The sequence below is a fragment of the Saccostrea cucullata genome, unplaced genomic scaffold, assembly GCF_032062105.1.
Source record: "Saccostrea cucullata isolate Sc308-1 unplaced genomic scaffold, CSIRO_AGI_Scuc_v1 ctg6, whole genome shotgun sequence".
In the NCBI taxonomy this organism is placed as follows: domain Eukaryota; kingdom Metazoa; phylum Mollusca; class Bivalvia; order Ostreida; family Ostreidae; genus Saccostrea; species Saccostrea cuccullata.
In genome coordinates this window covers 532,373-654,013 of record NW_026938995.1, presented here as the reverse complement: position 1 = coordinate 654,013, position 121,641 = coordinate 532,373, and the positions used below count along the sequence as shown (strand labels likewise).

Sequence of the window (121,641 nt, the reverse complement as noted above, 5' to 3'; positions counted from 1 at the left end):
TGTTTCATTAAGATGTTGATTTATACATTGATTAATATACCTTTGTTAAAATTGTGTCATCACATTAGTAAGTTAATTTAAATATTTATATAAGTTATTTGAGAAGCTGAGATTAAAGCCTATAACATTAGTTAGTTCTTATGTTTTATTTTAAGTTGTTTGGAGGGGTTTTATTGTAGAATCCTTGTCTACTTATCTGTGCAGATGCAAGGTTGAAGTTGGCAAAAAAAATTCTGTGTCCAGACCAGGCTCACAAAAATGTTTCTTTCATGCTATATTGTTATGCAGTAATGCCAAACAAATAAACATAAGGGGCTTTAATATTATAATTAGATTGCCTATATAGTCGATCAACAAATAACACTATGTTTACAAGGTAGCCATTTGGTATTTTTTCAACAAGACAACATTTTCATGAATTCTGGATATTGTATGAAATTGTTTATGAAAAAAAAAAACCCAAAACTTTCACATCCTGATGATCTTGCATGAAAAATAAATTTCTCACATATGAAAAAGTGATTTACAGTTCATGAAGGACACCTTGTAGATTTGTTTCAGTGGACGCACACACTTTGTTTGGGGGTGAAGTGTATAATGAGCCATATAAATATATATATATATATATATATATAATAGGGATGGCAATCAAATACAGAATTGCTAATCGATTAACCAAAGACGTTCAGAATGATTAACTGATCAATCGTATATAAATACCAGGTTTAAGAAAATTATGTTCAATGATATACTTCATTTTTTCTGACTAACCATGCAATTACAGATTTCCCTAACCGATTACCATTGGTCCCACTGAATAATCGGTTAACAGGTTACAAATTGCCACGCCTTATGTACATGTATATATTTCAAATCTCTTACTATAAATCATTTTCAATTATTAAAGGTTCTTAGACACAGATTTGAAGTAATATTTTCTCAAATTTTCTGTATAATTTCATGAATATGTTGCTATAGCATTTCATATGAAAACATAATAAAAATCTTATTTTATCTGGAAATTATTGAAACTTCAAATTTCTGGACGCATTTGACAGACACATCCTTGCACTTTCACAAATTTCAACTTTATCCTTATTTTGAAAAGTAGCAATTTTGTCGTGTATTAATGAAAAATAATAAAACTATAATCCCAAAATTTCAGAGTAGAAATGTATAAATCAAAATCCTCTCATCAGTATTGACAGTCCGTGCTCAGTGGTGTGTGCAGAGTTCAACAATTGAACACACCTGGTGAAATCGTAAACATTAACAATAACAGAGCTTGTACCCTGTTTACAAATACAGTTTACCGGTATGTTTCATGGGTGTATTCAATTTGTTAAACTCTGTACATAACTAAACAATACTCAGCATGGGCTGACTATAGTTAAGTGGGTTTTTCTTTCGAACGTTTCTACTAGTAATTTTCTGGATTACAGCGAGCGCACCGAGCATCGCGAAGTGATGCTCGTAACTGCGAGCTCTAACGACAACGCCTGGGCGAAGAGAAAATTCGGACTACTGCACATTCATTCCATAGAAATTTTTTCCGCAGTAATTTTGACCCACAATGCATCGCTTCGTACACAAACGCTAAAGCCATGTTCTCGCGAGAATAACGACAAAATGCCTTGATTTAACAGAAAAATAGTCAATAAAACGGTTCTTCATTTACAAATTCAGCGCTGTTCAGGCTTCGGTTTGATAATCCAACATGCATACGACGTCATATGACGTCAGAGTCTTAGACGCGCCGAATGTCACGTGCGGTTTGACGAGCCCGATCTAAATGAAAACTGCGCTCGCCCTAACAGTCGCGCCGTCAACAAATTACATTAATATTTTTCATTATTACACAACAAAATTGCTACTTTTCTTAATTATTAAGGAAATTAAGGTTTAAAATTGTGAAAGTGCAAGGATATGTTAAACAGATGCCTCCCGAAATTCGAAGTTTGAACAATTTCTAGATTAAATAAGTTTTGTATTTTAATTTCGTGTAAGATGCTATAGCAACATATAAGTCGTGATGTTCTACAGAAAATTTGAGAAAATATTAACTTCAAATCTGTGTCTAAGCACCTTTTAGACCTTTATAAAGATTTGATGGATTCAATCATCTAACTCTTCAACCTTGAAAGAAAATTTTGGATCATTTAAATATACATGGATACATTTAGTTTCATGTTCTTGGAAATGTTGAATACTGAGCACATTTAAACTGATATAAGATTTCCAAGAATCAATTCTCAATAATTGATTCCATTTTACTTAGATATGTGGTACTGCATTGTACTTTTGGAACTTATGTATCATTACATAACAACAGAGTAGGAACTTCTTAACATTTAATTATGAAGAACATAGATGGAATATAAGTAACAACTCAACTAGTTAAAAATAGATTAAAATATGCATGAGAATTATGCATTGTTGTGTGTACTGTTCTAGTCATGTGTACTCCCTAGTCTGTGATATGGCACGATGAAAATGGACGACACTCTACATCAAAGGAAAATATCTGTAAAGGAAATGAAAAACAGATATAAAGAATTTTTTTTAAATAGTTAAATTTATTAAGGTATTATTTTTGTACTTTGCAACCATTTCTTCATTGATCAGTAAATGGTTATTTGATTTCTATTATATGTCATTTAAAGAGTCATTCATTGATGATTACATCAAAAATTTGTAAAATTCAGAATTCAATATTTAAATCCAAAAAAAAAATTGGTTTGTACAGTAAATTACAAACACATCAGATGACTGGCAATAAAATATTAACATCCCTATGATATTTCTGTAACAAACATGCTATACACTGCATGAACTACTTCTTGCATACCTACCATTAACATTTTTGTCTATAACTACATACCTACCATTAACACAGTGTTGTGTCTATCTGTTTAATATGAGGTAGGGCTAGCTTGATTTATGTCTATAACTATACATACCTACCATTAACACAGTGTTGCATCTATCTGTTTAATATGAGGTAGGGCTAGCTTGATTTATGTCTATAACTACATACCTACCATTAACACAGAGTTGCGTCTATCTGTTTGATTTGAGGTAGGGCTAGCTTGATTGATGTCTATAACTATATACCTACCATTAACACAGTGTTGCGTGAATCTGTTCCATATGAGGTAGAGCTAGCTTGATTTATGTCTATAACTACATACCTACCATTAACACAGTGTTGCGTCTATCTGTTTGATTTGAGGTAGGGCTAGCTTGATTGATGTCTATAACTACATACCTACCATTAACACAGTGTTGCGTCTATCTGTTTGATTTGAGGTAGGGCTAGCTTGATTGATGTCTATAACTATATACCTACCATTAACACAGTGTTGTGTCTATCTGTTTGATTTGAGGTAGGGCTAGCTTGATTTATGTCTATAACTACATACCTACCATTAACACAGTGTTGCGTCTATCTGTTTGATTTGAGGTAGGGCTAGCTTGATTTTCCGTCTATAATTGGGATCGGGTCTCTTCTCCCCGTCATAGTAAAGGGGGTTCCTCTCTAGGTAAACTGTGGCCAATTTTTTCATCGATTCCAGTTCTTTTAAGTCATTCCAATCAGACACTTTATTATCATTGAACTGAAAAAATTAAATTTCACACCCTTAACATGCTTAACTTTAAAATGAAGCAAAATTGTCCCATTTAAGTACACTTTACTAAGATATAAGCATGCATGATTTACTGTATATACTACAAAAGATAAACTGCCCACTGGACAATTATGACAATTTAATGGAATTCAGCATGAAGATGACAAATTTTACATGCATAATTGCACATGCTTGTCTTAGAAGATGAAGTTGGTTTCTACAGGTATAAAATGATTGAAAATTACATCTGAACTGGAAAAGAATGCTAGAAGTTTCTTTACCCAAAACTCTTCCATTTCAGTCAAGTGGCTCACATTCTCAATCCTTGGTATGAAATTAGATGCCAGATCCAATGTTGTGAGTTTCACCTGAAAATATTCAATAAAATTGTATTTTTATTTCTAAAAACATCAGAGTGAAACTTTATAAAAATTTTCAAGGAATATTGAATTCATATAATTACAGGTTATTTCTAAAAAATGATATCAGAGTTGAGACTCGACGTCCTTAATTTTACTGCATAGTAAAAGTGAACAGATGTGTAACTACTGGTACCTTCAAAGACTGTAGCTCGTTTGTTTCAGCTATCCCTCCACATTTATTAGAAAGAAGTTATTCACAAATGTTATTTATGAAATGCTTTCTTTTTTATTGAAATCTCATTTCATAAAAACCGTTTTCCATCCAGCATTCAATCCGCGTGCCATTATATCTGTCAAAACAGGATACGAAATGCGCTTTATAAACTCCAAACCGGAACGGTAACAAGTCGACCTCCGAGATACGGAAAAAAAATTAATGCGTATATTTTTTAAATTATTTCATTTCACTTCTTTTTTATTTCATAATCATTCATCATTAATTTTCATTTCATTTTCAATCCAAAATTTAATTGGTATTGCGCATTTAACATAATGATGTTACATACATGTATGCATCCATATTACGGCTGATGCAATGGTCGTGCATGTCGTTAATTTGAAATGCATTTTTACCACAATTTTAAGTTCAATTGAATTCATTGTGTATATTGTTCATTGTTATTAAGTTTTTTTTTTTTACAAAATGTTTAAGTTTTGTTAGATTTCAATACAAATAAACGGTCGTACATTTACGCAAAATTGAGAAGATTAACCAATGATAATTACCCAATCTGAAATTAAACAATTAATGCATTAGAGATGCCGAGCGGGGCCTTTCCTCTACAAACACATTTTTACTGAGCAGTGTGTAATCAAAACATGGGTGTGAAATGTGTGAATTTCTGACGACGTCGAGTTACATGGAGTCGTCTGTGCGTGACGAGCGACCAGCTGACAAACAATTAGGTTAAGTAGAGCAGAAAATTGCACTGATGTCGACATATACCAGGTAAATTTTGCTCTTGGGACTGTGAAATACGTCGAGATAAGCAGGGTAGTCGACATTACCGAGGTCGACATATCAAATTTATATAGTAAATAATGCCGGGACCACAGACGGACGTCGACATATCCCAGGTTGTCGACATATCCGATGTCGAGATACCGAAGTTTACCTGTATGTCAAATGAAGCAAAAAGTTACATGTATATTTCATTTTAAACCAATGAAATTGTCAACTTTATAGTTAGTTTTCCAACTACCATTTTGCAAATATCTTCAAAAAATATCACCAGATCATGAACTCACATTGGCCTCTAAACCTTCAACCTTTTCGATTCCATTGTGACTTGCATAGAATTCTTCCAAGTTCACAAGCTTGTCTAGGCCTTCTATTCTTCGTATCCTGTTACTCTATCAAAAGAAAGCAAATAAAGATCATAATTTAGTATTTATAACTTAAAAATATTCACTGACTATAATAGCCTGACATAAAATAGAACATACCTGAATGCTTAGACAGCGTAGATTGACTAATGTGTCGAGTCCCTGAATTCTTGTGATTTTGTTCTTTCCTACGTAGAGGTGGGTTAGATTTGTCAGAGTGGATATACCCTCTAATGTCTAAAATATAGAAGTACATATATTTTCATGAAATAGTTTATTTTATAAATGTTTCATTTCCTAGAGATTTTCAAGCAAACATCATATTATGGAAAATTTAAGTCTATCATTTAAATGGCAATAAAAAAAATAATGTGAAAAACCACACAGAGTCTATTTAATGCTACACACCCTGATTTTGTTGGACCCAAGCTCTAACATTTCCAGCTGCACCAGGTGACCTACATTCTCTATTTTGTGGATTTTGTTGTGTATGAGGAAGAGCTTTTTAAGTTTTGTCAGTGTGGCCAAACCTTCAATTTTTGGAATTCTGTTAAATGACAAGTCCAGTGATCTGAAAAATAATGATACCTCCCAGTTAGAGCCATCTGTACATATAGTATTATACAATTTTTTTGTGATACTCTGTTAGTGAGCAAAAACTACAACCTTAATTCCAACATGACAAATCAATTTATGCAAGCTTTGCATTAACTAACAATAATTGACATAACAGATTTAGCAGTTAGAGTAAAACAACTTACTCTAAATTGACTAATGCCTCCAGGTGTTCAATCTTTGTGATCTGGTTGTCGTAGAGGTCAAGGTCAGTCAAGGCAACAACCTCATTTAATCCTTCTATTTTCTTGATCAGGTTTTGACGTAAACAGAGACTCTGTAAATCAAGATCATGATGGACCATGGTTTAATATTTCTTCTGTAGCCAAAGTTAAGACACTGTTTATAAATTTGTGCTTTTAATATGGTTCTAGAAGTGCCTTACCTCACATTGTGACAGTCCATGTAAATTGCTTATCTTAGCAATTCTGCTTTGGTTTAAATCAATAACCTGCAAATAAAATAATAAAATAACTTCAATAGGTAGAAAATCTTCAAAAAATGTAATTACAAGTATAATTCAGAACCTATTTAAATAATAAAAAGTCTATACAATCTAACATTCACCATCTCGCTGTTTTAGATTTTTAACCAATGCAATACCCCGAGTTGACCTTTTAGATTTATCTAATGATTTTTACATCAAACATGGTGATTGTTCTTTTCAAATTCCTCATTAGCATTGGAACACACAAAGCTGATCTTAATTCATGCACACAGGATACAATTTGGTTCAGAATAAAAATCAGTTATAGTTTCAGTAAAGGGGATGTTTCTGTAAAGGGGATGCTACCTATATGATTAAAGAAATATATGAAATACTTGTTGTAATAGTCTGCTTTTTTATTTACAAAACTATGACATCTGATTATCAGTAAAATCACATTAGAAGCAGTAACCGATTCCAACCAATGATTGATTATGAAAATTTACCAATATCCCACCACCACTACATACCACAGCAGCTCTGTCTTCTATGACCAGTTCCTTGGTCTCCCCCTTGTCAGGCTCTGGTTCGTCCTCCTCCCCACTAGACAGGAAGTGAGGTGGGGTCCGATGAACTGACTCGCTTAGCTTGGCCACTTTTGGATCCTCTGGAGATTTGGCTCTTTCTTCTGACATGTCTTAAGATGGAAGAAACTGTGTGAAATTTTTCTTACACCACTATACATCAGGTTGGGCACACACCCCCAAATGGTCATTTAACCCCCATTTGGTGGTCAATCGCCCATATCGGCGTCTTTATTACCTACCAAATGGGAGAGAAAAATCGTTTTGTTCAGTTCTCTGGAATGATGTGAAATGGCGCATAATTTCAACTCACGGGGAATAAAATATTGATATTTTTCTAGACTTTGAACGAAAAAAATCAGAATTTCAAAGCGGACTTTTTTGTGCAGTGTCGTTCAAATATTTAACAAAATCGTAACCTATGTAAACAAGTGTAACGTTTCTGTGTTTTAACTTAAAAAGAAAAATTCCCTCCATCTCGCGAGTAGTTGTATCTATCAATCGTGTTTATCACTTCATATTTCTGTCATCCGGGCAACCGATCAATTATCTTAACCAATTAAAAATGACGATCTTTTCCAAACTTGGGTCAAATGACTTATTTAACTACAGAGGCCCATTTATATATTTAGTGTTAATTTTCAAAAAGTAAAATAAGAGGAAGGGTAAGAATTCACTTTTATTTCGTTTATTTCGTATGCGATGGCTTTATTTTTTTACAAAAATACGATATGCAGTGAATTCATGATAAAATAATCGCTCGAAAACTATAATCTTGGAATAAAAACAAGAATAATTGCAAATGTCACTTTGTAAATCTTTTATTCAAAAATATTTAATAAATATAGTAGATACATCATAGATATGCATACTAAACCACAAAGGGTCACACAGAAATCGTAACTTCATCCTAAAAGAGAATAAAGAATAAATGTTACATTCAAATGTAGAAAAAATGAATATTATAGCAATAAGTGCCCACCATACGAATAAGATACGAGGAGCTCGTGTCTAACGGGATTTTATAGAGATTTAAATAGACTGACGCAGATTATAAGATCATTTGAAAAGTTACTTCTCTAGACTAAGACCTCTTGTTTAAATATATTTTTTACCGAACAATACACAACAAAATAATTTTTCTTATTGTTTGAGCAAATAGTTCGGCGGTCACGAACAACTGTGGCTTTCATTTTTACGAAGTTCCAAAGAAATTCCACATGGAAAATTGACTAAACTGTATTAAATGTGCGAAGAATATGTTAATTAAAATTCCCCAATACCTAAGTAAATGCGCTTTTGCTTTATTTAAATAAAAATTGGATTTGAATAAAAAAGACCACCATTTGGTAGGTAAAAAGACGACGATATGGGCGATTGACCACCAAACGGGGGTTAAATGACCATTTGGGGTGTGTGCCCAACCTGATACATGGCTCCACTTCTAAGTGATATTTTCATACCAATAATTTAATACAATGCTCTCTATCAATATAAATGTTTTTCTTATAAAAGTATGATCACCAATATTATTAAATTGAAAAGTGTTTATGTTAAACTATATGTCATTCGGCTCTGTATGGTTTCAATGAAATAAGCACTTACCGGTTGTAACTTTGTTTCTCCTTTCTCAAATATTTTCTGATAATATTTTTTAGGATGTCGATCCCGAGCAAAATAATTAAAACTACGACATACCGAAAGGTTATACATTTCCAGACTAAAGAGTCAATAGATTTTATCCAAAAGGAAATTGTAACATGTAACATTAAATATCACTCATCAATGTCCCAAATTTCACCTAAATGTATATGGTGTTCATGACAGTCAAGAAGTCTAAATATTTCTTTTCACTGATTAAAAAAAAAATCAACTTGATAAGATCATTTTGCATGGAATTTTCTTTATCAACAAAGGTATGAGAAATATTAATAATGTCAAGAATTTGTGATGTGAAATACAAGTATGAACCTCCCCATAGTCTTCTCAACGTACTAGGCACATAGCATCGGGGGGAGGGGGGGTCGCCCACCGCCCCCAACTTTTTTTCTTTAAACATTACTTTTTACCATAGAAAATGTTAATTGAAAGACTTGTTGGCCTGCAAATTTTTGTTGCAGTGCAGAAAATCAAGGTAAAGCCAGGGAAATGTATAATAATACAAGAGGCCCACGGGCCTTATAGGTCACCTGAGTATCATGCAACAACTTTCCAGTGATTGTATTTGGTTCGTGTTTTAATCCAAAAGCCATGAAATTCACAAATTTGGAAAGAGGCACCATTGCTTAACAAAGGGCAGATTTCAAAGCATTAATTTATTTTTAGTTAAAGTACCCCCCTGGTACCTCTGACCCAGCGTCCCTGAAATTATCTATTTTGAAAGAGGCCCCTTTCTTCATTACAAGGCCAGCATTTTTTTTTTATGTTTAGGTTTAGTTATGAACATGAGAATAAAAATGTTCTGAATGAGAAGAAAATAATTTTTTTTTTTGTTAAATCAATTATTATTATTTGTACATTCTTTTTTTTATACCATTCTGATAGGCTTTTTACCACTGGACACATAATGCTTACAAATATGAAAGTAGAACATTGCTTATTTCATCATCTGCCAGTTTGGGCCAGTTATATAAATTTTGTGATGTTGGTCAATATGTATGTAAAAAAATCAATTCTTTAAATGTCTTTCAATATATCTTCATTTTTTGATATGTGTTAGGTGAATGTGTAGGCATTGTTCTAAAATTTACTTGATGCCTAAAATTATATAATTCCTATCATAAAACAGACAGTGAGTATTAGGGAGTAGGGTGAACATTTTTTCAATTAAGTGTAAAATAATTTAACTGGCTGATGCAAATGATACTTCATGCCTGTATATATTTGTATATTTTTGCCTTTTAATAGTTGAATTTTTTCTTTATTTCTTCAGGTTATTGTTTATTTCTTCCTCAAATGGACTCAAATTCTCCCATAGTTTTATTCATTACATATGATGCATAAGCAATTAACCCTTTTCTGAAGAATGATGCTTAGACTGTAAGCTATAACAGAGATCTAAACAATGTCTCTGACAATATGCAATAGCTACCACTGGCAGTTTAAAACCTGGGGGAGGAAAATAATTTACAGAGAAATACTTTTGAAACTAACACATAATTATCTCACCGGCATGTCATTGTGCAACAAAGTCTCAGCATTTTATTTGTCCTTTGAACGGGTGAAACGTTTTGAATGGCACTGGAATCGATGAATTTTACACTTAACCAAGCTATCTTCTTAGATAGATCTAGCATTATTTACCCGCCGTTTCATCTTAAAACCGGAAGTGCGACTTTGTAGATTTGAAATCTCGATCCCGACTCAAATTTGAGTCATCGGATAGAAAAAATTGTTTTATTTTTTCTGAAAATTCTAAACCTTGAGCGGAGGGTTTATAAAACTGAAAATAAAATAAATCCTGGCCTTAAGTATGTAATTAGATCATTAGCATATTAACCAGGAGCAAAGGATAAGATGTTCAAAGAATTCATGCATTTCACTATATAATCATTAGAGCCCCACCCTAAAACAAGAACCCTTGACCCTGGGGCCATAAAATTCACAATTTTTGTAGAGGCAATCTTGCTCATCATAACTATGTACTTAGTTAGTTTATTTAATACCCAGGAGCAGAGAAGAAGATTTTCAAAGAAATAATGTATTTTCACTATATAATCAATAGAGCCTCGCCCTAACACCAGAACCCTTGACCCTGGGGCCATAAAATTCACAATTTTGGTAGAGGCACTCTTGCTCATCATAACTATGTACTTAGTTGGTTTATTTAATACCCAGGAGCAGAGAAGAAGATTTTCAAAGAAATAATGCATTTTCACTACCTACTTATTTAGCCCCGCCCTAACACTAGAACCCCTGACCCCAGGGCCATGAATTTCACAATTTTGGTAGAGGACTCATTGCTGATTACAATCATGCAAACAGATTGACTGCTTGATGTCCAGGAGTAAAGAAGAAGATTTTTAAAGATTGCATTAATTTTAGTGGTTTTGGCCCCACCCCTCAGGCCCCAGGGGGGCAGGGATCATGAAATTCACAATTTTTGTTCCCCTTCACCCATACATGCTTTGTGCCAAATATGGTTAAAATTGGTTCAGTGGTTTCAGAGAAGAAGCTGAAAATGTTCAAATGTTAACACACGACGCACGACGCACGACGGACGACGGACGACGCACGACGACGGACGAAAACAGATAGCAATAGGTCACCTGAGTTTACTCAGGTGACCTAAAAAAGGCTTCCAAAAAAGGTTGGAACCTAAAAACAAATACTTAAAATATGCAACCAGAAATTTAGCTATTATTTTTATTGTTTTAGTTGTTGCAAGTCATGCTTAAATAAAAATGTTTAAAACGGAGAAGTGCATTTAACATGTCATATGAATGCCCCTGTTTACATTTTATTGATTTTGTTTTTCAGAGTTTATTACATGTTTTTAAAATATTCACCACTATGGATGACTTTTAAAACAAATGAAAAAGGTATTCTAAACGGGCAAAAAAGTTTGATTTTTTCTGTACTCACAAAAATGTCCCATGTTAATTTAAGACAGTGTTTCTTATCTTTATATAACAGTTAAACAAATACCACAGATTTTGATATTTGATAAAGGAACATTGATTTATCAGTTTTTTAACTGTACACGAACTTCGGATTTCCCTTATCTCAAAAACTCTGCATAAACACAACAAAGTCGCCGGGACAAAAATCGAACATTAGCAAAATGCCAAAAGGGACAGTACTTCCTTGATATATTTTTTCCGTGAAAATGGTGACTTAATCGAAATCATAAAAGTCAGTAAAAATGGACTGTCTAATATTGGTACTAAGTCTGTTTACAGTCTTTAATAGTGTCCACTCTGTGTTTGGATTTCTTCCTTCGTTTGAGAGTACGAGAGGAAGGCCTGATTTTACTCATGCCAGAATAACAGAGGACGGGATCTACAAAGCTGTCGCTGATGTCATCATAGAAAAAGTTAAACCCGGAACCTACCATACCAACAGTCACACGGACAAAGTGAAAGAATATTTCAAGTCGGGTAACACTTATTCGAACTACAAGTAGCCTTATTTATGGAATATATATATATAATATAAATATTTTTTTTCATTTTTTGTTTAAATTAACATATATACGTATATTTCTAAAAATCATTCTTGCAGATAATTTGGGATTTTTACACTTTGAGAAAGTTGTTGAATATATTGTGGACAGAGTAAATTTGGCACAAAGGCAGTATGGTACAGATGCTTCTAGAACTATGAACTGTGAACAGATTTTATCAGGTAAAATGAAAACAAATTAGGATACTTTATTCTGAACATTATAAACATTGTAAAATGGAAATAACAATATCTGATAGATATTTTCTCTCTCTCTCTCTTAAATAAAAATACGAATGGCGCAAAACACTAATAATACTCGTCAAAACACCTTTTTAACGTGGTACCGCCATTCCAGTGCACTTCAACTATTGCAATTTTTAAAAATATTAATGTGTGATTCGGTATAATACAGTGTATATATTCAAATAAAGATTTAGGACACAACGTATTTACATATAACAATTTAAACACATCTATAGCAGATTTGGGGAGTAAAATGTTTTTCTTCCATATTTAATTAAATCCTTAAATATTAACCAAAAGTTTTTAATCCTTTTCATTCGATTGCCTGAAAGTAAAAAGATACCAAAATACAGTGTACCCTCGATTTATTGCCCAAGGCAGAACGCTATATCAGTGCACTATCAAATCCGTAGAACTTATGAAGTGTTAGTCAGCAAAGGAAATCCTCTGGAATATGACAAAAATAAGTGCCATAAAAGTATAACATGAAGCATTCCAAAGCCCAAAGTTATTAATATAAAATAGATTATACACAAATACAATTTTTATAAAACAGCAATGAATACCACCTACGTAATACATATTAGTATATCATTTATTATCTATACACCCAACAGCACGTGGGCAATTATATTTCAATTCACCATTTAAGGAAATCTCTTGCTCCAATCCCTGAAGTTCAGGATCATTCAGACCTCACAAGCCCCGTCCACTGACTGGGGCCCAGTACGGGGTCTGCTGGGGGAGTATTTGTTCACCATTCAGGAGTTCTACAGTAACACTAACTGGGTGGAAATGTTCGGCAACGTCAGCTGTAGAGAGCTAGGTAGGAGACGGTGTTACTCGAATAGTACAGTAAAACTCATTTAGTACGAACACGAATATAGCCAAGTTTTAGTGGATCCCCAAATATATAAATTTTATTAATCATTTAAACAGGTATAACGAATAAAAGATATAACAAAGTAATATCACAAGCCCCATTGACTTCATTATGACCGAGTTTTACTGTATATATATTTGCCATCGATGATGCGAAGAGTTTCAATTTAGTAGGTGCGTAATATAAATAGAATGAATATTGAATGATTATGTTTTTGTTTAGGCACAAAAGATCAATTACCTTTAAAAATCTCCACAGAAAAAGAAGCTACTTGTTTCAGCTGCAATTATTCCAAAGATGCGTATGTTTGTTAAGCTTTTCATTGTCCTTTTGGTTTTCTTCACCTTTTTAAAAAAAAAATATTTTCTTTTTGAATTTCAGCGGTACACTTGTAGTCAATAATTCCTCAAAAGACTATATGTCATAAAAAGATATACTGTACATGTAAATACATAAATTTATTTAACTTCTTTTACAGTCTCCTTGCCAGTTCTTGTGCTAGAAACCTTGTGCAAAACAGACAGCTTACAAGTGGCTATACATCAGACCAAAACATCGTCAAACCATTCCGTATGTAAAATTTGATAAAAACACACACACACACGTTATATTTCATCATTCAGGGTTTATCATTCCTTTAATTCATTTCTATAAAAACCGGTTGCATAAGTGATAATAAGGAATTTTCAATAGAAATCTAACTTTTAATTCAAATGCAAATGCCTTAGCATACCTTGCAGTGAAAAATTAAAAAACTTTATCCATCCCAAGGAGAGAAAGGAAGAAAAATCCGTTAAATCTCTCTTTTTTAAAGGATAGGGTCTTATTTAATCTAGGTAGGGCAAACTATATATTTTCGAAAGCCTAATTTTCTGTTTCCATGTCAGCTAAAAAATATCCAAGCTCTCTCTCTCTCTCTCTCTCTCTCTCTAAATAATGAAATTTTATGAATTCTTTCCAATTAATTACTCTTAAAAGATTTATAAAAATAGGGATCGTAATCAAATATGGTACTAACTAAAAGTTAGAGTTCTGTCTTGACATCGCAAAGAAGAAAGCTATCAATATTATGAAAATGGGGGAAAAAATTTACTACAATTAATTCACAACTTCATTTTAAATTTACGCAGATCTTTAAAATATATAATATCAAATTTTCGGTTTCAATTAATAATTGTATATATTCAGTCTGAATTATCCATGCTTCCTGGACAAGTTGAGTGTTAAGTTTCTCTCAGACACTGGATATGGTGATTCAAATCCCCGAAGTCTAACTGTATATACTCACTGAAAAAAAAAATTAACCACAAAGTATCATGTTCACAAGCAAAATTATAGATATTTTTATAGTTATAAGTAAAACAATAAATAAACATTTTCTTTTATCACATTAGAACTTTGGGCTATTCATTCATTATACAGACAGTATTTCAGAATTCAGAAGAAATCCAGGCTACAGAAATCAAATTTGTACATTATATCAGGAATCGTTAGCATACTAGTATATAGGTCCCTGTTTATATGTAGTAGGAAACGACCACAGTTTTCATAGATTTTTTTTCCCAATAAGTCTAATATTATTTAATCTCACATTTTCTATTTTCTCTTGTGGTTTTACGATACAAAAGTGTGCATGAATTTAAAGGTACTTAGAAACTGTTCAAAAGTTGCGTCGGGTTGACGACTAAAGCCGCAGGATTACAGAACACAATATTCAGATAGGAAATTTTCGCTTTCTAATAGTGTATGTTGCATAAAAATATTTCGATTACAGGATCTCTTTCCTTTGACATACATGATGTTTTGTTAATCTTCAAAATGTAAGCTTTCCTGTGATAGGTCAATGTCGTTAATTCCTTAAAATTACATTGCCATGCATAAAAGGGGAAACCCCGAATCCAGTTTTAGCACAACTTCGACCCGGTTAATTTTTAATACAAACTTTTCAGAATGACATAACACACACATCATACGAAAGTTCAAACAATGAAGAAAAATTCATTATATTTAATTTCTAGATAAATATGAATAATGATGCAAAAAATACGTTTATAAACACCAATAAATTCCGTGTAAATGGCACAATTACATAGCTAAGTCGGGTTACCTGAACCCCCTAATACCTTGCAGTGAAAAATTCATCCATCCCAAGGAGAGTTATCTCTCTTATCATAGGGTCAACGAACCTTAAAGCTCTCTCTCTCTCTCTCTCTCTCTCTCTTCGTAAGAGTGATTATAATTTACAATTTGCTTTTAACAGAGAACTTTCCTGCCGACACTGGTAAGTGTAGTCCACCCTTACGTAAAGATATCCCAGCGACAATCAAGTCTGATCCCGGATTATCTCCCCATTATCATCTGCATCAAACCGCGGGGCAGGCGGCAGTTCAGGCGACATATGATGTTATGGTCGGAAAAGGTGTAAAAATGCTCAAAAGAATCGAATGTACACTTAAAAATATTGCGGGTCATAATTAACCGTCTTTTACATTGTAAACACTGTGAACAGAAACAAATCTTGCGTGATACATATGAGATTTGTTTAAAGAAGCAACAGCATATTTCAAGGACACATATTGTTAATAAGTTGTCTTTTTCTTGGCATCGAAATAACAAAAAGATATGAAAATCAAGTCTTTCCTATGTTACTGTTCAAAGCAAAGGGCCGTTATAATTGAAAAAAAAATCCGAGAAGTCTCCACAAAAGCATCCAATCCACGACACTGGGAAAGCAAAATGCATATGAAATCAATGCGTTGGTGTTGTTTTTTTTATTAAATATCATATTTTGAAATCTTGGTGTATTTTAGATACAGGTTTGCTGTCCATAATCGGTTTAGATAAAACCCTGAGTCTGCTAGGGATGGATTATAAAAATCCATGTTACAGCTGTTTGTCTCCCTCGCTTTCTGTCGTGTTCGTGATAGACGACACGGGATCCATGAGTCAGGAAATACTGGAGACAAGTACGCGTAGCATCTCCATCGTCAACCAGGCGCAAACCTCTACTGCGCCATTCAATTATATCTTGTCAACCTTCAATGATCCAGGTTTGTTATGTACTATACAATTAGACACAAAAATCATAAAAGTATCAAGTCAAAAAGCAATTGAGATCGAACAGTATTGTGGGAGTTTTACAGTTTAACACGCATAGAGTGTATCCGCTTAATCCAAAACACCTGATTTTACATGTATTGTATATGTTATAACAGAAACAAGCCTTTTCGTAACGACCAGCGGGGAGGAAATGAAGAAACAGTTGCAGTCGCTGAGGGCTAACGGTGGCGGAGATTGTCCAGAGATGGCGCTACACGGAATGATTAATGGTAAGAAACCTTTAAATACCTAAGCTAATATAGTTCTGTTATAAAGAGCCCATGAAACTGTTAACTGTTGAACAATTTATATTTCGCAGCCATGAAAATCGCTCAGCCCGGATCGTGTGTTTTCTTTTTTACGGACGCTGATGCCAAGGACCCTGAACTTCTGCCTGACGTCATACAGCTGATAAACACCCGAGGTCTCCGTCTGCTACAGTTTCTGAGAGGGAACTGTTCCTCTCCTGCTTCTAGTGGCGGATCACACCACCTGACCAGAAGATCTGCTTTCAATAATCACGATGTTCAGTGTATACCCAATGAGAAAACTAGTAATCGCCATGCAGGTAAAAGAAAGCGTAAAATCATAAAATTATTCTAGAATTCAATCTTGCATTGAAAGTGGATGAGATAGAATTATATGCTAATTAAAATGTAATCTGATGTGCAAATTACATTTTCCTGTGTGCAGTTCAATGGTTGCTCCTGTTTTGCCATTGTTGCAAAAACTAGTGGTTCAATCGAAGCTTATAAATAAAAGACCCAAATGTATGCTTCAAGCCTTTTTTGCAGATTTTGGTACATATCAGTATAAAATGCATGAATGAAATAATACATGCACTACAATATTTGTATTTTATGATCTATTGTTTTTGGAGATTTTAAATGTGCAATTCTAACACTAGTGATAATTCTCGTTCGATTTGATTCAAAGATACGTTCAATTTTCAGTACTAATCTTTATCAAATTTTATCTACCAAAGGAAGAAGAAAACGAAATTCCCGTAGTGTTTTTGAAAAGATTGCTCTTGACACTTTTGCACATACGATACATACTTCACATTCCACCATAGGGGATACCTTTGGACAAATAATCCAGGTATGACTGAACACTTCAGTGACATTAAGTCTAAACTGTCTGTGTAGATTCAAGAGAAAAAATAAAAGTCTATATTTTATCCAAAAACAATATAGTCACAAAAAGTGTTATATGTTTACTGTAGAAGAAACAACTTATTTATTTTATTACTTTTAATACTAACCTAAGACTGTTGTTCCATGAGATACATAGTTACCTTATCGACGACAGTCCTTCAACAAAGACAATTCTGGACTGCTTTTGCTGCGTTGTGCCAGGTCATGTACAGCACCCTTAATTTTGCCTCCATGTTGCGCCTCCATGTGTTTCTTGGATGTCCTCTCTTTCTCTTGCTTTGCGTATGGTTCTGAGCAATGGCTTCCTTAGGGTCCCTGTGTGTCCAGTTCATCCCAGCTAGCTTCCTTCGTCTGATTTGCTAGTATTATGGTCCCTGTCCTTCTCTCTTGCATATCTCTTCATTTGGGATCCTTTCAGGCTATCAACTGTTGAAAGATGCGCGTAAAAGAGGTGTTGTAGAAGGCCTGGATCTTCTGCAGAGTTGATTTGGTCCTTCTTAATGCTTCTATTCCTTACAGAAAGACGGATTTAAAATTGGAGGATCCATAGTTTCTTTGGTTTGTTTATTTATTGTTTCACGTCTCTTTCTCAATTAAAAATGGTAATTTCCATTACAGATATATCCAGGAGAGCGGATTACAAATTTGGATATTTTTCTTGAAAAATACGTTAATGGTAACCTAACAACCAAGTTATATGATAAACGTGGTTTGTTTTCTTTCGTTTCTCTTATTGATATACCTTCATCACCTGCATACACTCTCAGTTGATTCGATACGCGAGAGCATGCTCTACGTATGAACAATTTCTAAAAACGAAGTAAATCATTGACAAGCAAGTTGATGAAACAAGAATATCAGCAGTCTCGTTTAAAGTCATCATTTCGTAAATTCAATGGTCGATACAATGACCTTGTCAGCAAATACAATTTATCATTGAGTTAAATGCTGATAATTTGTTTGTCCATTATTTATACACTGAATTGACGAGGGATTTTTCCGTTATTTCACTATCATTACAATGAGCACACGGCGGGTCTCATCCTCCTCCATGGATTAGATGTTTCTTGTTTGCAGCTCCTATTTTGTATTGTTTTATGGACTTTGATATTGAATACTGTTTGTTATCTCAATATCCTTCTTTCTCAAGAAGTTTTCACTTATATGGAGACTCCAAATTTGCGCTGCAATTTAGCACTGCCCAACAATGGCAGTAAAGAACCATTTATGCAGTTTGCAACACTTGACCTCGATCTCATCCTAAAGAAATGTTATCATGTCCAGCAGTAGGATTGCAATGTAAGGATAACTTCTACTTAAGAGCAAATGCTTTAACGTCTTTTCTGCAGCAATGAAAAAACAGCCTTGTCAATTCTTGACTTGATGTCATGGTTTTTGCCACGCTTTATGTCCACCACATTCACCAGGTAAACAGAACAACCAATTCTCTTATAGGCTCACCACCCAACTGCATGTGCTTGGTAATTGGAGAGTGGAGTTAATCTTTATCGATTTAGCTTTCTTCAATGTTTATCTTGTGTCCAATTCGGCCTTTCCTGCTTATGATGTTACAAGGCGAGTTGTTTTATCCTGCATCTGAATGGTTATGTGAAAAGAGAGCTAGGTCACTGGCAAAAACGAGATCGACTAGTTGCGTCATGAATGCCCATTGTTCCTAAATGATATAGTCCTTATGATCCAGTCAATATCCAAGAGAAAGAGGAACAGCAAAAATCCTTATCGAACGCTTGCCTTAATCTCAAAACTTTCGAACATCTGTCCTGCATATCATGCCTTGTTAGGTGTTTCTAATCAGAGAAACGGGCTTTTCAGGTACCCCTAAGTGCCCCAGTATCTTCCACAATGTATCTCGGTCCACACTGTGGAACGCTTTCTCGTAGTCGACGAAGGTGTAATAGAGGGAGGACTTCCATTCCAATGATTGTTCAGTAATGATGTACAGACTGGCTAACTGGTCAGTACATGATGTCGCGTCTAAAACAAGCCTTCTGGCCACGAAGCTTTGACTCTAATGTCCTTTTCATTCAACTTTTTGAAATGTTTTATGTTGTGTACTTTTGTCAGACAATGCCAGGAACACGATTCCCCGGCAATTCTTCAAATCTCCTTTTTGGCAGCTTAATAATAAAGCGATTTTATATTCCTCTGGAATATTCTTTTCCTCCCAAATCTTTCTCAAAAGATTATTCATGATGTAAACAGCTATCTACGCGTCCGCTTCGATGGCTTCTACTGGTATCTTGTCAGACCTTGTCACTTTTTTTTTCCTTTTCCGCGGATTTCTGTTTAATGTAATTAAATGCCTTACATTTATATATTACTTTCCGCGGAAAAATTGTGTAGTAAAATAATACCACGTACTTATACAGTATATTAATTCATTAAATGATGTAATTAGTCTTCTCGAGTATTCTTCAGTTCCCTAGGCCTTAAACGAGCTCACTTTTGATTTCAGTATCACTTTTTCACGATTAATTTCTTTGGTAAAAGTGAAACTGAGGTCAAAAAGTTAGCGCATCTAAGTGTTATGGCCCCTAAGCGTGATCTCTGTCTTTGTTGCATTTCGTAGTTAATTGGAAGGTGTGTTATCAGCTGGTTGTATGTCCGAGGGTGTTTTGGTGTTGGCATATTAACGGTAAATAGCTATTCAAATTGGTTTAACTTTTAACCGTCACAGTAGCTCAGTCAGTAAAGCGCTCGCTCTGTGTTCGTGAGTTCAAATCTCGGCCACGATTGACCTCAGTCAATATAAAATTGGTAGCAACTGTTTCTTCGGCACATTTGAGTGAAAGTTGCCGATCCTTCGGACGAGACCTAATAAATCAAGGCCCCGTTTCACGGTAGACGTTGGCACGATAAAGATTCCTCACAGCTCAATGGCTGTTAGCGCCGAGTAAAGGTAAAAATTTGAAGCCCTTCTTCGGTATATGCATAGTGACGTCTCTATATGAGTGAAATATTCTCAAATGGGACGTTAAACGATAAACATTCGATTAAAAATATTTAACCAATCTCTTCAATTGTTCTTCTTTTGTTTGTGAGGGTTCTCGTTCTAGTTCTTCAATAACAGATGTTACTGCCTGATGAAAAACTTTTTTGTGGCCATGTTCAGCTTGTGGATGAGATCCCGTTTATCTTTCCTGATGCCTTTCTTAACTTCGTTTTCTGTTGCTGTTGAGTCCTCTTGAGCTTTTGTATTTGCTGCTCTTGTTCAGCTTTTGTTCAGAACCGCTTTCTTTTCCTCCTTAACATTCAGTTTCCTCATAGCATCAACACAGGTCTACCGGTACCCTTTATGTTGATCCTTTTTTTTTCTACTAAAGACTTCTTCACACGTGACTCGCCCTATTTCTTTGATGTGCTGACACTGGGTCTCGATGTTGGTATTGTTTTTCTAACTGATCTTATTGCAGCTAGAATCTGTTGAACAGGCTAAATTAAGTGTTATGCTGTCTTCCTTTCCTATAAATGTTTTGACACCCACGCTGTACCTTGTCCTCATGTTTGTAGTATTGTTAATCTTCTTGTGGCGTACATCGGTCATGGTAGCCAAGTGGTGAACGTTCGCTTCGTGATCGGGAGGCCCGGGTTCGATTTTCGTTTGCAGCGCCGCGTCAAACCTAACACGCAAACATATGTTGTGACTGTTCCTTCGCCAAGCGCTCGGCATGAGACGTGAAATCATGGATCTTTCGGATATGAAATTAAAAACGTAAGTCCTGTGTCACGGTAGGTGCCTGTACGATAAAGGACCCTCACTCCTCAATGGCCCTGAGTGCCGAGTATAGCTCTAAATATGAAGCCCTTCGCATGCATACGGTAACGCCTCTATATGAGAGAAAAATTCTCCAATGGACGTTAAACAATATACAATACAATATTGAGGCGTAGTCTTACTGCCGTCATCAGCAGTATGGTGGTCTTATGAAATTTCTGCTCTCCTAACCACGTTGACATCTTTCATACTCTGTAAAATTTCTTGCTGACGTAAATAATTTAATTTTGTTTATATTCTTGCCTCTCATTGGTTGCTTTCCAAAAAGGAAGCAAAATATTTTGTATAATCTGGTTTGGTATGTTGTCATTAATCATCTTATCCATGCAGTAATCCATGGAAATTTCAAGATTTAATAACTGTATCTTTAACTTCAAACACTTACTCGATCTTATCTCATGTAAACACACATCATGGCTGCTGGATCTATGTATCAGTTATTACTTCCCTTCGCTTCACATCACTTCCGTTACTTCCGTTACTACGGTAAATTTGAACTCGTAAAAAGCAACACAATTTCACATCCAAAGTTGTTAAATTATTTTAAAATTAAATTATATAATTGATAAAATCTGGTTCACATCCAAAGTTTAAATTATTTTAAAATTAAATTATGGAACAGGGAATATGGCGCTGAATCCATTTATACTCGATAATTTGGCCAAGAATTAGAGTCATTCCTTAAATATACCTGTAATTAATCTGATTTTCTGAAACAGGGAATATGACGTGAATCAATTTATGAGGGAAGATGTTTCTTCTATTAGAAGTTAACGAAGGAAGCATTGATCTGCAAATCTCTCGTCGTTTTCGTTCATGTAGCCCAGTTCTTGTGTGTACATGCCTTCATTGTAGTTAGTGGTAATGTCAGCTTCAATCGTTGCATTGTCTGTTTTGTTGTTTAAAGTCCCTCTCGAGAATTTTCATTCATATGGAGACGCCACCACATGCCAGTGGAGAGCTGCAAATTTTGTCCTATACTCGGCATTTAGGGCCATTGTCTGAGCAGTGAGGGATCATTTTCATGCCAACACCTGCTACGACACGGGACCTCGGTTTATATGGTCTCATCCTAAGGACCGTCTCCATGTCTCACAATGGGATTAAACCTCGCGACGCAAGGATCAACTCCTTTCTTCGCGATTCTAGGGCAGACACTCTATCTACGCAGTAGACTCTTGGCATTGAAGTCACCCATAAGTATTGTCAGATCTTTTTTTTATCCTTCATCCATGACTGCCTTTAGCTACGGGCAAAGGCGTCTTTCTTTCCGTCAATAGCGCCATAACTCTGAATGGTGTTCATTTGATTTTGCTTTTTTTGGAGTTTAACTTAGCTGTTAAAATTGTTAGGTTTCCATCCGAAAAGAGTGTATTGTGTCTGCAGGGATTGCATCAGGCCTAATACCCTCGGTGTGGGAGGCGTTGTGTCCTGAATGCATAATACAATGTTTCTTCGGAGATAAACCTCAGCTATCCTGTCTTTAGCAATCTCACTCTTAGAAGACAAATATTGTAGTGTTTACTTTTGTATGTCCTTCCTGTGTCATATATTCCAAGTTACAAGTCTGCAGCTTCCCTTTGACTTTTATTGCACATTATCATAGATTTCCTTGAAGGAGACAGAAACTTGCACAGGCTATGTGATTTTGGTTTGTTTTTGATACGTCTCTAACTTGACTTTTTATATAGGTAGAGTTGTAAGCCGTGTACAGACCTCTTAATAACCTCTTGGAAAGGTGGTTTGATTTTGGAGTTCTCTTCCTAGACTGCTTTGCATCCTTGGGTATTGAGCAGAGTCCGCCCATTCGGTTTTATATTAATGATTTTCTTCACTGATCTTTTCGATAAGTGGGCAGTACGTATGGACTGAAGGTTTGGAAGTTTAGAATCTAAGTTTTCCTTCTCCTGGATGATCTGTCCTCTCGAACTCAAGTCCCATCTACCCAGAGCACTAGCTTTCGGGCGCCATGTCCCCTTCTCCTGTCAGTAGTGGCAGTTCCATTTGGTTTAATGCAAGGCACATGACCAGGCTAGGAGCACTGCTTGTCAGAGATTGATGGAGGAATACACAATGAGGAACGTTTGATAGACGAATAGAGTTTATACACCTATTGCCATTGCTTGGACAATCTTTGGAGCCTTATTCATTTTATTAGCAATCATAATTGAACGAGAAAAAAAACTATTTATGTATTATTATACATGTACAAATTGTATATTAATTTTCGATATATGTTTCCAGCAAAATATGCACATACAGACACTAGGCGTGAACTCGTTTGATATGGTCGGAGATGCCCAGTCCTTTCCCGTGGATCCTTGTCTGTCTCTGTTCACAGTCAAGCTAGAGGGATATGGATGTTCTAATGTCGCTCTGGTTCGCCCGGACGGTGAGGGATTTAATATATATTTTTTTATTATGTTTAAAAATATAAATTACATAACAATAACAATAATTAAAAAAAGGAAAATTAAAAGCAAAGGTTGGCAATACGATTTCATTGTTACCAATAAATTTGAAGAAACATCATAAAAGCAACTTTCTTATCAAACTCCCGATGTCTTTGTTATTTCTAGGTTCAAACCAAGCCTTCGCGGGAAAATCATCCAAAGACATTATAGACGGGAAAACAACTATTCTTTCCGTTCATGTGAGGATAGTTTTTTTTTCAGAAAAAAATCCGGGGGGGGGGGGGGATTGAGATTTCATCGGTGGATAAATTTCTAATGTATATACATGTATAACTAAACAAACGTAATCGGTGTTAAATGATTCAGTTTCTTTTTAGAGTCCTTCAAGTGGTATGTGGCAAATAAAGAACTTGGATAAAAAACACTGTCACGTCACAATCTCGGGAAGTGGATCCATTGACTTTACATACAAGATAATGGAAGACATACGAGGCCTAAAGTATCCAATCAGTGGAACTAGTCCTGTTGCAGGTTTTTATTTTCAGATTATGAGAAAATATCTAATTTCCCAATGATAGAAATCTAGATACTAGTACATGTAATGTATAATTATGGATTATATGTATCAGTCCAAAACAGTCAAAGTAGGCGTTATGTGAACGAAATCTCCAATAAACTTAGAAATTTTCTTTAATTAATTGAATTTCCAGCACATTTCAGTGAACTTGTAGTTTAATGCAAAACAATAGTTTGTAAACATACAAGATAATGGAAGACATACGAGGCCTACAGGTTGTTATTTTCAGAAACTTGTACACTTTTTTTTATTTCAGTGAACTTGTAGTTTAATGCAAAATGTACACATTTTTTTTATTTAGAGTGTATCTGTAAAAGGAATACCTACAAATTTCACAATGCGTACCAACATCACAGAAATTTACCTAAAGAAATCTGATGGTCAATTGATTTCGTCACTTCTTGTGACAGATTCATCCGGTGGTACCACAAGATCCGTTTTCACCGAAGTCACTTTGTTAGAGGTACTCTAGTGATCCATGTGTTTAGAAAATTATTAAATGAAATATCATTGTGAAATTCCTATTTTTCAATTTGCATTATGCACATGTTATTTTTATATTGAAGCCATTTTACATAGGAATCAAAGGAATGATTGGCTCGGAAACAATGACTCGAGAAGATCAACATATTGTAACACCCATGAGGGGAACAATCGAATTTGTTCCTTCCTCAGGTAAATATTAAAATGATTGTAAAATATCCCTTTTCAATAAATGCATTTGGCAGATTTTCTTTCATTGCTTGTATTTATGAGAAAACTATTCATAAATTATAAATCATTTAACAGGTAGCAGTTAGAAAATATAAAATGTCTGTAAACAATTTAACAGATTCTAATTTAGAATTCTTACTTCATGCTAAAAAATCTCCGTACAAGACAGATTTCTATATTTTATGTGTGCAGAAAATCTTATGATTACCAAATCAATATAAACTAAAATTGTTTTTGCAGACCAGCTTCTGTACAATCAAAAAATCACAGTGAGTGTTAGAGTAACAAACGCGGGTATATCTCAGCAGACGTTCGAATTGTCAGCAACAGACACCGAGGGGTTTCTTACTGACGCAACCAAACAAGTGACCTTAAGCGGAAACCAGACGAAGACAGTTGATTTTCATCTAATAGCAATCCCAAATGCAACACACACGTTGGTCTTGTTATTTTAATTTCCAAATTGGATAACAATTAACTTTCATAAGTTAGAATACTAGTAATACATGAACAAATTATTTTGATTTGTAATGGCAAATATGAAAGATTTATATCAATGAAGGCAGAAGAAAGATATTACCATGCTAACTGTTATTTTATTTTTCCAAAGTAAGCTCACTGTGACTTTGGGTATCGAAGGAGCAATTTCTAAAATAGAAAAGTATTTAATGGTGAGATAAACTACAATTTATAAGTATATATTATCTGTATGAATTTTCTACCAACATTTCCTATGAATTGGTTTTTAATATCTTTTTGTCCTTTTATTCGAGGTGTTTTTACTTGGACATTTTCCATGTTTTCTTTTTGTTCAGGTTGCTGCTGTAAACCCACCTGAAATTCGAGTGACAAATCGCTCAGAAAATTGTGAAAAGGAGAATATGAACACATACAACTGTTCTCATCAAAACTGGGAGGCAGACATCAGTGTTTTCTTTTCTGCTAACATGACTGGTCTGTACTCGGTGTCCTCTGAAGTAACATTTACATACCAACAGGACAGCCGAGACAAAAATAAATATCTAGCTACCGTCAAGTAAGGTTTTGTAGCAAGCTTTCACTGAAAAATAAACATGCTTTTGTTTGTGTCTTTGCATACATCATGTATTTTTTTAATCAGGGGTAATTGTTGTACATATCAGACCTCAGTTACCGCCGTGGATTCAGCAGGGAATAGAAAAACCGTGCCAATAAATTTCTCAGGAGAGACCAAATTTACCATAGGGATAAACGGACGCAGTAAGGTAAGTGTTAGGTCAGAAATTTAGACACCCCCCCACCCCCAATTCAAGTTATATCCATTGTATCTTATTTCATGATGGCCATTTGTAATTCAATTATTATTCCGTACTAACTGGCAAGTAGCATTGTAACTCTCATTTGTATTGTTTAAAAAGACATTTGAGCTTTAAAACTGTTTGATATCTCCATATATACTTCATCAATGAAAAGTTCATTTTTTATAAAAGAAAGATAACTGTATTTTTCATACCGCTTTTGGTAGAAAAAAATGAAATGATTAAGTGACCAATATCAATAGACTTTGGGTGCTAAGTGATAATGTTTTTTTTTTTTTGTAGCGAACCAATAAAAGAAAACTTCAGTCAAAATCCAGTTCATTTACTCCATGGATAGCAATAGGTTCTGGGATAGCTGCGGCTGTGGCTCTCGGTGCTGCTGTACTTGCAGTCAAAAAATACAAGTCATTGCAAAACAAAGTTGATTCAGATTTTCCAGATATCATTTCGGATCAAATGCAAAATTCTAATTCTAATTCTGACAAAAACAGAAGAAAAATTTTCACATCGTTTTAACCATAATGATATGTCAGAATTTTTTGTCGTGGATGTTAAAATAAATTATTTTATCTGATTAGATAATCATATAAGATAATCTTACTGAATAAAAGTTTATTTAATATATTTTTTTAAAAATAAAATCACTGATTTAAAAAAAAAAGTAAAGCATCATTTTTTTTTTTATTATTTGCAACACATCAAGCAACACTTTACAATAGTAGTAACACTTACTTCAACATCAACAAATATTATATCAATATAACTCATTGCACATACGTAATCAGCATACACTGAATTTGACGTCATCTTCTATATATGGAATATTGTAATAATATACATATATGATCAGGAAAGCTTGCATATTATGATTATATAAAACTTTGAAAAGGAAGACCAGCAATTTCATATGTATAGCCAGACAATCCAATTTGATTGCGACTTTGTAAAGTAAGCTTTCGTTGAAAAGTTTTATTTATCATTAATATTCATTGTTGTTTTTCTTTAAAGGTAGTTTTTACCCTTTGTTATTATTGCACATTTAATCAAATATTTTTGTGATGCATATCATATGCAAGTACATGTATAATGTATAGCTGTGTGTATGTCTAGAATGCACATAATATGGCACATCGAAATGCATACAACGTATAAAAATAATAATAGATGGTAAGGCAAACTCACGTTTTAAACGTTCTTGATAGACAGGATGAATATTGCACTTTTTATAAAATGAACAGAATAACAGTGTAACACCCCGAGTAAAATTGTGGTGAATGTATATAGATGAATTGGGGAAGATATATTTCTACGTATGTTTATCTATGTAGTTTCGATCTCATCATCAATGTCCGTAACTGATTCTTGTGAATTAGATTTCATGAATAACCATTTCAGAGATGTAAATGCTCTTGTACATTGTTCCATTCCGTATGTAAATTTCTGAGTTTGGTTTTTGGTATCCTGTGTCACGGCACCAGTTGTGACTTTCTTCGCCGGAGTAGATCCTAACTGAGAAACTAACCAGTCAAATGCTTCTTCTATTCCTTCACCTGTCTTTGCAGAAACAGGAAATAAATCTAAAAAAAAAAATAACAGAATAAAATTATATTTTCAGATGCCTTGTCCCTTAACAATGAAACCATATTCAGGCAAAAGTTCCCTAATTATCAAACACAACCTTTCATTTTATATCAATTGAGAGGAAATAATAAAACGTACTCCAAACCCTTTTCAGTTGATTAAGTCTGAGTTTTTCTGTGATGTCCTCCATAGACATGACGTCATCAAGATCGGATTTATTGGCTAGAAAAAGATAGACCGTCTGGTTCAGTTCCGGTGACAGATTTGCCGGAAGTAGAATATCATGGTATAATTCGTCCATTCTTTCTTCATCACTCCGATCAAGGACAAATATAACAGCATCTGTACCTTTGTAGTAGAACCGAATCAGCGGCCGCTGTGACAAAAGAATAAATAACATAACGTCATGATTTATTTTTATATTTATCTCAGTTTGCTTTGAAGTGTTCACATTGGATTCTTTCTACAGATTGTCATTGACTTTGGAGCTTAACCTGCTATGAAATAAAATACCAGGTGGATCATTTCGCAGACTTGATGTCGATGCCTATTACATGCATGTTTGAATGTACAAACTACATACGTGTATTTCCCTTTTGGCTCTCAATACTTAGTGACGCTGATATAAGTCGAACACTGCTTACTAAGTACGTCTGTGGTTTGACATAAATCGTGACCCTGACATTATTATCTTGAACCAAATATCAAATTGAAGACAAAGATACACAAGTCCACAACCCATTTTCATCCTGCGTCTCAATTGCCCTCCTTACATGAACAAAACTGTTCTTACCATTTTCTCTCGACATCCGACGTCCCATGCCGTGAACCTTGTGTTTTTGTGTTGTATTGTCTCCACATTAAAACCTAGAACAAGAGGAAATACGTAGGTAAATGATTCATTTGTAAAACGTTACCCTTCTAAATATTATAAATAGTAAGAGGAACATTGGTGTTAACTATTTATATAAACGGAATGCACTTTGCTACATGATTCTATATTACGATGTCAAGCGTTAAATGTTAATTTTTAAGATACTTAAGATAGATGGCCCAACATAAAAATTGCATTAAATTTCTTGGCTTGGTGATTGTAACACTCGCAGACCATTTGTGAGAACCTAAGAATAACATAACCTTGGCTCAGATTTTCTTAGAAAAAATACATATACAATGTATAATTTTTTTTCATCTCTTGGTACATTCATACTGGACTTTCCGACAGATTTTACTGGTTCTCTGAAATGAGACCATTTTCGAATTTGCTTTAATTAACAAAATAAAAAGTGCTAAACAGACGATACCTATAGATGGTAGGGCGTCTATGACCTCTCCCAGTTTTATTCTGTATAGCAGAGTAGTCTTTCCGGCACCATCCAAACCTGAAAATGGGAACCAAAAGTAGGTCACTTTAAAGCTGTTGATTCCAATCTTTCATTTATATGCAGTAATATTAAAAGTATTATTCTTTTGAATAATTAAGTACAGGGTTGTTCTTGCACATCTCTTTAATTTAAAAATCTAAAAATGAATATATTCCTTCAAAAAATAAAATCGAATAATAAACATTTAATCAATCAAAATGGTTTAAGATTTTCAGACCGATCTAATGCTATACCACTTGTGAACAGTTTTCAGTTTGTGAAATGCACTAACGATTGCATACATAATACATGTACGTGTCTACTTGAGTAGTTATTATCAATAAGTGGTGCTTAATACATGTACACATGTTAAGAGCTTTTTTGAAAAAGGTCTATACGTGGGAAAACCGCATCTTCCATAACCTGTTGTCTCCTGTCTGATTTAATTCTGTACAATTACATATAATTAAAATGTTCTTGCAATCCCCTATAAGCAGACAATATAGGTAAATTGTACTCATATATCAGCTGCAACTGATTTGATTTTTTCATGTAATCCGAGGCTATTGTCATGTTCTAAATTTTGAATTTACCGGGTGTGAGTAAATACAAAATTTAGAACATGACACTTTCATAAAAGACACTAACTATAGTATCAGAGAAGGGGTTTGACGAGGTTTCTATCCTCCTCTCACCCCCATCCCCTTAATACATGTAGGTATACATTTTCAAAAATCTAAAACGATTCAATGCACAGATTATGTGCCTATCCTACTAAATAAAAAAAAGAGTTCTAGGCAGTAGAATAGAAATGTGGATGATTGATTTTGTGAATATTAAAGCTTTTAGACGTAAAATCCGACTAAAGGGTCCTTGATTTTCTTTTTAAGATTTGAGGAAATTATAAGAGGTGTATTTATTGCATAGGGAAGCTGCTAAGTGCAAAATTTGGTCATAAATTTTTAATGAGTAAAAATAAGAAAGTGAGGATCTCTAAAAATGCTTGTAAGGAAGCTACACACAAGGATAAAAAAAATGTTTTAGAATTTTAAGGAAAAAAATTAGGAAGATTCATACATGTCGAGTGTATCTTTTTCATTTTCAACATGCAATAGAAAAAGATGTCAGAAAAACAACGAAGTATAATTCAGTGGAAATCACAATATATACTTAGATTGGGAAAATACGTACAAATAATGTTTTCAATTACTTTATTATGATCTAGCATAAAAATGTCATGAATACTTTCTTTTTTAACAGACTGTGTCATTTACAACATACATGTATAAATCCTTTTACGTCATTCTACCTCAGATAATTTCTTTTTAGTCATTTTAAATATATAGACATAAAAAACAACACATTGTTGTTTTCTTTAATTTAGCAGTAAAATCATACACGTATGTTCATAAATAGCAAAAATAATGTATAATAATTTCATTTAGATGAATGTTTTGCTTTTATCTAGCTTGGTGAGGTCTGTGCTTTGTTTTTTTTCCCCCGAATATTGTGGCTTTCAATTATCTCAGTTTTGGTTATTTTGATGGCAATATGATTCACTCGCCTACTAGTCTTTTGTGATGCATTTCCCCGGGAAAACAGATGGTGCTTTATACCTTGTGTAATAAAGCTTGGTATAAGAAAAAAACAATCTGGTGAATAGATCTACACACTTTCTCTTTAAAGTTCAAGAACATGTTTATATCATTCTTCAGAACGACCACAAGCATTCTGCGTGAATAAAAACGAATGTGATTTTAATATGCATGCCACTCATTTCTTGCAAGAAACGATATCGATATAGCGGAATCGGTGAATATTACATAATTTATTTTTTTTTATTTTATAAAAATAATTTTTCCCAGCTGGTAAGCGAAGGCGAATTACCATTGACACGTGAGTTACAGACACGTCAGAGAATATCCTGTAAAATAAACGATAATCAATGATGAATTTTACCATTACATCGGTATTTAATTCGGCGCAAGACTGTATATTGAATCATCATTGGGTTTAAAGCATTGTGTGTATCATATGAGACTAAGCATCTGCTAGAACATTCTCACAGAACCAATTTCTATATTGATTACCAAATTTTATATAATGAACAAGTCTGAACTTTCAAAATAATATTCATAAGAAAAAATATATATGATGCTCTGTATCGACGGCAGATGGGCAATGTATAAAGCAAGGGATGAACATGTGGATAATTTGTTGCGAGTCTAATCTTTCCTGTATACACCTGATAGATGAGTGTACATTAATTGTTTGTATCTGAGTCTCCTGCACAACCAATAACAACATTCCAGAGACACTTTATCACGTGCATTGATCAATAACTACAGGCTCAAAGAAGCAACAGGAAGAAATACTCGGAGATCTGTGGACTCTGATATCTTTAAATATCAAATACTTCTTCAATACGTTTTATAAAGGTACAATGGGGTCTTTTCTTCTCTCATTTATTATCACCTTTATTAAACACTAATCAATTAGGAAGTACACAATTCTTCCTTGATAAACTTTATTGAGATTGCACATGCATTTATAAATGGTTAAAAAAAACTAAAGCATTGAAAACCAGTGACATTAATTTTGATACTATTAGCATATAACTGAAAAAAATGTATTTTGTATCAATTTTATTTGTGTATATATGAGCAGGTATCCTCAAAAAAGTAATAATATGATGCCAATGTTGATTAACTTGATATCCTTAACCTATATTTCGATTTAGATTATAAATTAATTTAAAAAAAAAGAAAACTTGAAATTTGCTTGAATAAACTTGCATGATAAAGTATATAGGTATTCTAACCATATAAACGTTAATTTACATAATATCATGATGAATCATATAAAGTGTATAACATTGCATAACTAACCATAATTTCCTTAATCATTGAATAAATTACTAAAATGTACTCACCACATATCAGTATTCGAACATCCCTCGTTTTAAACACCCGTGTCCAAATATTACCCATGAGAAATATATATTTAATTAAAGTGTATTATACGCATCTCTGAATTCTCTCATCCTTCCCCATGCGTGTGCTGGCATTTCTAATGTAAACAGAAATGACGTGTTTTGTATTGATTACCTGCTTCCGAGAGTTCTGTTCGAGAGCTACTTGAAACGGCGGGAAAATTCAATAGCAAGAGTTTGTCATCTGGTTATGAGGGGTACTGACAAAATTAAGAAGCATTATTAAATATAACTCAAATATCACCCCTCCCCCAAAAGAACAGAAAAGCAAACCAATTTGAGCACGCAGAGACAAAGATCTGGTTCATTTTGGGATACAGTGAAACTGGATTATAAAGAACCCAAATAGTAGGAAATTCTTGATTATTGTAAGGATTTTTTTATGAATCCCCTCGACGACTCTCCACTTTATTCCTTAAACTGAGGTTCAGAATATCGGTTATACGGAAGTATAATTCGAAGTTCCAGTGACTTACACGTAGTACTAATGTAATGATAGCATTGCACATTTTTAAAGCAATGAACTGCTGGACATAGGAACTTTTTTAACGATTTTGGTCAAACATTAAGTAATGGTGGATCCAGGATTCTTTAAAACGGGGTCTTAACAAGTCGAGGTTCTCCTTCACGGTTCAGACCAAAGCCCTAGTTGGAGCCAAGGGACAAAGTCACAGTTTTTTTTCTTATGACCTGTTTTCAAAGTCGTAAAAAATATCAATCATTTTGTAATAACCTTAAATCAATCGTGAACTTAGTGTTGTCCAGCTAGGTAGTTGCAACACTGTAGCTCTCTGAAAAATATATCAACAGACCGGAGAGCTACAGTGCCACCCATTGAAAAAAGTGTACATCTAATGCACACAAAAAGTACGCTGTTTCGATCTTGATTTATTTCTCAATGTTTTTCAAACCGCCATCTCAAAATATTACTAAGTGTGTTCCTAACATATTCTTGTACACTATTTTCACAATAAAACATTCCTTATAACCCTTGTAAATAGCCCTCCTGAGCCTCAAATGGAAATCATCGAAATTGTTGCCAGTGTACACGGCCATTTTGGACGGCAAGACAATTTGACCACACGCACTTCACGCAAATATGAAATATAAGGGTTTAGTTGATAGGGTCAAAGGAATATTTTGGCAGTTTTTTCTATGGCTGGCACTGTAGCTCTCTGTTCATCCATCCCAATTTTTTCAGATCAGTGAGCAACAGATCTGCAGCTATATCCAACTAGACACTAATGCTGCATAATGTTGAAGGCCACTTGCGTTTGCCGGACCCAAGAAGAAAGATGTTCCTTCAGGCCTTTACTAAGTCCCTACTTTTTATATTCATGTATCTATATATCTTGAACTGGCTTCCATTTTTTGCGATAAATGATATGTGGCACCCAATCCTGTTTTTTTACACAACAGGGTTTTTTTATGCGACGGGATAAGATTTAGCTCACAATGTACAATGTACGTCAAAACATTCATAGAGGTCTAACTCAGCGGTCAACCATCGCACTTTTTTCTTGAACCCTCGGTAAAACACATCGTCTCAAGCCACGGTTTGGAGTCCGCTTTTAGCTCACGGCTCACGTACATATTAGCCGCAATTTGCGACAATGGGTAAAATATTGGAAACACATTTTTGGTCGGACTCAAGGGTCGTTAGGCTGAAGGCGAAGTGTTCGGTTAGAGGGGTCGAAAAAACTTTCGCCCAAAAACAGTCAATAAATACTCTTTTATACCCTTTACTTTCGAGATACATGTGAATTACATTAGCTTCTATGTTTTTCGATAATTAATATGACTGATACAGCCCGTGTGTGACGTAAAAATGTCATAGCGGTCCAATATTTATCTTTTGTTTGGATCGCATCGCAACGCACTGGCTATGTACGAGTATGGCTTATTGCACATTATATAGGAAACATTTTTAAAAGTATAACAAATGTTTTTACGCACTGAGGCAAAGTGTGTATCATAACAGTGGCATAACTTTTGGTAACATCTATGTACAACTGTACATACAGTATCGCCATTTATATACTTATTTCTAGAATTCGCCCAAGTTAGCCAGACAGCGCATGCTACATATTAAGCAGAGTTTCTCTATAAAAAAATCTGAACTATACATCAAGTGCATTATTGCATATATACTCAGTAAAATATGGAGGCCAGTGGTTTACCTATAGACTAGTATACAGGTGTACCTAATTCATCATTTATGAAATTAGTGTGACAGGGTCTAGATTTTAAGCCCTGTCTAGGGTTTAAGCCCTTCACTGCTATACCATTTCTCTCTACATGAGAGAAAATTTCTTGATTGAGATGCAAAACAAGCAAAAAATTAAATCAACAAGAAACACTGATTAAACAAAATTTTTAATTTCAATTTTTAAAAAACCCAAACAATCCATTAACTTGTTCATAGCAAAAGTTCGTGAAAAAAAGTGAAAATAAATACGACTTGCATGTATAACAAAATGACAATTTAAATTAAAAGTCTACAATTCATATCAAAACAATGGCAGTTACAGTTCTCCGAATACATTTGTTAAATAACAGTACAAAAAAAATAAATAAGTAATTTAAAAAAAGGAAAATTAATGCAATTGAATTTCATTTTGAAAATCAATTTCTGCATTTTTTAAGTACAAAACACAACTGCTGTAATATGGTTCTGCTTGAAACCTTTAAATAAAATATCCAGTTCATTTTGCTACTACAAAGTTTTCTTGTAACACCTATGTCTGGTTTAATATACCAATCAGACATTTCAACACATAACAGTAGTTTGGCTATTACTGTGTTGATGCAAAACAACCAATTGTGGAGATCCTATATATATGTATGCTGTACCTCATGCACCAACTCTGTGAAATCTTAAGACTATCTAAAGCTTCCATCTTAACTCTATAGCATATAATAATGTCGACATTATTTTTGTGCCACACAAGGATAAGCATGTCACTACTTTTGAAAGTCTAAATTGTAACTGAAAATGTATTTTCAATTATAAGCAAAATTAATAACAAAGACCTTTTTCAAACTCTCTCAGATTTCACAAAATCAAAAGCCTATTACATGCATGGGTATCATAAATTCTGTAGCCCAATTTTATCCCATATTTAAACAAACTTGAATAAACAGTGTAATGAAGCTTTCAAAAAAAGTTTATCTTTTCTGGCCCACTGGATATATATATTAAAGTTGCCAATGTTTACAGACAGATGGGTGCTGGACAAATGTACTGAGCCAATTATGCCAACTAATAACAAGAGGCCCAGGGGCCACATCGCTCACCTGAGCAATTTGCTAGGAATAAGCACATATCAGATCCCTACTGAAAGTTTACTGAGTTTGGGGGGAAAGGGGGGGGGGGGGGGAGAGGGGGCTTACATGAATTTTAACCTCATAGGGGGTCATGGTTTGAACAAACATGAATTTACACTACCTGAGGATGATTCCATAAAAATATCACTAAGCATGGATTTGAAGTTCTTGAAAAGATTTTAAAAGGTTTCTCTATATATTCCTATGTAAAACTTTGATCGTTCATTTTGGCCCCACCCTACCCTCTGGGGTCATGATTTGAAAACTTGAATCTACGCTACCTGAGGATGATTCCACATGAGTTTCATCTTTCCTGGCCTAGTGGTTCTGGAGAAGAAGATTTTAAAAGATTTTTCCTGTAAATTCCTATGCAAAACTTTGATCGTTCATTTTGGCCCCACCCTTGCCCTGGGGGTCATGATTTGAACAAACTTGAATCTATGCTACCCGAGGATGATTCCACATGAGTTTTATCTTTCCTGGCCTAGTGGTTCAGGAGGAGAAGATTTTTAAAGATTTTTCCTATATATTCCTATGTAAAACTTGGGTCGGCCATTTTGACCCCACCCTTGCCCCGGGGGTCATGATTTGAACAAACTTGAATCTACGCTACTTGGGATATAAATTTTTATCCATACTGAATATTGTGTCAAATTTATAAATGAGGATGATTCCACATGAGTTTCATCTTTCCTGGCCTAGTGGTTCTGGAGGAGAAGATTTTTAAAGACTTTTCCTATATATTCCTATGTAAAACTTGGGTCGGCCATTTTGACCCCACCCTTGCCCCGGGGGTCATGATTTGAACAAACTTGAATCTACACTACCTGAGGATGATTCCACATGAGTTTCATCTTTCCTGGCCTAGTGGTTCTGAAGGAGAAGATTTTTAAAGATTTTTCCTATATATTCCTATGTAAAACTTGGGTCGGCCATTTTGGCCCCACCCTTGCCCCGGGGGTCATGATTTGAACAAACTTGAATCTACACTACCTGAGGATGATTCCTTATGAGTTTCATCTTTCCTGGCCTAGTGGTTCTGGAGGAGAAGATTTTTAAAGATTTTTCCTATATATTCCTATGTAAAACTTGGGTCGGCCATTTTGGCCCCATCCTTGCCCCGGGGGTCATGATTTGAACAAACTTGAATCTACACTACCTGAGGATGATTCAACATGAGTTTCATCTTTCCTGGCCTAGTGGTTCTGGAGAAGAAGATGTTTAAAAGATTTTTCCTATATATTCCTATGTAAAAATTGGGTCGGCCATTTTGGCCCCACCCTTGCCCCGGGGGTCATGATTTGAACAAACTTGAATCTACACTACCTGAGGATGATTCCACATGAGTTTCATCTTTCCTGGCCCAGTGGTTCTTGAGAAGAAGATTTTTAAAAAATGCCATTTATTTTTAATAAATTCATGATTATCTCCCCTTGGAAAAGGACTTGGCCCTTTATTTGAACAAATTTAAATCCCCTTCACCCAAGGATACTCTGTACCAAGTTTGGTTGAAATTGGCCCAGTGGTTCTTGAGAAGAAGATGAAAATGTGAAAAGTTTACAACGACGACGACGACGACAACGACGACAACGACGACTACAACGACAGACAACGGACAAATTGTGATCAGAAAAGCTCACTTGAGCCTTTGGCTCAGGTGAGCTAAAAATGTTTTGTGACTTACTCAATATCTAAACTACTTCTAGACAATTTTGGCAGAGAGCTAATTGTTCAAGTCTTGTAAACAGTTTGCTTAGAGGTACTTGAGTATAGAATAGGGATGTCAACGAGTATCCGGTTAACCAGGTACTCGATCGAACGTCTGAGTATCGAATACTAAAACTGGTACTTGGTTACTCGGATGTATATTTTTTCTTATTCCAAAGTACATATATTTATCAAAAAACTTATGAAAAATTAACTTAAACATGCATATGATGATTACTAAATTAGAGTACCGTCGCCTTCACCTGTAAAACACCAGTTATCACCTGTGGCTGAATATATACAGTAATTAGTGACCAATTACCTGCTTTTCTCACCTTTTGCGGTCCTTAATTTTTGGATGGTTTCAATGATTTGTTTTCGTTGAGGATCGTTTAAGTATTTTCTGTTTTCTTTAAATCATATTTGAATTATTTAGTAAATTGTACCGTAATCTGACATGCATAGGAATGCCGCTACCGACTTAAAAATATAAAGAAAATTATATTTTGATAATACATGTAAGTGAAGATTGAAAAAAAATGTTTAAAGTCAGCTATGCGGAGTAAATTTAGCGTATACAGGGGATATAATAATAATACACAACAAGGGATCCCAACAATGTCTGTTCCTTCTGTTTCATTAATGTGATTATTACATACGTAGCAGATTGATTAAAGCATCTTCCCCCCAAAAAATATTGTATATCATTTGAAAGTATTAGTGTATCAAATTGATGTCTTTCCTGTGTGTGTATTTTTAAAATAAAATAAATAAATAAAATTAAGTACAATAAATTATTTTCGTTGGACTTGATTTTTATAAGCATGCACTAAAAACATAAAAAAGCAACATTGGGGTTTAATACAGCTTAACTGCATTTACAATTTTACCGAGTACCCGGGTACTCGAACGGAAAAACGTCTGAGTAACCGATTATCAAAAATTGACTGATTTGACATCCCTAGTATAAAATGTATAAATAGAAATAATCAAAGACTTTTTTGTTTAACTCATGTCAATAATCTCGCATTGTGAACTTTGGCAGGTCTTACATCTAACGCCAAATCCTTAATACTGATTTATAATGACTAGTCCTGTGTGTTTTCATCAGGAGACTTTGGCTATATAAATTGCTAATGCAATGTTTCCTATGACACTCGCTCCAAGGATAAATCCCACAAAGCCTGGGCTCTTCAAGAACTCTCCTGCAACACAAAAAATATTAATGTTAATAATCTTATCGTTGTAAATCATCGCAAAATGTACAATCCTCTCCCATTCTGCTCATGGTCAAATGAGAAAAAGATATCTCGTATCTTAATATAAACAATTGTTTATGGTAAACCAAATTTTATTCACGTGCGAGAAATAACTGAGAGTTTCACGTTTTACTTTAAGTTGCGAATATAAATTGCCACAAACCATTTATTTTGCTTTGTGTTTGTAGAGAATATTTTCTTAATCGTGAAAATTAATCGTCGCAGATTGATTTCATACTAACGATTCGCGAATAAAAGATGATGCGAATAATAGTTGGTTTACAATACTCCACCGACTACTTACTTATAGATAAGCCTGCTGTCTGTTTTGTGGTGCTGTCCACTGGACACACCGAGGTCTGGTGACTAGACTCACTGTCATCCGAGTACCGCTCAGAGTTCTCAGTCTGTGACAACTGTTTAGACTGGAATTTCCTGAGAACACTAGAGTTAATGCTGCTCTCAGTCAGCCTAGGGGAAGTAAAGCTGGAGTTAACAGTCGACAGGGAGCCTCTCTTCTGTGATGAGTGAGGTAGAAAAAGGTTCTTTGATTCTGCCAGCAGATGAGAACCTTGACTTACAGAGAACTGGCTTTTTGGCTTTGTTGCTGAAATCACAATGTGCTAGTCAATACATCATATAAATCAACTTGAATTGTAGGCCATATGTGCACATTTATGAATATATTTATACTATACTGTTATTCAGGGATAAAAATATAATCCAACCTGAATCTTTGCACTCTACATCAAGGGGTCATAATTTCAAATTTTTGACAAAGGGCTAAGTGTTCTTTAGAATTATATTAAATTGAACTGAAATCCAAAAACAACATGGGAGATGATTTAATCCAAGGATGTGTTGTGCCACTTTTGGTTGAAATTAATCCAGTGGTTCTGGAGAAGTAGTAAATGTGAAAGTTGATGAGGACGACCATAATGACACACAAAAGGCAAATTCTGATCAGAAAAGCTCACTCAAGCTTTCAAGCTAAAATGGAGAGACACAAGAACACAAATTGTCACTTAATGTGGCTAACATACCTTGGAATTTTTTGGGAGTTGAAGACCTATTCTGCAGTGAAAACTTGAGTTTGGCAGGACTGATCAGTGGTCTCTTCTCCCTGAGGGCTTGAGCTATAGATGAGTTTGAGAAGTTAGAAGGAACATGACTGGAATTTGTGAAGGAACTGCTGAAAAGTCCTGCAATGACAGAGGAACATGGTTAATATAATCTGATAATTTTACTTTCCTTTCATTAAATATATTTTTGTCGTTCTGGAATTGCTATACTAAATATCTTTGTTTATATATATGCTAATAAATTTATGAAACAATAATACACATATTTTGTATTTAAGGGGGGTCCTACCATTTTGTGCCTGACTTCCAGGCTGTCCCAGAGACACAGCTTCCAGCTCTGACAGGGTGTCATCCAGATCAACCTGATCTTCCTCCATGACCTCTGACCTCTCCTGATCTCCCACCTGACTGGCCGAGTAGAGCACAGTGCTCCTAGATGTGTCAGAGGGACACGATGAAGACTTACTCAAATCTAGGGAAAGCCTGAAAACAAAACCAAATATGTGTTTGAAAGTCTTATAAATTGTGAGACAATTTCACTAAATTCTGTTTTGCAATTTCATTTATAAGAAAGAGGGGAACAAGCATTCTCTCTGTTTAAATTAGGGATGTCAAAATTGTCAATAATAAATAATTGAGTATTCGAATATATATATGTGAATATTCGATAAAATAAATACATTTTGCTTTATTAAGTATATATCTTCACTCTCCTGTCAAGCATTATAGGTTTTATGCCATTATTTTAGAATAAAAACTCATGTAGAGTTCAGAAAATGCACTACAATTATATATATTTTTTAAGATTATGAAATAGCACACATCCAAAATGTAATGATTGATTTTTTAAAATTCAAAAGATTCTTTAATATTTGCAGATTAATTGATCGTCTTACTAAAGTCTACATTGAAAACTTCTACAAATTTATACCAAGCAGAACAATTATCTAAGGGTGAAATATTAAAAGAGATTACGTTTTGCTAATTATAATTTTCTGATAATTATTTTAATGATATTTTCATAAACAAGAAGTCGGTGTGTTTACTTAAAACGGGGTCCTTACAACAATGCAGGTTGATTGTTAGTACTGGAAACTATTATACCACTGATTAAGTAAACAAAAAAATAAATTACTCTAATAGATACACTCTTCACACCTTTAAGGTAATCCAAGAGGAGTGTTTTTTTAAAAAAAATTTACAAACTTGATTCAATTTCTGATTAAACTTGCCAGGTTTTTCTCTCTTCTTAATGTTTGTATACTTAAAAACGAATATTCGAATCACAAATGTATATTCGAATATCAACCCATCGAATGAATATTCGAATATTCGTTGACATCCCTAGTTTAAATAAAAGTCCTTTCAGCTGACTCGCCATTCTACATCAATATACCTTCGTATACTGATACTGGGTGCTGTTCTGGATTTTCTGCCAGATATACAACACAGGGATGAGACCACTAAATTACAGAAGAGAAGCACAGGCTCGGCCTTTACAACGACAGGTGTAGCAGAGGTTCCTTGCTGAATGAAGAGAACACTGAGCCACACTGGGATCTGTAGGGCATCTGACAGGCACAGTCTGAAAGTTAAAGAAACCTTTGTAATACACATAAATATTAAATGCTCACTTTTGCCCAATTTTATTTAAATTCCAAAGCCAAATCATACTACAGATAATATAAGACATATCTTCATTTTTGGTAAATTTTGTATAATTTTCATATTTACCTGTTTTTCCCAACTGCAATTTTATCTATGATACTGGAAAAAAGGCCAATCACTCCGATCAATCTCTTATGTTCATTAATACTGGTTAAACATAGTGTTAAATAGTCACTGTGTCGTAGATATTGCCTGAGGTCTAAGATACTGCTGAGGCAGACAAAGAACAAGAGAAGACTACACACTGCAGAAACCACCTCCATGATGCGTCCCACTATCACAGTCCTGTGGACAGCCCTTCCTGGAACCTGTTCACAAATAGGAGAAATATATCCTAATATGAAACTTATTAAAGTTTCAGTGATCAAATGAAAAATAAACAATAAAAGACAATATGGGAAAATGAAAATAAAGAAAGATAAATTCATAAGGATTGTCATAATAAATATATAATTTAAAATTAAATAATTTAAATTTTTGATAACTCAATAAGTAGCTCTAAGTACTATGTTAAAGCACAATGATTCTCCCTAAAGCAGTGTTACTGCCCAGGGCTGCCAGCTGGAGACCATTCTCACACCAGGTGGTGTCAAATCAGAGAGTGTGTCAGTATTGTCTGATTGTCCTAATATTTATAATTATAGTGTAAAGTATGTGTCTGTGGACACAATAAAACACCTGGTGTGTGGCGTGAATTTTATCAGCTTAAAACATTTTCTTTGTGTGTTCTTTGCTATTTAGAGATCAAAATTAAAGGGGGGAGGTCATTACTTGTATCTGTGAATCCTCTGTTGGCAGTGGTGAAGTTTCACTGTAATAATTATCCAACTTCTCCTGCAGAAGTTCATCCTGTTTGAACAGTTCTTTGTTGACCACAGTCTGACAATCTGGACAAAGTCTATAGAGTTTCTCTAAATATCTCTCAAACTCTGTCACTTCTGTATCAAAGTTAGCCTTAAAAAAAGACATTTTTCAATTTTATTAGTTCAAAATAGAATGCAAAGTGTACTTAGATATTGTTAGTTTTCATGGTGAATAAAAGTATCATCACAAAGTTAGAAGTTAAAAACAACTTCAAGGAAGACAACTCAGGTAAGTGTTACAGTGTACCCATAACAGGGATGGGGCACATAACATCTCAAAAAATCTTTATTTTATTTTGCCCTGATACTGGTAAATGCTGTTAAGCTTCGTCTTTAATTATCTTAAATTCTATACATTCAGCGATATGCATATTAATGTACACATAACGCACTTAGATCTGTACCTCATTCATGGGAACAAATGCAGCCAGCTGTTTAGTTTTCAACAGCTGATTTCTGGAACATTTTTCACAAAGGACGTCAGTTTTACTGATGAAATCACTCTGTACACAGGACACAGGGTGGTTCAGGTCTCCATTGTACTGAGTGGGTATTGGTTTATTGTAATCACCATCCTGTGTAAAGAACAAAGATAACATTTATTAAATTAGAATATCTGAACTTTAAAAAAAAAGTCATTAAATACAAAATGCTCCTCTCAAAATACATTTTTATCAAATCTAATAAAAATATGATTCTGCTTTTTAAATTTTGTTTTAACCTTCACTTTCCTGGGATGTGATGAAATATATATGTGCATAACATTGTTCTTCTTTATATTTGCTGTCAGTGTTGACAAAACCTGACTGTGTAGGAATTTCAAAAAAATTGTGTGAATAGGATTTAGTAATATGTTTCTACAGAACTGTGAATTTTATATCATCAGGAAGTGGGCCTGTGTAATAAATTTCCTTCTTTACGTAATCCCTTGCAAAAACAACACACATACTGATATAGTTTTGTTGTCATCTTTAGGTGTTAATATTTCACTGTTAGACAAAAATCAACATCTAAGATTATAAATAAGTCCATCATCAGTAAAATTTATACTTTTTTGGGATTTTCAATAATAATGTAAACTAACAAACCTTATTGAAACCATTATACTGCTGGCAGGAAGGACAGTCCCAGCAATTCCTGTTACCATAGGGAACAACTGTATCATCACTACAGAACCAACAGTTCACTCTCACAGGGTAACGAGGCCTATGACATATACCACAATTGGATTAAAGTACAGTTCTTAAAATAGTTTGCTGTGTATATGATATATTTTTCTTTATATTCAATGCAAAACGATTTTGTATCAATATCTGCAGAGACTTGATTAACAAAAGATTTGCAAATGACCAATGTCTCATGATCAGCCAGGGCACAGTGTTTGGTTTTCGGAAGTTTCGAATTCTAGCAGTTTAAACCATATAGATCTGTAGAACACTCAAGGATAATGATATTCAGTAATTTACATTTATAATTTAAAATATGCTATCAACAGCTGAGCTCCAGTACAACCATTAGATCTAGTACGTAAGTAGAATTACCTACGTAGCTTTATTTACCTACTGTACCCCAGGTAGCTTTATTTAGTTATTTCAATGCAACTTTTCAAAATTTTTCTTTTCATTAAAATTGATTTGTAGCTAAATGAAGCTACCTTAGATAGGTAAATAAAGCTAAGTAGGTAAATCAAGCTACGTACGGTAGCTAAATGTAGTGATTGTACCAGACCTGATCAAAATCTGAGACATATAAAATCCATTCGGTTTTATATGAAATGAACATTTATATTTACCTTACATACTTATACACAGCAAATGACACGATAATAATAATCAAGAAAACTGCTAATATTAAGTAATGCGTGCAGAAAGTAAATGGCATTTGCATGGCACTCAAGTTCACCACATGTCAGCGGGAAAAAATAGTACAGCATTCCGAACCCGACGTTATTTCCATTGACGAAATAAAAAAGTTCACAGAAATTAAGAAAGTTCACCTAAATTCTTAATTAGATACCAGTAATATGCCACATGATTGATAATATTTTACTGTTGTGAAATATATTTTTTGAATTCAATAATTAATCGATTTAAATTATTTATTAATTGTTTGATCAGAAGAATTGTGTGCCACATCATGCTCAGGTCCCAATTAACAGACTGCTGACAACAAAATTATACTAATACAATATAAATCAATATCTGTCAGTCTTAGTGCTACGATTCAATTATCAGATAAAGAACTGCTAAAGTCATATAATGAGTCATATACTGGCTTACCTAGAAATTTCATAACAGAAGGGGGCGAGGGGGAGGGCCACTACGCTAACCCGATTCACGTTAAACCTGTTGATTTTCTTCAGCCGATTTTTCCCTCATGTATTCCTTTGTAAACCTTTAACCAAAATGGTGGCCCCATCCAATCTACGATGCCATGATTTGAATAAACTTGCATTTAAATCTACACTATCTGAGGATGCTAACTAATTCATATAAATATGAGCAACCATGGCCTTGGCGTTCTTCATAGAAAAAAGTTTTAAAGATTGTCCCCATGCATTCAAGGATGTAAAACATTAATTGATAGCCCATTAATTGTACTCAACACCACACTGTAGTTGCAGACAATTTTTACAATAGCGATGCAAGTAGAACAGTCGTACTTTTATAACATCCAAAAAATTCTCAAACATCCTATACTGGGTGTAAACACTTTACATTGGTCGCAATTTACTGGTTTCTCACTTTCAAGACCTCTCCTTGGGTTTAATTTTTTTTATCTTCTAACATTGACCTTAGAGTTTACCCACTTTTTAAAAAACTTGAATCTTGACCTGAACTTCAAGACCTTCCCTTAGATACCAGCGAATATTTGACTTTGTGACACTGACCTAAAAAAGTTTAGACTTACTTTAGAAAAAAAAACTAATACTGGCTATAACTTTTGAACAGTTGAGCTAGGGCTTTTACATTTCACATGTATATTTCGTGACCCTCCCCTGCATGGGTACCATCAATTTGTACTCTTTAAACTTGATCTTGGAATTTGACCTACTTTTATTAACCTTGGCCATAACTTTTGAACAGTTTGTGCAAGGACTTTCATATTTCATATGTATTTGAGTTTTACCACAGGCTGTGATAGGAGGGCATAAGTGTTCCACAAACACATCTTGTTTACTCAAGTATATATTCCTTGGGATAAAATCTTTCTTTGGACACCACCATTTTTTCAGTGAAACTTCTGACCTTGAAATTAGACCTATATTTGAAGAAAAAAACTTTAACCTTCAGCTGCTGCTGTTATGGGGGCCGTTAGTGTTTCTCAAACTTTTTCTTTCAAATATATAAATGAAAATATTGCTCATCAAATATATTTATTACTTTTTTATGTCGTAAATTTGAAAATTTACTAGATTGGGGTAAATGCAAAATTTACAACATAATAACAGATATCATGTCATAAAATGTACATTTACCTCCACCTAGTACATTGTATATCTGAAATTTACAACAAGATACTTTAACATTATTAACACTCTTCATAATATACTAGTAAGTAAATTCGTTTTGATATTTTAATTCCTTGCAAATAAATATTCAACAAATAAAACACAATACGAGCAAAAAGTCAAACACAGGACTTAAAACCTATCAAACCATTCAAGGTCAAGGTCTGTAAATAAAATCAAGTGATGCAACAAATCTATTTCAAAAATTAACTAGTGGGGGGACCGTTAGTGTTTCTCAAACATTTTCTCTCATATATATAAATAAGAAAACTTTATGCATTTGCTTTAACATCAAATATATTTCATTCAAATTTTAGCATTGCACATGTGCGCATATGAATGTACGTGAAATTTACTAGTTTACTTTAATATACTAAATATTTAAAGTATTAATAACAGTATAAAAAATAGGCATTCAAGTGTATTTTTGGTTTACCTCCACCTACGTACATTGTATATCTAACAATTTTGTACAAGTCATTACATACTTTAACATTTTTTGAAAACACTCTTTGTAATATACAGCCAATAAATTGCCGACGTACGTTTGATATTTTAATTCCTTGCAAATAAATATTCAACAAATAAAACACAATACGAGTAAAAAGTCAAACACAGGACTTGAAACCTATCAAATCATTCAAGGTCAAGGTTTATAAATAAAATTAAATGTTGCAACAAATCTATTTTAAAAATCAAATCACAACTAAAAAAGTATGTTTATTGTTTATCAGCTGTATAGTTATAACATCAAGATATACAGAACACAACAATCAGACAACATTAGCAGGAACGCGTGAAGTTTTTGCCCATTTTTTAATATATCCATATTAGGTTTCAATTTCATCAAAACAGTAAAGATTTACGTCTATATCAATTAATGAGCACACATGTTTCATAATTCAAGCACACATAATTATTTGTTCACTGTATACAATAAATAATATATATATATACATGTAACTAGCATCAATATCGAATCGCATACATGAGGCAGTCATTAACCAGTATGAATGCACTATGAAAAGTTTATCTGGATGCATGTACATTATTCTTAAACTTGATTCAAGAAATTAGGCAATCAGAAATTCATTATAATCGTAAAAATCAAGTACTCCTCATGGTGCTTTTATTTTGGCAAACATACAAATTATAGCTCGAAAGGAACCTTTTTTTTGCAAAAACAATTGATTGACTAAAGAAGTAATTCATATCCATGTACAAGTACATCGGCAGTCATTAACCACGGCCAAAAAGTTTATCTGGATGCTGTCCATTCTCTCCCTTGATTCAAGAAATTAGGCAATCAGAAATTTATTATAATCGTAAAAATCAAGTACTCCTCATGGTGCATTTATTTTAGCAAACATACAAATTTTAGCTCGAAAGGAACCTTTTTTTTTTTTGCAAAAAACAATTGACTAAAGAAGTTAATTAATGTACATGTACTACAGGTATTTTGTTGACAGGTTTAAAAATAACATTGGACGGTATACTTATATTTTTCTAAGCTGTTTTCCAACTATTTTTAAAACATAAGTTGAGACTTAAAACAAAATAATGTTTTAAAATAAATTACAAAAAACTATTTATCATATCCCAGGCTAAGTGGAAATGTTTCCCTTGTGAAAAAATTAGACAGGGTTGAAGAATTCTACACCAAATATTTCTTCCTTCCATATACTCCTAGTTATAAGCGCACAAGTTCTTTTTTCAAAACAGGGTAAAGAACATCGGCGAATTATGTGTGTGGAATATCCATATCTTCAAGTGTATAAAATAAAGTTCAATTCTGAATCAAATATTCGAAGTTTTAATATTTGATTTAAAGATATAAATTCTTGCATGGTAAACAAATTTTTTTCAGCAGAATATTATCTCCAAGAGAAAAATTTTTCTAGAGTAAAAAGAAATTGAGTTTTCTTGGACCTTACTTGGTGCAACTATTATGGTACGATGTATATATATTTTTGTTAATTACTCATGGCCACGAAATAAAATTCGATGCCACTCAATAAAATTTGTGATATAATAAAATTCGATGAACAAATTTCTGGACACGAATATTCCCCAGCATGCATTGTGTGTGTAAGCAAATATGAAACAGGTGCAGCTGCTGCAGCACTGTCTTTCTAACTTTGTCCAACCAAAAGTCTTTGATCTATTATAATATGTACAATATGCACTTAATTATTTTAATAATGTAGAAATCTTGGATTCTACTCAGGCATAAACTGTTTTGGTGGAAAGATCAACTATTTTTAGTATGTGTGTGATATTTCATATACGAATTATTTCAATACTTTTCAGATTATTAAAGAAAATATTTTGTTAGAATTGTTTTATGCAATATTTTTCGAACCATAGGCAATTTTATCTGCTTATTCGCCCATCTTTTTTTTCTGATTATAACATAATCTCAAGCGAGGTGGATAGACTCGCACTTTAGTAGATATAATACTGATTTATCTAGCAATAATTTAAGGGCCTCATGCCATTTGACTGATTCTTTCCTCCTCCAAGGCTTCCGGTACAAAACCTAATGGAAGTAACTCTCCTGTCTTCATCAGTTTGTAGGTATCGTCAGGCTTGGTCATATATACATCCCAGTCTGTTCCAAACTGAATAAGTACATCAGACCATTTAGCATAATACTATAAAGATTATACATCAGTGAAGTCACAATCGTGATCAAAACACACAATGCATGTGAATACTATTGTCTGAATGAAGATTATACATCATAATTTAACTTAAAGTGTTAAATTATGAAATTTAATTTTATATAAATGCATATATCGACGATAACTGTAAACATAATAATCATACGAATCATGGTCGTTCAAAAATAAAGGCTATATAGTTCTTGCCACTTAGCTTCTTTATCGTCTAGCCCTTACTATGACCCTAGGCTTAATCCCAAACTTTTAACCCTAAATTCCAATTTTCCCCAACAGCACTAACTTAACCCTTATTAATTGTGACAGCCTACCCGGGTTAGAAATCTCATTAGAGTAAAACACTTTTATAATAAAAAAAAAGTGCCAGGGACGGACGATTTAACTTAAGGAATAACTGTCTTATTTTTTGGATTCATGATGTGATCACTCGAGTGGCTTGCGTGATAATTTGCATAAACGCCGTTTCAAGCAAGTCAATCGATCGGACCCAAAAATAAGACAGTTATTCCTTATATTTACATGCTCTTGATTCCGCAAATCACGTGCTACAGTGTACACGCCCCGCTTCTGTCTCTTTTTGCCCCGCGCCCGCACGTGATTTTTGTTTTAACCGCGCTTATCAATGAACCAGTACATTCAAGTAGAAATAAGATATTTTTACTTTTTGTGCGTTTATGTCGGACAAAGACATTAGAAATGTTAGTATGTAAAAATAAAGTACATCTCGGAGACATTGCATGGAAATGTAAATAATGAAAATATTTCCCTATATACGCGTAATTCGTTATATCCGTGAAGTTTACACTATATTTTAAAGTCAAGTGGAATGAAAATTACTTCGATTTATGCCTTCATTCGTTTTAAATGTATTCACTGTAAGCATATTTTCCTGTATAAATTCGATTTCAATATCGCACTCGGTGTATTTGGATTTTCTAACGAAACCAAATATTTTAAATCATGAACAATTTATGGATACGATGTCATTGTTGACTCAACATGGCACGGTAGTCTTTTGTTTGGTATTAACTTCGATTACAATGTGTACAGTGATATTTAAATGAATTGACTTTGTTGCTTGATCAATACAATTAACTTTCACTGAAGATTACTTTATAGGAACTTATGGTACTTACCTCCACCATAAACTGTCTACATGCCCCACATGGTACAATAAAAGAGGTCTTCAGGTCACTACAGTAGAAAAGGAGGAATGATTTAATGGCCGCCCATAAGTATTATTTTTATCTTGAAAACATGGTTAGATTTTACAAAAGTTAAAAGAAATATTTCATATGCATTTTCAAGTTTTCTGCATGAGAGAATGCAATGTATACGAGTAATTTCAGATGCACTATACAGAAGATTTTGAGGATGATTTACTTGTACTTGAGAGACTTATACTATTACGGTTATCATAAAGGTTAAATGTTCATTTTGCTTTTGTAAGCATTTTAAAAATAAATCAATTAAGAGGAAAAATGTAAATGCAGTGTGCTTGTTTTCGAAAAAATATTGATGAATCTATTCGTTCAATCTGTAAAATGCAATATGAAACTTATGTTTCTCTACCATTCTAAGCCCTTTGATTGGCTCAAACTTGCTCACATAATCAAGTGCATATAGACTTGTGTTACTACATACTACATATATTGTGTAATTATAGATTCTGAAAAAGCCATATCGACTTAAATTTTCTAGAAATGGAAAATAATGAAAGTGCTGAATAGCTAATATAACTTGATGTTTCAGGGAAATATAACATATCGACCTCGCACTTTGTGCTCGGTCGTTATGCTTTTCAGTGAGGATGATATATCTAAGGATCGACCGAATAAAAGGGCTATATTATATATTATATAACACTGAACAATTGCGCGCATAAATTCTGCGCTGTCGATGTTTTCTGAAACCAATTGTTGACTAGTGCTACATTAGATGGCGTAGTTTCATCATTAAGAGGGAAATGGTGTTTTTTAACAATTGTTTCTCGACAAATCAAATTTAACTAATTTTATATGTGAAATAATTATATTATTATTTATATGTATTGTATCACTTCACTGTTCCGGGGGAGGGGGTTGCTCAAGATAAATCTGCAAATAATAAAATACTTGATTTCTCCATAAAGTGTTGGTTCATCAAAGGCGTGGTTAAAAAAATCTTGTATGTAGTGGAGTGAAAGACACGTAGAGAGAAAGGACTGGGGTTGAATCGAGCACCTGAATTTAAGGAATCTTGTAATTATAGAAAATAACCGTCAGATATCGGGGTTTTTTTGTTTTGTTTTTTTGTTTGATGATGATAATCAAACAATTGGCTTGATCCCGTCATAAAGCCGGCCCAAAGACGGATATTTCAGAAATAACTGGCTAATTTGGGGGGGGGGGGGGTAATGTAATCAAGAAATTGGCTTGCGTGATAATTTGCAAAAAATGTGCTTCATTGTTACAAGTATTTGGACAATGAAATAAAAAAAAAAAAGAAAAATTCCTTGAAAAAAAAGCTATTGGTTTATCGATAACGGCGTGGTTAAAAATCACACGCTAGGTGGGACTGGATGAGAGAAGAAAGAAGTGGGCGGGGCTTGGATCGAGCACCTGAATATTTACGAAAACGTGCAAGAGATAACAGTTTTTGGTTTTATGAATAGTTTAAGACTTCGGCATTTATTTCAATTTTCACATAAGTCATGAAATCGCTTGATCACATCATTAAGGAAAATTCTTGAATCACATAGCTTCAGTGAAGTAACCTTTAGCTGAGGATCTGGAAAATTTCACGCGACCTAAAGTTTTTCCTTTTTTCGTAGGATTGGGATTGATAGCATCCGCTTGCGTTTCTTTATAAGACGCCCTTGAACAATGACATACAGGAAATACATGTGTACTTATCTCTGAATCAATAGGATCTGTGTGTGTGTTCTATGTATAATAGTATACGCTGTAACTGACACGTCACCTTGAGATGGCGATGGCTTTGAATCGTCTGTGGCCCTCTGATACCGCCTTTGTTAGGGCCGTTCTTTCTGCACATATCGTTAATCCATAGGAGGCATTCTCCACATTACAACCTAAAAACGCACATTATTAGTCAGTAGATCCTATATATATAGGTTAATTCGCCAAATACTGTTCCATCTATATATGAATTTTTCATACTGTGCATGCATCTTCTGATTTATTTATCTATACATTTTTTTGAGACTGTAAACACAAGTATTTATAAGACGCATTTTATGAAGAAGACAAAAAAAAAGAAGTTCGCATCTTGCATAATTTTAGTGTGTATAACCTGCATACCCGTAATAACAGTGCCGTCGTCACAAAGCAGCGCCGCTCCAACCCTGAATTTGCTGTAGGGACTGTAAGATTTCTTCTTCATGTCATGGCTTGCCTTAAACAACTTTTTGATGCTCTCTGAATCTGTACAAATAGTGACAAATTATGCAAAATTTACTCAATAGGAGTAAAAGAAATATATTATTAGTATGTAAACAATTATGCTTTCTTTATTATACATGTATTTCTAGATTATAAGAATGCTTAAATCTGCCAAATAATAAAAACCACAAGTGGAAGCTAGAATACACATATTCATTAAAATTATTTAGGAATAAAATTTATATTAAAGTTCATAAAAACATTCCATTTGACACTACTTAACTTTAACCTTCAATTGTGTTTTTAAAATAAAAGTCACACTGGCATGTTTGGAATGTACGTACTAAAATAACTGGAATGTATATGCAGTAGAATAATATGCATATGTTTATTAAACTTTCTTATTTAAAATCCGATCTTTTCTGGATTAAAAAAAAAAGATCTGTAAAAGTAACCCTAACCGACCAGGAAATTTATTTGACAAAACTGTTCTATTGAAAAAAAAAATTTATCGTCCAGAGAGAGAGAGAGAGAGAGAGAGAGAGAGAGAGAGAGAGAGAGAGAGAGAGAGAGAGAGAGAGAGATTTACAGACATAAATGTTAAAACTGAATTTGCACGTAGGCATATTTCTATTGAAACTGATTTTTGAAATGAATCAATATATTTATAGGGACGACTTTTCAATTTATCTCATGTTTGTGACATGACCCGGCAAGTTTTCCTTTGAAGTCAAGCATACTGTAACTGCGATACAGAACACTTTTTGTGGGCGTTTCTTATGCAAATGAACAGAAACTGTACTGTATCTGCAAAATATCAACGATATACGGTTTATTTTTAGCGATGACGGAAAGCTGTATCCGTATTCACCATAGGACTGTTAATATATCATGGTCGGAGGTTAAATGCCAAAAAAATTCGTTTTCCGTGGGGGTATCGTGTCTTCGTTACTTGTTGCAACCGGTATACAAGAGAGAGAGAGAGAGAGAGAGAGAGAGAGAGAGATATGACAACCGGTGGAGGACATTTCTCTCATTTACAGACATAAATGTTTTGCATTAAACTGAATTTGCACCCTGTCAAATCTAAATAAAATTTTTGGAAAACAAATATTTCTACTGAAACTGATTTGTGAAATTAAAATGGGAAATAAATCAATATATTGATTGGTTGGGAGGTAGTACCCAAATACGCATGTAAATTAGTGAGGTCCCAAGAAAGGTCATGTCACAAGTCATTTAGAATACTCGTTTCTTTTCAATTGATATCGCTCTCGCCTCATGAATATTAATTATAAATCGCACGTTTACATCGTCTGTATACATAATAAGCCAATACATATAGCGCAATTCGTCCATATATGAAAGCATGTTTTCCACGCTAACACAACATTACAAGCAGAACATCTATCATTTCTAAAAGAAAATACTGTATTAAATAGTAGTTGTCGTTTTGTTGTTACCTCAATCAAAAAAGTAAACAATATTCAAAGAGAAATTGGACATAATCTTGCTTACCTGACATTTTCTCTGCGACTCAGTCCTCATTCATATAGGTCAACTGAACAACAACCAATCAGCTTTTAGTATTTCCACACACCTCTAAAAAACGTAAACAAAATTGTTTACATCGATCATGACATTCTAAATTGTGGGTATTTTAATTTTTATTCAAAAGGTTCGGCAACTTCCGTGTTTAAAAATAACTTTAGAATGTCTTATTACTGATTTATTTTGTGGTTATATCAATAAGATAATTAACAGCCTTGCAGATCTGTTCTATCAATATGTGTTAGGTTTGGTGTTTGGTCAGCTGCCGAGTATTAAAGTAGCCATGGTTGCCATGGGGATAAGAACATAACGTATTTATCGGTATAGAACCCAGTGTTTTAGAATCAGAGGAAATTCTTTGTACGCACTGCAGACAGCATAAAGGCTCTACATTAACTGTTTTGTACATTAACTATCATATGTACATCTGCACATTATAATAAAGGACACAGCATACCACAAGGGTTTTGATTTCATTTCAGAATAGTTTGAAAATATGCTGGTGCACGCTTAGATGAAGAGACAAGGCTTTTAAAATTCAAAAGATAATGACCCACTTTGTGAGCATTAAGATCAGACACAAAGGACGGATATTTTTTCTTCTTTCTTTTTTTTTTTTTTTTTTTTTTTTTTTTTTAATTTTTTTTTTTTGAGAACTGGGTTTTTGATATGTCGCTTATAATATTACAACTTATACAGTATGAGTTTTATACGAGATTCAGTTACATTCATTTCATTTACAAACTTTTTCGAAATATTTCTTTTAAATAAAAGACACCACCATGTAGTTAGACATACATGTATGTGCATTGCCACATTCTAGATTTAAACTGAATCTTTATCCTTATGAAGAACAATTTTTGAAGACATGTGTCCTGATTTCAAAACAGGTATACAACGAAGAATTTTACTGGGTATTAGGGGCCTGTGTGATACCTTTTATTTTTGCATGTCAAGGAACTTTTGGTAGGTTATAGTGCCCCTACTGAATTTGCTTGGCTCCCCCCCCCCCTTGAATTTGCTTCTTATGGGCCTTTACGCATACGAATTTATTTTAATCCTTTTCTTTGAAAAAAAAATGATTATAAAAAAACCTTAAAAATATACATAGAAAGAATCTTCTATTTTAGTCCACATTTATTAATAGTAGTACGTAAACGCCCACAGAACATATTGTGCGTGCTGAGTAGGACGGATCTATTTTTGAATCGTGTGTATTTTGGGGAAATCCATCGTTTTCTGCATACTATAGTATAAGGCTTTCGGATGCTGATGCCTCTTATCATTTAAGGATGGGCTTCCTTGCACTCATAAGTTAAAAAGAGTCTGTTATCGCTGTCTTTGACTAAATTACCGCATGAGTCTTCCGCATCTAGTAACTACTGTAAAACTTTAATCCCCATTGTGGCCTAACCCTGCCCCTAAGGGTCATTATTTGAACAAACTAAATCTACCTTACCTGAGAATGCGTCTATATCAATATATTTAAACTAAGCTTTACTGTTCTTGAGAAGAAGATTTTAATTTTCCCCCATTCCTTTATATTTTTATCTAAAACATAAATCTCCATTGTAGCCTACCCCCCCCCCCCCCACCACCACCACCATAGGGTCTTCATTTGAAAACTTGAATCGACCTTACCTGAGAATATGCCTCCGTACCAATATGATTAAACAAGACTTTGCTGTTCTCGAGAGGAAGATTTTTAAAGATTTTTTTCCCCCTTATATACCGGTATATCTATGTAAAACTTTGATTCCCCCATTGTGGCCCACCCTATCCCAGGATGGCACGAACTGAACAAATTTATTTTATGTAAATCTACACTACGTGTACTTAAGGATGCTTCCATATCGTTATTACTTATTAAGGCTTTGCTGTTCTTGAGAAGATTTTTTAAAAAAATGTTTCCCTTTAGTTTCCTGTGTACCTCCCCCCCCCCCTCCTTCGTAGCTCCACCTTATCCCTAGAGGTCATCCTGTGAACAAACTTATTTTTCACTATGTTTTAGAATGTTTCATATTAGTTTCAACTTTTTGGTCCAGTGGTTCTTGAGAAGAAATTTTTACAACATTGCACCAAATTATCACTATTTCAGAATTATCTCCCCTTGAAAAAGAGCGTAACTCTTCATGTGAACAAACTTGAATCACCTTTACTCAAGGATGCTTTAAGTTTGGTTGAAATTGACCCGGTGGTTCTGGAGAAGTCAAAAATGTGGAATTTTTAACAGACGGACGGAGAGCTAGCCGAACAGATAAACAGACGGACTACAGACAAAATGTGTTCAAAGATTTCACCTCAGGTGAGCTAAAAAAAAAAAAGAAGGATTCAACATTGATCGGGATCGAGATACAACTAATTAATAACGTTGTAAATAATACGTCACTTCCACCAAAAGGAAAGCATGGTACTCTCTGCTAAGAAGATGAAGAGTAAAAGGTTTTTATCTCATTATTGATACCTTTGGACGAGAGAAATACTGTTTTATTACCGTTTAAGTAATAAGCAGTCAAACTTCTGCTTTAAATGGTACAGTGGAGTCGCCAATTCCGGGTCGTCTCCAATTCCGGGTCACTCGTGTGTATTTTATGCCATATTGTTAAAATTTAAGCGTAAAAAACTTAATGAATACGCTGGTCATGAAGAACTGGTCTTTCTGTATGTAATTAATTACAAAATTTTAAATATCAATCTCAAGAGAGCATCCGACAATCGAAAGTCTGAAACGCACGCATTAATGACTTGGGTGTTTCTGCTGCGGTGACGGGCTTTTACATTTTGTAGAAAGGCTGATATAAAAGTTCTAGATTTTATGGCAAATGCATTTAGTTTTAACTCAGAAATCAATCATAATGATCGCTGCTCAAATAAAATTTTTATTCACTCAAACTGTAGTAGTTTCTCCAATTGCGGGTCACGCAATCTCGTGGCATGAACATGTAACAATTTTATGTACAAAACCAATCGACAACCATGTATTTACCTTGATTATCAAAAGTATTCTAATGGAAAATATTTTTTCTAAAATTAAAATCGAGTTAACCCTTCAAATGCATTTTTTAATAAATGAATTTACGTGTATTATTTTTAATCCTAATGCATTTTTTTAATTCTGCATACTGCAATTTGTTTTGTTTTAATTGTTTTAAAAATAATTTAAACATATTTCTGTGGTTGTTTTACATTTTTTCCAAGCTGTATGAATTGTTTTATATTTCAACATCATAAAAATCGAGTTCCGAAACGTTCCATGAATATAACACGACCGTAAAGTCACATGACTCGGAAATGGAGAAAATGATTCGTAACTGGGGAAGCTAGGCCTTGCTGAAATACCACTGTAAATATTGTTCCCGTGTAGCTACTTTGAAAACGAAAAGATGTTTGGATGACTCACTATTTGTTCTTTCAATACATATATTGCATAAAATATAAATTGAACAGATTTGTAAAATATCATCGAAACACCCTGACGTGACCCGGAATTGGCGACTTCACTGTATTTGAAGGATACCTGTATTTTTTTTTTTACATTTGATAAGTGATTAAAATTTGGTTTTCGTATTTATGTTGTAGCTTTTTGTTAACTTAGTATAATATGTTGACGGTGCGACCGTTAGAGCGAGTGCAAACTCTTCTATTGCTTTGATTTAGATCGGGCTCGTCAAACCGCACGTGACATTTAGTGCGTCTAGACTCTGACGTCACATGACGTCGTATGTAAGTTACAAATACCAAGAAAAAACTGAACACTGCTGAAAGTTAATGAAAAAAGTTAAGTTTACAATTTATCTTCCATATGTATCCATTTAATCAAGGCTAATAAACTTTTTGTTGAACATTTGCCGTCATTCTCGCGAGAACGCAACTTTGCTAAGTGATGCATTGTGGGTCAAAATTACTGCGGCAAAAAATTCTAAAGAATGAATATGCAGTAGTCCGAATTTTTTCTTCGCCCAGGCGTTGTCATTAGAGCTTGCAGTTACGAGCGTCGCTTTGCGACGCTCGCTGTGCTCGCTAATATGTTGACGGTGCTACCATTAGAGCAAGCGCAAACTCTTCTATTGTTTTAATTTAGATCGGGCTTGTCAAACCGCACGTGACATTTGGTGCGTCTAGACTCTGACGTCACATGACGTCGTATGTAAGTTACAAATACCAAGAAAAAACTGAACAGTGCTGAAAGTTAAATGAAAAAAGTTACGTTTACAATTTATCTTCAATATGTATCCATTTAATCAAGGCGAGTAAACTTTTTGTTGAACATTTGCCGTCATTCTCGCGAGAACGCAACTTTGCTAAGTGATGCATTGTGGGTCAAAATTACTGACTCTAACCCCTGCCTTTTATATTGTGAATTGAATGATAGCACACATTATTATGATTAGACAATAACTGCATATGCCTGGTATTTATCCAGTGATACACTTGTCAGAAAATTACGCACCTAGAGGCCATTCCTCTGAGATTCCTCTGAAAATATTGTGTCATACAGGGAATTATTGAAAAATGGAAATTCAATGACACCAGCTGGTGTCGCAACTCTGCCTACTTTTGCAACTTTATTCTGTTGATCTAACTTCCCAGAGGCGAGAAATCAGTAAAGGGAGGATTCTTCTACAACTTTGGAACATATTAAAGACCTGATATTTTGACCTGATGAAAAAAATATCACATAAAGTTCTCAATTTAAACATTCTGTATCAATTTTTTGGGAGACAATTATTGATGATACTATACTAAAAACACTTTTAGTAAATAACACTGAGAATTTTTTCTTTGTATCAAGGTGTTCTTACAAAAACTTGTTGACCTGATATTTCTAGTAAAGACCTGATATTTTTATAAATGACTTTCAATGGGAGGTTATTGTCCCAGATATATGAAATGTAATGTTTAAATTGATAATTTGTAAGAAATATTTTTTCATCAGGTCAAATATCAGGTCTTTAGTATATCAGGTCTTTATTATGTTCCTACAACTTTGTCATCATTAAAAGGATGTTATCGTTATTTAAATGGCCCTGTAGCTGACAAATGAAGCATCAATTAAATTTGGTAGCCTTCTCTTCTTCTTCATTTTCATTGCTTACCTATTACTTATCATTTCATTCTCCAGAAAACTAGCTGATATGGATGTTGATGATGGGGAACCAATTGACATCACAGCTTTAAAAAGGAATGCATCAAAGACTTCGAAAAAGTAAAGTTTGTTTGGAATTTATGTACAATGTACTCTGTTATAAATTTCTTACCTTGATTTTTTTTAATTAATTAATTAATGAACAATTTAGATTTAGGTTAAGCTACAAATTTATACTTATTGCATACATATTAATGTTACACAGAAAAGACAAAAAGAAGGAGGCACCTGCTAAGTCAGCATCAATGGAAGACAAACTGAAGAACCAAGACCCTGAATTCTATGAATTTCTAAAGAATGAAGATCAGAGTTTACTAAACTTTGATGACAGTGATGATGATTTGGACGAGGATGATTTCAGTCCTAGCGATGAATCATCAGATGATGAAAAACAAACATCTAAACCTGTGTCTGTGAAGGGTATGAAAGGAAAAGTAGTGGTAGGGAAGAAGAAGGGCACACAGGAAGAAGACCTGGATGATATCCTGTCTACAAGTGAAGAGGAGGAAGAGGATGAAGAAGGATCTGATGCTGAGACAGGGGGAAAATTCCATAAACTGCCATCCAAACTAGAGGTAATGCCACTATATCCAAGATCTACTCATTATAGTATGGAGTGTAGAATTGAGGAACATTATTTTTAGGGTAGTTGATCAATGGAATGCAGGGTAATTAAGAAAGATTTTAAAAGAGTTATGTGAAAACAAAAGTTGGCAGATGACCGATAGGCAAACATTAGTTCACCATTATACTGTATTTGTCAGTTTGACAGTAATGTCAGTTTATCAACATTATATTTGTCAGTTTGACAGTGATGTTAGTTTATCAACATAACATGATATTAGTTTATCAACATAACATAATTCAGGTTGACAGTGATGTTAACATAATTCAGGTTGACAGTGATGTTAGTTTATCAACATTACATTTGTCAGGTTGACAGTAATGTCAGTTTATCAACATAACATTATTCAGGTTGACAGTGATGAAGATGATGAGAATGAAAAAGAAGAGGAAGAAATTCCAGAGTCAAAGAAGGGGAAGATGAGAGGCATACTTGTGACCAGTAAGATGATCTCACACTGGAGTAAAGCACTAGAGGTCAGTCTTTTCTCATGACCAGTCGAGTTTGTATTCTTCCATGGTTGAAATCTGTTAATCTGTATTTAAACTATGATTTTAACATTTTTTAACATTTGTATTTGTTTGTTTTATTTATATAGGATAAACCATCATCTAGTCTGATAAAGGATGTTGTCTGTGCATTCAAAGCTGCTGTTAAGCGGGCTGGCCATGAAACAGAAGTTAATAAGTACAGGGTAGAAGGCAGCACAGGTAGGCCCTGTTTGAGAAAGTTTTAAAAAATTAAAATAAATGTCAATTTGTAAAAAGAAAAAAAAAAATCTATAAAGGTTAAAAGTAAACTTGAGCAACAGAATAATTAGAAATGGATGTAAATTTTCTTCAAATTAAACTTTATTCATTTATTTATACATAATTTGTCATGGTACAAAAAGTTAACTGTTCTTCTATTCCAGCATTCAATGGCATTGTGAGACTATGTCTGGCTCACATGTCACCTGCACTCCATAAAGTTAGTGGTGTTCCTCAGACCACAGACCTTCAGAAACCAGTTATACCCAATCCACAAAGCAAGAAATGGAAGGCTGTAAAACTAGATGTCAAGACTTACTTATCTCACCTGTTACATGTTAGTAAAACTAAATATCAAGACTTACATGTGTGACATTTTACATGAAAGTTAAACGGGCACATCAATACCTAGTTTCTCACCTGTTATGAATAAGTTAAACTGATATCATTAAGGCCTACCTTTTTCACCTGTTTCATTTACCTCAGTAGAATAAATTTAATATCAAGACTAGGTTGAGAATTCAGTTAATTAATATAAAGAATCTTAATGTTTGCCTGTATTTGATATAAGTGATATTTTGACAGTTGCTGGGTGAGATGTCAGAATCGGCCATGTTAAATGTCATCCTGAAGCACGTACACAGACTGGTGGCTTTCTACTCAGTCTTCCCAAAGCTCACAAAACTCATGATGAAGGTACAGTACAAATAAAAGGGTGTTATATTTTTGATAACTACTGTGCTTTAATTAGCTAGCCTGAGTTGAAAGCTCAAGAGAGCTTTTCTGAACACATGCTCTTCATTGTCAGTCTATCCATCTGTCTGTCTGACAATCTGTCTGTGAACTTTTCACATTTTCATCTTCTTCTCTAGAACTGCTGGGTCAATTTAAACTTAAGTTAATTGATACAAAGCATTCTTGGGAGAAGGGGAGTTTACGTTGTTAAAATGAAGGGCCAAGTCTCCTTACATGGCAGATAATCAAGAAAAAAAAATAGGATAGGGTCATTCAAAAATCTTCTTCTCAATAGCCACTGGGCCAGAAAAGCTGAAACATATGTGGAAGCATCCTGGGGTGGTGTAGATTCTAAATTGTTTAAATCTTGACTCTCAAGGGGAATCAAAATTTTTCATTGAAACATATAGGAGTTTTGATTTAAATTCTTCTCAAGAACCACTGGGTCAGAAAAGCTGAAACTTTTATGGAAGCATCCTGGGGTAGAATAGATTCTAAATTCAAATCATGACACCCTGGGGTAGGCTTTGGACCACAATGTGTACTACAAAGGGGAAAATCTGGTGAAGAAGAGCAGGGCCAATGTTACTCATGCAAGCATTGTGGTGCATGGGCCTCGTTATTTTTGATACACCGTGACTTACAAAATTAAAACATTAAAAGTTTTACTTGAAGACATGAGATTTTAAGTGGAGAGAATTACCTTTTTAGTATGAATTAAGATAAAGGTGTTTTTCAGAAAATGATCTCTCTGTGGAGTAAAGGGGAGGAAACTACGCGAGTGTTAGCTTTCTTATGTCTGAACAAACTGGTACTGATCTCCCAAAAAACACTACTGGAACCTTGTATGAAGGTAAGCATGTTAAATGGGTGCTTTTATTCATTAAATCTAAGAAATACCAATTTGCAGGAGCTACTGTTAAGTATTAATTCTTAAAATTTCCAGTATTTTAATATTGAAAAAAATGAAAGCTGATGAAAAAACCTTGAAAGGGCAAGATTATTCAAATATTTTGAATAAATTCTAGCATAGGAAGGTAAATCAATATACTATATGTATAGTTTTTTTCCAGCAAATGTACATGTCCTATGTGAAGAACACAAAGTTCACGTCTCCGACCACCATTCCTCTGATCAACTTCATGCAGATGTCCATGGTGGAGATCTTCGCTGTGGATCCGGTACAGGCCTATCAGCATGCCTTCGTCTACATCAGACAGCAAGCCATCCACCTGAGGAACGCCATCACAGTCAAAAAGAAGGTCAGATAAAAACAGAGAATATAAAAATAAGAATGAATCATGTGTAATTCTTATTTTTGAAATTATCTCTTTTGAAAATGTAAAACTGATAAATGTAATGGTATTGTCATTAGAACACCACTTTAAATTTTGCAGTTTATGCTGTTTATCTGTGAACAATTTATTTTTTTTTTCAGGAGAATTGCCAAGCAGTGTATAACTGGCAGTTTGTTCGGTGTCTGGAGTTCTGGGTTCGATTACTTTGTAGCAGTCATCCCAGTGAGGCACTGAGACCCCTGATTTATCCCCTCACACAAACCATTATAGGAACCATCAAGTAAGAAATCTACTCACTGTCATAAATAACATGTTGACATGTGATTCACATGACGTCATATGCATATTGCTTTACCAAACCGACGCAATAGGGCTGATTTTAATGATGAACTGTTTTATTGACTATTTTTCTGCATTGAATTCATTAAATCAATTCAAGTTTATTAGTCGTTTAACTTTTGTTGTTATTCTCGCAAGAATGTTGCTTTAGCGCACGTGACATTAGGTGCATTGAAGACTCCAATGTCACATGATGTCGTATGCATATTGCTTTACCAAACCGACCGAAGCCTGAACAGGGCTGATTTTAATGATGAACTGTTTTATTGACTATTTTTCTGCATTGAATTCATTAAATCAATTCAAGTTTATTAGTCATTTAACTTTTGTTGTTATTTTTGCATGAATGTTGCTTTACCTTTTTTTGTAAGAAGTGATGCATTGTGGGTCCAAATTACTGTGTAAAAAAATTCTGTCAAATGAATGTGCATTAGTCCAAATTTTCTCTTCGCCCAGGCTTTGTTGTTTGAGCTCGCAGTAACGAGAGTCGCTTCACGACACTCGCTGTGTTCGCTATCAAGAAGTTTTTTATAGAATATTTGAACAGTGTCAAGCTTTAGATTGCGTAACTGGCAAATTGCATTGATGATAAAACAGAATTTTTTCAATACCCCCCTACAGGAGCATAGAATTGCATTTTTCTAGGTACACTATTTGTTTGGTGTTGGAATATAGTGTAGTTGAATGACTCATATCAAGTGAATCCTCAAGACAGTACAGTTTTGTTTAATGATACCCGGGTAGTTCAAATTATAAGAGAGTGATCCTAACTTGATCACCTCAAATTTTATTCCAGGCAGTGATACCAAGATGTGTTTTTTAAAAATCATATGCCCTAATATCTCAACATTTTGAAGTCTTAAAAATATACATGTAATGCTTAACTTCTCTATTTAAAAGTCCTATAAGTTGGAGTTGAGAATAAACTTGACTAAAGAGAACTTCCCTAACAGGACTGTTACTTCTCTATTTTAGGCACATTCTTAGTTGTATGGATAAAAATGACCGAAAAAGCTATATCATATATGTAATTATTACACTGCCAATTTCTGCTGCAGGATCCTGATACTGTAAACAGGGTTATTTTTGCCCTTTCAATCTTGCAAACAATTTTGCCCTGTTTTAAATTTGCCATGTCACACTTTTGTTTAAGAAATTATACTGTATTCTTTGAATTTGTTCCGTTTTAAATTAGCCCAAATGAGGTAAGAGCGAAAGGGGTGAAAAGAAAACGGGGGTGGAAATTTCCCTATATAGAGTACATACCTCAGGATCCTTGGCTTTATTGTTCTCAGACAAGATACATGCTACTTTAATGAGCTCTCATTGTGTTAAATACATGATTAGGTTTCTCAATTACAAAATCATGTACAACATTTCCAGTCTTTGACCTTTAATTAAATGATCTGGGGTCTTCTTACTTTTAAGGTATTCAATTAAGCATTGAATTCATATTTCAGGATGTCTTCGGTCCTAAAGTAAACTTCAGTTTTATATTGATTTGATCTGGTGATATACTAGTATCTGATATTTTGGTTTTTATAAAATAAGTTTTTTAGTAAGGTCTCACATGGTCTTCTCTATGATTTTTTTTGTCAGATTGATACCCACAGCTCGGTACTATCCTCTGAGATTTCATCTGATTCGAGCCCTGAACCGACTCTCTCAGGCTACCGACACATTTATACCAGTTCTACCCCTGGTTCTAGAGGTGAGTCAATCTACCACAAAATTTGGACCAAAATAATAGTCATATTTACCAGTAACTGTTTAAAACTCCTTTTACCTTTTACTCTGCTTTATGGTTTGGTATTCAGAAAGTTAGAACCTCTAGTCTAACAAAAAAGACATTGAATGCACATGTTTGATCATTGTGTAGTGATCTTGTTCGAGCAGAGTAGATCAAAGATCTAATTTTAATTTAATTAGATTGGATGTTGTTTCTGATTTGTTTACTCTATAACTGGTATGTTTTACAATATGACAGTCATATAAATGGATTATGTAGGTGTGCAGGTATACATTCTTGGAGTATGAAAGGCGTTCACATTGCCGGTTTTAACCGGTAATTACTCCTTTTTTTCTTTCACTACACACCTTCACATTGATCTTTAGTTTGATTTTTGAGACTAAGCTGTTGGCAATGTAAGAGTTATCTTTCTTACGTTACTCAGCTGAAGACTAGTGCATCGATGATGAGCATCATGCATAAAAAATTAAAAGTATTCTATAGTGGATTGTTCTTCACAAGCAAGGTGTTCTTAAATAGAAAAAAAAATTAATTTTGAAAGAAAAAAAATGTTTTAAGGCCTTGAAGAGTTGTTTAACCTTAAATCAGATGGATTTATTAAATTAACCTTAGTCAAATTTTTAGGGGGGCAAAAGTTACCCTTATCAATTTAAGAAAAATTACGTCACATGCTTTATGTAAACAAATGATGAAACTTGGCCCAAGAGCACATGGCCATCACAAATTACTTACGACGTATCTAGATTTCATCTCTTTACATAATCATTACATCACCTGAGAAATCAGGGGGTATGAATGCATTGAGTACACAGAATCAAGTCTAAAAATAAAAGGCCGATCGAAATTTTCCCCTCCTGGTCATGTGATATATATTCACTTTTGCCGAGTCTTGTGACAAAAAAGGTTCACGGGTATTACAGATCACGGTGACATAGGATGTTACCTAATGACATACTTAATTTTTTAAAAAGTACAAAGATTAGAGAGTATGTAAATGCTGAATCTTTATCTCTTTTTTTATTAACCGAATTAATATCCAAGTTCAAGGTGTCCTCAGTTTCTTTTTGCCTTCTGCGTTGTTGCTTACATATACATGTATCAAATGATTCTTTGTTTAAGATAGTCCGATCCTCAGATCTTAAAAATCAGTTGTTGGGTAACTGAAGTACTCACAAAAATGTCTTTGAATTCTCAGAATAATGTGTATTTTTTCAAAGTTCTTCATTAAAGATAATCCTATTATAATGGGAAAATATTAAACTTAACATATTATTTGGAAATGCGAATCAAAGTACCCACTAGGCATTTTCTAAATAAAAATTTATCAATCAATACATTTTACAATATAAAATCATTGGTATCCAGGTGTTTGAAGAAAATTTCATGTTTTTAAAACTCATTCAGTATTTAGTTCTTCTATTGAGTTCACTTGTTATAAAATAAATAGAGTAGGATGTTTGCAGTATCATTGAAAGACATCACAAATCACTTTCATTTTCATACAATGCTAATATTAACCAATATTGGTATCTAAGGATAGATTAAAGGAAATTTGATTTCTGTAAAAATACATTTATTTTTCTACTTCAAGGGGGTTCAAATGTCTTATTTTTACAAGACCGTATCTTGGTTGTCAAAATTTTGAGAATCATCCTGAGATGCATAAGATAAAATTTCTTGCATTAAAAAAAGTCAATTTTATGCAATAGTTGGACCTTTTTAAATTAGATATTAATTGTAAGAGTTATCTTTCCTGGCTGAGGAGCAGACATCCTCAAAGTAAACTTTACATAATTTTTTTTTTGTGAAAATGAAAATGTCAGTCTAATCACAAAATATCTAGGCCTATAGCTGAGTTTTTCCATTTTGAAATCATGTATTGCTTTCGCAGAGATGTTTTGCAGATTCAGTAAATAAATTTTTAGTTTGACATATATTCCTTCAAATTCTTTATGTAGAGTTTACAAAGACAATAGAAACAAAGTTAGCCAAGACAGATGTACTTATATTTGTTAAGATGCTGCACGTTTGTGGGTGCATGTGTGTCCCAAATTATGTTACTATTTCTGTAATGCTATGTATAGTTTTGTCGTGGGAGTTAATGCATATGTTACCTATTACATACAAAGGGTATTCCATGGTCAAGCTAAACCATCCACATAATGCATGTCCCTGAACATCCCTGTGGCTTGACCGATTTCCCCGTGATGCAGAATTGTTATTCATAGAGATGTTACATCAGAAGGACATATTCTTCTGCATCCTTGGAATGATTATATGTAGGAGGGAGTTGGCATGACAAATTTTCCTTAAAAAGATATCCTTGTACGATTTTTGCATTGATTAAAAAAAGTACTTCCAACATAGTTTACCCTGAGGCATGGATTGTGAGAGGAAATCATGCTACCATATTTATATTTCAAGGTTCACAATGCAGGGTTCTTATTATAAGAATGAGCTTAATCTGGGGATGAACTTTAGTTTATCAGCTAAAGTGCAAACTGATTCATACTTTCAGCCAAGTTAAATTTTCTCTGGGAGGAAATCTTCATGAGAATTAAACATTTTTTTTGTGGAGAAAGAATGTTTATGGCGCATGAAATAAGAGTACTTGAACCAGCTAGATTGCACAAAAAAATATTTTATGTTGAATAAATTGGAAAGAAAAGAAAATATTTATCCTGGATGAATTGAATGAAACCCTAAATTTTGAAGCTCATAAATGACAGAGTGTTGTGCACATCTTTTCACCGAGATTGAATCCTTTAATCAAAAAAATGTACAATGCAATCAGTTCAAAAATTAGGACTTTTATAGAGATTTAAATTAATTTAATTTGGTAATTAATTAGACAAAGCAAAGAAAAAGTTTTCAGCTGCTGATCCAACAAAGATGTTGTTGATTATTAATTTTGTGTTGTCCAATTAATGTGTGTATTGCTGGTAATTAATTAGACAAAGCAAGGAAAAGTTTTACAAAACTGTGTGTATACCATGTATATGTGGCAGCGACAGAAAAAATCAAACCGAGCTAAGCTGTAATTTTCTCTGACATTTCTGCTATTTAAGGTGGAATGTCACACCAATTTTTTATTTTATAGATCTTTGAGTCATCCTTTTTAAACAATGGTTTCAGCATTGAAAGGCCGATATTAGCTCTTAATTATTTTATCTGAATTTTTTTGTATTTTTTCAAAGAAAATGAAAAAAATTTTGTGTTGTCTTGTAAAATTTTTGCTGTAAATAAATGCATCACATAAATACCTGTGTGTAATTTTTTTTATAAAAAATTATTTATGAAAATAAAACACACTATTTTTGAATATTTTTTAAACCTGTGGTTAAAAACACCATAAAACTAGTCACAACTAAGGACAACATGTTTGTAAATCATATTTTTAAAGGAAATTGAAACGGTTTTAGTTATTTTTTTTTAATATTTGGACCTAACCCGATCAAAATTAAACTGCATGCACAAAATGAATAAAATGCTAATGTATTGCCTCTTCATGTATTAACAATGAAGAAATCTAATTGTCAGATAATGTTTTAACCCTTATAACAAAACTGTGTGTGTTATTTATTTCCATAATTGTATAATTTTGATGTGGGCTATTTCGTTTCAATTTCTTTTATAAATATGATTAATGAACATGTTCTCCCCAGCTGTGGCTGGTTTTAAGAAGATTTTAACCACAAGTTTAAAAAATATTCACAAATTATCTGTTTTATTTTCATAAATAATTTTTTATAAAAAAAATTAAAAAGTCTAACCAGACTTTCTTTACATATTTTATTAGAGCTAGAAATATTTTTTGCTGTAATGTAATTTTCGTTTTCTTTGAAAAAATACAAAAAAATTCATATAAAATAATTAAGAGCTTTCTCTGACATTTCTGCTTATTAACTGATTAATTAAGTTTTGCTCAATTAATTATTCTTGAGGAGGAAGAAAGAAAAGTGAATATTTATTGGACAAAATCGAGACTTTCTGCTTTTCTATCAGACATCTTTTTTTTTACCCACAGACTGGCAATTTGTTTTAATAACCAATGAATTGAAATGTTTGACAACAGTTCATTGTTTCTGCCTGTCTTCTTATTTATTGTTTTTAATTTTCCGTTAAATAAAATCATGAATAAAAAAGGTGTGTTTAAAATCTAGCTGTGTCAAATCTAGTTTCTTATCACAAATTTTTGTGGTCTTGCAGATTATAGATACAAAACACCATTGAAAATTCACCCCACCTTATGGCTATTACAGAAGTAAACATAAATAAATGTATGACTTAATAGGCCTTAAGGTTAAGGCAGACATTTGCTAGGGGCATTAGTTTTTTTAATACTTATTATATATATATGATATCTAGTTCTATGTCATTCTAATATAGCAGGAATAAATATTGTCCACCAGGATATAAGAGTCCAAAAAATATCCAGATTAACATAGTACAAGTCAATTTATTAATTAAAATATGGCAAAAATAATATGTTAATTAAATTAAAGCACTGCTTTCAACAGAGACAGATTTTCAAAGTTACATAAGAAAATAAAAATGTGTTAAAGTATTGGATCATATGACTGCATGAGAAGATTTAATACCACAGAAAATATTTATAAACTATCGAGATGAATTCTTCTCAGGTAGAAGTCTGTTCTTTGGTACACTTTCTAGTATTTTGATTTTTAAAACAATGTTATCAGACAATATTTATATTGTGTTATTTATAACCAACTCAGATATATGTGATATTAAAATGTTGACCTGCTTCAAAAGTTCACTGCAGTTTTCTTTAAAAGTATTAGTGAATGATTATCCATTTGTCTGTCTGTCTGTTTATTCCAGAATTTAATGTTCTAATTTTTTTTGTAAAACAACCCAGACATTGTATATAGGCGATAGTGACTCAGTTACGTAAGTGTGTTGCAGGAGTTAATTTCAAGTCAAGATCATATGTACAATGTATATAGATCATCTGTCAAGGCAGAAGCTTCAAAAACAAACTTTGTTCATTTTTTGGTGATGAATCAGCCGTTTATGATGGCATATTAAACTGCATTTTAACATGGATATCAAACAAATTTGGCATAACATATTTTTGTACTATTTTGACTTTAACTTTCTGTTGGTATTGGGACAAAGTCTAACTTTGCAGGGTTCTGGTGTATATGCAGTGCATTTTATCTAACTCAGCACCTGCATGTGGAAAGTGATGACAAATTTATATAAACATGGAGGTTTTAAAAATATACATCCACCTGCACTGAGCAGCGGCCATTGACACCAGGACTTCTGCTTCTTCATTCAGAAAGTCGGCATTCTGGGTAAAATAACCCAACCAGGAAGTTTAAAAGTCTGCATTAAGGAGGTCTATCTTATCTGACTGCACAGAGAAGAGTAGTTTAAATTCTGATGGCCTAGATTTTGCTGATTAAATGCTGTCTTTACATAGTCCTTAAGGGAGGTGTTTGGTTTCTTCAATGAAAAGATTTCCCACAGTCCCCAACATTCTTAACATTTTTATCACTGTCTGCAGGTTCCTATGCTTGACTGAGTTGCAACATCTCAGTTCAAGTAGAAAGAAGAATGTTCAACATGGAGAAATTTAACAATTGAATATCCTAGAACAACTTCAACAATACTTTTTGGAAGATTATTGAGACAAGAAAAAGTTATGAAATTATTAATGTACATAGAGAAATTAGCTTCAAGATGCCATTTGATGAGGCTTGCACATTATTTTGTTGTTAAATGTTACTTGACACCTATTGTGCACATAATCGTCTCAGCTAAAAAATAAATTATCCAGCTTTGGCCAAAGTCTAATTAGTCCAACAACACACTGTTTTGTACAAATAATTAGACATTTCTTTCTTTCTACTTGAAACTTTTCAGACTCTAAAGATTTTTTTCTCGCTATAAAAACTGTGGTCATCTCTTTAAAATCTTTCAGACAAGTATCCAATCAACAAAAGAGAAAAGAAAGGAAATATATTCACAGAGGTTCACTGAGAGAGTAATTTAAGGTCATTTGTAATTAATTATAAGTGGGTTATGAAATTTAAGTGCCAATATACACCTGGATATTTTCAAAAAGTGTAACGTACAGTTTAAATTCTTGAAAGGTTGCCCTTTCTTATACATCTTATTACGGTAATTATTTTCTGCCATTTAAAAGGTCAGCTTCTCAAGCAAAAGAAGGTTTGATAAGTTTTAAGGAAAAGCTATTACTTAATCATTATAAAATCAACATTATATAAATTTTGAATTGAATAAGTGGGTTATGTTGTGTTCTAATTACCAGTAAATCAAACTATTAATGTATATAGCTTTAATGATCAAAGACTCTGTTTTTATTTCTTTCTAAGATTGGATTTTTCTTCATGGTTGATTTGTAGCATGTTAAAATTATTATATTTATATATACATGTATGATCATTAGATAATTAAAATTAAATAAACGTCTCAGTCATCACATGGTTTTCTTGAACTGATGCCAAGGTCTTGCATAAGACCAGTACTTAATCAGAATTTACATTTGTTTTGGGATAGAAGTAGGCTGGATTAGTTTAGAGAATTCTTTTTGAGTCGTAGCCAAATCCCTTCACCTCAGAGGTTAGGTCACCTTAAAAATCCTATGGCGCATGAATTAGTTTGTGTTTTTATCCAAAAATAAATAGTTGATATAAATGTACTGTTTTCATGAGTAATTTATTAAATAAAATCAATTTAAAATTTATTAATTTCTGTAATTGAATATAATAATTTTGCAAATCATATAAATTCAATTTTATTATCTCTTACTTTATTGGAGAAAGAAAAAAAATGAGATATTTTAGGAATGGAAATATTGAAGGTAAATTGATCAAGAACAATTTAAGTGCTTGCATGATACTTCCAAATGCCTGTTTAATTGAGATGTGAATGTTCCAGATACTGAAAGTTCATGCAGCTGTATGTTATTGGTTTGGATGGATTGTAATTGGGTTATCATTTACAATGCCCCAATATCAAGATGTTGGAATTTTTGTCTGTCATTAGACATTGAAATCTTAGCATTATTCAAAGTAATTAGTGCATTTTAACAAATTGACAGATAGGAGAGAGGTCAGGGTAGTTTAATCATGGTAAATCATGTATAATCCAGGAAAGAAAAACATTTTCAACGATATCATCAGACAGACATTAAATGCTTAATAACGTGTACTTTACTTAACAATAGCCTCCAAAGAATGTTATAACACAAGCCAGAAAACATTCCAGTATCTCTTCCAGAAATCTGTAGAATCCTCATGCTTCATTGTTTATTTTGTTTTTGTATGGAGGTGTGTTACGTGTATTCAGTCAGAAATCCGGCTTGTAAGACGACCCTGGGAGGAGACCAGGCAAATTTAAACATTCCTATTGGTTTAGGCATTTTCTAGCTGGTTCCCCCCACTAAGAAGTCTCTGATTATATAAGTAACATGGAAAAGAAAATCATTGAACTTAAATAAGTTTAGGAATTTCCTTTTTACTCTTTCTGACCTATACAGTAAACCATTTAAATACAGAAAATGAATGTAGAGTAATTTACTAATTTAGATATTTGTAATGTATACTAATGAAAATTGGAAAATTTTGGATTTTCAGTAAATAATTTCGTCATAACTAAAGTCAAACTTCATTTTAAACTCAATGGGACCAAGAAAATTCTTCGAATTATCAGAGGATTTGAAAAAATATCAAGGATAAAATATTTAAATCAGTGGTTGGGACTTCAAAATCACCACATATCCTATAGGTATTCAAGACATTAGTGTCCCAGATACTGAAGTTCAACTGAAGATATTTTCTTAATTATTGAATATATTTTATTCTTTTATATTGATAGTTAATCTGCATTTTAACAAAAATGTTGGTATATATATCAGTGCACATTTCCATAACAGCTTAGTTAAAGTTAATAAATCAGTTAAAAATTATAGACTCTTAAAAACGCATTGGTACATCTGGGTTGATCATGGATTAGAACCTAAACAATGCGTTTGGTCTGAGCATGCTGGTAATGTAATCCTCTTCTTAAACATGTAGATCCTTGGTTCTTTGGAGGGGACCAGAAAGTGCAGAACTAATCGCAATATTAAGTAATAATTATCAGAAGCAGGTCTATACACACCTGCAGATCAGACGATCAGCTTTTGGTACTTCAAGGAAACGCAATAAATCTGTCTTTACGGGGATCTCATTTGAAATTTAAATTAGAAGCAGGGAAGTGTCTTAAAAGTTATACTATTACAAAGTTCACCTGGTGTGAGACGATGCATTTTATTAAATTAATGCATGCTTTTTAAAAATTAATGCAAGCTTTTTAATTCATGCATGCTTTTTTAAACCTGCTATTCTTAACTGTTGATTTTTTGGTATTGTTGTCCTGAGTTTGTTTTTGTAATTATCGTTAGTTTGATAGATTTCATCCTCTTTAATCTGATTAATTTGATTACACTACAGGTTCAAAGGGAGGTTACGTATAGGATTGTTAAGTCCTCGCATTGTCTTTAATCTTCCTAATGTTTGTAAGCGTGCGATATTAAGTGTCTTTTGATTTGCGTACAAATTAAATTCCTTGGGGTAAATGTTTTGGTTGATAAACCAGAATTTCACACCTCTTTTGGCAGAGATTTTTCTCATCCTTTAAACTCATTGATATACCGGTATAAAGAGCTATATTTTTTTTTCTTCAAAGAATGATGGTTTTGTTTTATATGTCATTTGTGAGAAAGACTTGTTGTTCACTTAATTTGACAATAAACATTTGTCTTATTAATATTTTTTTGGCGATCATTTTTTTTCCCCCTGTCTGCTTAACAAATTTTTTTTTTTAATACATTTTGTTGTATCTGGTAATCGGACTGATTCATGTCAGATGAATTTTTATTCCTAAAAGAATACTTCCAATATTTATTTATTTTTTACAAATGACAGGTGCTTTTTCTGTTATTACATGTTATTACGAGACAAGTCATTTCTATTACTGTACATCCTAATCATTCATGTTGTATCTGTGAACTAACTGTTTGGCCAGTAAATCTGTCCCTCCCCCTCCAGCCAATTAGCACATACCTAACAGCAGGGTGATAATTGGCCATTGAAAATATACACATAAACAAAAGCCACGAGGCTTTGTTTACAATTTTCCTTGCCTTATGAAAACATTCCTCAGATCTAAAAATAGCTGAAGAGATAAGTAAGCCCATGGGACTGTAATGCCATAATGTACGTACTTAATCGTTGGCCATTTGTCAGTAGACTAATATATAAACAAAAGGCCTTTCATTCACTTAGTACCATTGCCAAAAATATCTTGATATACGTTTCTGACAAGCTTAGTTTACTCATATTCACCTGCTTTGCCAAAGAAAGGAATGCGTAGAAGCTTAAGAGGTGTGCGTAGAAAATTGAATGATGCAAGGTGAATTTATGTTAATTAGCTAAACATTGTGTACATTTTACGAGTATTTCCTTCTCCCGCAGTGATTGATTAGAACTAATTAAACGACTGTTGATTAATGAAGAGAAAATAAATTAAAAAACTATATCTGAGTCAGGTAACTTAAAAAGTAACATTAATCACTTCACTCTTGATTTTTTTTTCATAGAATTTCTGTGATAAATTAAACCATAAAAAACAGAGGTACCAGGATTTCTTAAATGATAAAATAAAATGTGGTAATTTCATATCCATACATTTCTTTTAAAGTAAAGTTGAAAGCCTCTATTTCAAATAGTCCAGGAGATGACAGTATCAAAGTTTGTAAACATAGCAACACAGTCATAACAAAATCAGTGTCTTTGGAGACTGATGCTTTTAATGGGTGCCATGGATGAGTCAACTCCTGATGACCATGATGCATGCATCATCCCCAGCATGTGTATTGAGTTATATTGATCAGTGAATGGGTAATAATGATTGGATATAGGCCCTGAACTATATTGGTCATCTATTGATGAAAACCACTACTCACACCAATTAACCTGTATTAGCTATGACCAAACAGCTAATTGTGTGAGAATGATACAGAGTAAAAGGTAGTGAGAGATAAAGCCCACTCATCATCGCTGTGCACCACATGACCTTGGAGATAATTTCTTAAAAGGGCTACTTTGTGTACAAACAATTTAGTGAGAAACCCAAACAGTATACGAGGGTTGTCCCGTAAAATCGTGGACAAGTTGTCTAGTGTGAAAAATAAACATCACTGCGTTCTGAAATTTTCACTATTTTTTAGTACATATTTTAGTAATATACACAGCAAATTTCAGATAAATATATGCATAAATAAACAAATTATGAGATTTTATGCCATGTATTGTATCACCTTACGGAGCAAGGATTATAACGTCAAAGTGTCTAAAACAGCGTCACGTTTTATCTTTGCTGAACATGAAGTTGGATGAGTAACTTAAATTCAGGAATTTCATTGATACACATTCTATAGTCTCCATAAACAGCCGAAGAACCAATTGGCACCCTCATGCGATCTTCTGAAGATTGATTAGTAAGTTACGGACAATATTCTCACCATCATTCAACTAATAGAAAATCTCATATCGGCGGTCTACTGTGACAGCGTCTTTTGCTATTACATTAGGAGTTTGTCAGTATGTTTTGTACTCCCAAGGGACTCAATAAAAAAAAACTTCGCTAAGAAAACTACTAATTCATTTGTATACTTAAGATATGGTGATATTTTTATAATCTTTTTTCATCTATGGTCATTTAAAGTCTCTAAAGGTGTCATTACAACATCGAAATAACACTGAACTGTTCTCCGGTGCGCCGTAACGTCATAAAACGTCGCCATTTTCGGGAGTTGTGTTTACCACTTTCCCATTTCGAATGCTCGAGAAACGGCCAAAAATTAAGCAAATGCCTTAATTATCTTACAAAGACAACAAAATTGATTGTGGAATTGAATTAGGATAATTTTAATCCAAATAATATGTATTTAAAATTTTTATTTTGAATTCAAACTTGTGTTTTCTTTAATCAAACCTTGGATTTTTCAGCGTGCGCCGTAGGGCAATACCTCGTCCACATTCAAGTATAATAAAATCTTTATTTTTGCCTATATCTTATCAAAAACATTATCATGCACTTAAATATGATAAATAAACATTTACTGAAATTTTCAGCTTAATGCGCCCATTACTTTTTGAGAAAAACGCTTTGTCCACGATTTTATGTATATAGTTATATTTTTGATTCCTATAATGTTTTGAAAGTATCATTTTTTACCAATCCTTATTTTTAAAGAGGTTTGGATGATACAGAATGATGAAATGGGATGTTTATGTCTCTCCTTCTTTCAAACTAAATTTATATATACATATTTATATTTTTGTCTCTAAAAATACTTAACTCTTTCATTTAGTAAAAATGTAGCACAGACTTGCTTCAGGAAAATATACAAGTAGATTAGGAAAATCTGAGATTTCCATATGTACTATGAGGATTCAGGTGCTGAGCTTGGACTTAAATCCCAGTATACAGTACTCTAAATTCCTAATGATTTTCAGCTTAACACTGAGACATACAGAATCATGTACAGTATTACAATGATTCCTTCAAATGCTTCCAAAACTGTGTATTGTTTCCATGGTGACATTAGATAACAGATACTCTGTTTACCTTTATTGAGGGTACAGGTGCCCTGAAATGACTTTTGCTTGACTCTGGTCATGGGTTTGAATAGTGAAGATCAGCTATATATATATAAGATAGGATGATGAAAGGACAGATCACATGCTGAGATTTACAATAAGATGCTTGAGGGTTTTTTTTATAAATCGATCGATAGCTAATTAGAAATTGAGGTTGTATTTGTTGTGTTTACCATTTTATTAATTATACAGAAAAACAATTAGTATTGTGTGTTAATTTGTAAGATATGTTCTGTAACGTAAACATTAAATAACTTGAAACAAAATTACAAAACATAAAATTCTTAATTTGAATCTGATTTGTTGATGTTTATGTAAAGACATATTATAACAAGCAGCAAGGAAAGATGATGTTTGTAAGAATTTTGAAAGAATACAAATAAATGTTACGGTTATCTAAAGTATCTTGTGCTTCAATTCTGTCAAAAGCATTTGGAATTATGATGACTGCAAGAATCCAGCATGATTTGATTTAAATGCTATATTCAGACTTGTGTCAAGAATTTATCCTTCTCTTGTATAAACCCAGTTTGACAATGATTTACCTAGATATTTTGTTGTTTTGTTGAAGAGTGAAGACCCCAGACAGACTGATTTTTGATGAACTAGGTAATCACCTCTGATATGCTTTATTCCAAAGGGATAAGAAATGGGCCCTACTGTCTTGAAATTTGATAGGTCCTAATTCCAGGCATAATTTTTCTGCTTAAATATGGCTAATATTATTCATGAATCGGCTGTCTGTTTTTCCATTTATGGCAAACAGAGCTATCCTCAAAAGACCTCAGATGTCTTCATCCCTTAAGACCTGCAGTGTTATTCTGCATCAAATGCCCTATAATCATTGCAGGCCAGCAATTGATTTCTCTCGTCTCACAGTACTTTCATCATGCTGGTTTGTTCTTTTTATGAAAATGCTGTCTCCTTGCTATGTGAATATCAGACAGATTTTTGTACTACGTGTCGTTTCCACTAAAATCGGTAACCAGGTGACACGATTCAGATTAAAGTTGATCAGACCTTTTCTTCAGGCCAACACCTACTTTTTTTTTTTTTTTACACATATTAACATATTTTTGATATTTTTATTGACTAAGAGATAGAGACATGCAGTGTGGCCACTGATTTCTGTCGGTAAAAGTATAGGCATTTGTTGATGAATTGACCCATGGTCATGTGATGTGTCCATGCCCCATGACTACTGATGAACGTAACCGATTTCTCCAGCCGAATAACCTTACCTTGACTGTAGGAACAACACAACTCTTCTTATTGTCTTCATCCAAAAATACAGGCAATAACATAAACATGTATATATATAATATATAAATGTAATAATTTATAAGTGTATCAAGGCTGTTTCGGCATCAAGGTTGTCTCCCCTTTTAAGAAAAATTATGACGGTCTTTAAATTACATCTCTTTGAATAAGATTTTGCAATCATATCAGATGTGTAGAATTCCTGGGATTTTACTAACGTTAAACCTTCCTATCAATATTTGTAAACTGTTACACGACCTTTGGCCACCCACAATAGCGGGGTATTTGGTATTGGTGTAGAGGATTGTGCTACTTAAAGTTCTGTAATGACCAGAGAAAACAAATAAATTCATTCCCCAATTTTGTCGGCTAAAATTAAATTATTTGCCCTAGAGATAGTTTTGACTCACTTCCAAAGAAAAAAGTCTGTTTGTTGTTTGGTTTTAGGAGTATCAGCCTGCTATTGTTAGGTGTAGGAGTAGATATAATTAGCCATTTAAAAATTTGAGACTCTCTTCTTCTCTCGTGAACTTAGCAATAAAAGGTTCATATGAAGTTCATACCTATATACTCATATATATTGGCATCTTTAATTTATGCTAAAGACTTGAAAACAAGTGATAAAATCTATTTTTTAATTTGAAATCATTTTATTTTCACTTTTAAAAATGTTATATCATTGACATTAAATAAAAAAAATATTTGCTCAGCTGAACTTTTATTTTAAAAATTAACATAAAAAGTTTACTACAGGGTAAAATTCAATGTTCATGTTGAAGGATTGCATGTGCCCCATCACACCACTTTATGACAATGCACGCGCTGCATATGATGGACATTGTGTTACAGTGTATCGTGTTTTGATTGATATGTAAAATGCTGTGCTTGGTACGCTGGATTATAAATATTATGATGATGATGAGTAGAAATCTGAAGTGATTACATGTACTACATTATTAAAGGGTTCAGGCTAAGGTGTGCGGGTGTTTTGAATGTTTATATTAGGGTACATGCAAAGGTTTATGTCAAGGGTCTTGTTTACATTGATTCAGTTGTCCACAAATATGTTCTAGAAGTTATAAACATCAGATAGGTCAAATGTCACACATCAAAGGCTGTATATGTTTGAATTAGGTTGCATGAGGGCCAGTAATCCTGGGACCTCTCCTTCGTATTGTAAACACTCCTGATAAGTCCAGAATGTTACAGGTGTATTCAGGTCTCTTCATTGTCTCCAGCCCACTATTCCAACACAAAGAAGACATTTTGTTTTGGAATTTCTTCTGTGTGTCATGAAAAATCCAAAATGTCTTGAAGCAAATCATATGTGTCCAAAAATTATTGCTGAACTACATAATTGACAGCCTATACCAAGACATAAAATAATTCAATATTAATGAACTGTATTTATAATTAATGTGTGTAATAGATCATCTTATACATTTTTAATTTTAGATTAATGACATTTTCATGACACCTAGCCATTCAAATTCAATATGACCTAGCTGTTTTATTTCAGAATTTTTTATGAATGGCAAACGAAGATATAACAAAAAATGTTCTGTCATGGAAATAGTGCACTTACATACTGTAATGAAATTTTCTAAGAATTAATGTTAATAGGTTTTTTTATGACAAGATTCTTTCTTTATCTGAACATATTGATATATTTCCTACTTGTATGTTAGTATGTACTTATTGTACTAGTATCAATACCGATAACGATGAACGAGATGAGAGTCAAGGTGCATGTTGTCACCGTATTCCTCATCAAAGGGGGGCGTTATCTTGTGGGGGCACCTTATCTTGTGGGGGGCACGGTACAAGGTAGGGGTTATCTCCAGACACTTGTACTTTGTTGATATCGTTTGACCTTTTACAATGGGAGATACAGTGTAAACATCCCCTTACATGTGAACTTGTGGCATATTGCATGTCCACTCAAGGTTGTAACAAGTGTTATGTATGAAGTGTTAGGATGCCCCACTTTCATTGTTTTGTTTCAGAAAACGTGAAGTATTTTTTAATACATGTATACATTAAGGGTTCAGTTTAATACCTTGTGACTACAGACTCATAATTTTAAAACCTATTTTTTATAAGTTGTAAAAAAAAATCGATACTGGCCTGAAAAAAACGGACCATGAACAACATTTGGTAATGTTGACAAAATTGACCCAAATAGCCTTGATCATTTGAACTGGCTTATGATAATTCAAACTTAAGATTTGTGGTAATAAATAATGTAAAATTGTTGCGGAATAATTATGGATTAAACAAAAAAAAATCATTGAAAGAATACATTATTTGATATGGATGATGCCCTCTATCATAATAATACCTAGTATATCATTGATACTAGAGAGAATCAACAATATCTTTACTAATATATCAAAATATTTTTGAAGGATTTGTTTTTTTTACTTTTGAAAGAAGTACATGTATATTTGTTTTCTTTGGTGCAGGTTTTAGTATATTCTTAATTGTTTCACAATAATACTACTGGGATTCTATAAGAGAGACCTATACAGTTTACATGTATTAACCTTTATTATACTGGTATGCTAAATCTAATAAACTTTTTAAAACACATATAGTAGTACTGATTATAATGTACTCCCCCCCCCCTAATATATTCTAATTCTTACTTAAACAGATTTGAAAATACAACTTGGACCTGATTTAAATTTGCACTGTATTAACTTTTGCCGCAGCTTAAAGCTATATATGGTGTATCTGAGTTATTTACAGAAAAATCCTATCTCTATGTATAGTAATAAAACAAATAAAATTTGTTTTTCAATTTTGGTTATCTACCCCGGTAAACTTATTAAAAAAATGGCCATATTTTGGTTATCTAAACTTATCAAAAAAACTTGCCATATTTTGCTTTAAGTTTTGCTTGTGTATGATTTTGCAATTTTTGGCTGGTGTTAGGATTTATTATAAAAATGGGCAAACAAAAAGCACAAAATTAGCTCCCCTCGTTGTTTTACCCCAAAACAGCATGTTTCTGCTTTGAATAAATCAAACAAGACACTAAAAATCTCTGTTTACAGTGATTTCCAGCTGAAGTTCATTCAATTTAGTGGTGTTTAGGAGAAAATGTGTATGGTTCAATGTTCTAATGTTTGTCCCATTGTCTTATAGGTGTAATTAGTGTCTTGCTGAATTAGTATTTCAAGAGTATGAAGTTGTCACTTGTATGTATATTTCTATACGTCAAAAACGTAGGGCAATGCTCTCTCAACTTAGGTCAAAATATATATATACATTGTAGTATACAATGAAGGACTTGTTTAATAAATGAATTGTTTGACGAATTAGTTATTGCTTTGTACAGGAATGATGCTAAAATGTTGTTATCATCTTCATTATTAATCTGGAACTTGATGAATAGATAGAAGTTCATTGATGATTAAAGTTTTTTGCTCAAAGATTCATTGCAAAAGAAAAAGATGACAATGCTGTTTGTTACATTGGTATCTAAATTATGCAAGGTTTGAAGAAGGGCGTATATGCAGTTAGCCTTCAAAAGCCAAATGCAGACAATGCTGACGTTCTATTGCAAAACAACTACCCCTTTCATTCACATTATTTAGCAATAAAAAAACAATTTTAAAAGTAAAAGGTTGAATATTAAGAACAGCTTTAGCAATTATATTCGATTCTTGATGAATGGAAAAGTTTGCTTGACGTAATGGTTAAAGGTTCGTAGCAACCATTCAACACTGAGTTAACAAAGAAGTATGACGACAGGGAAATGCATCTTGGTGGGTCTGTAATTTCATGGGTAACAAAAAAATTCTTAGGCACGATTCGGTACAAGGTCCGTTGGGAAAATATATATTACGTACTCAATTCAATAAATAAACTTTGCGGTCTAGGTGATTTCCTCCCCCCCCCCCCCCCCAAAAAAAAATATGGGTACATTTGCAACTGGCCCATTTTCCGATATCATGTTCTAAAATTTAAGGCAATTAATGGTTCAGAATTGTTAGATAATAATTATATATAATCTTGAATGTATTATTTCCTTAATTTGTTTTAAGGTAAGGTTTGCGTCTCCCGCCAACTCATATTTTTTTAAATATGCACACATGCTATATATCAATTTATTCAGGGAGATTAGCTTCATCATTTAATATGATTTTCAAAGATATTGCCCGCCCCATTTTTTTAGTAAAAGACGCCAAATTTAACGTATTTCATATTTTACCTCGAATATTATTTTCATTGAAAAAATTGATTTATTTTATAAATTATCAAACTTTTATAATTAAAATGACCTGAATAAGTATAATTCATGCTTCTATTATTTAAACTTTTAATTTTCCGTTATCAAAAATGTGAAAATTTGGGTAAAAAAGAAGATTTTTCTATTTTAATGGATAAAGTGTAACCGTTGCCATGGCAACAAAAATATAAAAATCAGCGTTTTACATATCTACTGAACTTTTGATCATTTTCAGTAATTTGAACTAAAAAAATATTGTCCCCAATATTATTTCCATGGAAGGCTATATTATGGGTTCAAAACATAAAAGTCAGGTTTTTTCTACACTTTTAAAGACAACATGATTTTGTCATGGTGAGTTTAAATTAAATGTGATATTGTTTTTAGGCATAAATTGGCCAAAAATTCAAAATAAAACTCCTCCTGTGCTACATGATGGTCTAATTTATTCCATGTTAGTATTTATGGCAATTTTTACATCTGAATATTCTGATGAAATGTCTTATAGGAAGTACATGTAATTATATAAACATACTTCGTGTTGCAACTAAACCAATAGCCTATGAATGCTGAATTAGTTATTCCAACATGTAACTTCTAGTCTTTGTAGCAAAATACCTTTATTCAGTAATGGCTGGTGACTGTCATTATACATGTGTTTTTTGAGTGAAATGTATAGCATCCATGAAGCTGCTGTTTTTATAATTAAATGATTTCAATCTTTAAAGTAATGTTTGTTTGCCCTCTCTTGAGGGTAAAATTATTGGGTATGAAGTTGGGGGATAAGAGGAATAAAAAGAAAAAAAAAATCTCAGTCTGGTCATTTTACTTAGTTTTTTTAAAGATGGTATATTTCTAAACATATATATATTAGGTAAAAACGTAGAAATATCAGACAGAACAAAATAAAAATGAATTCTAAGTGACATCAATTCATACTTTAATGAGTTTACAGAGTAGTTCTGATTTCAGAGAAAAGGCAAATTCTGCAAAATATATATATCAAGAACAGGGAAAAAGAAACGATGCTACAGTGATAGATATATCTCCTTGATATCCATAGTTTATATATCAAAATTTCTCCTTTTTAAAATCAAAATACAGGAAAAATTAAAAGATGTAAACAATTAATTTTAAAATAAACTACATGTGTTATGACGAATTATTATTACAATTTCCAAGTGTCATGAAACTGTTACAGATGCAGCTTTATATGTACAAAACTAAAATGTACTTATTTGAATATTAGTTGGTAAGAACATTTAATGATAAAAATATTAATTTTAATTGTTCATTATTAATTTCTTTGCAATTTTACAAACCCTTTTAAGAAACTTGTTACAGGTAGGTAAGAAAAAAGTAACCTTCAATTAATACCTATGATGTATACATTTATTTTACTGAAACAAATTCAAAGATGGACAAACAGAATGCACTGCAATTATCACATACACATATTTTCTAAATATATGGGAAACATGTATATACTAGATAGGATGTTTTTAAAAATCTATAATCTATAGACATATAAAAATATGCATTGGTATAACACGTCAGAAGTTCTTCTCCATTTTGCCATGTCTGGTTGATCAAACTTTCTTTAATATTCTTGAAATGGGATGACCTCTACTTTGATGATGGCAAAATCTTTTAAGGAAACACTGTTTGGTTCTTAATTTCAATTAATGGCCCGTATCTGAAATTATATGTGTTAATTTTTACAATAAGATTTAAGGAATTGCATAAGGAATTGCACTGAGGAAATGAATAAATTTCCAATATAATCAATGAAGAATCAATATGAAATTATTGAAAAAATTTACAGATTGAATTAGTGAAATGCAAATGCTTGAACCAGAAAATTAATGTTCTTGTCATGCACAAGTATCTCTTTTTTATTAATTAGAAAATGAGATATTAATTAAAATCAAACCTCATTTAAAAAAGGTAACTTGAACAATTGAATACCTGTTCCAGTAATGTTATAGATATTAATAGATTATTATGCCTAATAAGCAAGGATTTTATTTTTCATAATTTCTTGAATGAACATGATCATGATGAATGCATTGTGGCAACGCACTTTGAAAAAATTACGCACTTTGAAAAATTTTTTCAAAGTGCGTTAATTTTTGGGACCAGGTTAACGCACTTTGAAAAAAAAATTTTTTTTTCAAAGCAATAAAAGGAGATGAATTCAGGATTTTAAAAGTACCTTTTGATAAGGTTGAATATTAAGAAATGAAATTTAACATAACAGAATCCTTGTGGCCTTAGGCCATTTGGGGTCAAAGAAATAATTCGAAGAAATATATTCTGCCTATCTCTAAGTCAATTCTCAAAATTTAACATATTGGAATGATTCTCAAAATTTTTATAGATATTCATATGAATTTTCTTAAAACTTTACTTATTTGGGATACCAAAGAGAGACAACTCTATAATTTTGGCAAAACTTGTGTTTTTCACTATAAAAATCAACGGAAAACTGAAAATATTTTTAAAACACCCCCCCCCCCCCCCGTGAAACAAAAATTCCTTATTTACAGGTAATATGGACTGTCATTTTACAAATTTATGCCAAAGCTTTTTGTGTTTCAAATTTTTCACCAATTTTAAAGCTATTTAATACTAAATTATTGTATTTTATTAATTTATATATGCTTTATTTATTTGCGTAAAACATGAGAAAAGATATTAGATACATGTTATCATATTTATGACTATTTCAAAATATGGCGATTCTTGAAAGTTCATCACTATATCCCATCATACGTTGCGAGGGGATAATACTGTTGTCTATTTCTAAAATATAAGTCTAATTTCTTTTGTTTCATGAAATTTTTTTCAAAGTGCGTTAAATGTTTACATGGTGTAAAATTATGGTACAGTAACACTTTGAAAAAAATTTTCAAAGTGCGTTGATTTGGTCCCAAATTCAACGCACTTTGAAAAAATTTTTCAAAGTGCGTTAACCTGGTCCCAAAAATTAACGCACTTTGAAAAAATTTTTCAAAGTGCGTTATTTTTCAAAGTGCGTTGTAACAATGCATTTTTATTTTTTTGGCAATGTTGGGATATTAGTCAAAATATATATATAATCGTTTTTAAATCTCAAAATCATCATAACTAAAAATGAAACTTTACTATCAACAATCAAACTGTCAACATCATCATTGGACATGGCCAAATGCACCGTGACTTTTCTTCTCCCCCCCCCCCCTTTTCTTTTTTTCTTTCCCATTCTCAAAAATTTTAGTGTAGTGGTGAAGCGAGAAACACACAACAGCACAATCAACAATGCGTCATTTTCTTCTGATCGGAATTGCCGTGCATGTTTCTAAAATTTATTAGGCAATTAATGGCTTCCAGAATTGATTTTTTATAAGATTCTTCTAAAAACGTAATTATATATAATCTTGAATGTATTATTTCCTTGATTTGTTTTAAACGATTTCTGTTTGTAGCTTTACTACTAGTATTTGTCAGAATGCATGGAGTTTGGTCCGGACCAGTTCGTTCGAAATTTAGAGAGAAAATCTTGTACACAGACCCCAGAAATATTTTTACCTTTTACGTAAATTTTTTTTATGGAGTAGTGAACTTAATATACTCGTCTATAAGTGCTGTAAATATCGGTCATAAGTGATCATGATAAACTTGCATGGATTTGGCGGTCTTGGAAGAAGAGCTACAAGACTACTGACCCTGTATCGACTTCACAGACATTCCGTTCTATATTTAACCACAGATATAAATAACTCAAAATAATAATATAATAATGAAATAATAAGATCTAGCGTATTATCAAGTTGGAGATATAAATAGAATTTTGAATTATGAAACATATGAATTATATGATTATATGTAATGCCAAAGAAAAAAGTAATAATCGTAAGTTATATATTTACCAAATTTGGAAGTTTTTAATTTTTAATTTTTATTTTTTATCATTGCTTCCTAAACGGATGAACATAAATAAAAGGTACAGGTTGTTGACTTTAATGTACATAGTCAGTATTTACGTAATTTTACGTCGTTGAGTTAATTGCAAGTGTCATTGACCATATAATTAACATCTTAATTTTTGGTGCGTTTTCTCAGTCTGCAAAATGATGTGACTTCCTTATGCGGATACACACGACACCTTTTCCTTTGACTTTTAATCTATTTTGATTGTTTAACTTTATACTATATTAATAGAGGATTCTCTTTTAAAATAGCTCTATGAATTATAACCGACGGAACTGTGACTTTGACTTTCTGGGTCTTTGTGTCTTTTTTTGTATGTCACAAAGTAACTTTGGGACGAAAAAAAAGTTGACGTGTATTTGATGATACATCAGACAGTTGCTTTGTTCACATAAAGGTTTGTATTAATAAAGTATCCTGTTCAAAGCTACATCTTGCCGTGTTCTTTAGATGTTGGCATGGCGGGTATAATTAAAAGTTTTAAAATGAAGCACGAGTTACGGATCAATGGAAAAAGAACCGGACATTAAACATATATTTGTCAGATTTTAATCACACTCAAAAACTACGCACTAAACAATGTTTTCTTTCTACATTCTTGTATCATTTATCAAGACAAAGTATGTGCAAATGTCATTTTAGGCAAGGTACATTGTCAATAATGTATTTTTTTACGTTTTAAAAAAAGTTTTATAAAAACACCGGAATTACACTTTTGTTTGTCCGAAGGCACAGGTGTAAAGCATCGGCCCTGTCCACGTGGTAGACGGGGGGTGATGGACGTAGGTCACTGTTGGTTTTACTACCTGACTGAACGTCACATAGATAGCTATTCAGGTAACAAAGTTGACACAGTAACCCACATTAGTAACTAGATAGTCTCTCTGTTTAATTAATTGACTGAATACGATAGATTTTTTCCCCTCATACGTATAATTGAAATGTCGATTTTTGGATGTTTGGGAAGGTGGATACATGAATGATGACTGAATATGTACTTATATAATACACACACACACACACACACACACAAAAAATTACTGTGGAATTATAGAATTCCTCTCATTAGAAGATATGTACGTCATTTGTTTTTCATTTGTCCCGTACACCTACACTACTAAGTAATTGAAGAGCTTACTATGGGGTGTATTTCAGTAAATTAATGAGTTGTCTTCGTGCATTTTCTTGGTTAAAAAACTATACATCCGTCTGCCGTGGTACCAGTCTGAGACAGACAAAGATAAGCGCGCGCTTTGAAGATCTGTCATCGTCTGCTGGTTTGGAACATTCAAAGAATATCAAGAATGTGTTGCGCTTGCAACTTTCCCCGAAAATACGTTACAGTGTAAAAGAGCTTGCGTTTGTGTGTTTGCATGCTGCTTATTGAGCAATATATCTGATAATCGTTTTGATTCTCCACAAGTTGAATCCTATTTATGAAAATGACACTTACTACTTTAATGTGTAATAAAATATTTATAAACTTTTTTGCTCCAAAAGTACCATTCCTTGAATAACTTCTCCGAAGGGAACCAGAAGATAAGTGCACGCCTACGTCATTTCCTTTGCTTGTTTTGAAGGTGCGTGTGGGTGTATGTTTTTATTCCCCCCAAAATCGATAAGATTGCACTATATACAATATTTTATCAAATTATCTTAAATAATAACGATTTTGTTAAAACTGAATATTTCGTGTGTTGTTCTGTGAACTCTTTCGTAATAATCTATAACTTTTATGTAGGATGAGATGCGCGATTTAATTGGTCTCGCCGGAATCAGAACGTCTAGAAACATTGGGACCATTATATTGCGTGTTGCTTTTAGCCTTACTATACTCGTAGTACGTATTGGTAGTAGAGTAGATCGATACAGCATCGCAGACATTTTTACCTTATAAGGAGAGAATGTTATCGAACATTCCAAGAATATTGATGCTGTAGACCGACGCCCTGTCTGGAAAATGTAGCCCATCATTTGGCGACGTAGTAAAATGTAGTATTCTGGTGACCATCATTAGCTTTATTTTGTGTTTAGATCGATCATGTATATTTCGTTGTAGAAAACACTAATTTGTATTTATTTGACATTTAGGTTTGAAGAGTAAATAGTTTTGCTGTTTAGAGTCTTTGCAATTAAAGAACGACTGCTATCCAGTTTTTGATTGAAATAATGATTTGTGTTTCTTCGATTATGATAACATTTTATTTTTGTTTTCTTCAATTTAACAAATATAATCAGTTTTACACTAAAAAAAAGTCTTGTTTATAGTATTTTTACATAATGCATGTGTATTTGAAATCTGCGTTCCCCATGTCTTTAAAATTGATAATTTGGCGATAAATAGTTGAAACAGGGCGTTGCTTATTCGGAGTTATAGTGCAATTTTGTAAACAGTCTTAAATTTCTCAGATTTATCAGAGTTATAAAATTTTGAAGAATGTTACACAATTGTTTGATATTTGTTTTCATGTTCAGCCAAACATAACTCGTATTTGTCATGAATAATATGGAATACTTAAATGCAGTAATTGTTATTGCCAAATCGAGACGTGCGCTCAGCTATTTAAAGATAAAACAACTACATGTATATACTTATTTTCTGTGTATATTTTCAAACAAAAAAGCCAGTATCGCACTGTTAAATGAAAATTTGTAATTTTGTCGTGTATTTGCGATTTATTTTTGGCCACTGCACCAAATGAAGTTCTGTTACCTGCCCGATCAATAATCGTAATTAATGAACGTGTGCAAATATTTCAGCGCGGCGTAAACTGCGTCTATTTTCTAGAGTGCATGTACTAGACTACTTAAAACAATACATGTATTACCAATTCAGTAAAATTGTAATCAACGTTCCATATATTTCCTCAGCCTAAGGTTTAAGGAAGATGAAACATTTGTTTTGAGAATTTTTTAAAAAGTCTATTCATGTTTTTTTTTTGGCAGTTTGCCCATTAGGCCATTTCGAGGAACGCGGTCAGAATCGATAATTAAGTATGGAAAAATATTGAGCCTTAAATTTTTAAAAGGTTTGACGTCACTCAGTAACAGTGCCCTTGTTTGGGGAAACGTGTTGTCAAAGCTAAAGAGGACCAAAGATTACAAGAGTTGTAATGGATATATTGGAGAATTCCAGGCACTGGGTCAGACTAAGTCTAAGCAAACACATGTTCGATTAATATCGAGAAGCTACCCTTTTTGTTCCATTTGTGATCAAAAAAGCTATGTTTGATCTTGTAAATAATAAAAAATAAAGAAGGGACGGTGGGAATTTTGGGGGGGTAATTGGCTAGGTGCTTTGATAGTGCGGTGGGGTCATGAGACTTTACAAATATGTTCATATTAGAGAAAAGGAGATACTGGTCAAGACCGTCACATTTATTACTTGAATAGCTTTACAACTGAACAGATGAAGACTACAAAATTTCGACTCGTGGACCGGATACTGAAATGTACCGATCAACTAAAAATAAATAGTCTAGTTAGTCTAGTTTGTGTGAGTAGGTTGCTGCACCGCGTGCCCAACATTCCCGCCCTCTTATCAGTCCAACTTCGTGATATTTTCATCTAATTTACAGAATAAAGCGTGTTTGCGTTTCATGCAAACGTAGATTAACAGTTTTAAAAAATCTGTAACGATCCCAAGGGAGAAATCGATTTTGGCGCCAATCTAATGGAATGCATATTCTGGAGTATATCGATTGGCACTGGCATTAAAGCATATTTTTCTTCTGGCATTACGACATTTCGCTATCCTTGATTTTACTAATAACAAAATTTTTTTTTGTATTAAGAGCTGCAGCAAAGCTTTGTTTCGGCCTTCAGTAAGGTTTAATGACTTGTAAATGTGGTGATTCAAATACTAACTTGATTTAGGTTCTAAATTTGTATTTTTTTAAAAAATTAATCAAATAAATAACATAAACTAGCAGTTAATTTTATGTCAAAAAATGATACACATAGAAAGAGAGAAAGAAAAAAATTCTCAAAGAAATATCAAATTTTGTTCATCGATCCTCGGGAGCCACGTGGTTTGGGGAGCCGCCGACCGGCCGTTGAACTCTGACGGTGAACTTGAAGGGGAGGGGTGATCTGTATGTCAGCGACGGTACACGCCACTACATCAGCATAATTCTCTCAAAAATTATTACTGCGGCGCAAGTTTTAATGCTTAAAAAATACACCTAAATATGAACCTTTGTTTTAAGGTTCTATGTAAACTGCAGCATTTCAATGGGTGTAACATGCAACCCAAAGATAATCAAATTTATAGACAAGAAAACAAGTTATTTTTAGTAATTGTACATAAAATGCATCAATGTAAATGGAACTTTAACTTATTATCGAAGCAGAAAGTTCGCGGAAAATCGCTTTCCTCCTATTGCTTGTTTAATGATGCATTAACAAACTGTATAGAAATCTAAAATATTTTTGTTTATATTATGTGTCGATTTTACTGCATGAAGTACTTCTGTTTAGAGAGGACGTGTTGATTATTTGTTTATTTTTCCCCTCGTTTGTTTTGAATCTTACCATCGAGATTGAAAAGTATGCAACGACTTGAAAAAAAATAAAAATAATAGCAAGCGTAATAATAATGTAAATGTACTCTACAAAAATTTATATTTAATTAATCAATTTTAAATTTGTATATGACAATACATTTTCACGGAATTTGAATATAATGATAAATATCCTTTTTATTGGACAACATTAAGCATTCTTGAATGATAGAAAGTGCGGGTGTCACCTTAATGCTGATGAAGAGTCAGTCACCTTCCAGCGATAATGCTATCGATTAGGATCACTTTCTTATTCAGTGCTGGCAAACATATATTTTGTCTCCGCTCTAGCATTCTGTCTATCTTATTATAAAGCTTCGAATTACAAAAGAAAAAAAAAGTTCATCGAAAGGTCACATTGAGGATATTGTATTAAATGTTACATATAATGCAGGTCGCAAATGTCATCTCTAATGCGGAAATTCGAAGTAGTTATTTCGTGTAAATGTGTAGTAAGTGTCACATAAAACATCGGTCAAATATGTTTTATTTCATGTAACATTATTTAAAATCTACAATTATTTTAAATTTATATTTACAATAGGATGTGCTTTATTATTTTCTAAAAACATCTTTTTAAATATATGCTTCCTGCATGTAAAACTTTATTTGAATTCCAAGAAGAAGCCTTCTTTAGAGCTCGGATTTTCAATGAATAACTTTTTACTTGAGTGCTCTGATTCGAGTTTATCAGTAAGTTTATCAGGCAATCAACTAAAAACTTGTTCATTCAACCAAGTCCCAAGAATCTTCATGTTGGAATTTTCCAAGATAAATCTGTAGCATTATCTATGAAACACTTTTATCTTTGTAGAGATTCCTATGAATCATAAATTCAATTTGAAAAAAAAAATACTTGCACTGTAATATAATAAAAAAGATCAAGTTTTTTTATGTATCTTTTATATTATACAAGTTCATTCTCCTGGGTGAACCAAAGAGATAACAAGTTATGTTTCAACAAGAACACATTGCATTGTTTGGTGCATTGATGATCATGATCCCATTCATTCAAAAATTTTCAAACACGGGTCGCATACTAGAACGGCGTTGCCCCTAACAACCGTCTACCCAATAAGGTTACGGCACATTCCCGCCATTTTTCCATTTTACAGGTCAAAGTAAAAGGATATCTTTTTTAAAAAAGAAACATGACTTTTTGAAAGGAAAAAAAAGAATAACTTTTTTCCTTGTGATTATAAAAAGTTTGGTTTTTTTAAAGCTCCATACTCGAAAGCACAATGGTTAGATCAGAGCGTACCGAGTGTTCCAAAAATAGTACATTTATCGTATCAATGAATATTCAACAGGGAAATTTACCAGCTAGAGTGAGCTATCGATTTTCCGCATGCGACCCATGTTTAACAACATCTAAGGTCAATTTCAAACACACTTTAAATTACTTTTCTCTTTCACACAATAAATAATTTACAGTTTTCCTTTCTTATATACATGAATTGAAATGAACAAAGAATGAATTGGAAAAATTTAAATTATAGCGTTATTTACATAGGTCTAGTTCTCGCTCTCCAGATAAACTCCGAGTACAGGAATCAGCATACATCCCTCTTAGATGTCAATAATCTGTCCAAATTAACATTTTTCACCGGAATGTTACTAAAATGTCAATCACTGTAGCTTTGCTGGATTTTGAAAAGTCCAGAAGCCTCGCCAAGACTTCGAACATTTTGGGATTTTTCGTCAAGTTAAACCCAGAATTGAATGTTTCCTTGAATCGTCACTGATCGTTTTTGGCTTTACCGCTTTTATATCAAGTTTCGTCTTGGCATCACATTGAAACGGAAACTAAACACTAGTATGTGTTTTTCCCGTTCTGCCGTCGTAGAGAAACTTTCGCCACATCATCAGCACGTGGGCTTCTTCTTGCGAACATGGGGAACGTATCCTCGGGTTTGGCACATATTTGAAAGTTAACTTATAGTCCTTTATATTGTCGTCAAGATTTAATCTGGATGTTGATCTTTTCGACAGACTTCAAGTCCGACTCACATATACTGACACTTTCACAGTTAGGTTCAGATTCGCTGACACTGGAACTGTCAGATTCGCTGTGAGTGTAAGAGTCATTGTCTTCCTCGTCACTGTCCTCATATTCCTCCTCATCAGGTCTCTCCTGAATCGGATCTAAGTTGGACATCGCAGAGATGGTTCTCTGGCGTTTTCTTTGTTCCAGAGTCTTGGGCTTTCTCTTGGATTTTCCACTCTTGCTCTTTCCTGTTTTCTGTTTAAAGAATTTGATGACCGAGCTGAAGATTCCCCCTTTCTTCTCATCTTTTACATCAAGATCGTCTCTGGAATATAACATTCTTTGGATAGGACTTGTAAGTCCGAGATTGGGAAGCGAGGCAGTTGCTCCCAATTTAGATTCGCACAAAGTAGGCTTAGAAGTAGTCCCATCAGTTCTTATGGTGTACGTATAAGTAGCACCACTTCTGTCCTTTAAGGTCACCAGGTAGGTCTTCATCTTTCGCTTCTTGTCATTTTTTCCGGACTTGGCTTGTTTTTGTTTAGCCAAAGCAATCGCCTTTTTCTGATGTTGTCCAGTAACAAACGGCATATAGCCTCGGGAAGCGTTAGGAAACATAGCCATGTTGAATTCACTAAGTTGTAGTAGTCAGATAGTAATTTCAGAAACAAACGAAGTGTTTGTAAATAAATACTTTAGTCAGACTAGGATGATGCGTTTACCTCGAGCGACCAACACAAACTAAATCTATCCACGTGTTGCCGTTGTAATTGTATTCCGCCAATACAATCTAGGACAAGAGACCGTTCTTGGCAAAGTTTCAATTGACGTCTGTCTGGTATCTGGAACATTCCATTCGAATTTGAGGGAGATATGGTTTCGAAATTTAACATATACAAATAAACTCTGCAAGAAAAAGCAATAAAATTAGTCTGTATATGAAAGTTTTAATATAAGTAAATACATTATGTATATTAGTTTCAGAAAAGAAGATTAAATTGTGGTAGTTTGAACACGAAACATGAACTCTTGTTATAGGAAAATTGTACGTTTTGTGGACGAGTCCAAAGTAACTTGGCCCAACGCCAATCGTGTATTCGCGCCTTGGCAGGCCAGCTTTGTTTAGTCACATGGTATGGATTGAATCTGGAACGTTCCATTTGGCAAAATAGGGATGTGAAAGAAAATAGCGTTGCATGTTTTAATGCATTTCTTTTGATTTAAAGACCAATCAGATATGTACCTTGTAAATATACAATGTTTACAATAGAAAAAGTTTCTTACATTGCATATTTAGGTTTTTACATGAGTTTTTGGGACCCTGAACATTGTAAACATTGAAAAGTAATACAACTTGATCACCCTGAGTAAGAAGTAAACAAACCACGTCCTTATCAACTTGAATGGAATGCCAATGGGATTGTTGCAGTGATCAACCAATCAGATTAAAGCATATCATTCAAGAGGAAACGTCCCGTTGTCTGTAGTAACCCGTAAGGATAGTTTCAATCTATTGATTTTGGCGCGCTTGTTAAAACTTGTGTACAATAAACTACGATGTTGAGAAAGTTTGAAGTTTTATTACCTGTTCATATAAGATTGCACCTAGTGACTGGCGCGTCTATAAAATTTGTTCAAAACGACCTCTACAGAAAGTCTTGTATTTTGTGTGTTTTTCTCTGTGGCAAATTAGAAATTATATAAACTGTTAATTTATAAAATTTAATTATAGATCATCTGAATAATAATAATGAAAAACAATTTGAATGGCATTATTCAAAGTACTTTCAATAAAAACAAGAGTATTACTATAATTTAAAAGTGTCCACTTTTCATTTTCAAACAAATTAACTTAAAGAGTTTAAAGTTATTATGTTTGAATGACATTTTGTTTCAAAATTTATTATTGAACCAGGTGTTGTACATAGAGAGTACTTAGCATGCAATGGTACTGATGGGGGTATCCTTTTATTGAAGGGAATTTCCCACTCTCACCATAAAAAAATTCTATTGGACAGTCACATCTGGTAGCAAATGTTTTTAACTTCCCAGTTCATTTAATAAATGAATAACAAGTAAATTTATAAGGAAACAGTTATTAAAGTAGGAAAGATAATATTTTGTAATACTTGAGAGTTGTTTTCAATTGCTACACACTGCAAATAGTAGCATTGTTCTTCCAGGAAAGAGTTTATCATTAAATAATGTGCAACCAGCAAACAAAATAAAAACATGCATGTATTCCAATATTTAACCAAACATTCTCATACGGTATAATGGTTATTTTGCAAGGGGGGATTTTTTTCAATTTTATTGTATATAAATCATCTGAAAATCAAAAACCTCCCAGCAGCCTGAGGATTGTCAGACCACCTTGAAGAAATTTTTAAAAGACTTTATTTCCAAGTAACCAATATTTACAAGTTTAGACTGTACGGGTGTGATTAATGATGTTTAACTAGGCCCAGAAAAGCTAAACACTCCAAAACTCGAATGTCTGGTTTACTCTTTCTTTCATTCAAGTTTCTCTCCCAGGATAAGAGCTGCTATTTTAGGGTTAAAATCAGATATGATGTTGTGTTATTTGAAGGGTATTTCAGGGTGCATTTAATATGTTTTTGGCAAAATTCCTAAACCTCTTTAGTGATAATCACATGCTGTGTTGTACAGTGTGCATTTATTTCTCCTAGCTGCACAAGAACGTGTTCTGGTCATGGGACTTAAAACAGTCTATATCAGTCTATATGGAAGTTTATATGTTATATGTTCAAAGTTCTAAATAGAGAACCCTGTGAAAATCATGATTGTCACACATGGCTTTGATGATCATCCCTTCATGAAGTAAGACTCTGTAAGAAAAATAATCCCCATTTCCTACTTGTTAAGAAAAGATTATGACAAATGTGTGCTAGTTAGACAACAGGGCCTAAAATAAACAAATACATAAGAAGAAGACCAGGGGATCGGCTTTTAAGTTATTTTTTAATACAATTTTTAATATCTACACAGGAATTCTGAAGCATCATTCAAATTTTAAATGTTCTGTTAAAAGTAGCAGAATTAAAATATACTTGATGTTATCTACACTCCAGGGCTGGGAAAGGAAAACCAAAAGGGGACACACTTCCTCAAAAGAGTAAAAATTATCTCTGCATGTCTATCAATTGTTAATTTTTATTAATAAATATTAATATTAGTTAACAATAACCTATTCTTTGCTATTGCATTTTTCAAAATATGTATTGAAGGTTATTTAGTGGTTTAAAATAAAGATAAAATTTGTAAAAAGTTTCATTAATAAAAAAATTAAAAATGAATATACATTTGTAAATCTAAGTTGTCTTTGAGCCAATCACTTGATTTTTAATTATTTTGAGGACTTGACATTCCTTTAAATACAATAACATAAAAATAGTAACAAACGTGACCAGTGATCTTTTTCTTTACTTTAAAAATTCCATTTAAAGACTGAATCCAAAGTTTAAATATCAGATAACCAATATGCTTATTATAAGTTCCTAGTAAACATCAATTGAATTTGTTATTACACATGTTTGAACTTTGTAATTGAATTTCACTTCCAATTTCTGAAGAGTACATGATCTTTAAAAAGCAAAATGTTATATAATATCATTGAATTAGTTATCTCTGCTTTATTAAATCTAATATATATGGATCTCTTGTTCTATAATCTTATCAGAAAATGCAGGAAGACACTCGAACTTTAAAGCTTTTTGGAAAACTATTTTATGCCATGCGAATAAAGATTTTGAACAATAATGTGACCTGCTTTTGCACACTCATATAAACAAGGCTGTGTTCCTGGAATTCTGTATCTGGGATGCCTTCCGCTACAGCTAAAGGACCTCTTCCTATAGCCACTTCCTCCAGACGTCATCAGGATTATCTAACACCGCGACAGGGGACTTTGGAGGAAACCTTAAGACGGATACACTAAAACCAGGCCCGCATAGCTTACGAAAATGTCACTGTAGGAAATACAAAGATTTTACATCAGACATTTTACATTAGAATTGTCATAGCTTTATAACTGATGTGGCTTGTTTCAAGGTATACCTTGGTTCTGAGAATTCAACAAAAAATTGTGAATCAAAATAAACATAAATCTCCAGAGTTAACACCATAGTGAATCTGATGAATGGAAATTTCCGGGGTATATGAAAAATATTTTTGGCTCAATATGCCAATGAATTTATAAACTTCTTCTTGAAACATGAAAATCACAATTTGTTTGTCTTCTTTGCATAATTGCCCTATGGCAGTACGTTACATGTAATATGTGGATGACTTTCATATATAAAAGAACATGTAACAGAACAATGTAATATGCTGATGACATTTATATACAAAAGAACAGTCATAAAGCAGCAGGTTTTGTTTTTATGGTACATATGTACTCCTGCACTTTTAACAAAGTCATCAGCAACCAACAACAAATTCCATTTTTATACCTACCATTGGAATTTTTTTAAAAACAAATTTTGCTATCTTTTCTGTTTGAGGCAAATGTTTGCAAAGAATTTTCAATCAAAAATATTTCAATTTATATTAATATATGCAGAATTTAGAATTTGAAAATAAATCTTCCATACATAATTGTTGGAAATAAGGTATGAGTGCTTTAAAAGTATATGAAATAGGATACAATATGGATACAATATGGGCTGCACATTTGCAGTCATTGAATTCAGTTCAGGAAAGATTGAGATACTGGATAGGAATACAAGTAATACAATGGATCATGGTTCACAACAAATGTAAGACAAACAAGCAAGGAATATAGAGAAATGCCACTTATAAATAGCCAGAAACAATAATCATATATAGCAGGCAAGGACAATACCAGACAGATGTTGGCTGAGCGGGGAAAGAGAAACGAAGTACTCAAGGTCATTGCAGTCTCCTTTGATTAAATGTATATCTTACACTGCTGTAAGCATAATGCCAGTACTTTTCTTTAATGTCATACTCATTACATTAGTCTTCTAGAATTACATGTGCAAAGACAGAAAATATATAATTATATTAAAGATGGCAATTAATCTGATAGAAAAATTGAGAACAATAGCAGTTAGTATATAAATGATGAGAAGAAAATTGTTGCTATGAATGCATCCCTATAGGGTACATAAACCTTGATTAGTATTCAGACTTATGGTGAAGACATATATATATCTTTTTTAAAAAATATATAACATTTAAATTGAAGGTAAAAAAATAGCATGGTTTGCCCCGGGCGCTTAGAAAATTGCAAAAAGGGCAGTGAATTTTTTTTCCTTCAAAAAATTTTTGAAAAAAGAAATAAATTCAAAGAATCACTAAAATAATGTCTAACTTTACTTTAAATGAAAATTTTTCCAAAAAAATTGAAGGTTTATTTTAATCACTTATATTGAAAAAGACCTAGTTGTTGATTATACGGTAGTTGTTGAATGGATGAGAAAATTCTTAAATAGTTGTTGAATGGATGAGAAAATTCTGAGATGAATAAAAAAAAATTATGTTATCTTTTATCTTTTGGAGAAAAAAAGTAAGTCAGACCATTACAGTCAGTTGGTCAGAAAAGTGCAAACACAATTTTTTTTGTAAAAGATGACCTGATTAGTAAATTATGGGGACTTGACACAGCAGCTTTAGTTGCTTGTGAATCATATAATTGATCAATTGCAGCATTTCATATTGGAGCATGCTGCATACAAGATTTTATTTTGAAAAAAAACCTAAAAAGTATACATTGTATTCTTTGTTTTAACCTTTATGACCAATTAGTTGGTCAACTTCAATTTCCATCCCTAATGTATATATCGATCACTTTATATATGCTTGTCCTTAAAGAGATATGTGGTATCCTTGAAAAAAATTTATTCACCAATTTGCAAAAAATGATTTATTAAAAATATTTGCAGATGTAATTTAGAAAACAACGACTTTAGATACATGAAATATGCAGATAGCAAACAGTAGTAAACAACTTCAAAAGTTCACTGAAACAATACCAATGGGTATCACAGCAACCAAAGACTTAGCTCTGAAAACATCAGAGGTGGAAACCTATCAGATAATGGTCATTAACTTTTTTTCTGAAAAATTTCATTGGTCTTGTCAATGTCTCATCATGGTCATTACCTTTGCAAGTTTTTTGCTCTGAAAAAGGTGTCAAATTTTGCTGACAAGGTAATTGCATAAAAGTAAATGTGTGAATGACCATAAATACATTAATTTTTTTGTCAAGTTTAGTATGAAAATATAGTTCAAGCATCTGTTTTGGGAAGAGGTCAGAAAATTTCTCCCTTGACTTGTGATGACCGTATTGCTGAACTCAAGAGATCCAAAGGACTGCTCATATCAGTGCACTTCCAAGTGTCAATGACTTGATAGAATTCTATCAGGTTTCACAAACTTTGAAGCAAATTCAGGTGCACAACTTAAGGGATAATGAACCATCAGGGCTCCCCATTGTTAAAAAGGGCAGACATGTTCTTTTTGCCTTGACCTGGAGAAGAAGCTATTTGATTGGCCATGTTCGACATATCTTTGTGATGTGATTGGTTGAAAAGATACGGATATGTTTTCCTTTATTTTTAAATGAATAGTTAATGAACACCAAGGGGTCGTAGTACAATAATGTAGAAGAGTCGAAGTATCACATTCGGTTATTGACCGCAGCAGATTTTTGTTTACAAATGCAAGAAACAGAACATTGCTTTGTTTTGGAAACAGCTAGAATCTTAAAGAGCAAGATACGAGGAATAATAATTGCTCTTTTATGCATTGCTTGTTTTTACATGACACTTTGAAACATATACCAGATATAAGTATGAAAAACAAATAGCCTAAGTTTTATTCACCAACCATTGCCTTCCCTTTATTGTTGTAGTTTCTGGTGCATTTCTCTTTTATGTTATTTTTCTATATACCCTTCCCAATCCTAAGAGGTTACAAAGATGTAGGTTATTTTGCTGATCACAGGTGGTTAAAGAAAACAGTGTTAATAATGTTTTAAGAAGGTGTGTTGATGGCTGAATTTCATTAAAAATTTCTGCTTTTGTGGTTACTATAACAATATAACAAACTCTCAGGCAAAGTTTAATTTGGGTGTGAACTAATGATTTGTAAAAATTTTTACATATGTTTGTTATTAATTAAGAATATTATTATCAATATCCCCTTCTCTCATTATCCATCCTTGAAAGATGTTTTAATAAATAAAGGTATCTCATTTCTATATAATCTGCTGATGATGTACATGTATAAAGTTAGTATAACATCTCAATACATGGTTTAGTATAAAGTTATGCATTTCTAATTATGTCTGACTGTAGGTATAGTTTTTGCATTAGAAACAATAATCAAAATGATTCAGTATTTGAAAGTGTTAAGAAATTTTCATGAAATCAATTGCCAAAAGGGAAAGGCAGATCTGCCAACCCTTACAATTTTGGCGTAAGTCTTACGAAATTAGCGTCCAAAATACGCCTTACGATATATTCTTTTTGTTTTATGATACCAGAATTTTCATAACTGGTCCTCTAGAGTTTCTACTGTTATAATTAAATATTCATAATCCTTACATATTGCTTGCTTGTATCATCGTTTCGGTTTAAGATGGCCGATCGCATTTATGTCAATGTTTTAAAGTGAAAAATTGGAAACGTGCCTTAAATTGCTCCGATTGATGTCCATTTACAAAACATTTTCAGCGGTAAGGGGCTGAGGCAGTCCTCGGACCATGCGTTACTATTTTTCATTTCCGAATGTTGGCAGCTCTGGAAAGGGGCTGCTAAATTTATAGTTATAGAATTAAAGATAAGTCTATATAAAATATATAATTTTGATATACATGTGTCTTTAAAATGCTGCACCTTCCTTCTTCCTTTTTGATGTAATTTGATGTAATTTCCTCATTTGTAAATCAGAATACCCATACCTGCCTTGCTTGAACTTTTCAGTAATACAGAAGGGAAATGTTTAAAGAATGTGTGCCAATAAACTTTAAGTCAGGCCCAGTAAAGCTTCTTCCTTTTTAAAATTTTTAATTTTTAGAATCATTTGTGCTCATGCATGTATCTCAGCAACTATGACTTAACTGTATTTCGTTATTACAAATTGTAGGACATATCTAAGATTTTGTTAGCATATTTCATATGTGTGATTTTTATCAAGTAATTGATTTTCAAATCTGATTGATTGTTGTTTCCTGCTAGATTGAAGATCAATCAAGAATTTGATTTGATAGGCTCTAAGTTATATGTAGTTCATACTTTATTTCAATGAATGAAACTCAGATCATCAGCAATATGTCTATTTCCATGAGAAAAACATGATTTTACAAAGTGTTGAGAATTGAAAGAAAAAATTGGCATTGACTAGCAAATTATCTCGAAGGATTACCCTGAGTTTAACAAAAGTCATGGGATGCTGAAATCATTATGTACCTCATTAAAAAGTTAAGTTTATAGTTCTTCAAGTGCGCAAACTTATTAAATGTGTCGAGTGACTAATGCATGCAGTGAGTGTTAAAAAAAAAAGCAACAGAAATTTCAGATTCAAAAAGAGGAGAAATATTGAACGTAATCTATTATTGATGTTTCTCGCCCTCTTCATGTTGACAAAGTCCAGGATTAGAAACTGCACTCAGACAGACTGATGTTAATATGCCTGCATGTATAAAGACTACATTGTCATTATCCTGCTTCTAACGCCTCTAACAGGAAATGCACCTTAATTACAATGTGTATCTAGAGTTGTGACAAGCTTTACACATCCATAATCAAGTGGGGACCTAAGGTTTCGTTTTTATTTGGAATTTAGAGAATCTGAGAGTTTATTGTTAGTTTTGACAGTAATCGCTTGCATGCATGTTCTCTTAGGTCATGCTTCAGAATAATTTGTGCAATTTAATGCTAAATATTTACACATGATTTGAATATTGAAGAACAGGTTTTTACTGCTATTTCCTTTGCAACTCATGTATTGTTATTTCAGTATAACAGTGATTTTATTGTCTGACTATTACATACATTTCACATTTTTCCTTGTCTAAAGATGAACCAAATTCAACTACTATTGACAAAAATTAAAACTGATGAAAAATTGAACAAATTAGAAGCAATATTGCAAAAACAAATTTATTTGATAAATCCTGATTAATTCAAGATCTTCAGGATGGCTAAAACATGGAATTGGAAAACTAATACCTTACATTTTGTACTGATAATTTGTAAAGTTTGCTTCATTGTAATCCATAAAATGCATCCCGCATATATGTGGTAAAGGGATTGAACAACTTGCATAATTTGTAATACAATTGCCACTGAATATTGGAACAGAGGACTTCAATAGAGGACAATTTTTGACCTCGGTTGTCTGGAGTAGGTCATTGCCCACCTGTTTGCCTCTGGATTCCTGTATAGGAGCAGGTGTAAAGTTTGTCAAGTCATCCAGTCTATTTTGCAGATGCTCAGTTTGATTGGTGCATGGCTGAATGTTAGCACAATATTGGATAATTTTTGACAAGGTGGCACTCAGGTTGATATGGTTTCTGGGCAGTACATTTTACAAGTTTTATCAATTTATCTGGTGTGTGATGATCATACACCCACATTTCCTTAAATTATTGATCAAAAATTTGTCAAAGCCCCATATTTGTAAACAGCATGTAATTTTCTGCAGTTGGTAATTAAGTGGCTCAAATCAATTGTTAGAGTATACAATTACTAGATTTGTCATTGGATTGTTAGCTATTGAAAATCCAGGAAGCTCTGTTTATAACAATGAGAAAATTCCACACCAGGAAACCATGTGCCAAACTTATAGAGAAGAAATTGATATTTATATTGCACTTCCTGTTGGAATAATGACAAATTCAAAAAAGAAATCCGTCTGACATGTGATACCTAATATAGTATTAATGTTAAAAGTTTCCTCATTTTTAAAAGTTTTTGTTTACATTTTTAAGTTTGTTTGTAAACATAAAGTAGGGGTTTCCCCAAAGGACTAGGTTTTTTTTCCCACTAACATAGTCGGAAATCCTAGTCTATGTAATTTTCCTTGAAAAAATTTTTAAAACACACACATATTGTTCTCTATTTTTTTTATGTTTTCATTATGTTTTTATTTTTTAACATTTATGGAAAGTGAGTAAAAATGAATGTAAACCTTAAAACTTTAAGAGAATTAAAAATATATCTACAGATGGATTGATATGTATTGCCTTTGGCAGTTGTACTTAGTGTGTACATGTAGACCTTCCTCTGTTGATGAGGTTCAGTTGTACTTTCTGTGAAAAGCAAGCTTTTCCTCTTAAATCAATTTCTTTTGAAAATACATGTACTTCAGATTAGGATTGTTTACTTCATTTGTACTTTAATTCATTCAGAAAATTTATTTCTGTAAGATATACTAGTCTTTGATTGAAACAAAACAAATAGGAAGAAAAGTTTTTTGGTTTTTGTTTGTTTTTTGAACAAAAGGAAAAGCAGACATGTTTGTCTGGAATTATTCCTATATTTATGTCTTAATATTTTGAGGGCATTGCCTTTTGGGGATATGATTTTTCATGGGCAAAAAAATATTGTCCAAAACATAGTTTGACATCATGACTTTTTGAAATTGTACTTTAGAGTTACTTTAATTTTTTTATTAAAAGAAACAGAAAAACTGGGATTTTTATTATTAAAAAAGAGAAAAAAAAATTATCAATGATAAATGTTGCCATGTAATCCTGGAATGTGTATGGACAGGTTTTGTGACTTGCAGAGTCCTTAGGTTGAATTAGTTCAGCAATTAACAATTAATTCACACTAGGGGCATTATAAATATTCATTTAACCCTATTCTTTTGCTACTCCAATTTCTAAAAACGGCAAAGTACAAGGAGTTTTAAGTGCTATATTCAAATGTACTCAAATGAAATACATTCCTGATATTTTGAAATGCGTACATAGAGTAATTTGAAAATAAATTATACTTTAAAAGATTTATACATTTATTTGAATTTACGTATGTCTTTAAGCTTATTCTGCTCACAAACAAAAAAATTCTGTAGCCCTATATACCATATATTTAAATGTATATTTGTTACGTACACCAAACTAAATAATTCAATATTTATTCTTGCATCAATTCAAAGAGGAATGATAAAATTTCAAATTAAATAAAACTCTGACGCATTTATCAGTCCAATAAAAGTTGTACATGTGTTAACAGGATTGGTTATATATTGCTTGTCTCAATGTGATTGATGCAGACTTTTATTTACATTTTGTTTGTTTGTAAACACAATTGTTTGTATACGTTTTTAAAAACCGGATCTTTTTTAATTGTCACTTTAGTATGTCAATATGTCATGTGTTTCTCCTTGGGAAATCGCCACGTAGACACCAAGGTTAATGATTCAGTGATTCAATGATGTCTGAAAATTCGCTGTACATCAGTCAGCTAGGCAAGAAAAAAAAAGAGACATTTGAAAATTTTATTTCAGTAAGCCTCAAAGGTAAAATGCAAATCAATATAAAAAAATGAAGTCAACTTCATCTCGTCTTTTATAAGCTTTATGATAATGATATGAAGATTATACTGTTAAATTTCTTTCATGAATGGTGACAGTGACCAAAGTTTATATTCGGGAACACCCATTCATTGCACTGTAGAGTTATCAAAGTATTTTGTATGAATGAACAGGTAAATTATTCTTCAGGTAAGAATGTCCCAGTAAAGGGCACACAATATATGGAACTTTGTGGTGGCCCATCCTAAAGGAGTGACGAAAAATAAGTTCTGTGTACTCAAGCGGGGTATTTTGAATGAAGTTTAAGAGCTTGAAGTGGGGAGTTACATCCCCTGAACAGTCGGTTGTTATTTGTATGACATAACAATTAGGTTAATCAGTTCTTAGTAGATAATAAGGTATCTTTGAATACAAAGGATTTTCTTGACCTTTAAGATTTACACTTCTATGTCCAGGAAGTTGTTACAAATGTGTACATTTTATGAGTTTACATTCTCTCCAACTGTATACTTTGATACGAAGAGTTAGTTCTTCAGAACTTCATTGTAACAAAATTTAATGAATTTAATTAAATGTAAAGATTTTAATTAAATTTTTTTTTGTTTGCTTGATATTTTCATCCAAATTAGGCAAAGTTCTAGATTTTACACATTGTACTTGTATGAATGTAAATTATGTAGTGACATTGCTGAAAGACGCCCAGTCAAGGAACATGCTACAGTCATGGAAATACCATACAAAGTTCACAGGGTATGCAAAGATCTGTATTACATTAACGGTATTAATTAACCAACAAACACAATAACATAATTCATATACAAATAGAGGTCTGCTGGTATATTAGAATTACATTTCACATGATTTTGCCATTCATAACTAAAAATAACCATGATTTTAATGTGTGTGATCAAGGTAAAGTACCCCAAAACATGCTCGTGTTGGTCGTGTTTGCACGTCATACAAATTTTTTTATGTCTTTACCACCAAGAGACACTGTACACCTATAGGTAAAATTAATATTCAGTCGATTCAAATGCGATTCCATTTTATATATTTCATTAATTAAAATGCATTCAATCAAGCTTTTTTCTTTTAAAAAAGATGGACCAATCTGTTGGTTTTGAAAGTCATTGAGATTTGTGTCGTGTTTGATGGATTGTTCCCTAGCCCCCTCATGACAATAGTGGGGGTAATGCACTCCATGAATTCAGTTTTAAAGTCATGAACTTTACTAGAATGTATATCATGGCCAACAACTTCATTCTATTTTATACGTTTTTTAATCCTTGTGTGAGTTGTCCAAGAATTAGATAGATGAGATGATTTAATTCACTATCTCTCTGGCCTTCAATAATAAAAGATGGTTTTCCCAGAATTCCATCCCAGCAGCCACCTGTTATACGCCTTGTTTAATTTTTATTGTTGACATTCAGTCGTAGTTTACTATAATTTATGAAATGTCAATAATTGACTTTTTCCCAGAATCCAAGAATGGCCTCCATACAAATACTGGGTCTTGTATCTTCTTTAAAATGTGAAATGATTAATTCTTATAATTCTGAACTATAAGAAGCTTTGTATTTAAATCAAGAAATCTCATTTCTGTTTAAATCTTTTCTTTCTACAATGAAAGGATAGGAATTAAGCCACAATTTACTATAATTCCTAATCATCAATAAATTTCTGGGAATTAGAGAAATATTCCTCACCCTGACCGGGTCATACCTGTCACTTCCTGTGATGAGTCTTAGAACCTCCAAGTGTTTTATGCTCCTCAATCCCAGAGGCAGGTGCTTGTATGTACACATCAAGTACTGTAAGGCCATGGCCAACGAAATACTTCATGTACAAGTTGTGGCATACATTTTGAATATTAGATACTTTAAAATATTTGCAACCATTTTATTTTTAATGCAGCAACCCCGAAGGAAAAAAAATGATTGTGCAGAATTTATATCCTTTTGTCACATTTGCGGTACTATTTTTACATATTTTATTTGTTTTGATAGATTTAAATAATTTATTAATACTTTTTTAATTTTGCAGATTGATAATGATGAAAACTGCTTAATTTCTATTTAATACAGTATATTCATTTGTTATTGTTGTTGTTTGGAATAGATTTATTTTTAGTTGAAGTTGCTGACTTCAAATTCCAGGAATATCCACCATTAGCTCTGGTTCCCAGAAACAATACGAGACAAATTTGATTTTAATTCATCGCACTGTCTCTGGTCTTATTGTTTATAAATAGCACATTCTTTTTCTCAAATTCATACACTTTCTGTTCACCGAAGCACCGACTATCTTTATGCATAAAAACTTATTTTAGTATCTTCAGTTTAGCATGGAATGTCTATTATCAAGAGGTTAGTTAGATTTATGGAGGAAATTGTCACAGCTTTGACAAATGACTTCACACTGCATTGTCTCTCGTTAAGGTGTGTCAACCGTGACCCTGGCCGTTGATTAGCCTCCTGACCCACTGACTCTGTTGTTCACGTGTAACTAATGTATACGCATCGTATTTTATGAAAGACTTCACAAAAATCTATCTATTTTAGGAAAGAGAGTATAGTGTTCAACTCTTGTACTCCTAAATATAGAGAGAGCTCTTTAAGAAATTAATTAACCATGCCTGAAGATTAGCCAGGCTGAACAGGCCATGTAATCAGTTGTAAAGATGGAGGGGAAGTAGACTTCTTGGTTTTCTTTCAGATGGCTCCCTAGATGACCTGAACCGAATTTGTCTGCTAGTTTCCAATTCTGGAGCCATTAAACCATCAATGGTTGGTGGCTCAAATATCACCTAACTGTATTGCATTTTTATAACCTTGCTCTAAAATAGTGACCGAGTGGCTTTACTGCACCCAAAGCATTGTCTGGCATATTGAATAACAGTTTAAAGTAATTTTCCTCTCAATAGCTTACAACCCTCAACTGGTGGAATTAGTTTTCACACCACTGCATCAATTTTCAATGGCTTTCTTTTTAAAGAATGAAGTATTCTATAATAAATATATTCCTTGCAGTGATAAAGTGCAAACTGCTCAAGACTTCTGCATGGAAAAGTCACTACTTCAGACAAGAAAAAAGTAACAAGGTTAATCGTAATTGGCCAGACGGGACCACCCACTGATTTATAACACTGAGAATCAAAAGTCTTAGACAGATTTTAACCAGCAGTTAGGGAGGGACAGCTTTCCAGGTCACCAGGAATCCAACAATAATTACAATCCAGCCATGTCTTCTCACGAAATTCTTGTAACATTTCTTTGAACTCCCTTTCCACTCAAGTATTCTTATCCTGGATTTTCAGAGATTAATGAGCATTTTAAATGTTAGTTTTCATTAATTACTACAACAAACTTTATCCCCACCTTGTGTGTTGGCAAACAAAAGGCATTACTTTGCTGAATAAGAAAATATGTGCAAATGACGAATATTTAGTAACATTAAGCCAGCCCACGTTTGTGTATGCTAGCAATTTTGTTGTGTCTGGATGCCTTCATAATGATTAAACAATAGACAATTCCTTTTTGGTTCTTCATCATAAATTTCTGGTCTTAAAACATCATTTTATTACTATTTGCAATTTTTCTACTGTTGAGGTTTCATATAACAGTAAATACAGAAGTTACATAATTGAGCCTCATTTTTCAAAATATTTCCCTTTAATGACCTAAATTTTTTTCTCAGAACTAGAAATATAGGTTTTCTGACAGTTATTGTACTCCAAAAATAGATGGATATAAACACATTTGTTTTGTTTTTGTTTGAGAATATAATTCCTGATTTAACTCTAGAGCTTACTTTAGTGGATTTTGCTGCATGCATGGATTTCTGGAATGTTGGCAATATGCATTATCATTAGAATGTTTATTCCACATCATAATTACGTCAAAGACAATAAGAGATGGCAGCTTAGCGCATACATAAAGCAGAATTCTGGTGTCTATCGTACTTAGCCATCTTAATTAACAGTCAGCTCTCTGGAAAATGACTCACAAACAAAATATAATTATTAATAATACCTGCAATTTCTGCATCCTTCTTAGTTAAATTACCTCATTTAAGTAGTGTATACAGTATATTTTTACTGCATTAAGTCTCAGGAAATGAAGTTGAGTTTTCAGAAATTGGGACACTTGTTTATTGTTGTTTTCTTGTTAGGTATTATCCATGCAAAATGAAAGCTGAGGTGTCACATAATTTATCATAGACCAAAAAGTTTATATAAACTCCTCATATTTCTCTCTGTTTGGAGACAGTCAAGTGGTGCATTGGCATTTACCAGTAACAACAGGACATGCAGGCCCACACCACTTGAGTGTTTTTTTTTTCCCATAAAAAAATGCCAGCAGTTCAAAGCAAAGCAAACCATCATTACTACCTTTATATGTTTGATAACAATATGTGATAGCCTTACAAACAGACAGTTCGTAACCAGAACTGGAAAATATTGATCTTTTAATGTCTATAATTCCCTGTTAGCAATCTCCAGAGAAAAAAAGGCTATAACCTTGACTGACTTTCAAAGTTATGGTTAAAAAGTATACCATTTCCACAGGCTGAAAAATTTGTAATATATGGTGGCTCTGCAGCGAAACACGAAGGGATATAATGACAGTAGATATAATGAGCTTGACGCAAAGATAATGACTACATGTACATATAATATATGTCCTTCATGATGTTGTGGTCAACTTCATCTTCAAGTATATTGCAACCTTAGGCTTTAGTATTTGTTAAGCACTCTGCTCTCTTCTTTAGAAAAAAATATTATTAAATATTTTCATGTTTATTAATCAAGCAATTTTCTGTGTATCAGAAGAAATTGATGAAGAAATGTAACGATTCTAAGATTTAAACCTTTTCATTTAGTAGGACTACATATCATCTCAAAAGAATTTTGTATTGCAATATATGGAAATATTTTTAACTGTACTGTGAGATTAGCTACATTGTATTGCAGTTTTTAAAATAACTTTAAAAAAATTATCTTTTCTTATTTTTTTAACCTCTATATATTAGCAGAATTTCTAAAAATGTTTTAAGTCTGAACAAAAAAAATCTTGTTGTTTTACCATATAGTTTTGCAAAGAAATGCAACCATAGAACAGTATATAACTTTAATATTTAATTGGTACAATTGAAAACGTCTCTGACATCATTCATATTTTAGTTTAGAAAACCCAAGCATTTTACTGGTATACCAGCACTGAAAACCATATTGCAATACATTTGGTTTGGTCAACGAATCACAGTATACCGAAATGTCAATATTAATGCACAGAGCCCTTTCATTTACCGGTAGATCACGTTTTTATTGAAAATTTATCAAACCAAATAGGAAAGGTACTTATAAGGTGATCATGACCCATTGACATGAAATGACTCTGTTTTTAGTCTGTATTCTGGATGCCTACAAGCAACACAAGTCATTTCCTCTGTGCAACATATGACAGTACTCAATGTTTTATGACTTAACACAAAGGTTGGCCGTGAACATATTTTTTTATTTGAACCTCAAACTTGAATTTGGTTCTTTCTCTTTAATGTATGTCAGTGGGCCATTTTATTCTGGTATCAAACAGGATGAAATATTGTTATATTTCTAGACAAATCAGTGTCTGCACTTTGATAAGTTACTATTTCTTGTACTTCACACTTGAAACAAAACTTTCTGTCATACCTGCACTTAACGCAGCTTAAAGGATCAATTTCAAAAGACGTACGTTCAAGATTTTTTTGTATTTAAAATGTTCCTTCAAAAGATTTTTGAGAGAAGAAAATTTTATCATTGCACCCTCTGAGTTGCCTTACTTATTTCAAATATTACCAGGTAATATATTCACCCTTTCTTGTATGATTTACCCTTAGAACTAATGTAACTCTTCTTTGTATGGAGGTATAAGAAGTCAAAGTACATGTATATAAGGTCATCATAGGACAACCTTTAAGTAAACTCAGGTGGATCATTTACAAGTTAATTAACAAAGATTTCCCGGCTTTTATCTTACATTGGGATTGATAGATGAATCTAAAATCAGCTTTCCTTTCCTATTTTAGACTCCTTATCTTCAGTTTAGGAATAGGTAAAGATTGAGACATGCTTAAAAGGGGAATGGTCTGCATCTATTTATTACTTCATAAAATAATGCACTGACAATATGTAAGAAATGTGTGATACCAAAATAAATCAAAGCTGGATTGTTATATAATGTTAAACTTGACTGTTTATATGACAAATTGGTGCACAGTGGACCATGTTTTAACTGTTAATTAATGCAGGATTGAGAGTTTGACAAATTGGTGTGCCTTGATAATTTAATGAAGAATTTCCATTAGCTTTTATCAAGCTTTTTTCACAGTGAATGTTTTGGCATACATGTACTTTAATTAATTACAAAGCAGATTTTCAGGTCTATAACATAAACCTATGCCATAAATCACAGTTGTTATTATACATGATATTTCTTCCTTTCTGGGGCCTACAAGACTTTGTACTTTAGTGTATAAGAACCAGGATCTGACCGCTCACTAACTTGTACTACTGCATGCCTACAGTGTTTATATTGACTGTTGTCCTCAGTACTACTGTGAACTGTCAGAGTCATCAGGATTTACACCTTTATAAACATAATCAGATAGCGGGCACTTTTTTTTTTCATTTTTGTAGACTTTTTATAGAAAAGTACAGGAATCTTGATTAAGTCTGCTCTTCACTTTGCAGAAAAATAGGTAGCAAGTGCTAGACGTACTTGTGAATCAGATTTCATAATTTTATCACTCTGGGTTTTTTTTAAAGCAGCTTTAAGAAAATAGACTTTCTCTGGTAGGCAGTCTGTACATGCTTTAGAGTAAATGGTTTATTACCATCAGGAATATGCCACAACATCTAGAGTGCTAGGACAATTTTGTGAATGAAACATAATAATGTCTAAATTATGGGATTCCGCGTGCTTTCTGCTCTGTTGAGTACATGAAGTGATGGAGGATTAGGGTTTATCCCCTTTAATTGACCTTTACTCTGTACTTCTACTTATGTGTCATTTATAGGAGTGGGATTGTAGATACAATTCATGGTTTTCCATTTCATTCCACACGGATGCTCATAGTGATTTATACATGTATATAAAACCATAGCATCATGTGATTGTAAAAAATTATATACAACACCAGAAGTACACTGTTTATCAATGTTGATAATTAAACATTTTCTTAAAGATGAATAAAATTTCAACAAGTTAACCTCTTTAAAAAATTACATTATTTAAAAAAAATATGCTTCTTGCAAAGTAGGGTTGTTTTAATTCAATTTTATTTCATACAATGAAAGATTGTTCATTCAGTCTTGGTTTGCTAATTTCTTTGATTGCTCAACAATTGATATTACCAAAACGTCCTGAAACATGCATGACTGCCTTTTTTTAAGCATCAAATGCAGGAAATGTGAACTAACTTCAGAAAAAAACCTGACAGCTTTTACAGCTATTTCCTTCACACTTGTCAAATTCTGATTTAAGTTTTTTCACAACATTCATGATCCAAGCATAGCAATTGTAGCACTTCAAATGCCAATCTGTAGCATGGAAATAGAACTGGAAAGCTATTCTTGGACTACAACAATTCTTTTTCTCATGCCACATGCAAATGAAAAATATGAATTTTGTGTAGGAAGACATAAAACAAGTTCAGGGATTTTATTGTTATGCTGAGTGTCCTCTGCAACTGAAGCAGCCTGTAATTATTTTCTTTTTCTGGTTTTCCCATCACAATTTTTTATCTTTTTCTTTTTGGACTCTAGTCTTTGATTTTTATCACCAAACTTTCTAATTTTTTTTATCAAAGAGATTTCATTCCAAAACACTTTAATGTCTAAGCTCTGGTTAATTAAAACACAGCTGCATTGCAATGGAAGAAAACATATGGGAATATACAGAACTGAACTTCTTGTGCTTTTTAAGATAAAACACAACAGGTTTGGCCTACAATTCTTTTGTTGTAGAGCAGCAAGCAAAAGTAATCACTATCAGGGTTTATCGCAATCTGCATGACCTCACATGCATGAAGGAAATTGAATCGATTTGATCATCTATCAAAGTGCCTCACCGAGAAGGCACTGAATAAGTTCACCCACTGGGTGCAACGTCTGACCCACTGACACAAATACCAGGCCACATGCCCAGTGTCAGACACACATTTAAATCAGGTGAACTGCCCCATGCTTTTCCATCTGGGTTGAATTTTCTGCCAGTTGATGCTAAACTGAATTGTTTATGCTCAGTGAGATGAAATTAAGACTCAGGTTCTCCAAGGTGCCATGTCATGGTTGAAAGTGTTTATTTATACATGAGATGATTCACTTCAAAATGATTCACGGCATATGTTAGATTACTAGTAAGATTGAGGCATACTTGAAATATCTGTGAAAAAATATATGCACTCAGTTGTAAGCTGTAAATGGAAGTTGTGACGGTGCATAGTCATAATAGGCTATTGATATTTTTCCATTGGGGTAGTAAAGGTAATGGAAGATTTTCACAGATGAAAGAGGTCTGCAGTTTTCTACATGACAGAAAATTAAATTTCCCCTCTCATGCAAGCTGTTCTTTTTGATGTCGTTGTTTTAAGTCTTTGATGTTTTTTTTATCAATAAGAAAAAAATTACATCAAAAGAATAAATTCATTCTACTCATGACTTGGTTCATTAAAATTAAAAAAAATGATCTTTTATGTAACATGCTTTTATCTTAAATCTAGCAGTTACCAAATGGCTAAATGGAATGTTCTATAAAATGGGTTCATTGCAGACATTGTGCATACCTGTGCATTCCAGTTTATATTTTCAAAATATTTGTCTCAATTCTCTATTCTGTGAAGTTCTATGGAACTTTGATCGATAGCCAAGTTTACTTTATACACATTGATAATTTCATTCATTAATTTGTAATCACTGAATGAAATGGATTCTTCTTTCTAGACTATACAGGCGATATATAGTGTAATAAATTGCATCAAATAATTATTTTTTAAAGTTTTGAATTTTGCAAAAGTATATAGCTGTAAAAAGATCTTTAATCTTTTTTGGTTTAATCTTGTTAGGAGTATAAATAACAGTTCCCCCCCAAAATGTGTGATGTTTAAAGAGATCTTACATGTAACAAGAAAGATAACTCTGAATTTTTGTTTTCATTGCAGGTATTGGAACAAACTGACTTTAATAAGAGACACAAGACAGTGAGCTTAAAACCATTCAACTTTGCTTGTATGCTTAAATTCTCCAAGGCACAGCTACAAGAAAAAGCATTCAGGGTAAATAAAACAAAAACTTTATATTTCCTACACCTTTAAACCCCCCCCCCTCCAAATAAAATTATAATTGATAAAAGAAAGTGATGGAGCTTCTGTTACTAGATGAAAATAAAGTATTTGTTTGCCCTTCTGTCACTGTGATAGATGAATGTATCAGGTTTTAGATTAGCTGTGTATATAATATCAATTTTTACACAGTGCGGAAAAAATAAAAACACTCAGATTACCCCTGATTAATTGTAGGATGGCCTGATTGACCAGTTATACGAGATCCTATTGGATCAGCTGCACATCCATGCCAGCTCTATTGGATTTCCAGAACTGGCTCTCCCTGGGATAATTCAGGTACGAATCGCTTCTTCATGTTAGACAGGCGGGATTAAATCAACCTAGTGAAAGTCAGTGTGATTTAACTAACAAGTACAGAGAAACCCATTTTATGATTTTATATTAGCTGCTAAGTATGAGGTGTACTTTAGCTAAAGGTAAATATTGTCTTTGTGTTTGAACAGTTTCGGGCAATTTTCATAAGAGTGCATGTGTACATATACAGAATAGGTGCATTATACATGCATAATCAAAAGTGTATACACATACATTATAAATGTAAATATGGGCATAATTAAAGTGCATGGGTTAATCATATGCAGAAAATTAGTAAATCACTGTATATTTGGATTTACTTTAATTTATATGTTCAATAATTATAAAAGTGCAATTATACGATTAGAAGTACTTCGAGTCTATTTTTTTCTAGCTGAGAGATTTCATGAAGAAATGTAAGATTGCAAACTACTGTAAGCAGATCAAGCAAATTGTGGAAAAAGTGGATGAGAACATCAAATTTATAACCAACAGAAGAAAGTCCACTAACATAAGGCTGTCAGATACAAAGGCCGTGGTATGTACATTGTCCAGTCATGTGTACCGCTAAATGTTTTAGCTAAAAATATAGGATATAGCCATTAAATAGATTGAAGGGGAAAAGGGGGAAATGAATGTAAATGACAAAAAAAGTGACTTTTTTTCTAACATTTGTTACTGATACTTCATATAGACAGTAAAAAATTGCCTTAAATGAATATTTCTGAAATTGTTGCTAATTAAAGTTCATGTGAAAATAAAACACTACAAAAAGAGAATCAGTATAATTCTTCCACATGATTTTTGTATGCAGAAAAGAAGCAAAATTTGTGTGGATTTTTTCATAAAATTCTGTATAAATTTCATTTGAAACTTTTTTTTCCCTGTAAAGGCCACACAAGGCATAGGACATGAGGCAGATTTAGCTGTGTACATATATGTACATTTAGATGTAAAGTTAGATGATGTTTATTTTCTGTAGGAAGCATGGGAGAGAGAATGCAAAGAGGCCGGAACTCCGCTGGGCAAATTTTACAGCAACTGGAGGAAACTACGAGACAGAGAACTGCAGCACCAGATAGCCCAGAAAGACCTGGTACACAGCTTATATAACACTGCTATAAATAAAAGTACAATAAATAAAAAATATGTAAAATTGTTTATTCTAATGAGTGCCTTGACTTTGTTGATACACAGATAGTTGGCATGGATGAGATGCCTCGGATAGAGAGAGAAAGAGGCCCAGCCAAGGCATCAGAGGAGGACAAGAAGGAATTCAGTGCCTTGTTTGATGAGGAATCGGATACTGATGATGAAACCAGGTAAATTAAGGTTCATCAGTACTATGATAAGAGAGATAACTCTTAAAGACATCAATGTCTACTATTCCTTTAGAAAATTGACAAATTGAAATGCTTTTTTTGGGTTCAATTTTGCCCGGCAAGCTATGCTATATTTGTTTGTATTTTACTTTTAAAAATATTAATACTTTTCTTTTGAAAAATAATAATAGTTAGAGCAACATTTCATTTCGGTGGGCAGAGGGTTTATGAACCTCTCCAGTAATCACAAAGTACTCAAACAAAAATTGTAAATTGGAGAAATATTGTTGGATTGAGATTCAGTTACACCATATGAATTCAAAGAGATATATAATCAACAAAGTGTATATTATAAAATGCCATCAAAACCTCCAAGCACTACTTTTCTGAACTTGCCTGCCTGGGGTTCCATCTCCTGCATTTTAAACCCTGTCCTAGTCTATGATGATTATTATTAATTTTTTCAATATTTCCAAGTTATTACAAACTGAGAACTATGCCTAGGTCGGGGAGGTACTAGTAGGCATATAGATGAGACAAATATTAAATTCTGATGCCTCCTAGCTGGCAAAGCAGGAGCAACTAATAAAGGCCATAACATTTACTACTTACACAAATCATAAATGTCATTACTTCCCAATATGATGTTTGATGAACTTTTCGTAATATCATAGTACTGTAAGATTTGTGTGTGCGTATGTTTGTACTTACAGCAAGCACAAAAGAGCAAACATTTTATTCTCTTTGGGTTTTTAGCTCTACTGGTCAGAGACCAGAAGAGCTTATGCGATAGTAATGCATTCGTCATCTGTCCGTCTAGCTGTCCGTCTGTCTGTAAACAATTTTTCAAAATGCTACTCCTCCTACAGTTTTGGTCTGATTTCAATATAACTTGGCATACAAGTAGACTACACTAAGATACATGATTCCGTTTTTCGGTTTTTGATTTCGATGAACGGTGTTGCCGTGGTTACTAAAAATAGAAATTTCTGTGAAAAACATTCAAATTGCTACTCTTCCAACAGTTTGGTCTGATTTAAGTATAACTTGGCACACAAGTAGACTACACTATTGTACATAATTCTGTATATCGGTTTTTGATTTTGATGAATTGTGTTGCCATAGTTACTTATAATAGAAATATCTGTGAAAAACATTCAAAATGCTAATCCTCCTACAGTTTGAGTCTGATTTCAATATAACTTGGCACACAAGTAGACTACACTATGATACATAATTCAGTTTATTGGTTTTTGATTTCAATAAACGGTGTTGTCTTGGTTACTAAAATAGAAATTTTTGTAAAAAACATTCAAAATGCTACTCCTCCTACATTTTGTGTCTGATTATAATATAATTTGGCATGCAAGTAGACTACATTAAGATACGTAATTATCAGTTTTGTGTTTATAGTAATTTTCATTGAAAATTCTATAAAAATTTTTTAAAAGCTACTCCTACAGTTGTAGTCTTATTGCAGTCTTGCCACAAAAAGAGACTTAAGGATCATTATTCTATTTATTGCTTTTGTAAAGTTTTAAGTCCCAACTGCTACTTTCCTCTTCCTTTATTATAAGTACAAACCAGTAGAGCTACAGTCTTGACAGAGACTTCTGGTTTGGTAACAGTTTAAACCTTGAAATTTAAACAGTGAAACCTTGAAATTTTGAAGCTTTGCAGAGTTATTTAAATATCAGAAAGCCATGGTTACTTTGTTAAAATCTTTTTAGGTTCCTTCCCAAAAACGAAAGACCTGCTAAAAAACAAAAGACAAGTCATGGAGACAGTTCTGATGAGAGCCAAGACTATAGGTATGGAGATGACCAATTCCTTAAAATAAACATTTTTATTACATGGTTTTCTCTCTTCTTGATGGTGCAAGTTGATAGGCACAAGAGAAATCCATTGTATTAAGTGGTCTGGGTTTCACAACATAGTCTGCTTTATACAATGTAGTATGTAAATATTGATATTTAGTTATAAAATATGCCTCCTGCATGTCTAACTTTGTCTGTCACATTAACTTAGAAAATTAAATTGTATGAGTTCTTGGACCAAAATAAACAAAACAGATTAAATTTTATATAATATAAATAAACTTTATTATCACTTTATATGCATTGGTGTCTGGATATTATGCAGCTTTTCTACCCAGATAATGTTTTATTTTCTAATACATGTAAGTAAATACTAATTTGTGTTTTATCTTCAGTGATTTTGACAGTGATGAACTTGAAATACTAGCCAGATCAGGGGATGAAGAATCTGATCGAGATAGTGAAGAAGATGCTGAAGTTGATGATGATGATGATGACATTGGTGATGAAGATGAGGGTGATGAAGAGGAAGATGATGGATCCCAAAGTGATGAACAAGATGATATTGATGAAAAAGAAGATATTGTTCAGAACTTTGAATTATCAGACTCTGATTAATGGTATTAACATTGTTTTAAATAAAAGGATGAAATTTTCAAGGTTCATGTTCATTTATTGTTGATTTTTTTTAAGGGTGGGGGGATAATTTGCAGAAGTTTATTGTTATACAAAGGTATAGTACGAAAATGGGATAAAAATATATCATGAATAGCTAGTTAAACCCACAACAGAACATACCCAGAAGTGTGCTTTGTATTATTATTTTTCACTATTGTTAAAAGAAAGAAATAAACACAGGGAAGCTATCATGATGAGAAGTACAGTAATATGTCCTGGTGTCATAGTCATGCCACGGGGCTCCTCAGATAAGATAGAAGTACACACCCACACACACATCAAACGTGATGATGGAACAGATAATCCAGTTAATAGATATCTACTGATCATTTAATATGACTCTCATCTTTACATCTCTTCATATGATATTTGATGGGAAAATTCTCATCTTTTTTACCATTTCAATCTCTCCATATAAAGATATATTGATCAAATTTTAAAACTAAAATTTTTGAATTTTTTCTTTGTCAAATGATAGTTCACAGCTAAAGATACCGTATCTAAAAAAATAAGTTAAATCTGGTGGTTAATTTGGGATTAATTTGTTGACCCTCCAGCCTCCTTAAGGATGCTTTCTGTACATTGTAACTAGAAAATTTAAGTTTTCAATGATTTGTCATTTCATCTGCCGTTTGATTTAAAATTGAGTAACTTGGTAACCATAACATTGCTGAGTTATATACTGTAGATCACTAAATTTTCGCGACACCTTATTTTCGCTAGGTAGTCATTGACTCCTGATTAGCGAGACAAAATTTTCGTGAATTGTGGTTATTGCTCTATATATTCATAAGGAATACTATTATACGCGAGAATTAAATTTTTGCGAGCACACTGTCTCGCGTAATTACGCAAAAATAAAGTTCTCGCGAATAAAAAGTGATTCACAGTATTCAGATACTGTATTTGTATGTTGTTTTTTTTTAAGTAAGCAACATCAATTCTTTAGTGTTCATCATAATCTTTGATCAATTTTCTTGGGGGAGAATGATAGGTACCCTTTGTAGACAGTAAAATAGACAATAAAATAAATGAAATAAATTAGACAATAAAATAAATTAACGTAATAATTTAACTTTTATGAAATTTTAACGAAGAATATCAATGGTCATTTATAATTAAAACATTCCTGTTGAAAATATTTAAATTACCTATTTGTTGCTATACGGAGAGATTTCCGAAATGTTGCCGATTCTGATTAGTAAATTGATTTATTGTGACATGATGCCGTCGCAACTTCCCAAAAAATAAAAAAAACGTAAACGTCACACTAAAAATTCTGCAATAAAAGTGCAGGATAATGCCACCAATACAAATGAGTTGCTGATTTTGGATTAATGAAATCGGAATAATTTTCTATTGATTTTTTTCTTCATATAAAAACAATTCTTGACTATTTGGGGGCAAAGCTATGATTATAATAACTTTAAAAACAAAACAACTCTCAAAACAAGATGTGTTTGTCATGTGAAACACTATGCACACGGCGACAACAAAGTTCCAAACAACTATTTTTGTCATATAGGTCACAGTCAAGGTCACAAGGTCATTGACCTTGGTGTCATTTGAAAGAAGTTCATTAGTGGAGTTAATCCGAAATATCTGACGTTTTCCAGGCTTTTTGACGATTTTGATATTTTACATGCCAGGAAAACGTCAGAACCGGCGCCATTACGAAAGCTGGAAATTTTGCGCCGGTTCTGACGTTTTCCTGGCACGTAAAATATCAAAATCGTAAAAAAGCCTGGAAAAAGTCAGATATTTCGGACTATAGTGGAGTATGTATAGCAAATATGAAGTTTCTATCTCTTATGGTTCAAAAAATATGGCGAAAGTTCAAAAGCTTTTTTTTAGCATAAAGGTCACAATCAAGGTCACAGGTCATTGATCTTGGTGTCATTTGAAAGAACTTAATTAGTGGAGTATGCATGCCAAAAATGAAGTCTCTATCTCTGATGGTTCAAAAGTTATGGCGAAGGTTAAAGTTGACAACAGACAGGACAAAAACAATAGACGCCTTGGATCTATCAATACGGGCGCATAAAAAAACGACTTAGGACCTTGGAACCCGATGGAGAAATTTTCATGGATAGAAAGCTATATTTTCACAATTTCAAAAGTAACAGAGGGGACATACTTCATAAACAGAAACAAATCTAAATCTAATATAGAGACTGAAGTAAGTCTACATGCACGTGTTCATTTAAAAGTTACCACACGATAATTAATCTAGATGCCAGGGTAAGAATTACCCGCACTTTTGGTAGTATATATCTAATATGGTAATTTTCAGGAACTGAATTTTTAGTTTCTAATTTTAAGAAGACGGCTATACTGCGATTGATTTAGCTGAGGATGAACGCGAGACATCTCATACGGAAGGATTACGAGACTACCAATCAAGTTTATTTTGATTTGCAAAGATTAAAGAAAGATTACCAATATATATATATATATATATATATGCTTATTTTGGTATCAAGAAACGTGAAATTTCTCATGAAATGATGAAGTTTTAGTAAGGGAAATGAGACGTCCCATACACATGTATGTGTATGCATTTTGATTTGCTGTAAGGAAAATAAGACACAGCAAGAAATATGACCCGTTACAGACAGTTTTGGACATTAGTATACGGCAATAAAAACATTGGACGTACAAAACAATATTGTCCAGTAAAAACATGAAACGTTCCAAACAGTGGAATACAGTTAGAAATGTATAGACATTCTAATCAGTATAGTATTGTAAAGAGCGTAACATGAGAGGTACTAAAAAGTAACTACAATAAGAAATCAGACGTTTCAGAAAGTAGCCATGGGAACCGTTAGGATAAAAAAGAAACGTCCGAGTTAAGTAGTGATGTGCAATAAGGAACGCGATAAATCTCACTTTTACAGAACAGTAAAAAAAGTGAATTGTGAGACAACAGTAATGTACAGTAAGAAACATGAGATTTTTCAAGAGAGTATTGTACGTTCGAAAATGTGAGACGACAGAAATGTACAGTATGAAACGTAAATACGTTCTGAGCCGTATTGTACAGCAATAAACGTGAGATGTTTCAGACAAAAAACATGAGACGTCCCAAACAGTTACATATAGTGAGAAACATAGGACGTCTCAAACAGTAATGTACGTACAGGAGATGTGCCTTCCAAACAGTCATATACAGTAAGAAACGTGAGACATCCAATACAGCCATGTACAGAAAACACGAGACGTTACAAACAGTTATGTATAGTGAGAAATGTTTGTTTTATTTGTTTATTGTTTAAAACGCCCCTCTCGAGAATTTTTCACTCATATGGAGACGTCACCACTTGCCGATGGCTAGCTGCAGATTCTGTCCTATATTAAGCACTTACAAGCAGTGCGAGATCTTTTTTGTACCAACACCTACTGCGATATGGGGCCTTAGATTATACAATCTCATCCGAAGAACTGCTCTCCACGTCCCACAGTGGGATTCGTATACCCGCGACGTAAGAATCAACTCTTTACATGGCGACTCTAGAGCAGAAGCTCCAACCACTGCGCCACGCGGGCAACACAGTGAGAAATGTAAAATGTTCCATTCAGTAATATACGAAAACTGAGACTTTCCAAACAGTTAGATACAATAAGAAAATCAATATGTTCTAAACAGTACGAAACCTGAGACGTCTCAAACAATTATGTATCGTGAGAAAGATAAAACGTTCCAAACAGTAACGTTCCAACATGAACCGTACGAAACTTGAGACTATTTTATATGTAGAAATATACAGCCAGACGCCTTGAAACGCCCCAGACAGATATAATGTACAGTGCAAAACGTGAAATGTTTTAAATTGTATTGTTCAGTAGGAAACCAGATACATGTACATCAACAAGTTTGTACAGTAAGAAACACTTAACAATGTCCTATAAACAGTAATGTAACATATATAGGAACATGAGATGTTCCAAACAGTGATGTAAAATAGGAAACGGGAGACGTCCAAATTAAATAGTGAAATGCCGAGGTCCCAAACTGCCCCCCCCCCCCCCCCCCAAAAAAAAAAACAAGAACAAAAAAAACAAAGACTTCCAAACAGTAACGTAACATAACGAGCCGTAAGAAACTTGAGGCGATCTAAGCAGTAATACACAGTAGAAACATGAGAAGCTTAAACTAGATATAATTTATTGTAGAAAATGAGACATTCAGAAAAATTTTGTACAGTAAGAAATGTATGACGATCCAAATAGTAATCTACAGAAAGAAAGATGTGACGTTCCAAGCAAATATGTACATGAGAAATCGTGAGACGTCAAAAATAGTTATGTATAATAGAAAACGTGAGACGGCCCATACAGTTTTGTACAGTAAGAATTACACGACGTTCCTAACAGTAATGAAAGATTCCAAACATTAACCTACCGTAAGAAACTTGAGAGTTCTAAGCAGTTATAAAAGTTAGAAAAAAGAGACTTTCAAAACTATATTCATCAACAAGAAACGTTTACATCCCAAACATTGATATACAGAGAGTTTGAATTTGAGCAGATGTAGTTGTGGAAAGACTTAAAGAATGAGATGGGGCTGAAAATACACACGGGAAAAATGGGATGAGCTCCTATTCAGCGACTGACGCAACGCACAGGGCAACCTGGTGAGACGGAGGAGAAGGTGGTCCAGGAATCTAACCACAGCGTCCAAGCGCCAGTCAACGAGGGGGCAGCCAAGGAGAAGGGGTTACACCAGAGGAGCAGACACGTGAGCCAAGGAGCCACATGTTGAATCAGAGAGGAAAGATAAGATCAAGTGGCCAGCTAACAGAAATAAGGAAGAATGGAAGAGGTTTAACAATGATGTAAATACAATCCTAAACGTATCACTGGCAGGAGGAATAGACAAAAAGATCGAAGGCATGACAACGGTAATGTACAACGTAAGATTGGACAGATT

The 121,641-nt window shown here is 33.1% G+C and overlaps 5 protein-coding genes across 6 annotated transcripts; 2 read left to right on the top strand and 3 right to left on the bottom strand.

Annotated features, from left to right (window-relative positions):
- Positions 1-2,336: 2,336 nt before the first annotated feature.
- On the bottom strand, positions 2,337-8,693 carry LOC134252008 (protein phosphatase 1 regulatory subunit 7-like). The gene is made up of 10 exons (XM_062734419.1): positions 8,609-8,693; positions 6,950-7,116; positions 6,378-6,443; positions 6,139-6,269; positions 5,786-5,948; positions 5,498-5,614; positions 5,300-5,404; positions 3,911-3,997; positions 3,427-3,617; positions 2,337-2,524 (listed from the first exon to the last, which is right to left on the bottom strand). Exons 2-9 carry the CDS (start codon positions 7,112-7,114, stop codon positions 3,429-3,431), a joined length of 1,023 nt encoding a protein of 340 aa, XP_062590403.1. The 5' UTR covers positions 7,115-7,116; positions 8,609-8,693; the 3' UTR covers positions 2,337-2,524; positions 3,427-3,428.
- A 3,024-nt stretch (positions 8,694-11,717) lies between these two features.
- LOC134252046 (von Willebrand factor A domain-containing protein 7-like) lies at positions 11,718-26,955 on the top strand. Its single transcript, XM_062734467.1, has 21 exons — positions 11,718-12,102; positions 12,227-12,349; positions 13,065-13,238; positions 13,518-13,596; positions 13,774-13,865; positions 15,556-15,714; positions 16,106-16,345; positions 16,511-16,624; positions 16,714-16,962; positions 17,380-17,495; positions 23,592-23,739; positions 23,927-24,000; positions 24,139-24,292; positions 24,472-24,488; positions 24,640-24,801; positions 24,905-25,013; positions 25,293-25,488; positions 25,663-25,723; positions 25,868-26,088; positions 26,173-26,296; positions 26,633-26,955. Exons 1-21 carry the CDS (start codon positions 11,868-11,870, stop codon positions 26,864-26,866), a joined length of 3,081 nt encoding a protein of 1,026 aa, XP_062590451.1. The 5' UTR covers positions 11,718-11,867; the 3' UTR covers positions 26,867-26,955.
- A 67-nt stretch (positions 26,956-27,022) lies between these two features.
- LOC134252028 (transmembrane protein 201-like) lies at positions 27,023-44,124 on the bottom strand. Of its 2 annotated transcripts, XM_062734446.1 has the most exons (13): positions 43,986-44,120; positions 43,282-43,399; positions 42,598-42,768; positions 42,102-42,284; positions 41,397-41,638; positions 41,059-41,247; positions 39,952-40,145; positions 39,624-39,782; positions 38,885-39,187; positions 29,236-29,313; positions 28,725-28,798; positions 28,070-28,307; positions 27,023-27,927 (listed from the first exon to the last, which is right to left on the bottom strand). In XM_062734446.1, the coding sequence occupies exons 1-13, from the start codon at positions 44,078-44,080 to the stop codon at positions 27,671-27,673; spliced, it is 2,301 nt and encodes a 766-aa protein (XP_062590430.1). In that variant the 5' UTR covers positions 44,081-44,120; the 3' UTR covers positions 27,023-27,670. The 2 variants fall into 2 exon arrangements, with proteins under 2 accessions (XP_062590430.1, XP_062590428.1); XM_062734444.1 differs by lacking the exons at positions 27,023-27,927; positions 28,070-28,307; positions 28,725-28,798; positions 29,236-29,313 and adding an exon at positions 36,289-38,526 and having other exon boundaries at positions 43,986-44,124.
- A 3,297-nt stretch (positions 44,125-47,421) lies between these two features.
- LOC134252005 (cytidine deaminase-like) lies at positions 47,422-53,427 on the bottom strand. Its single transcript, XM_062734417.1, has 5 exons — positions 53,287-53,427; positions 51,688-51,810; positions 51,347-51,458; positions 49,522-49,579; positions 47,422-48,325 (listed from the first exon to the last, which is right to left on the bottom strand). Exons 1-5 carry the CDS (start codon positions 53,291-53,293, stop codon positions 48,194-48,196), a joined length of 432 nt encoding a protein of 143 aa, XP_062590401.1. The 5' UTR covers positions 53,294-53,427; the 3' UTR covers positions 47,422-48,193.
- A 2,245-nt stretch (positions 53,428-55,672) lies between these two features.
- On the top strand, positions 55,673-116,689 carry LOC134252036 (nucleolar complex protein 2 homolog). The gene is made up of 18 exons (XM_062734458.1): positions 55,673-55,761; positions 58,442-58,525; positions 58,671-59,040; positions 59,441-59,566; positions 59,689-59,800; positions 60,004-60,176; positions 60,425-60,535; positions 61,314-61,427; positions 61,648-61,836; positions 62,013-62,152; positions 63,811-63,922; positions 112,415-112,528; positions 112,772-112,873; positions 113,286-113,429; positions 113,874-113,987; positions 114,089-114,213; positions 115,944-116,024; positions 116,426-116,689. The coding sequence occupies exons 1-18, from the start codon at positions 55,727-55,729 to the stop codon at positions 116,646-116,648; spliced, it is 2,469 nt and encodes an 822-aa protein (XP_062590442.1). The 5' UTR covers positions 55,673-55,726; the 3' UTR covers positions 116,649-116,689.
- The last annotated feature ends 4,952 nt before the right edge of the window (positions 116,690-121,641 follow it).

Excerpts from the sequence above, each read along its gene's own strand:
- LOC134252008 (XM_062734419.1), bottom strand. The coding sequence starts at position 7,114 with ATGTCAGAAGAAAGAGCCAAATCTCCAGAGGATCCAAAAGTGGCCAAG. Across the intron at positions 6,444-6,949 it reads TAGAAGACAGAGCTGCTGTG|GTTATTGATTTAAACCAAAG; the intron begins GTATGTAGTGGT and ends TTTTATTTGCAG. Across the intron at positions 6,270-6,377 it reads ATGGACTGTCACAATGTGAG|AGTCTCTGTTTACGTCAAAA; the intron begins GTAAGGCACTTC and ends CTTGATTTACAG.
- LOC134252046 (XM_062734467.1), top strand. The coding sequence starts at position 11,868 with ATGGACTGTCTAATATTGGTACTAAGTCTGTTTACAGTCTTTAATAGT. Across the intron at positions 16,963-17,379 it reads AACTAGTAATCGCCATGCAG|GAAGAAGAAAACGAAATTCC; the intron begins GTAAAAGAAAGC and ends TATCTACCAAAG. Across the intron at positions 23,740-23,926 it reads CGCTCTGGTTCGCCCGGACG|GTTCAAACCAAGCCTTCGCG; the intron begins GTGAGGGATTTA and ends TGTTATTTCTAG.
- LOC134252028 (XM_062734446.1), bottom strand. The coding sequence starts at position 44,080 with ATGCAAATGCCATTTACTTTCTGCACGCATTACTTAATATTAGCAGTT. Across the intron at positions 41,639-42,101 it reads CAGAGGATTCACAGATACAA|GTTCCAGGAAGGGCTGTCCA; the intron begins GTAATGACCTCC and ends ATTTGTGAACAG. Across the intron at positions 27,928-28,069 it reads TCAACTGAAAAGGGTTTGGA|ATTTATTTCCTGTTTCTGCA; the intron begins GTACGTTTTATT and ends TTTTTTTTTTAG.
- LOC134252005 (XM_062734417.1), bottom strand. Across the intron at positions 51,459-51,687 it reads CGACGGCACTGTTATTACGG|GTTGTAATGTGGAGAATGCC; the intron begins GTATGCAGGTTA and ends GTGCGTTTTTAG. Across the intron at positions 49,580-51,346 it reads AAAGCCATCGCCATCTCAAG|TGACCTGAAGACCTCTTTTA; the intron begins GTGACGTGTCAG and ends TTTCTACTGTAG.
- LOC134252036 (XM_062734458.1), top strand. The coding sequence starts at position 55,727 with ATGGTACTCTCTGCTAAGAAGATGAAGAGTAAAAG. Across the intron at positions 61,837-62,012 it reads CCATCACAGTCAAAAAGAAG|GAGAATTGCCAAGCAGTGTA; the intron begins GTCAGATAAAAA and ends TTTTTTTTTCAG. Across the intron at positions 113,988-114,088 it reads AGATAGCCCAGAAAGACCTG|ATAGTTGGCATGGATGAGAT; the intron begins GTACACAGCTTA and ends GTTGATACACAG.